This window comes from Kogia breviceps, chromosome 2 (assembly GCF_026419965.1).
Source record: "Kogia breviceps isolate mKogBre1 chromosome 2, mKogBre1 haplotype 1, whole genome shotgun sequence".
NCBI classification, from domain to species: Eukaryota; Metazoa; Chordata; class Mammalia; order Artiodactyla; family Physeteridae; genus Kogia; species Kogia breviceps.
Genome location: NC_081311.1, coordinates 36182132 through 36326310, shown reverse-complemented (window position 1 = coordinate 36326310; position 144179 = coordinate 36182132). Strand labels below are relative to the sequence as shown.

General features: G+C 39.6%; 1 protein-coding gene and 1 pseudogene across 5 annotated transcripts; both read right to left on the bottom strand.

Annotated features, from left to right (window-relative positions):
* Positions 1-42624: 42624 nt before the first annotated feature.
* Positions 42625-137310, bottom strand: HTR7 (5-hydroxytryptamine receptor 7). 5 transcript variants are annotated; one of them, XR_010838889.1, is made up of 4 exons: positions 136356-137263; positions 53325-54088; positions 45840-46024; positions 43501-45226 (listed from the first exon to the last, which is right to left on the bottom strand). XR_010838889.1 is itself a non-coding variant. In XM_067025062.1 (3 exons), the coding sequence occupies exons 1-3, from the start codon at positions 136898-136900 to the stop codon at positions 43058-43060; spliced, it is 1347 nt and encodes a 448-aa protein (XP_066881163.1). In that variant the 5' UTR covers positions 136901-137263; the 3' UTR covers positions 42625-43057. The 5 variants fall into 5 exon arrangements, 3 of the variants coding, with proteins under 3 accessions (XP_066881163.1, XP_058911455.1, XP_066881162.1); XR_010838888.1 differs by having other exon boundaries at positions 53330-54088; XM_067025062.1 differs by lacking the exons at positions 43501-45226; positions 45840-46024 and adding an exon at positions 42625-43100 and having other exon boundaries at positions 53330-54088.
* Positions 115574-116544, bottom strand: LOC131751486 (heterogeneous nuclear ribonucleoprotein A1-like; annotated as a pseudogene).
* Positions 137311-144179: the final 6869 nt, after the last annotated feature.

Genomic DNA, 144179 nt, shown 5'->3' with positions numbered 1-144179 from the left:
CTTCACTGGAGGAAGATACTATCACCTAATATTATTTTTGCAAACAATTATTTCCACAAAGAAATAAATAACAAAAAGATAAGAGAGAATCCTCATTTGTTTGCAACTTCAGAAATACCACTTTTCAGTAACCTCTGAGTCAAAGAAAAAAAAATTCAAATGGAAATTAGAAGGTATGTAAATTGTTTTTTAAATGACATATCAAAACTTATGAAAAACAACTAGAGGCAAATTTATAATTTTAAAGCATGTATTAGAAAAGAGGAAAGACTGAAAATCAATGAGATAAACATCCTAACATCCATCTCAAGAAATTACAAAAACCTACCAAATGAAGATAAATAGAAGATGGAAGATAACAAAATTAATGAACTAGAAATAATACATACAATAGAAAATATCAACCAAGCCAAAATGTGTGTGCTTTAAAAAAACGAATAAACTTATCAACTCTTGGAGATATTAGTCAACTAAAAAAAAAAAAAAAAGAGATGGGGACTTCCCTGGTGGTGCCGTGGTTAGGAGTCTGCCTGCCAATGCAGGGGACACAAGTTTGAGCCCTGGTCTGGGAAGATCCCACATGCCGTGGAGCAGCTAAGCCCATGCACCTCAACTACTGAGCCTGCACTCTAGAGCCCGCGAGCCACAACTACTGAAGCCCGCGCGCCTAGAGCCCGTGCTCTGCAACAAGAGAAGCCACTGCAATGAGAAGCCTGTGCACTGCAGCAAAGAGTAACCCCACTCGCCATAACTAGAGCAAGCAATGAAAACCCAACACAGCCAAAAAATAAAGAAATTTTTTAAAAAAATTTTTTTAAGAGATGGATTAAATAAATTCTTAAAAAGACTTACAAAAACTGATACAGAAGGTATAGTAAATTTGTAGTCTACTAACAATTTAAAAGTCTGACTCTGTAATTAAAAACCTTGTAAACCCACAAGGCTCACAGAAAGTTGGCTCACAGGAAAATATTACCAAAGAATATACACAAAGAGTGAACACGACCCAATTCATTTTATGATTCTGAAACTGTGTAGGGCCCTACGGGGCCCTCCCAAGTATATATAAAGGCCTTTCTGTGTTCCCCATTTCTGGTTTGTAGGAAAAAACTTCAGCCTCCTAGACCTTCTCTGAGTTACAAAGGGCAGGTTCAAACAGTTAGTAATTAGAGGAGTGAGGGAACACAGAAAAATGATAATGCAACAATGGGGCAGGGTCCTAGTTCCTCTTTGGCGGATGTTCATAGCAATCTGATACATATCTCTGAGTTCTTTTACCGGAACTATGGCCCCCACCCAGGTGGAGGATGGTAACTACAGGCTAAACAGAAGAACATGGACCCCAAACTGGTTGGAACTAGAAGGATAATGATTGAGATTCCTGGAACACCACCCTGTTACCTCACCACCAACCAATCAGAGGAGAGTTACACTCCCTGCAGTCCTCCTCCCAAATTTTGCCTATAAAACCTTCTTCCCTGAAACCTACTGGGGAGTTCAGGTCTTTTGAGCATGAGCCACCCATTCTCCTTTCTTGGCCCTGCAATAAACTTTTCTCTGCTTGAAACTTCAACATTTCAGTTTGTTTGGCCTCACTGTGCATCGGGCATGTGAACTTGCTTTTAGTAACAATTCCATAATAGCTTTATTATCAAAACTTCAGGGACACTGCCAGAAAGAAAGTTACAAGCAAAACCTCAGCCCTGAACACAGACACAAGAAATCCTTAACAATATATTGTCAAAACAAACCTAGTAACTTATTTTTAATGGCTGGGTTTGGTGCAGGGGGTTTATACAAGAAACAAGGTAGGAGAATTTATTTATGAAGATAGAAAGCTACATTAAATTAGATTGTGCACAATAAGAAAATGAATGACCCAATTAATAACTGGACCAAAGACCTTAACAGACACCTTGTCGAAGAAGATACACAGATGGCAAATTAGCAATATAAAAGATGTTTCATATCCTATGTCATCAAGGAAATGCAAATTGAAACAACAATGGAATACCACTACACACCTACTAGAATGGCCAAAATCCAGAAAACTGACAACACCAAATACTAGCAAGGATGTAGAGCAACAGGGACTCTTATTTATTGCTGGTGGGAATACAAAATGGTACAGCCATTTTGGAAGACAGTTTGGCAGTTTCTTACAAAACTAAACACACCCTAACCGTATGATTCAGCAATTGCACTTCTTGGTATTTGCCCAAAGGAGTTGCAAAGTTATGTACACACAAAAACCTACACCTGGATGGTTATAACAGCTTCATTCATAATTGCCAACACTTGGAAGCAACCAATACGTTCCTCAGTAGGCGAATGGATAAATAAAGTGTGGTCCATCCAGACAATGGAATATTATTCAGTGCTAAACAAGAATAAGCTATCACACCATGAAAAGACACAGAGGAATCTTAAATACATGTTGCTAAGTGAAAGAAGCCAGTCTGAAAAATCTACATACTGTGTGATTCCATACCATATGATATTCTGGAAAAGGTAAAACTATGGAGACAGGAAAAGGATCAGTGGTTTCCTGGAGCTTGGGGTGGGAAGGAAAAATGGATGAATAGGTGGAGCACAGGGAATTTTTAGGGCAGTGAAACTATTCTGTATGATACTATAGGGTAGATACATAACTTTCTGCATTTGTCAAAATCCATAGACCTATACAACACATAGAATGAACCTTAATGTAAACTATGGACTTTAGTTAATAATAATGTATCTGTGTAGGTTCATCAATTGTAACAAATGTACCACTCTAGTAGGAGATGTTGGTATTATGGGAGACTATGCATGTGTGAGGGCCAAGGGGTATATGGGAAATCTCTGTTCTTTCCACTCAGTTGTGCTAAGAACCTAAAACTGCTCTAAAAAATAAAGCTTATTTTAAAAAATTAGACTGAAGTATTGATGAAAAGATAGAAATATCAGAAAATATAAGTATATAGAGCCCAGAAACAGACCCATACACTTATGGAAATTTGATTTATGACAAAGATAACATGGCAGAGTAGTGGGGAAAGGATATTACTTACAATAAATGGTCCCAGCACAATTGTAAATCCATTTATAATAAAAGAAACATAACCCCCTAATTCACACCATACAGAAAAATGATTTCCACGTAAATTGTAGATCTAAATGCAAAGGCCAAAAATAAAGCTCCTAGAAGGTAATGAAGAGAATATTTTCATGGTTTAAGGAAAAGGAAAGACTTCTTAAACCTGACACACAAAGTGGTAACTATCAAGGAAAACTCTGACAAATTTTAATAAATTAAAATCAAGACACCTTTAAGATAGTAAGAAGATAACCCATGGAGTGGAAGAATTTATTAATATTATTTATAACTGACAAAGTGCTCATGTCTAATGCACACTTAAAAAGAAAATTATCCCTACAAATGAATGAGAAAATGTCAGATGACTCAACAGAAAAATGAACAAGAAATTTGAAAAGTTACTATATGAAAAGTCCATCCAAATGCTGATAACCATATACAGACACGTGAAACCTCATCAGTGATCAGAGAAATGCAAATTAAAGTCACATGAGGTACTACTATATACCTACTAGAAGGGCTAGAACTAAAAACAATTTTTTTTAAAAACCTGACAATACAAGCTATTGGTCAGGATGGGAAGCAAAAGGAATTCTCACCCACTACTGGTGGAGGGTGTAAATTGGAAGAACCATTCTGGAAACCAGTTTGGCATAACTACTAAAATTGAAAATATGCAGACCTTATGAACCAGGAATTCCACTTCTAGATATATATCCCACATAAATGAGTGTAAGCGTACACATGGTGCAAGAATGTTCCTTGCACCATTATTTACAATGGCTTCAAACTGGAATAAGCCAATGTCCATCAACAGTAAACTTGATAAAGTGTGATGTGTTCATACAATGAACTATTATAACACAATAAAAACGAACAAGATAAAGCTACACACTGAACCTAGGTGAATCTCACAAACCTAATGTTGAGCTAAATAAAGCAAACCTGGAACACTTTAAAAAAGATGGTTCCATTTAAAATAGCTGATATTTAGTGTGATAATTTCTAGGTCCATCCATATTGCTGCAAATGGCATTATTTCATTCTTTTTTATGGCTGAGTAATATCATGCTAAGTGAAGAAAGTCAGAGGGAGAAAGATAAATATCATATGATATCACTTCTCTGTGGACTCTTAAAAATGATACAAATGAACTTATTTACAAAACAGAAACAGACTCACAGACATAGAAAAAAATCTTACAGTTACCAAAAGGGAAAATGAGGGACGGGGTATATTAGGAGTTTGAGATTAGCAGATACACACTACTATATGTAAAATAGATAAACAACAAGAACCTACTGAATAGCACAGGGAACTATATCCACTATCTTGTCATAACCCATAATGCAAAAGAATCTGAAAAAGGATATATATATATATATATATATATATATATACATACATATAACCAAATCACTTTGCTGTACAACTGAAACTAATACAACATTGTAAATCAACTATACTTCAGTAAAGAAAAAAAGAAAAGACTGAGTTCTGACCCTATAAAAAGTGTTCTAGTTAACACTTTAAGAGAACAAAGCATAGAGAAGTTTAACATCTACACAAACCAATGAAATTTGGGGAAGAAATAAATTACACTGCTCATGCTGCAGTACCATGTGCCACGTAGAGCTGCTGGGGTCAGGAAGATGCAGTGGTCATAATGAAAAAAAGTTATTATGTATGAATGAATTCCCTCATGTTGTGTCTGGAAGATGTTATGCCCGGCAGTAGGGGACTAATGGGAGTAAAAGTTTTAAGTTATTTTTCTGTATCCTTAAAATAAATCAAAAGTCGAGCAAAAAAATAAATAAAATAGCCCATACTTATCCATACTGTTTAGGGATGCATTCCTAGGTGGAATATAAATAAATATATTTTCTTTTAAAAAATGAGGTTGTTTTGCAGAGTAGCTATCATTAGGGAGAAGGGAAAAAATGATTGGGAGGGGATACAAAGAGAACTTAAAGGGTCCAGGCAACATTCTATTTTTAGTGGTTATGTGGGTTCATTTTGCATTAAATTATAGAGGTATACATTTTAGTGGGTACACTGTGACAGAACGAATCTAGGGTGAGCCCATGATTCCCATGCTTTCTGTGGGTGGGTCCTGTGACGTGATTTTAATCAAGAGAACATGCCAAAGGTAACAGAATGTAGGTGACTGCGTGTACATGATTACATTACATAAAACTAGCCCATCTCACCAGGAGTCTCTCTCTCTGTTGCTTTCTTTGAAGAAGAAATCTGCCATATTGTGAGCTGCCATGTGGAAAGGGCCAGGCAAGAAGGAGCTGAAGGTAGCCTCTGGCCAAAGCTGAAAAGAAACTGAGGCCCTCAGCCTGACAGCCTTCGAGGAACTGAACACTCCCAAAAACCGCATTAGCTTGAATGCTGATGCTTCCCCAGATGAGTCTCACATAAAACAGCACAAAGAGATAAAGAGATAAAAACATGGAAAAGTAAAGAGGCAAGAAAAATTACATGAGTTCTAAAAATGTCTGTTGGGAATTCATGGAAGAGAGAGCAGAGACAAGAAGGGAGCAACAATATGTTTAAGATACAATGTTTTGTTTGGTTTAGTTTGTTTTTTGTTGTTGTTGTTTTTTGTTTTTTGTGGGTTTTTTTGCGGTACACGGGCCTCTCACTGTTGGGGCCTCTTCTGTTGCGGAGCACAGGCTCCCGATGCGCAGGCTCAGCGGCCATGGTTCACGGGCCCAGACGCTCCGCGGCATGTGGGATCTTCCCGGACCGGGGCACGAACCCGTGTCTCCTGCATCGGCAGGCAGATTCTCAACCACTGTGCCACCAGTGAAGCCCATGTTTTGTTTAGTTCTTTGAATTTTTACTTTATATTGGAGTATAGTTGATTTACAATGTTGTGTTAGTTTTAGGTGTACAGTAAAGTGATTCAGATATATATGTATATGCCTAAGAAGAAAGATGAAGGGAATAGGACTACAGCATAATGTTGTTCTCAAATCTGATTCTCTTTTCCCTGAGCAATGCCTGCACCTGGGATAAGAATGTTTGGCAGCATTCCAGGGAATCTATTTGCCTTTCTTCCTTGATCCCATGTCCTGTAGCTTCTACTAAAGGTGCTTTCAGTTGTTCCTGAGAACCAGGATAGAGAGTGTTTTTTTGGAAAGAGATAGACTCTGATGGCAGAGCCCACTATATCAGCTCCTCCTGGGCAAAATAACAAACTACCCTTAGGAGTGCCATGAAGAGTCCCACCCCATGAGTGAGAAAATAGAAAAGAAAGTCCAAATGAAATAAATCGAGGCCATAGCATAGAATGCATGGCACCACAGAAAGAGTAGGGAGAAATGGAAGGAAAGCAGGGAGGAAAGAAGCAGAGAGCAGCACAAAAGCAAAGTGAAAGAAGAAAGTGAGGGAACAAAGAGAAGAAATGATTAGAAAGCTGATAATGACAAGCAGACAGCGAATGGTCCCCAGTGAGAGTAGGTCACCTCCAAGATGACAACCCAAGGAGCAGCACAATCAGTAAATCTTTGGGAACTGATTGCTCCATAGGAGAAACCAACAGAGATGACTAACAGGTGAGGAGATGGAGTACGGAGAGAGACCAAGACCCTCTTCTTTGGCTTATCAGCTTCTGCCAGCTCCCTGTTGATCTAAGTACAAAATGCAGTGTTTGTGCAGGTCTGCCTGTAGATATAATGGCATAACATGTTAGGAGTCAATTTTGTATAATTCTTTATGTATAGTGAGTAGAAAAGAATGACTAATTCTTCTATAAATGTATACATTCTCATGAAACAATTCTAGAAATACTGAATAGTAGAAAAAAAGACAATAAAAAAGTACCCAAATCCCATCTACTGGAGATTAGCATTGCTACCACATGGTAGACATCATTTCAGGTAAATCAGATAAATATATCTATATCTATATCTATATATACACATACATATATATAAACATATATATATACAAGCACACACATCTGTCTAAGTACACACACACACACATGTCACACACATAACTGTATGCATGGTTGGATGAACAGAAGGACGTACACAGAGAGATACAAAACAAATAGATAAAAGATAGAGGAAGCTAGCAAGCAAGCAAAAATAAAAGACAAAGGAAGGAAGGAAAGAAGGGAGGGAGGGAGGGAAGCAAGAGAGAGAGAAAGAAAGAAAACTTTTGCAAAATGAACTTACACTACCTGCTGTTTTCATTAAAATATTTCCATGGAGTCACATTATCTAATTGTGGATACAGAAAAAATTTAGATTGCTAAAACAAAGAACATTACTCACCACTCAGTTCTACCAGGGTTAAGTCAGAACCCACTGTAGCTGACCACCAACAGCAAAACCAGAAAGGAATTCAGGATGAAAAACAGGATGAGGCACTCTGTGCTTCTGGAGAAGCAATCCCTTAAATAGTTAGATGCATACTTGAGGAAGAATTTCAATGACCCCAGATTCTTGCATCTTCTCATACACAGAAAAGCACTAAAATCATTAATCTGAGATATCTGTTGTATATTGCGATTAGCAGCAATCTTTCACTAAGATGTATGCTTGACTGCATGAATTTCCTAACCAAAAATCATGTATAAACTTGTTCCTCCCCTACTTTCTTGGAGCAGTTTCCTCAGAGCTACTGTCTCTCAGGCTCTAGTCCTCAGCAAGACCCTGAATAAAACTTAAACTCACAAATTTTACGCTGCCTTTTTTTAAAGTCAACACTAAGCATTTCTTTAACTCACACATATACAACCATACACTTATATAAAGAGAGACAGAAAGAGACAGAGAGGAAAATTAAAAATTTACATAGTGCAGACATTTCAACTTACCTTCCCTTTCACTTAAGGAGCATGAGAGACATATCTATCTGTTCCTCATTCACAGTCAACAACAATGTACCCCTGTAGTGCAAGTATCTCGCTGAACTGAATAGGAGCTTTGGCATTCAAGAGGAGATACTGTTTGCATAATATGCCTCCAAACACAAACTTACTACCTTACCTAGTACTCTAATGAGGAAACAATGATTTCTTCCAAAGCTGGAGATTGAATTGGCCATGCTGAACTTACTAAGCAAAAGTGGCCTTCACTGCCACACACTTTCTGAGGAGATTTTCAAAGAAAATTTTGATTACATGTAATATTCACATTCTGGGATCATGTTAAAACCTATCTCTTAAGTAAGATAAAATTTTTCACTATAAATTCAGTGTTCTTGAAATTTGCCAGAAGGTAACAAAAAACAACTGAAAAATTACTAAACCTCAAATCAATATTTCTGAGAGTTAATTTATAAAAAGGAACCCAAACAAAAAGATATAGAGTTATTTTTTTAAACTATGCTAAGATTCGTTTTTAATTACTTATTTTAAGTTTAGTTAATGCATTCCCTTCTTGAAAGATATGGAAATTAACACCATACTTTCTCCCACCATCCCTCCCTCAATTCCCACTTTTTGTTAGTTACACAATTATTTTACATTGTCAAAGTTTATAATATTACAGTCTGTTCTGTAGTCGTATTCCTCATAGCTGTTCGGTCTCTAATTCCATGAGTTTCACCACTACTCCACAAATCATGACATTGTCATCTATCTCTTAATGTGCTACATTTTGTCATCCTGTAGATTTTTCAAGATTGGATCACAGAAACCACATGATTTAGAATGTCTGTTTTACAACTTTCCACTTGCATAACCAAGCCACTTGATATTGGTAGATACTGTTCCATTGTCTTCAGACACTGACTGGTCCCATTAAGAAACCTGGGATCACATGTATTTTTCCCTTGTATAAGATCTAAATTTTCTGACCACTGGATTTCCTTTATTCCTAAAATATAGTAATTTCTCTTAGATGTGCCTTAACTTGTTATTCTATATCAAGGTTGTTATTTTTTTCTTCCTAGGATAAACTGTGCCTTTTTATCTGTAACTTCATGTTTTTATTTAGTTCAAAAAAGTTGTCTTCTATTATATTTTTACTTGATAATTTTTCCCTTATGTCTAGAGTTATGTAAATATGGAATCAATATTGCTTGAATGCATAAATGATATGTTGGAATACTTTTTCTGTTCCATTTATTGTTCTCGTCTTCAGAAAATCAATTATACTTTTGTTGATTATGCTTTCTCTGTCTTCCAATCTGACCACTTTTTTTATACCTTTCTTTTCTTTTCCTTTTTTTTTTTTTTTTTTTTTTTGGTTACACTGTAGGATCTCAGTTCTTCTACCAGGAACTGAACCTGGGCCCTCAGCAGTAAAAGCACTGAGTCCTAACCACTGGACCACCAGGGAGTTCCCATATACCCTTTTTAATATCTCTGTCTTTTCCTTTTTGTCTTTGTGATTCCTCAAGCCTATTCACCACTTTTACCTCTGGCTGTGTTTTCAGCACTGTGTCCTTTATTCTTGTCACTTCTGAAGTGTGCTTCATCTCTGTAATGATTTCGTTTTCTTGCAGCTCTTCCCTAAATTCTACTGGCACACTATTCATTTCCTGCTTGATGTATTATAGTCTCTTCACAGAACCCTTTGAGCTCTCTTTTGCAAAACATAATGTAATTTCTTTAAAAATATATACACTTATTTGTCTGAACTCTTCCTTTTTGTTGGTAATTTTTTGGGGGTGATTCTTTTCGTGATGTATTTTTTTCTACCCTTTAAAATGAAAATAGTGAGTCTTCTTTAAATGGAGCCAACTATTAGCTAAGGAATAATGTGGACACGGGAGAGCGATCTAGAGCAATCCACAAAGTCAAGTCAGGTTCATGGCTGTGGACACAGTCTCACTGAGTCTATCTCAATTTATATGGTGGGCTAGGAGCTCTGGTGCATATGTTAAGCTAACAGTTTTAATCAGAATGAAAGGAAACAGCCATCTGGACACCTTCATCCACTTTGAAAGGGTGCTCATCGCCAACATTCCTGGCTGATGAAACATATAGATTACCAAAGAGATTGGAATATATACAGCCCCTGCTGTGGACCCATCACTTTCAGCTACAGATAGACCCCTATCTTTCTCCAGCCTTCCTTAGGAGTGAAAACTCATGGAGGTAACACTTCTGCTCAGTGTTGTTCAGCATCACAGTGGAATATTTTCTCATCCCCAGTGAAATACTGAAATGGTAATGAAAACTGCTGGTGAATAATAAACCCAGGGATAGGCAGGGGCAAAATGAGTTAGAACCAAAAGTTGTGTAACTGAAAGGGATGCTTGGGAGAGGGAGAAAGGGGATGACTCATACTCAGAATTATGCAGGAGGCAGAGTTAAGTGCATAAGAAACTCTAGTACTGGGATTTAGAGCTTGAGTACTGCAGAATCTCAGAACTGATCTGTGCCACTGGTTAGAAAATCAATTAAGCTCTGATTATGCACATTTATCCTCCTGACTCATATTTCTAGTACCTACATGGAAAAGCCAAAAGCTGAAGAAGGACTCAAATCACAGCCCTGACTGCTCTGCTCCTTCCCAAGTGCTTCCTCTTGCCATTCCTAAGAATTCAGAAGCCCCAACTGATTCAGACCAGGAGCTGAGAAGCAGGGGGAGGGGGGGCGGTGCGGATGGGGACATCAAGGTGGAGAGGGAGGAGGATGTGGTTGCTGAAATCTGCCAGAGGGCAAGTCCAGAGGTGGGAGACCTAATGCTTTGCCCTGGGAGGATGTCTCGCCTTTGTCTCTGAAGGTTAGTGCCTCTGTCCATCAAGTCCTTTCTAGGTTATGAGTAGGTGAAAAACAGCTTCCCTGCTCTCCTTTATCCTGCTGCTGTTTGGATGGATTTAGACAAGAGGAATATCCTAGACTCCGATCTCAGCTCTACCTTTTACTTCCTTACTCTCAAGGGTAAGCTTCGACACTTTAACCTCTCTGGACCTCAGTTTCCTCGTATGTGAGAGGTACAGTCTACTGTGTATAATATAAATAGGCTACAAGGATATACTGTACAGGGAATATGGCCAATATTTTATAATAACTATAAATGGAGTATAATCTTTAAAAATTGTGAATCACTATCTTGTACACCTGAAATTTATATAATATTGTAAAGCAACTGTATCTCAATAAAAAAGAGAATTAAACTCGCAAAAAAAAAGAAAAAAAGGAATGTCAGTGAGGCTTCCCTTTTAGAGATGCCATCACTGCCAGTGAGAACTATTAACCTGCGTCTCCATAGGGCATTCCTCACTTAGTGACCTGTGTCCTGTCATAGCATAGAAGATATCCTGGGAATCTAAAGAATTATAGGATGAGTCTTTAGGTTTGGGACATTTGAGAGAAATCTGGGGCAGTTTGGGGAAGGTTGCATTTGGGGCCATTTTACTGTTTCATTGAATATAAGGGTTTTTTCCCCCCTGTTCTTCATTCTTTTTGCCACTTTAGGTGAGTTTTAAGGGAGGAAAGGGAGTAAAAATGCTTTTACAAGTATTTAACCAGAAACTCCCTAAGTTTGGCTTAAATATTTAGCACATTTTGATTACAATTCACAGTGTATGTGCAGAGGGAGTTTGGGGGTTTAGAGCATTGAGTTTCAAGTCAGTTTAAACACTTCCCCCATCACTCACGAGATCTTGGAGCAGTGACTCAATCTCTCTATGCCTCAGTTTCTCCATAGGAAAAAAAATGGAGATAATAAAATCTTAATGATAAGCTTTTTGGGGGGCTTAAATAAAATAACTCATTTGAAACATTGAGCAAATAGGAGGGGAACCAAAAAAAAATACTACTTAACTGTTACTATAAATTTGCCTTAAAAGTGCCAGTTTAAAGAAACAATGAAGTATTGGTTGATTTGCCAAACCTAAATCTGGATAGACCCTACTAATGCTCAAGTGTTTATACCCATTGTACATCCAAGTAAGAAAATACAGCATTCTTTTCCCTGAAGGAACAATATGCGACACTTTCTTGTAGTTCTATCCCACAAATGTATCAGTGGGATAGAGTACCAACCCGTGACGGAAGCACGCATGGCACTTCACAAGGCAAGTGTGTAGTCATTATTATCTTTGATGGTGCAGTAACACTCTTGAGTCAGACATTATAATTACCACTATGTAGATAAGGAATTGAAGTGACTTGTCTGAGATCTCACAGTAAGGGTCTCAACTTGGAACTTCTCTCTTTTTGTCCTCACTTTGACCCATGGACCCTCATCAGAGAGGTGCAGAAGTAACATGAGTCATCCTCTGCCTGCCGCAGGTATTGGAGAAAATAAAACACCAAAATAGACAGAGGTGGCACATCTCTCCTCTTTATAGCCATGCAGTTTAGGAAGGCTTAGAATGAGTGAATAGAAATGTTCTCAAGTCCTATATAGAATAAGGTAAGGTAAGGAAGGAAGAAAAGTAAGGAAGGAAAGCAGGAAGGCTACTTCTGCCCTAAGAATATAAGTTGCCAATCTTATACTCTCACAGACCTGTATTATTTAAGAATTTTATTTCCTACAATCTCTGTGAAAGCAACTTATAGTCATGCTTGACATTATCAATTGATTTCAAACTTAACTTCCCCCTGGTATCTGAAAAAAGGATGAAGCCTGAAGAGATGACAGCAAGAGATATCAGGAATGTAAGCATACAAATTGCTCAATATCAGGCTATCATTGGGAGCTGAGCATTGTTTCACTGATGGGAACTGGCTAGGGAAGCAGTGATTGTGAATTAAAGAAAGAGCTTTATAACTGTCCTCTCCCCTGTCTACAGACAGTGGGTGAGCATCCAGAGCAGATATTTGTCTGTTACAATAGATGGAACAGTTCTTTAAGACATGCCTTTATGGAGACACCAACAATTTTATGAGAATGACTAATCCCAATTTGTAACAAGATCCATGTACAGTTTTACAATACAGTTAACTTAAGCACATGGACAGGCAGAAAATATTTAAATGGGTTTTCCCCCAGAAGATGCTCGCTCCCTAGTTCTTCTACCCATGTTAGCCCACGTCCCTGTTCTGATTCATTTTACAGCATAAAGGAAGTTTCATTTCTTAGCTTTGGGGAAAGAAACATAACTCCCAGATTGAGTTTAAGTTGAAAACAGGGACCAGCATTAAACATCTTCTGTGGAGGTCAGCGCTTTAAATGTGTAACTGTCCACTAATTGTGCTCATTAATCAGGAAGGCTAACTACAGAATAGCTGCAAACAAAGAAAAGCTCTCAGTGAGGAAGATCTGTTTAGGACACCTAATGACACTTTTGCTGGAGGACTTCTCTAAAAACAGCTAAGGAAATAAGCTAGAGACACATAATATTCAATAGGTCAGCCTTTCTATTAGTTGAATTTGCATGTTTTTATCTTTATCTTTTTATCTCTTAAACTAAGGAAACAACTTCTCAGAAGATAATTAGACATCATAGGCACCATGAAGCCATTCACCTTCAAAGCTTCTGCCTGGCAATTTGATACAATGTTGAGACAACTTCAGTTTCTTAATTTCCTTCATATAGTAATCACTTAAATAATTGAAACAAATTTTCTAAGTCATATCCTTCCCTATTCATTCATAATTATCCAGTGAATTGAAGTACTTTCCTGTAATTTCAACCATAATATAATAAGTGCTATAATCAGGTAAGTTTAAAGTTTAATCAACTCAGACTTCTATGTCTATAGAAATGTTTTAGTAATCTAAATTAAAATCACCTCCGATAATTCACTCACTCCTCTCAATGGTATTTGGTAGCTCAAGGAGGGGCATGGTGTTAGCATTCAATGGCTTTGTATTTTATTGAGCAACAGTTATTTTCTTTAAGCACAACATAAATTACATTTTAATATCTTTACAGATTTCCATATTGACAAGAAGCAAAGCAAATTTACTAAATAAAGTTGAACGGGATGGCCTAGTGTTATTACATCTCCTCTTTTTTTTTTTTTTTTTTTTTGCAGTATGCAGGCCTCTCACTGTTGTGGCCTCTCCCATTGCAGAGCACAGGGTCCGGACGCACAGGCTCAGCGGCCATGGCTCACAGGCCCAGCCGCTGTGCGGCATGTGAGATCTTCCCGGACCGCGGCACTAACCCGTGTCCCCTGCATCGACAGGCAGACTCTCAACCACTGTGCCACCAGGGAAGCCCTACATGTCCATATTTTAAGGACATGAATTTGCTTGCTTAAAAGCCATCTGATGAAATTCTAGTGCCTGTATTTTGAAGGGCAGGTAAACTCAATCTCATTAGAGTCTATGGTGACAGTCTAGGAAAGCATATTCAAACTGCACTTTGGGAATAATCCACTTTGTTGTAAAAATCCATTTATAATATAAATACATACACACACATACACACATACACATATATTCAGGTCTACAGAGCTATTGGAGGCAAAAGTCTAATAAATTAGGAAGCCACTTCTGCAGACAGACAGTCTCTCAGTACACAGTGATATCAATACTGTGAATTGATTGATGCTTTTTTCCAGTTATACATTTTATGCAGAAAATTATAAGGAAAGGGAAAAGAATAGGCTGTAAATCGCATTTACTATTAAAAATATACTTATTAACATTTTGAAAATATAGAATAGTATAAAAAAGGAAATAAAAATCGTCTATAATGTCAATATTCAGTGATAACCACTTTAACAGTTTGGTATACTCATGTATACATACATACACAAGAACTTACACATATAAGCTTTTCTTCAATTGGGATTTTACTACTACATATGCAAATGCAGCTTCTTACCTGGAAGTTTTTACTTGAAATTGTGCCACCAGTTTTCTTTTTGTATTATGTACATTCAGGCCACTCAAGATGGCTCTTCTCTCGCTCTCAGAACATCCCCTGCCGGACGAGTGCCTGCTTCTCCTATATCTTACTCACCTGACTGACCTTCCTATGTACTTGCCCCAGGCCCCAGCTGGTGATTGTTCTTGTCAAAGAGGCTCGGAGGGGCGTGCCCTTCTGCTGGTTTCCCTGGTAACTAATTAGCCCACCTGACATCAAGTCTCCTTATAACTGGTAACCTCTTCCCCGCCAACGCCCAGGGAAGACTGCCGCCGCGTCCTGCCCGTCGTTCACTGCATGTGGTGGGGTGTCACTCCAGGACCTTGCTTCAGACTAGTAAGCTCCCACCTCCATTAAACCACTGATGTCTCTGTTGCTGACTCCGGGCTCTTTCTTTGGTCTTGAAGCTGGGCAAGCACAGGCCTCGTAGGCCTGCGGGGTGCAGCCCAACATATTATTAACTGTATTTCCAAAATATGCCTTTTGTTAATGGCTGTTAGACTATAAGCCCCATGAGCTTGTTCGTATGTATAACCAGTAACAAGTATGACATAATTTATTTAACCGTTTTCCTATTGTTTGACATTTAGGTGCTTTCCAAATTTTCACTGTCATAAATATTACAGTATTCTTTTTTTGTGTGTGTGTGTGGTATGCGGGCCTCTCACTGCTGTGGCCTCTCCCATTGCAGAGCACAGGCTCCAGACAGACGCACAGGCTCAGCGGCCATGGCTCACGGGCCCATCCGCTCCGCGGCATGTGGGATCTTCCCAGTTCCCATGGGGCACGAACCCATGTCCCCTGCATCGGCAGACGGACTCCGAACCACTGAGCCACCAGGGAAGCCCTACAGTATTCTTAATGTATGACTTTTCCCAGTCTTTCCCCTTTACTTGACAGCTGTTTTGTTTCTCTCTCCCACCCTCAGAGGGGAGCTCTATTTTGCCTGTTGAGTTTTTGTGATGCAGATTTAGAAGGAAAGAGGTGAAGCTGAAATTGAAGAACAAGAGGTGTGTGGGCCCTAGGAGTGGAAGAGCGATGTTCTGAGAATTTTGGAGGACAAGATGTGGGAGTAGCTGTGTTAGAGAATTAGATGGGAGGTAAAAAGTATTGCGGTGGTCCGTGTAGCCTCTTCACTGTGTTCTTAAAAGGTAAGTACAGAAATTGAAGTGAATCAGGGGTTTTCTTTGCCTGCCCAACATTCATCCTTTAGGATTAGGGAATCCTAACTTCTGAAACAAACAGCCCCCAAATCTCAGTGGTGTAACATCATTAAAGTTTAGGACTCGCTCATGTCACTGTCCATTGGGGTGTTCAGTGGGTGAACTTCAGGTGGTGACACAGGAACTCAACTCCTTCCATATGGTGGATCTGACATCCCATAGGGTCTCCGAGTCTTGCACTGGTCCTTCTACATCCTGCCTGGAGGTAAGGAAGCACAGAGAGCAGCAAGGACTCTGCAGGAGGTTTAATGGGCCCGACCTGGAGGTGGAGTACATTGCTTTTGCTCCATTCTGTTTTCCAGAATTCAGTCAGGTAGCCCCCATCTAGCTGCAAGGGAAATTGAGAATGTAGTTTATTGTGTCCCAGAGATGGCTAGTCTCTGTTATCACTTCCTATTCTCTGAAGTCTTGATAAAACTGTCACTCAAGGTACCTGTGTCCTCTTGGCCAAATGGTAGACAGGGCCCAAGTAAGGCTATTCGGAATCTTCTTCCTTCCCAATTATTTGAATCTTGAGTAAAGTGACAAAAAGATGGAAAACATTTGGGGCTGGTTCATTCTGATGACAGTGCCCTATAATAACCATTCCTTTTTTACTGCTAGGGAGACCACTGTAGCCTGGGAACTGTCTTTTACAAGAACTAGATATTCGACTTTTCCTTCATATCCATAATCTACCCACATCCTTACAACAAACTCCTTTGCTGCCTAAGTTAGCTATAGTTATTTTTTGTTGCTTATAATCAAAGGACCCTAACTAATACAGAACTTGAACTCTCTTTGAATTATGTTCCTTTGTTATTATTACTAATCTGTGTTTCTTCACTCATAGCACCACTTTTGGATGATGGTTTTATAAATGTTACAGAAATAATGGAGATGAACTGATTTGTACGTAAATCTTTACCTTATTTCCAATTATTTCTCTAAACCAAATGCCTAGACCAAATATATTTTTAGAAAGCATTTTAACCCTAATTATGTATTTCAGTCATTTAAAGACCCATACAAAATCGTTTCATATCATAAACATTCCATCTCAGCTTCAGAAATCGTGTTTTCATCATTATAAGTAATAGCAAACGCAAGAAAGCACTCATCACACAGCCTAGTGTTAAAGTTAGGTTGATGAATCTAATCATAAGTGAGGGAATCCTTCCAGAAACTTTAGATACAGTGTGAGTTTTCTAGAACGCTGTGTCCTCAGTTGCAATAGGATGGCAAGAAAAGTTGTGTTGTATCATTAGTGAGCCTTCAGCCACTTATTTGCTTTTGGTCATGGTCAATTAAGATCTTAGTTTCAGTAGAAGCCATTCTTGGTCCCCTCTCTTTTATTCCTGTCTCTTCCTCCACACGGGGATGTCTCTTAACCTCCATGAAGCACCAGGCCACTAAGTTCTGCCCACATAATTCAGTCAGATCTTTATGAAATTGCCCATGAGGTTTTGCTGTTGCATGAAGACAAATTCTTTCATAGAGGGTTGGTTTGTCTTCTTGGTTTAGGAAAGAAAATGGGAAAATCTGGCATACAGATATTCATGTATCCCAAAAAGAAAGATAAAGACAATTTTTCTTTTTAATTTCCAAAATGAGGAAAAGCTTTTTTGAGCCCTGCATACCTTGGACAATTCTTTTTCTTTTTCTTTTTTTTTTCATCTACAGCATTACACTTTATTGACACAATAACCAACTTTTAATAACACTTTATCATTATAAAGATCTCACCCCTTTTTTTAAACATCTTTATTGAAGTATAATTGCTTTACAATGGTGTGTTAGTTTCTGCTTTATAACAAAGTGAATCAGTTATACCTATACATATGTTCCCAAATCTCTTCCCTCTTGCATCTCCCTCCCTCACACCCTCCCTATCCCACCCTTCTAGGTGGTCACAAGGCACCGAGCTGATCTCCCTGTGCTATGCAGCTGCTTCCCACTAGCTACCTATTTTACATTTGGTAGTGTACATATGTCCATGCCACTCTTTCACTTTGTCACAGCTTACCCTTCCCCCTCCCCATGTCCTCAAGTCCATTCTCTAGTAGGTCTGTGTCTTTATTCCCATCTTGCCCCTAGGTTCTTCATGACCTTTTTTTTTTTTTTTCCTTAGATTTCATATATATGTGTTAGCATACAGTATTTGTTTTTCTCTTTCTGACTTAGTTCACTCTGTATGACAGACTTTGGTCCATCCACCTCACTACAAATAACTCAATTTCGTTTCTTTCTTTGGCTGAGTAATATTCCATTGTATATATGTGCCACATCTTTTTTATCCATTCATCTGTCGATGGACACTTAGGTTGCTTCCATGTCCTGACTATTGTAAATAGTGCTGCAATGAACATTGTGGTACATGACTCTTTTTGAATTATGGTTTTCTCAGGGTATATGCCCAGTAGTGGGATTGCTGGGTCATATGGTAGTTCTATTTTTAGTTTTAAGGAACCTCATCTCATAGTGCTGTGGTCTGAAAAGATACTTGATATCATTTCAATTTTCTTAAATTTACCAAGGCTTCATTTGTGACCCAAGATATGATCTATCCTGGAGAATGTTCCATGAGCACTTGAGAAGAATGTGTATGCTGTTGTTTTTGGATGGAATGTCCTATAAATATCAATTAAGTCCATCTTGTTTAATGTATCATTTAAAGCTTGTGTTTCCTTATTTATTTTCATTTTGGATGATCTGTCCATTGGTGAAAGTGGGGTGTTAAAATCCCCTACTATGATGATTGTGTTACCATCGATTTCCCCTTTTATGGCTGTTAGTATTTGCCTTATGTATTGAGGTGCTCCTATGCTGGGTGCATAAATATTTACAATTGTTATATCTTCTTCTTGGATCAATCCCTTGATCATTATGTAGTGTCCTTGTCTTTTGTAACATTCTTTATTTTAAAGTCTATTTTGTCTGATAAGAAGAGAATTGCTACTCCAGCTTTCTTTTGATTACCATTTGCATGGAATATCTTTTTCCATCCCTTCACTTTTCAGTCTGTATGTTTCCCTAGGTCTGAAGTGGGTCTCTTGCAGACAGCATATATACAGGTCTTGTTTTTGAATCCATTCATCCAGTCTATGTCTTTTGGTTGGAGCATTTAATCCATTTACATTTAAGGTAATTATAGATATGTATGTTCCTTTTCCCATTTTCTTAATTGTTTTGGGTTTGTTATTGTAGTTCTTTTCCTTCTCTTGTGTTTCCTGCCTAGAGAAGTTCCTTCAGCATTTGTTGTAAAGCTGGTTTGGTGGTGCTGAATTCTTTTAGCTTTTGCTTGTCTGTAAAGTTTTTAATTTCTCCATCAAATCTGAATGAGATCCTTGCTGGGTAGAGTAATCTTGGTTGTAGGTTTTTCTCCATCACTTTAAATATGTCCTGCCACTCCCTTCTGGCTTGCAGAGTTTCTGCTGAAAGATCATCTGTTAACCTTATGGGGATTCCCTTGTGTGTTACTTGTTGTTTTTCCCTTCCTTGGGCAATTCTTATACAATAATATACAACTGTGAAATTGGAATAACTGTCACTGGGTAAAATTTACCTCAGGTGTGGCCAACTCAGCCAAGTATTTTGTTACTGTTGTCCAACTTGTGCTGCTTGAAATACATTCTTTATCAAAATGTTAGCATAAAATGTTTAATTAGTATTTAACCCAAAATATACTATAATATATATTTAAAGAAAAACAGGCACAAAATTAACTAACAATAGAAAATTTTAACAAAGCAATACAAAAGTAGGAGTAAACACTTTTAATAAAATTAGACTGAAAGAAGTCTTTTTTTTTTTTTTTTTTTTGCGGTATGTGGGCCTCTCACTGTTGTGGCCTCTCCCGTTGCGGAGCACAGGCTCCGGACGTGCAGGCTCAGCGGCCATGGCTCACGGGCCCAGCTGCTCTGCGGCATGTGGGATCTTCCCGGACCGGGGCACGAACCCGTGTCCCCTGCATCAGTAGGCAGACTCTCAACCACTGTGCCACCAGGGAAGCCCGAAAGAAGTCTTTCTTAACTTGAAACCAAAGCCAGAAGAAAATGAAAAAGCTTTTAAAAGCCACTTATCAAAAAGACCTGGTAGAATAATTTTGTGAGCAAATTTTAAACATCTATATGGAATAAATTTTGTTACTGAGCCCTGGAACAGTTTTAAGAAAAAGGAAATATTCCAAATACATGGTACAAACAACATTACACTACTGCCAAATCTTGCTAAACTAAAAGAAAGCTCCTGACCAATCTCACTTATGAATGTCAACCAAAAAATATCCTAAACAAAATGTTAGTAAATAGAATTGGATAAGACACTGAAAGGATAGTAGATCATGAATAAGTGTAATTCATTATCGATTGCAAGGATAATTTGATAAAATAAGCTAACATACTTTTTTAGCTGCCAAAAACATTTGTTTAATTCCAAATCTTTTCCTGATTTTCAAAAAAATTTGTGAAGTAGGATGGAATGGATATTGCCTGAATATATAAGATAAATACATATTGAACATTTAAGGCCAGTATTTAGTGGACAAATAATGGAAATGTTTCCATTAAAGTCAGAAATAAGGATTTCTTAGATTGTCACAATTATTTAGTACTATTTTGAACATTTGAGACAATACAATTAATCAAGGAAATGAAATAAAAGGTATACATCCTTGAAGGGAGGATGTAAAATTATCATAATTTCCAGCAAATATAATTTTATACTCATAAATGCCAGGAAAACAAACTGTAAAACTTTTGGAACTATTAAGAGTATCAGTAAGGTAGCTAGTTTTAAAATAAATATACAAAAATGCAGTCAGTCTTTTCATTTACCAGTGATAACTAGTGAGAAAACTACCACATTTACAACAACTAAAAACAAAGAAAATCAAATAGAAAAATAACTAAAAAGAAATATACAGTAATACACGTTATAAAACTCTACCAATGCACAAAAATTAACTCAGAATGGATTAAAGACTTGAACATAAGACCTGAAACCATAAAGCTTCTAGAATAAAACATAGTCAGTAAGCTTCTTGAAATACATAGGTCTTGGCAATGATTTTTTATTTATTTATTTATTTTTTTGAAGTATGCGGGCCTCTCACTGTTGTGGCCTCTCCCGTTGCGGAGCACAGGCTCCGGACGCGCAGGCTCAGCGGCCATGGCTCACGGGCCCAGCTGCTCCGCGGCACGTGGTATCCTCCCGGACCGGGGCACGAACCCGTGTCCCCTGCATCAGCAGGCAGATTCTCAACCACTGCGCCACCAGGGAAGGGAAGCCCTTGGCAATGATTTTTAAATCTCATAGTAAAAGCAAGAGTAACAAAAGCAAAAATACACTGGGACTACATCAAATTAAAAGCTTCCGCACAACAAATGCAGCAATCAAAAAATAAAAAGGCATCATACTGCATAAGAGAAAATATTTGCAAATCACACATCTGATAAGGGTTTAATATCCAAAATATATAAAAAATTCATACAACTGTGGTGATCATTTCACAGTGTATACAAATATCAAATCATTATGTTGTACACCTGAAACTAATATAATGCTTTATCAATTATACCTCAATAAAAATGAATTTAAAGACATACCTTGCTTCTGGACAGAAAGACTTGGTGTTGTAAAGATGTCAATTCTCTTTAAAATAGACTACAAATTATATGAAATTTCAATAAAAATCCAACAGGATTATTTTACAAAGTAATTTTACAAAAATTACTTTCAAGTTCATCTGCAAAGACCGTAGCAAAGGAGAGGTAGGGAGGGGACACACACTTTCCCTATTAGATAGTAACATCTTGTATTTAGCAGTAATAGTAATAACAACAACAGCAACAACATGGATGGTATTGGCATAGGAAAAGACAGACTGTGAAGCGGGGTGGCAGGGTGAGGGGGTAGAAAATCACAGAAACAGACTCAAGTATTATGAAAGCTTAGTGTTGTTGGTTTGCAAACTCTGGAGCTTCCTGGGTGAGATCTGAAACTGTCCCCCCCACCCCTCCATGTGGAGGCAAGCCACTCCCTATTGGTGGGTGGCAGGTTTAATAAGGAAGGGAACTTAACGTTGCTTGCCATGGGTGGCTGCAAGATGAGTAGCTCTCTGCACCTGCCCCCCAGAATCTTAAAAGTTTATACAGAGGCCTTAAATGGGTTCAGTCATGCATACAGTCCAGATGATCTCAACAACACAATACTCTCAAAGCTGTGTCCTTGAAGGGCTTCTAGGTGGGCAGAGTAGGTGGTACATGCATTCTGAGGGTAGGGGAGGGGGCGAGAAGTCTCTGATTGCCCGGGGTCCAGCTTGAAGGTCAACTAGTAGTCACGTCCTCACCGTGACCTCCTCCAACAAGTGTATGATAAATGTGGCATTTCAAATCACAGGGGAAAGATTTGCTATTCACTAAATAATTTGGGGCAACTGGCACCTTAAGGGAAAAATTACATGTCATGAATTCAATTCCAGGTAGATTAAAATTTTTAACAAATGTCAAAAGTGAAACAAAAGTTTGAGTACACACTTTTAATAACAATAAAGTGGAACAAGTGTTTCCTAACTTGACACCAAAGCCAGAAACCATAAAAGAAAATGCACTTACATAGAAATTAAGTACTTCCTGGCAGCAAAAACAAAATAACACAATTATAGAAGTGTAAAAAACTTGGAAAAAACTAGTAACACACAGGATGGACAAAGAATTACTACTATAGGATGAAGACCTCTTACAAATCAACTGTAAAAAGAAAAATGGTCAAAGACTATGAATAATCAATTCATGAAAGGACAAATTAAAATGGATGAAAAGTATGAAAAGATGTTCAGTTTCATTATTTTCTAAAACACACAAAAAACAACAAAAAACAAATCTTTTTAAACCATAAGATTGGCATCAGGTGAATCAAATGTTGGTATAGAGGAGGCAAATTTTTACCTCCACCCTCTTACTATTGTTGGCTGGGCCTGAGAATTAAACTGACATAGATTAACAGGAGAAAAGTATACACATTTAAATTAAATTTTACATGACACAGGAGCCCTCATAAGGAATGAAGACCCAAAGAAATGGTAGAACCTACATGCTTTTATATTAGGTTGAAAAAAAGAAGCAATTGTGGAAAAGTAACTAAACAATGTAGAGAGGCTAAAGGAAGGTAAGAATTATTTGAACAAGGTCTGTTTGTACAGAGTTCTTTCTGCCTCAGCTCTGTGTTTCTGGTGATAAGAATGTCTTCCTTTTTCCTGGCACAGAGATCACACCTTTCACGTGGGAGTTTTATCTCCTGCTTTCAGGAATAAAAAGGAGGGTCTGAATGCTCATTTTGCCTCTGCTGTTTCTCAAGTGCCTTTAATGCAAAATAAGCAATATGCCAAATCTGTGTATTTTGGGGTGACATGCTCTGAACTCCTTCACTGGCAAAGGGGAAAAAAAACTGGCATTTTTCCAAAACTTTTGATAGGGGTATGAATGGATACCTTTCTGGAAGGCGTTTTTATCAATCCATATCGCAATTATAATGGCACATCTCATTCAATCCAAGATCTCATATGTAGAACTTCTCCACAGAGACATAGTTACAGCTTAGGGGGGAAAATGTGTAAACATGCCCATTGTTTTAATCATGATAGAAGCAAAACTGAAAAAACAAAACAGACAAAATGTCCATCACTAGGTGATTGGTCAAGGAAATGAGACACTTGGCTACCATTAAAATTTAAGGCTGTAGTTTTTTTATCTTTTGAGGTGGAAACACGAAATCAGCACATGTTTGAGTGGAAAAAAACAGGCTGCAGTAAAGGATGAATTCATTTATAAAGCATATGTCCACATATCTATACATGTGTCCATGTACATTTAGAAATCTGGAAGTTTATCTCTGGATGGTGAGATTTGGTGATTTTATGGTCTTAATGGGTTTTTTTCTCATTTGATTTTTATCTGTTTATTTACTTGCTAAATGAGCATGTACCCTCTTAACTATAAAATATTAAGCTTTTCCAAAATAAGTCACCTTGCCAACCAGTTCCCCAACCCTTTGGGTTCTGTCCCTCCCTCTACACCAACAGTACCACATTTCTTCAATACTAAATTGCACACTTTTTTCTCACTAGGAGCCATCTTAAAATATATAGCATCTCACAATTGCTGTTGGCCAGGAGACTGACATGACATAGCTGTCAGTGCCTGTGTATGTGCAAACTTGGTTATAGTTATTCATATTGTCATCACTTCAGTTAATTGCAGACATCACTGGTACTATATCTGTTGAGTATAACTGGCATTTAAAATTGCTTTGGGAGCTTCCCTGGTGGCACAGTGGTTGAGAATCCGCCTGCCAATGCAGGGGACACGGGTTCGTGCCCCGGTCCAGGAAGATCCCACATGCCGCGGAGCGGCTGGGCCCGTGAGCCATGGCCGCTGAGCCTGCGCGTCCGGAGCCTGTGCTCCGCAACGGGAGAGGCCACAACGGTGAGAGGCCCGCGTACCACACACACACACACACACACACACACACACACACACACACACACACACTCACACACAAATTGCTTTGGTTTACTGTTGCTACATAACTAATCACCTCAAGATTTAATGTCTTAAAACAACAGTCATTTTATTATCTGTTCTGTGGGCCAGGAATTCAGGAAGAGCTTGACCGGATGCTTCTGGTTAAGAAATCTCTCATGAGACTGCAGTCCCATAGCGGCTGGAATCAGAACAGCAGAGGCGCAGGGATCAGGAGCACCTGGAAGCTGGCAAAGCATCTTTCTCTCTTTGCTAGTCTCAGGGCTTCTCCATGTGATCCTTCTGAGTTAGAATAGTTTGGGCTTCCTTGCAGCATGGCGGCCACAGACCAGCCAGACTGCTAACATGGAAGCTCTGGGCTCTAGAGCAAATATTCCAGCAAACAAGGTGGAATTTGTATCATCTTTTTTCAGACCTGGCTTCAGAAGTCATGCAGTGCCACATCAGATGCTTTCCACTGGTTACACGCAAGCCACAAACTAGCCTAGATTCAAGGAATGAGAAACTAGACTTCCCCTCTTAATATGGCAGTAGTAAGCTTCTAGAAGCATATGTGGGACGAGAGCTATTATTGTGATCACCTTTGGGGAAAAAAACATCTGCCACAAAATGTTCTCAAAAAGATCATACTTGCGTTTAGCATTAAAATGTAAAGTTATCTTAAATCCAGAAAAGTACTACATGATAAAAACAAATCCCTTTCTTTATGTCTAACAGAACTCTTTCAATAGGTGTAAAATAAAACTTTCAAGTGATAAGGGAGCAGTGTCTCATAGTTTAATTGGCAGAATTTATTCTGTCTTGGTGTCTGTTGCAGAGATGTCTTCCATTCGCCTGTTCGGGTCCACTTCCCACACTTCTCCTTGTGAGGGGGATAGACGTGCTCCTGTGCCCACTGGCTTCAGGTTGGGTTGGACCAGTGGAGAGGTCCGGCAGGAGATGGGAGGGTGGGAGGGAGGGAGGGAAGGCAGACGGAGCATTCCCTTACCTGTTCTCTGCCTCTGAGCTCCTGACTCAGGTTGTCGCTCTATAATTCGCTCCCCTTCCAGGGTTTATGTTAACATCCCCCATCCCTCTTTCTTTTTTTTTTTTCTTTTTTTTTTTGCAGTACGCGAGCCTCTCACTGTTGTGGCCTCTCCAGCAGGCTCAGCAGCCATGGCTCACGGGCCCAGCTGCTCCGCGGCATGTGGGATCTTCCCGGACCGGGACACGAACCCGTGTCCCCTGCATCGGCAGGCGGACTCTCAACCACTGTGCCACCAGGGAAGCCCCCTCTTTCTTTCCTACTAAGGTGGTGACAGTTCCTCAGATGTTAGCCCTAGGTTTCTACACTTGCCTTTCTGGTTCCCCTCCACCTTTCTAATTAGTGCCTTTGTAAATAAGTTCCGGACTGGTCAAGAGGTATACAGAATAATGCTGCATTTTACAACTAATGGCATCTTAGAATAGATTAAACACAGCTTTAGAAGTGGCTTCACTTTACATGTTAACAGGATGAACAGAGACTGGCCTGTCCAAGGCCTTCCCACCGTGGGGAGGTAGGCTGGTGAAGCTGGAAGCTAAGGGGAAAAGACATCAGGCAAATTCCCTCCTGTAGAGAGGCATGGACACTGGGCTCTACGGGCGTGACCCACTGTAATATTTTCTGTTGTAATGCCCTTGTGCTACAAACACACTTTCAGTTATGTTTGCTTGATGTTACAGCCTGGTCTCATCTATGACATAGGCAAGGCCCAAACCTACCCTTGTTGTGTAGCAGAAATACAAGAGCAGCAGGAAGGAGAGACTGTTGCCAAAGCAAGAAATGACCTAAGAAGGATGGAGAATGCTCACATAGAAACAGCTGACTGAAGGGATAAGTAAGAATCAGAATGGATAGGACATGGATGATTTCTTCGTGGAGTCTCAGATACCTGGGGAACCTCTGCTGCCATATGTGACTCGGGGTCTCAAAGGAGAGGGAGCTCCCTGAAGTCTGGGGACACCTAGGTTTCATAGTTTTAAACCTGTTTAGTTGAGCCTATCTGTTGAACACTTTTAGGCATGAGCCCAATCTTAGCCGTATCTCTGTGTCTTACTGGTGGGAAGCAAGCCAGAACATCCTAAATCACCTTGAAATCTGCTTAAAAATTTTAGCCATTTCAATTCTGCCAGATACACCAGTGGGACACTGCACTGAAAACTAGGCTTATTCTTTGCAAGGAGAAATGGGTAAAGGGACATGTTCTTGCTTTCATTTGACACATTACTGATGCTTCTGAAACTTACCAAAATAGAGCATGAAGACTCTAATTGGTTGTGGAAACTGCCTTATAAAAATTCAGTTCACACTTTTTTGAGTAAAAAATTATTTCAAAGGTGACTGTCAAGTTAATTTCAACAATTACAAATCCTGTTTTTTCAATAATTCTAATTATTGAAATGTCAAGGAAAAATAGTTTATATTCCCAAAAAAGGGATTAAAAGGATTTATTAGGAGAGCCAGAGCTTTGGCGCACCCTGTACTGTTTATACTGAGAGAGCTCTTGCAACTCCCTCTTCCTCCACTAACTTGTCTCTTTCCCATATTATAAGAATCCTTTATGTGCAAAGATCTCTGTTTCCACAACTGCAGCAGTTGTTACTTAACTTTCTTCCCTCAGGGTATTTATAGTGTCTCCTAAAGATTAGCTGTGATGTTCCATTTTGCCAAAGGTGCCCACCTCCCTTGAACAAGACCTCCTCCAGCAAGATAATTCTTTAACGTTTCAGAGTTAAAAAGAAAATGTACTGAAAATGAGAATTATCTGTAAAACAATCCCATTCTGAGGGTTGTCTACTTTCATTTCTGAATGAATTAATAAACACGGAAGATTAAAAAATAGGTTTATCGGGCTTCCCTGGTAGCGCAGTGGTTGAGAGTCCGCCTGCCGATGCAGGGGACACGGGTTCGTGTCCCGGTCCGGGAAGATCCCACATGCCTCAGAGCAGCTGGGCCCGTGAGCCATGGCCACTGAGCCTGCGTGTCCGGAGCCTGTGCTCCGCAACGGGAGAGGCCACAACAGTGAGAGGCCTGCGTACCTCAAAAAAAAAATTAAATTAAATTAAATAAATAAAAAATAGGTTTATCTTTATATCCTTTGGCCCCGACTTAAGATCATTCAGGTCTAGAAAACCTACCTGCAACAGTAACCCTGGGCAAATAGTCCCAGGAATTCCAATTGTCCACATATGCCCTGTTGATACATACATTTTATGTCATAATTAGTAGGTAGAGAAATATAAAATATTATACAATGTGGCTGGTGAGGCAAAATGTTCACTTTCAAAAATCTGAACTTTGAGACCCTAGAAATAGACTGGGAGAGCCTCTGCAATATTCTTTCAGCAGAGGTTCTCTATAAGGCAGGATTCTCCTAGTTGCTCATGTCAGAAACCCAATTCAAACTAACTTCTTTCAGAAACTCAAACTTGTCTAATAAGATCGTTCTGAAATTCTGGTTAAGATATTTTTCAAGAAAACATGTCTTTTTCTCAGCTGTCCTCACCAATGGTAGATAAATTAAATAAATGAATGCCCTTTTTAATCTCTGCTGTGGTGAAATGGAAATGGAAACATTTGACCTCAGCCTATATTAGGCAGTGTTGCTATAAAAGCTCATGCTCCACTAGAGTTCATGTTATAATGTTGAAGAGACAGTTTACATCCAAAAGATCTGTGCTTTGCATGATCCAAATGGATGATTGGGAATTAGGCCAAGTTTTCCCTTAATTGATTTAATTTACTAAATTTTTTTACTTTTGCCGCTAAGTTAAAAGCCAATATTTAAAAGCTTTCTACAATTAAATATCTAAGAGCCAAGCAAACAAGTATAAAGAGTAATCTTTGACTATGCACCCAGAAATAGTTTCAGGTGTTAATTTTATCTCCACATCTAAAATATATTCTAACATTCCATTCAGAGCCATTGATGAGAAAGTCGATGGAATAATGGGGATGAGAGGCAACATTCCTCACTAGAATTGCTCTCTTGAGCCAGAAAAAGCAGTCAAAGCTGTCTCACAGGAGCAGATCTCCCAAAGACCAGGACTGGGGGCAACTGGCCAAATCTTCCTGACAAACCTCAGTATTACCTAATTACCCTCATTTGTCTTTGCTTTAAAACGCTAGGGAATTCCCTCAGTTCTCAGCTCCAATGGAGCGGGAGAGAGACCTGGCCCATGGCGTAGATGGATTTAGTTAGCAGCTTGCTTTCAGCTGCAAGGGACCCTGGGGGCTCTGTAAGTAACTGAACAGGTCTGATTTGAGCTACTATTGCCAACAATGTCTGAAATTTCTATAAACACTATCTCAGGTTCAGACATTGATCCAAGGAATGTATCTTGTAAGAAGGGGACATTGCCTGTGAAAAATGGATTAGTGTATTTGATCAACTGGCTGACCATAAAGAGACAGCAAAAGATGAGAGAATGGGACACAGGTGAGTTAAGTTTTAATAAGGAGACTATAGAAAGGCACACATTAAAGGGCAATAGCAGGGCAATGTATTAGGATTCTCCAGAGAAACAGAACCAGTGTTATTTTATATATATTATATATAGGTTTTTAATATACATATATCCTATATATATATTTACATACATATCAACCAATATTCTATTGAGATATATATGTGCATATATATAGATATTTATGTCAATATCTATACATATATAGAGACACAGAGTTTTATACACATACGTATATAAAGATTTATTATAAGGAATTGCTCACGTGATTATGGAGGTGGAGGTGGAGAAGTCCCTCGATCTACCATCTGCAAGCTGGAAACCCAGAAAAGCTGGTGATGCAGTTCGGTCTGAGTCCAAAGGCTGGAAAACCAGAGGGCTGATGGTCCCATTGCAAAGGCAGCAGAAGACTGATGTCTCAGCTCAAGTAGTCAGGCAGAGTGTGAATCTTCCCACCCGCCATCTTTTTGTTCTATTTAGGCCCTCGATGGATTGGATGAAGCCCACCCACATTGGGAAGGGCAATCTGCTTTACTCAATCTATGGCTTCAAATCTCATCCAGAAACACCCTTACAGAAACACCCAGAAAAAAACGTTCAGCCAAATATATGGACACCCCGTGATCCAGTCAGATTAATACACAAAATTAACCATCACAGGCAGGCTATAGAAAGGGATATAGAAAGGGATAACCAGAAGAAAGCACTGAGATGCTAGGTACCTAGAAATGCAGGAATCCAAGAAAAGGATTTGGAAGCAGGAATCACAACCTTTGTTCCCTTCACCATGATCTGGGATTTAACCTTGAATAACTGCTTTTGGGTATTCAGTGTAAGACGAGGTATTTGGAGAAGCAAGAGTGAGTCCCCTCTGAGTTCAGATGCACATTTCCAGGCCCATAAAAACAGTCAGTAACCAGTGAGATGCATTTTGTGGAAGGGAGAATGTCAGGAAAAGTACACATCAGCTGGAAAGCTCACATTTATTACTTACAAGTTAATGTCCTTGAGCTCCGTAAACCTCAGTCCCCTCACCCCAAAACTGGAGATAAGACCTTTTAGGGTTTTTTTGAGGATTAGCAGAATGACTGGTGAGTAAAAAACACTCAATTAATGTAAGCTGTATCAATCGCTGCCATAACTAACACACACACACACACACACACACACACACACACACGATGGTGAAAGCCTGGACCTTGGCCAAGGTCAACATCTCATTCTCAATGGCTAATATTCAACACATATTTGACAAAGATCAACTCTGTTTTGTTGACAACATTCTGATCAGCTGCTTGGCCACGGGGACAGAAATATGATGCACTGATTCTTAGCCAACCCTGTGTTAGCACCAATATTAATTAGTTTATGCCAGGAATTCCTCAATAACGTAGGAATTAGCCAGGTCTGCACTTAAAATTAAAACCCATATGTCTTTAAATATAACTGAAAACTATCTAAGATGACCTGTGGGTTATTTCCTTCCACAAGCTTGCTAGAGTTTTGGTACCAACAGTAGCATGGAATTCTAAAGGGTACTTATGAGAGAGTTTGTGAGAATCTTGTCTATTCCTCTGACAAGATTCTGTAACCATATACAAATGATTTAAATATTATTTCACACAAATCATGCTTTCCATACTAATTGCGCACAGAATCAGCTAGATGATTCAGTTTTCCAGCATCTGTGGGAACAGCGACTCGCAACATTTGGAACCCGGAGGAGCTGTACCAGAATCACCTGTTAGGAACCCTCCACTGCACCCCAGGGCATAATGAATCAGAATTTCTGTAAATAGGGCCCAGGAATCTTTATGTTTAATAAGCTCCCTGGATCATTCTTATTCAGAGAGAAGTTCAGAAAACACTGGGTTTAAGATACCACCTTATGGTGGTATGGCTAATGTTAGAATTAACATTTCTAATATCAGAGCCCTTCGCCTTCAAACTCTGGGGCTGACATTCTATCAAAATTCAGTCTCTTTCTTTACCTTATTTAAGAACAATTCAGTTAACAGAATCATTCAAACAATGAACACTTTTCCGTGCCTTTGGGTCAGCATTCTGGATTCAATTTAATTGTAGATAATTAAAGAGCAGAAACACAGAGGGGGGGAAAGTTCAGTTGTTTAAAGGCTCTGATTTGTGGCCGTGGGTAACGTCTCTGCACTTCTACTGCCTCAGGGGTAGTTCTCAGAGGTGAGCTGTTCCTCACCCTCCCTCAGTACACTCTCCCTATATCTCCCCATATCACACTCATCACATGTGCTGTGTCCTGCCTTGCATACGTGTCTTGCACACTTGGTGTTCTGCACATGTCATGGTTCTGCTACAGTCATTTCTCAGCTGGGGAAGTGCTAGGCTTTCCCTAATTGAGTAACTGCACACTCTCAGTGGATGATGGTCAGTTTTTGTGGTTCATTTCTCTTCCTCCACATGATGTTTGCTCTGACCATATTTATTGAAATGCAGTTTTACATCTATTGAACTTAATAAGGAAAAAAATTGCACTTATATTTTGTAGGTTTTTTCACTTCACTTTTCTTATAATAATCATTTTTATTATGTTTTTAAATGCATAGCTGTGTCACAGATTTAAAAAACATTCCTTCACCAAAGATAGTTTGCAAAGCACTGCTCTATATCAAATTTTGTAAACAACTTCAGACAAAACATGTTCTCACCATGTTCTCACTTGCTAACCAGGAAGGGGCTGTACTAGATCAGCCATGAGATTCTCTAGGTCTGTAATTCTCTGTGTATACAGTATATCTCATTTTCCTATGGGTGGATTATTCACTTGTGAATTATCCATGACAAACTTTTATATCTACACTGACGTTTTGCTGCCTCTCCTCATAGCTCTGCACCATCTCTCCCACTGTGAGACTGTATAGGTCTAAAGAATAAAGAACATTTTAATAATAGCCCAATCAAAATGTAATTGAGAAAGATAATTTGGCACCAAAAATATCATATAATACATATCAAAAATGAATTCTAGATAGTTCTTGCCATCTGCTATTTTGAATTACCACTTCTCTCCTCCACTGAGATTTAAATATTTATATCAATGTATTGAAGTATGCATTTCTTTTTGAACTCCCTGCATGTGCCTTATCATAGTAGACATCACATTTTATTATAATCATTTGTGTAACATTTCAGCTTCCTTGCTAAACATTTAGCTTCACAAGAATGGAATACATTTCTGTCTTACTCACCACTTAGTTCTACTGTTTAGATAGCCTCTGACATATTAATAAATATTTATGTGATTGAATGAGTGAATGGATGAATAAATGAATTTCTTAGAGGAAGAAACATGGATTAGTCTTTCATTTCTTTATTGTCTCCTGAGTATTTCTTGTCCATTACCTTCCTTTTGTTCCATAATCTCTGAGCACAAATTATATAGTTTGAATAGAATCTAAGATTTCATGTGTCTGTTCAGGGAGCCATAGTTACAAGATGTCTTAATTCCTTCTCAGGTTTTTGTAAAGTGCCAAATGCCCAGAATAACTGTTGTCTGTTAAGTCTACTTCTGATAAGTTATCAACCTTTCTCCCTTTCTGTTTTGGATTAGACATCGTAAATTTTGCTTTTAGATTTTTATTGATGATCACATCACATCTCTCTTGCTTATATTGCATAAGCAGGGTTTTGGTTTTCTTTTCTTTTTTAAATGTATTTAGCCACCAGGAGCTTAAAAAGCAAAGTGTTTTAAGTTAAGAAATTACTTTTTTTCTCCAGAGAAAGTATAGACAAAGCAAGTTGAAAGAGAGACCCAATTAAATAAACTTCTGTCTCTGGGCATGAGATCCCAAGGTCTGCATGCTTCACATGTAATACTAACAAGGCCTTCCTTTTTGGATTTACTCTGCTTAGAGTAAGGAATGACATCACAATATGCATTACTCCCAGTGCTTTCAAAATGTGCTGACTTGCTGAAAGTTTCCAAATGGCTTCTTTGTAAGCTGTTAGGGACCATCTGGCTAACTGTAGATAAACAGGTTTCAACATATGGACCGTAACACATACATGGCACTGCTTCACTAGTGCAGAAAATTAAGAAAAGGTCGCTCTCCTGACAAGAGAAACTCATGCTAAAGATGCATCACCATGTAGTGGAGGGCCTGCCCTAAGTTGCACATAGGAAAGCTTAATTCCAGCTCCTTCCTGCCCACTCACTGCATGTGTCACTTGATCACACCAAGTCTCCTGGATTTCCTCATCTGAAAATTTTTAAAAATGCCAAGTCAACGTTGGCTTTCCTATAGTCCTCAGCCCATGGGTCTTTTACCTCCTTTTTTAGGTTTATTCCTATGTATTTTATTGTTTTTGAAGTGATTTTAAACAAGATTGTTTTTTACTTTCTCTTTCTGGTATTTCATTGTTAGTGTAAAGAAATGCAACATATTTGTGTATATTAATCTTGTATCCTGCTACCTTGCTGAATTCATTTATTATTTCTAATAGTTTTGTCTGGAGTCTTTAGGGTTTTCTCTATATAGTATCATGTCATCTGTAGATAATGACAACTTACCTCTTCCCTTCCAATTTGGATACCTTTGATTTCTTCTTCTTGCCTTATTGCTGTCACTAGCACTTCCAATACTATGTTGAATAGAAGTGGTAGGAGTGGACAACCTTGTATTGTTTCAGATTTTAGCAGGAAGGCTTTCAGCTTTTCACTGTTGAGTATTATGTTGCCTGTGAGTTTGTCATACATAGCTTTTAATTATGTTGAGATATGTTCCCTCTATACCTACTTTGGTGAGACTTTTTGTCATGAATAGATGTTGAATTTTATCAAATGCTTTTTCTGCATCTATTGAAATGATCATGTGGTTTTGTCTTTTTTTGTTAATGTGATGTATCACACTGATTCATCTGTATATGTTGAACAATCCTTGCTGCCCTGGAATGAATCCAACTTGATCATGGTGTATGATCCTTTTTATGTATTGTTGGATTCGGTTTGCTAAAATTTTGTTGAGGATATTTACATCTATATTCATCAAACATACTGGCCTCTAATTTTCCTTTTTTGTAGTGTCTCTCTGGTTTTGGTATCAGGGTGATGGTGGCTTCATAAAATGATTTTGGAAGCATTTCCTCCACTTCAATCTTTTGGAATAGTTTGAGAAGGATAAGTATAAGTACTTCCATTGAAAAAGGAAACATTGATAAAGGAAGTTGAAGATGATTCAAAGAAATGGAAAGATATCACATTCTCTTGGACTGAAAAATTCATATTGTTTAAATGGTCATACTACCCAAAGCAATCTACAGATTTAATGCAATCCCTATCAAATCATCCATGACATTTTTCACAATACTAGAACAAATAATCCTAAAATTTATATGGAACCACAAAAGACCCAGAATTGCCAAAGCAATCCTGAGGGGGGAAAAAAAAAAGCAAAGCTAGAGCCATAACCCTCCCAGGCTTCAGACAATACTACAAAGCTACAGTAATCAAAGCAGTGTGGTACTACTGTGCATATACTTAGAGAAAACAGTAATTCAAAAAGACACATGCACTCCAATATTCATTCAGCACTATTTACAATAGCCAGGTCATGGAAGCAACCTAAATGCCCATCGACAAACAAATAGATAAAGAAGATGTGGTACATATATATAATGGACTATTACTCAGCCATAAAAAGGAAAAAAAAATTGGGTCATTTGTAAAGAAGTGGATGGACCTAGAGACTGTCATACAGAGTGAAGTAAATCAGAAAAAGAAAAACAAATATGGTATATTAACACACATATGTGGAATCTAGAAAAATGGTACAGATGAACCAGTTTGCAAGGCAGAAATAGAGACAGAGATGTAGAAAACAAACGTATGGACACCAAGGGGGAAAAGGGTGGGGTGGGATGAATTGGGAGATTGGGATTGACATATATGCACGAATATGTGTAAAACAGATAACTAATGAGAACCTGCTGTATAGCACAGGGAACTCTACTTCATTTTGCTGTACACCAGAAACTAACACAACACTGTAAAACAACAATACCCCAATTAAAAAAAAGAAAAAAAACAGTGTGGTATTGGCACAAAATAAAAAGACATATAGATTCAACAGAACAGAATAGAGAGCCCAGAAAGAAACCTATAAACCTATGGTCAATCAATCTTAGACAAAGGAGGCAAGAATATACAATAGAGAAAAGGCTGTCTCTTCAGCAAATGTTATTGGGAAAGCTGGACAGCCACATGTAACTCAATGAAGTTAGTGCACACCCTCACACCATACACAAAAATAAACTCAAAATGGTTTAAAGATCTAAATATAATACATGATACCATAAAACTCCTAGAAGAAAATATAGGCAAATGTTTCTTGGACATAAATCATAGCAATATTCTCTTAGATTAGTCTCCCAAGGAAAAGAAATAAAAACAAAACAAAATACATGGTACCTATTCAAACTTAAAAGCTTTTGCACAGCAAAGAAAACTATCAACAAAAAGAAAAAACAACCTACAGAATGGGAGAAAGTATTTGCAAACAATGCAACTGACAAGGGGTTAACTTGCAAAATATAATAACAACTTACACAACTCAATGTAAAAAAAACCAAACAAAAAAACCCCAAACAACCCAATCAAAAAATGGGCAGAAGACCTAAATAGACATTTCTCCAAGGAAGACATACAGATGGCCAGCAAGCACATGAAAAGATACTCAACATTGCTAATTATTAGAGAAATGCAAATCAAAACCACAATGAGGTATCATCTCACACCAGTCAGAATGGCCATCATCAAAAAGTCTACAAAGAGGGACTTCCCTGGTGGCACAGTGGTTAAAAATCCACCTGCCAGTGCAGGGGACACGAGTTCAAGCCCTGGTCCAGGAAGATCCCACATGCCATGGAGTAACTAAGCCCGTGAGCCACAACTACTGAGCCTGCGCTCTAGAGCCCACGAGCCACAACTACTGAGCCTGTGTGCCACAACTGCTGAAGCCCAGACACCTAGAGCCCGTGTTCTGCAACAAAAGAAGCCACCGCAATGAGAAGCCTGTGCACAAAAAAGAGTAGCCTCCACTTGCTGCAACTAGAAAAAGCCCACATGCAGCAACGAAGACCCAATGCAGCCAAAAATAAATAAATAAAATACATTAATTTTTTTAAAAGTCTACAAAGAATAAATGCTGGAGAGGGTGTGGAGAAAAGGAAACTCTCCTACACTGCTGGTGGGAATGTAAATTGATATAACCACTATGGAAAACAGTATGGAGATTCCTTAGGAAAGTAAAAATATAGCTACCAAACTAAAAATAGAGCTACTATATGATCCACCAATTCCACTCCTGAGCACATAACTGGAAAAGACAAAAACTCTAATTTGAAAAGATACATCCACCCCAACATTCACAGCAGCACTATTTAAAATAGCCAAGACATGGAAGCAACCTAAGTGTGCATCAAGAGATGAATGCATAAAGATGTGATACACACCCCCACACACCAGAATATTACTCAGCCATAAAAAAGAATGAGATAATGCCATTTGCAGATATTGGTTCAAGATGGCAGAGTAGAAGGATGTGCTCTTACTCCCTCTTGAGAGAGCACCGGAATCACAGCTAACTGCTGAACAATCATAGACAGGAAGACACTAAAACTCACCAAAAAAGATATCCCACACCCAAAGACAAAGGAGAATCCACAATGAGATGGTAGGAGGGGCGCAATCACAATAAAATCAAATCCCATAACTGCTGGGTGGGTGACTCACAAACTAGAAAACACTTATACCACAGAAGTCCACCCACTGGAGTGAAGGTTCTGGGCCCCACGTCAGGCTTCCCAACCTGGGGGTCCAGCAACGGGAAGAGGAATTCCTAGAGAATCAGACACTGAAGGCTAGTGGGACTTGATTGCAGGACTTTGACAGGACTGGGGGAAACAGACTTCACTCCTGGAGTGGAGTAGTGTGTGCATCGGGACCCAGGGGAAGGAGCAGTGACCCCATAGGAGACTGAACCAGACCTTCCTGCTAGTGTTGGAGGGTCTCCTGCAGAGGCAGGGGATGGCTATGTCTCATTGTGAGGACAAGGACACTGGCAGGAGAAGTTCTGGGAAGTACTCCTTGGTGTGAGCCCTCCCAGAGTCTGCCATTAGCCCCAACAAAGAGCCCAGGTAGGCTCCAGTGTTGGATCACCTCAGGCCAAAGAACCAAAAGAGAGAGAACCCAGCCCAACCCATCATCAGGCAAGAGGATTAAAGTTTTACTGAGCTCTGGCTACCAGAGCAACAGCCAGCTCTACCTACCACCAGTCCCTGCCACCAGAAACCTGAACAAGGCTCTTAGATAGCCTAATCCACCAGAGGGCAGACAGCAGAAGCAAGAAGAACTACAATCCTGCAGCCTGTGGAACAACAGCCACATTCACAGAAACATAGACAAGATGAAAAGACAGAGGGCTATGTACCAGATGGAGGAACAAATAAAACCCCAGAAAAACAACTAAATGAAGTGGAGATAGGCAACCTTCCAGAAAAAGAATTCAGAATAATGATAGTGAAGATGATCCAGGACCTCAGAAAAAGAACTGAGGCAAAGATCAGGAAGATGCAAGAAATGTTTAACAAGGACCTAGAAGAATGAAAGAACAAACAAACGGAGATGAACGATACAATAACTAAAATGAACAATACACTAGAGGGAATCAATAACAGAATAACTGAGGCAGAAGAACGGATAAAGGACCCAAGAAAATATTTGAAGAGATTATAGTCGAAAACTTCCCTAACATGGGAAAGGAAATAGCCACGCAAGTCCAGGAAGCGCAGAGAGTCCCAGGAAGGAGAAACACAAGGAGAAACACACCGAGACACGTAGTATTCAAATTGGCAAAAATTAAAGACCAAGAAAAATGATTGAAAGCAGCAAGGGAAAAACGACAAATAACATACAAGCAAACTCCCATAAGGTTAACAGCTTATTTCTCAGCAAAAACTCTACAAGCCAGAAGGGAGTGGCAAGACATATTTAAAGTGATGAAAGAGAAGAACCTACAACCAAGATTACTCTAACTGGAAAGGATCTCATTAAGATTCGATGGAGAAATCAAAATCTTTACAGACAAGCAAAAGCTAAGACAATTCAGCACCACCAAACAAGCTCTAAAACAAATACTAAAGGAACTTCTCTAAGTGGGAAACACAAGAGAAGAAAAGGACATACAATAACAAACCCAAAACAATTAAGAAAATGGTAAGAGGAACATACATATTGATAATTACCTTAAACGTGAATGGATTAAACACTCCAACCAAGACACAGGCTCACTGAATGGATACAAAAACAAGACCCATATTTGTGCTGTCTACAAGAGACCCACTTCAGACCTAGGGACACATACAGACTGAAAGTGAGGGGACAGAAAAAGATATTCCATGCAAATGGAAATCAAAAGAAAGCTGGAGTAGCCATACTCAGATAAAATAGACTTTAAAATAAAGAATGTTACAAGAGACAAGGAAGGACACTACACAGTGATCAAGGGATCGATCCAAGAAGAAGATGTAACAATTATAAATATATATGCACCCAATATAGGAGCACCTCAATATATAAGGCAACTGCTAACAGCTATAAAAGAGGAAGTCAACAGTAACACAATAATAGTGGGGGACCTTAACACCTCACCTACACCAATGGACAGATTATCCAAAAAGAAAATGAATAAGGAAACACAAGCTTTAAATGACACAATAGACCAGCTAGATTTAATGGATATTTATAGGACATTCCATCCAAAACCAGCAGATTACACTTTCTTCTCAAGTGCGCACGGAGCATTCTCCAGGATAGATCACATCTTGGGTCACAAATCAAGCCTCAGGAAATTTAAGAAAATCGAAATCATTTCAAGCATCTTTTCTGACCACAATGCTATGAGATTAGAAATCAATTACAGGGAAAAAACTGTAAAAAACACAAATACACGGAGGCTAAGCAATACGTTACTAAATAACCAAGAGATTGGGCTTCCCTGATGGCGCAGTGGTTGAGAGTCTGACTGCCAATGCAGGGGACATGGGTGTGTGCCCCGGTCTGGGAAGATCCCACATCCCGCGGAGCAGCTGGGCCCGTGAGCCACGGCCACTGAGCCTGTGTGTCTGGAGCCTGTGCTCCACAATGGGAGAGGCCACAACAGTGAGAGGCCCGTGTACTGCAAACAAAACAAAACAAAACAAAAACAAACAAACCAAGAGATCACTGAAGAAATCAAAGGGAAATCAAAAGATACCTAGAGACAAATGACAATGAAAACATGACGATCCAAAACCTATGGGATGCAGCAAAAGCAGATCTAAGAGGGAAGTTTATAGCAATACAAGCCTACCTCAAGAAACAAGAAAAATCTCAAATAAACAATCTAACCTTACAACAAAAGGAATTAGAGAAAAGAAGAACAAACAAAACTCAAAGTTAGCTGAAGGAAAGAAATCATAAATATCAGAGCAGAAATAAATGAAATAGAAACAAAGAAAACAATAGCAAAGATCAATAAAAATAAAAGCTGGTTCTTTGAGAAGACAAACAAAATTGATAAACCATTTACCAGACTCATCAAGAGAGAGAGGACTCAAATCAATAAAATTAGAAATGAAAAAGAAGTTACAGCAGAAACCACAGAAATACAAAGTATCCTAAGACACTACTACAAGCAACTCTATGCCAATAAAATGGACAACTTGGAAGAAATGGACAAATTCTTACAAACACAACCTTCTGAGACTGAACCAGGAAGAAATAGAAAATATAAACGGACCAATCACAAGCACTGAAATCGAAACTGTGATTAAAAATCTTCCAACAAACAAAAGTCGAGGACCAGCTGGTTTCACAGGTGAATTCTATAAATCATTTAGAGAAGAGCTAACACCAATTCTTCTCAAACTTTTCAAAAAACTGCAGAGGAAGGAACACTCCCAAACTCATTCTATGAGGCCACCATCACCCTGATACCAAAATCAGACAAAGATACTACAAGAAAAGAAAATTACAGACCAATATCACTGATGAATATAGATGCAAAAATACTCAACAAAATACTAGCAAACAGAATCCAACAACACATTAAAAGCATCATATACCATGATCAAGTGGGATTTATCCTAGGGATGCAAGGATTCTTCAATATACATAAATCAATGTGATACACCATATTAACAAATTGAAGAAGAAAAACCATATGATCATCTTAACAGATGCAGAAAAAGCTTTTGACAAAATTCAACACCTGTTTATTATAAAAACTATCCAGAAAGTGGGCAAAGAGGGAACCTACCTCAACATAACAGAGGCATATATGACAAACCAATAGCAAACATCATTCTCAATGGTGAAAAACGGAAAGCATTTCTTCAAAGATCAGGAACAAGACAAGGATATCCACTCTCACCACTATTATTCAACATAGTTTTGGAAGTCCTAGCCCCAGCAATCAGAGAAGAAAACGAAATAAAAGGAATACAAATTGGAAAAGAAGAAGTAAAGTTGTCACTGTTTGCAGATGACATGATACTCTACATAGAGAATCCTAAAGATGCCACCAGAAAACTACTAGAGCTAATCAATGAATTTGGTAAAGTTTCAGGATGCAAAATTAATGCACAGAAATCCCTTGCATTCCTATACACTAATGATGAAAAATCTGAAAGAGGAAACACTCCCATTTACCACTGCAACAAAAATAATAAAATACCTAGGAATAAACCTACCTAGGGAGACAAAAGACCTGTATACAGAAAACTATAAGACACTGATGAAAGAAATTAGAGACGATACAAACAGATGGAGAGATATACCATGTTCTTGGACTGGAAGAATCAATATTGTGAAAATGACTATACTACCCAAAGCAATCTACAGATTCAATGCAATCCCTATCAAACTACCACTGGCATTTTTCACAGAACTAGAAGAAAAAATTTCACAATTTGTATGGAAACACAAAAGACCCCGAATAGCCAAAGCAATCTTGAGAAAGAAAAATGGAGCTGGAGGAATCAGGCTCCCAGACTTCAGACTATACTACAAAGCTACAGTCATCAAAACAATATGGTAGTGGTACAAAAACAGAAATATAGATCAATGGAACAGGGTAGAAAGCCCCGAGATAAACCCACGCACCTATGGTCCACCAATCTATGAAAAAGGAGGCAAGGATATACAATGGAGAAAAGACAGTCTCTTCAATAAGTGGTGCTGGGGAAACTGGACAGCTACATGTAAACGAATGAAATTAGAACACTCCCTAACACCACACACAAAAATTAACTGAAAATGGATTAGAGACCTAAATGTAAGATCGGACACTATAAAATTCTTAGAGGAAAACATAGGAAGAACACTCTTTGACATAAATCACAGCAAGATCTTTTTGACCCACCTCCTAGAATAATGGAAAGAAAAACAAAAATAAACGAATGGGACCTAATGAAACTTAAAAGCTTTTGCAAAGCAAAGGAAACTACAAACAAGACAAAAAGACAACCCTCAGAATGGGAGAAAATATTTGCAAACGAATCAATGGACAAAGGATTAACCTCCAAAATATATAAACAGCTCATGCAGCTCAATATTTAAAAAAACAAATAACCTAATCCAAAAATGGGTGGAAGACCTAAATAGACATTTCTCCAAAGGAGACATACAGATGGCCAAGAAGTACATGAAAAGCTGCTCAACATCACTAATTATTAGATAAATGCAAATCAAAACTACAATGACATATCACCTCACACCAGTTAGAATGGGCATGGTCAGAAAATCTACAAACAACAAATGCTGGAGAGGGTGTGGAGAAAAGGGAACCCTCTTGCACTCTTGGTGGGAATGTAAATTGATACAGCCACTATGCAGAACAATATGGAGGTTCCTTAACAAACTAAAAATAGAGTTACCATATGACCCAGCAATCCCACTACTGGGCATATACCCTGAGAAAACCAAAATTCAAAAAGATACATGCATCCCAATGTTCACTGCAGCACTATTTACAATAGCCAGGTCATGGAAGCAACCTAAATGCCCATCGACAGACGAATGGATAAAGAAGATGTGGTACATATATACAGTGGAATATTACTCAAACATAAAAAGGAATGAACTTGGGTCATTTGTAGAGGCGTGGATGAATCTAGCGACTGTCATACAGAGTGTGAAGTAAGTCAGAAAGAGATTAACAAATATCCCATATTAACGCATATATGTGGAACCTAGAAAAATGGTACAGATGAACCAGTTTGCAGGGCACCAATTGAGACACAGATGTAGAGAACAAACGTATGGACACCAAGGGGGGAAAGCAGTGGGCGGTAGGGGTGGTGGTGTGATGAACTGGGATATTGGATTGACATATATACACTAATATATATTAAATGGATAACTAATAAGAACCTGCTGTATAAAAAAATAAATAAAATAAAATTCAAAAAAAAAACCAAAACAGAAAAAAATAAAACCATATACAGGCATCTCAAGTACGTGACACCATGGTAAACACTTTAAGAATTTATGAAACAATTTCCAGAAAACCTAGGCTCTATGAGTGCCTCCTGTTTAATATTTATAGAATCAAACTAAGGCAACAGTCACTATGTTATCTCTTACAGTTACATTACTGCTCAGTAATCCTTTCCCAACATTCAGTCTTACCAAGAGATGATAGCTGATATCCTAGAGTGAGAAGAGAGCTTAGAATAGTCATTCTTGCTGAACAGTCCAAAAATATATGTAAAATGTTTATCTTGGTGATCCTCCCAATTCTTAGTTAAAACAAAAGCTGTACCTTTGGCACAAATTATATCATAGGTGAAATAGTATAAATTGTTTGACATTTTTTCTCATTCTCTCTCAATTTCTACCTTTTCCTTTCTTTGGCTGCCATACATGGAAAGCACAGTGTCCAATGTCCAGTCTCTGTAGCCAGAATGAAGCAGAGAGTTCAAGGATCAGGTGTTCAAGTCAGGCAGGATAAAGAGCCAATATGAAAATCTAAGGTCCTAATAAAAAAAATTAAACACATATGAAAACCTGCATCAACCCAATTAACCATAATGTCCTGTCTTAAACTACAGGAAAGAAACATGTCGTTCCCTACAAACCACTATAGCACTTACTATACTATATGGTGACAAGCTGAGAAATGTCTGCCTTCTGATGGCAAATTCCTCAAGAGGAAGGACTTTACCCATTCTGGTTCCCTCAATGTCCAGAATGCTGAATGCAGCAGGAACCCAATAAATGCTCATTCAAGGAGTCACTATTTTTTTTAAAAAGTTACAAAATGGAGGCAATTAATTACAGAACTGTCTTAACTTCCTGTTAGGACTGTAGCAGATTTATAAAGTTTTCCCTTCTGTTATTCCATGTAGAGTGACATTTATAACATCAGACCTTCAATTAGAAGTCATTTAAGTTGCTTTATTACAGCTACAAATAAACTTTATTTGATGTAATGTAATAAAACATTTTAAAAAAACCAAAAAAACATTTTCAAATTTAACAACATTTATCTGACAAGAAATAATCATTTAAATTATGAATATAAGTATTTACAGTTACTCTAGCAAATCTGCGGTTCAGGAATTTGTACAAGCTTTGTTGGAAAGGACAGTGCCCACCTCCCCTTTCAGAAAGGCAGACCCTTCCCCGTGTGTTGTAAGAAGCGATGTCAGTGAAAGTTGGAAGAAATCCACCATCCACGTTGGAATTCCACATTATCCTGTGAGAGAACAGCTATATATATTATAGGAAAATAATATTCTCTTTCAGTTCTCTTTTGTCAAATGAAGGTTGGTATTCATTTTGTCCCCTTAGAAGTACTCTTCTCTGATCTACTGTCTTTCTGTCTCCCTAGCTAATACATATTACACAGAACCATTTAAAAAAATATATACTATCTACAAAGGGATCTTTTCTGTTTCCTGACCTGCCCTGAATGTCTACCACTTTGGGGAGAAAGAGAGGAGAAGAATAGAATTGGCCAGGTGCACATTTGATTTAAGACACAGAGAACACAAAAACCAATCCTCCAGAAGGAACAGAATGGTATTCTGGAGGGTTCCTAACACCAGCCCAGGTGACCTCCGATGCACACAGTTTAATAAAACGCTGCTCAATGAGAATTAACATGTGGATATTCCATCTCCAGAAGCGTCACAGTCTTCCATGGAAACCCCATTATTCCCATACTTCCTCCCCCAAACCTCACAGTTAAGGACCAGCCTGTGGGCCCACTGCGCCCAGGTGTAAACAACAGTCACAAGTTCTGTGCCAAAAATCATGTTACTATATGGTGTGGTGAGGTAGCCCCCGCTCTTCATCCAGGGAAAACTCCTCACAGGAGGAATTGCCCTCACCTCTCAGGATCCCCCAGAAGAAGAGCAAGTGCGAGAAAAAGCTTTATTCAGGTTTTACTATTCTCTCCATCCTGAGATGTTCCTGAGTTACACCATAACGAGAGAAGCGAGTTAACAAAGAAAGTACACTGGTGGGGATGTCACAGGGACCCTGCAAAAAAGCCAAACTGTTTGACAGAAGCTGAACAGACACTGCTCGGGGAGATCATTTGTAGTAGCCGATGACGGGGTCCTGTTTTCTAACGTGGACATGCAACATATTCATCACTATGCTTACCACAGTTTGCTGGGGAAAACACCCTTCTGTCCCGCAACAAAATATATCTGTCTCATAAATGATTCCTGAATATTCACCACAAGGCCTAGACTCAGAAGCATGGGGAAGCGTGCATGGGAACTTTCTTCACTTGCACGGACTTGGACAGAAGCAAAGCACCAGAAACTGTTTCCTTTCTGGGACTCAGTTCTGTGCGCGTGCTTACTGCTGAGCTGATTGGGCTGTTTTCATCTGCACACAATAGCAGTGATCCAGAGGAAAAAAAGCAGAGGTCACCATCCCCCTCATAATATACTTTGAACAGCAGGTATGCTTTGCTGGTCACATTTTAGCCATCCCAAGAAAGGACAGAAGCCTCATTCCATTCCGAAGTCTCAGCAAATGATTTCGTTCTGTTTCCACCTCTGTCTTGCCTTGTTTATTTCATCTCCATTATTCTGCTTTTGATCATGAATCATGACTTTTTTTTCTACAGTAGTCAGAGTTTTGTCTATAAAGAGAAAGAGAGAGAGAGAAAGAGAAAAAAAAAAAAAGGAGGCAAGAAAATGATTTAGCAGAACTGTAAATGTGACTTTTCATTTTGTGGTGGGTGGATTTAATTTTTACTGCATTCAGTAATTTGAATTATTTGTGGTTTCTAAGGGATTATGAGCATCTAAGGGGAAAGAAAAAGTGCTATGGCTCTTTTCATACATTTCATAGCTTCTACAAGTTGCCAGGGCCTTAATATATTTGTAAATCAGCTCCAGATAACCCTTTAGAAATTCACTTTTATAATATAGCTTTAGCCCCAAATGGCTCTACTCTCAATAATCCTTGCAAAATACCACTGCACTTGCCATATTTGGAAATAATAATGTGGACTACAATGCGAGTGTTCTCCCCGTCAAACCTAGGAGGGTGCACTGTAGTATAAACCCTGTGTGCAGAGACCGGGAAACCCCACCTCCCTGACTTCCTTCCTCCTAGATTCACAGAAGTGCCATGAGTCATGGAGAAGTTTTGGCCAACAGCTGAGGAAGTCTCTTTCTCCTTAGTGTAGAGCCACAGTCCCTCTAGATACACACTCTCCTACCTCTGTACCATCACAGGACTCAACTTACCGAACTATATCCATGTGCATGAGAGCCAGGTCTAAGAGGGTCCAGGGCCTCTGCCTTCCCATCCCATTGAAAGTGCCCCTCTCACTTGGCTGTCAAGACTTGTCGGATGGGTTTCCCTGGTGACAGGATCAGTTTCTCCATAAGACACCATCTCTCGCTTTGTGCCTCACCCCACATGATGGTGCCTGAGGAGAAGCACCGCGTTTCAGCTCAGACCTGTGGCTCCAGGCTGCTGGGTATGTAGCAGCAGGCACTGGAAAAAGCCTGTGTCCTCAATGGGGCTCCACACTTATTCTTAGCCTGGGGCCTCTGCCTCTTCTCCCATAGAGGAGACTGCACTTCCTCTGTAGCTCACAATGGCTCATGAACTTTACTAAATCTCTCCAGGCTCCAGCACCATCTCTGAAGTCTCCCTTTCCTCACCACCCACCTGCTAGTCAACTTCCAAATGTCCAGACATCCTTGGCCTCTTTCCTAGTCTCAATGCCACCCTCCTCATGCAGGCCCTCCTGACAGGAGACCTCACTTTTACATTGGTCTCCACTCCATTTCCTTTCTCCTACTGTGAACCCCTATTTACACTGCATACCTTGTCTCACTCCAGCTCAAAAACCTTCAGCTTTCCCCACACCCACTTTGCCTACCTGCCCTCCAAGCTGACCCCAATTTACCCAGTTTCCAGGTCCTGCTGAAGACATACCCCAGGTTCTTTATGTACCTTACCTCCATCCATTTCTGTGTCCCTCTGTTCATGCTGTCCCCTCTGCTTTGAGTAGCCCCAAACCCACCTCCACCCTTGCCATCCCTTAACCCTACTCTTTATTTAAGACCCACCCCAAATATCACCTCCTTCATGATTTCCACCATGGATATTTTCTTTCTAAGACATCCCCCCGAGGCTTATTTTTCTCATAGTTATGTTTGTATTGCTTCATTTTATTTTGTGCTATGTGTATTTACTGTCTACTAAGAAGACAAACAAAAATATTAGAAAAAGCAAGAGAGGTCAATTGCTTGCATTTCCTACTTTAAAGAGACACTGCAAAGTTAAAATGTAGGCAACTACAAAGCATGAAGCGAACAAGCTATTATTAGTACTAATTGATGATTTAATAAAAATAAAGAGTTGAACTCCAGCTAGTTAATGATGAGGAATATACTACTCTGGGGAAAGAAAATCCATGAAACAGCCAAATTTTTGTTTGTTTCTGTCTTTAAGACAACATCCCACTACAGATGTCCAGGTACTTGATGCTTCTTCCTAATTTCCACTGGGACCCATTTCATCTTTTTTTTTTTTTTTTTTTTTTTTTTTTTTAATCACTGGTTTCTGTAAGGAAAAAGTAGAATCACCCTGAACTCCAAAGCTTCAGTACAAACCAGGGAGCAGCATATTGACAGAATTCATGGCAGGAACTCAAGATTATTCCACTAGAACTGCAGATGACAGGGATTATAAGAGGCTCATTGATGAAAAGAAGGGAGGGGGCTTCCCTGGTGGTGCAGTGGTTGAGAGTCCGCCTGCCGATGCAGGGCACACGGGTTCGTGCCCTGGTCCGGGAAGATCCCACATGCCGTGGAGCGGCTGGGCCCATGAGCCATGGCCGCTGAGCCTGCGCGTCCGGAGCCTGTGCTCCGCAACGGGAGAGGCCACAACAGTGAGAGGCCCGCGTACCACAAAAAAAAAGAAAGAAAGAAAAGAAGGGAGAAGGGAAGGCAGAGCTACTTGAAAACAATTTCATTAAATTCTTTTATATGGAAGTATTTTAGAAACTGCTGTTCAATATTGTTCACAGTAATGGTGTCAAAGAACAAAAGTCATCTAAATGTGACACTTAAAAGCCATTTATGGTGATTCAAAGCAAATCCATAAATAAAGCCATCAAATTACAAAAAAAATCCCTTTTTCTATCACATTATCACATTTGGTTTTATATTACCAGTATTTGAATACTTGTAAAAAGGTGACAAAGACTGTAATTTAGACTAGTGAATTACAGTTACCAGTGAAGTATTTATAGCCTTTTCCCTCTATTCACTCCCTACCCAAGGAAGACTCCTGAGTGCCTGCCAGACTTCTGAGCCTCTCATTATGTTGATCAAGAAAATGGGGAAATATCTGGAAGTAGCAATACACAATCCAGTAGATTGTTTTTACAGGAAAGGAGGAAAACTATTATATAGGAGAAAAAATGGAGCCAAGAAGGTGGAATTAGGGACAAAAGTAAAAGAGACTAGAACCCAAGCAGCCAGAGGGGAAGAAAAGAGCTAGAGAGATTGGAGGGAGCAGCCTGGAGTCTCTAGGTTGGCCAAGAAATGTGAGCGCTAGAGAGATAGGGAGGGGGAACAAAGGGTTCTAAGGTTTGCTGTGAGCTATGGACTGGATGCCACATTATTCTTCCAGAGACTCCAGTAGAGTTAGGATTGCTTGGGGTTATCCAACTGGTGTTTACCTGAATACAGCTGTGCAGAGCATGGACCATGGTGGGAGTTCTGGTTACTAGTCTTTTACCAGCCACCACCACATCTACAGCCACCCAGCCCACTGGACTGTGAGCTTCCAGAGGCAAGGATTGTCACTTATTCATCCTTATATCCCAGACATTCCTGGCGCCATGCCTTGTACACAACAAGCCCTCAAATGTTTCTGGAGAAAACAAGCCAATGAAGAGATGCCTTACTTTCAGCCTCTAGCTTCTAATTCATTCCACATGATGCCACTAAATCAGTCTTCATGGCTTTGGTGATTCCATTTTCCTACTTGCAGAGATTCAGTTAATGGCTTCGTTCTGCCCACACTAGGGTTTCTCAACCTTAGCATTATGGACATTTGGGGCTGGGTGATTCTTTGCTCTGGGGGCTGCCTGTGTAAGCCCGGATGTTTAGCAACATCCTCAGCCTCTACGCACCAGAGGCCAGGAGGTCTTCCCCTCCCCCAGTTGTGACAACCAAAATGTCTCCAGACATTGTCAAATGTCCCCTGGGGGCAAAATCACCCCAGGTTGAGAACCACTTATCTACACTAAAAATCCCAAATTTCTGGGGCTGCAATGGAAGATCCTTCATAATTTAATTTATTCGACCTTTCCATTATGATCTCTAAATCTCCCCTACAACAATGCTTAGCTTTGGGCAGCCTGTCCTTTGCATAAGGTCCCACACTGACGCCTCTATAGCAAATGTCTCCTTCATGTGGAATGCCATCTCTAGTCTCCTTTAGTTATAAATGCTTTAACTTTCATAGATATACTCGAGCCCATATCCTTCCAGAAGTCTTCTCTGATCAGAGTTAGGGAAATCACTGAGTTATTTTCCTCTCCTTTGAATTCTATAGCTTTTCCTGTCTCCACTTTTCCTGTGTTCTCAACACAAAAAGAGTGAATGAGCATGTGTGTGTTTATGTACAGTCTGTGGAATAGAAATACATGCACTAAGGCAGGAAAGACATCACGTGTTTTCTGTATCCTCCTCAATGCCTGATACAGTTATAAACAAGAATTTAAAAAGGAGTCCTCCCACATTGGAACTGAAAAGAAAGCAGCCTGGTATAGAATTTTTTAAATAGCAGCTATTCCAACTCTCTAATTAGAAACTTCCTAGAGTTAATAAATATTTAGGCCATTCATCCCAAATGATTTTAACATTCCATAATTATAAATAAGATCAATAATTATAAATTCAAACAGAGAGATGTAACGAGGACACAGTCATTTTCTGAGGCCAGGGGAGAGCAAACTATGACCCGTGGGCCAAATCCAGCTGGCTACTTGTTTTTGTAAATAAAGTTTTATTGGTACACCACCATACTCATTTGGTTACTTGTGTCTGGGACTGCTTGCTCACTACAAAGCCAGAAATAAGTAGTTTCAGTGGAGACTGTATGGCTAGCAAAGCCTAAAATATTTACCATCTGGCCCTTCACAGTAAAACTTTGCTGACCCTTGTCTTATATTAATAGGAAAATAATACCCCAGACTCCGCATTAGCTAAAGACACAGAGGCAAATATCCTTGGATGTTATGTTGGCTGATTTACTTTTATAAAAGTCATAGTAGTATGGAAGTTAAAAGTACATTTAAACACAGATGTCCTGTGCTCAAATTCAGCTCCCCATGGATGACTGAAAAAATTATTTAACCTCCCCAACAGAATGGAGATGAAGGAACCCAACCTCTCATAAAGTCATAAGGATTAAGTGACATAATTCACATGGAGTGCTCAGCATAATACGTGAGAGTGAATCATCAATATATGTGGGTGACTATTATTTCAAACTGGAAAGCCTGTTTGTGTGACATTTGAAAATTAGCATTTTGTAAACTATCTGAATTATGTGTGAATTATTAGCTAAAATAATCAATAAAATTATTCTCAAGTTCTTTGACTGTATAGGAGGAAAATTAACAGAGTGGTGTTTCCTAGTTCAGGATTTCAATGGTTCTTTCCTAGTTTCTATACTGGCTACTTAACTGGACCCCCTACCACCAGTCTTTCTATTTTATCCGCCCTTCCCACTGCTGCCAGGGAGACTCTCTTCAAACGCATCTTTCAGCATGTTACTCCTGGGAACTGAAACCAACACGCTTTTCAGCTCCTGTGCTAAACAACTCTGGGGCCAGGCAAAATCACCCAGTACTTGTTCCAGGAAATAGTTGTTTCCAAAAGATAAGACCACGCACCAACTAAACAAGCTTACTCATCAATAGTAAGACTATTACACTTACTGACAGTTTGCTCATTAATACTGGCATCACGGTGCCTGGATGGGAGGGGAGTTTGGGGGGAGAATGGATACATGTATATGTATGGCTGAGTCCCTTTGCTGTGCACCCAAAACTATCAGAACATTGTTAATCAGCTATCAATATAAAATAAAAAGTTTAAAAAAAAAAAAAGGCCCTCACTTAGTTATACCCACCAATCCAAAGCTATCATGTCATAATCTCTGCCCAGTCCTTACCAGTTCCCTACCTTAACATGACCCAGCCCAAGCTCTAAAACTCTATCAATATCCTTTGCTTATTCCCTCCATCTGAGAAACTATCAAGTCTCTGTCAAGAAGGTGTCCCCCTAAGCTACAGTAAGTCTAATAAACTTAACTTACTTCTATTAACAAGTTTTTTCTAAATGTCTTCTTAGAGAGCTGATGGCTAAAATCCCCAGCTCAGAACATTCAATAGCTCTTCACTCCTACAGACTCAAGTCATTTGACAAGTAGTGTTGCATAATAGCTAAGAGCACATGCATTGGAGTGATTCATACCATACCTACCACTTAGGGGCTATATGAGCTGAGGTAAGTTACTTTATGTCCCTGAGCCTCAGTTATTCTTCTGAAAATTGGGGATGCCAGAAGCACCTACTTTACAGGTAAAATGATGTACACCATGATAGCATGTAGTAGGTGTTCAATAATTATTAGAAATTATTACTTTTATTATCTAATACAGTGTCAGGCACTGTACTAGATTCTGCAAACAGAAATTTGACTAAGACATAGCTCCTTCCCTGAAGGAATTTAGAATCTGGTCCTGGTGAACAAATACTAGTGGTCAATTCAGTAAGAATCTTAAAGGCCTGGAAAGATCCCTGGGGATATAGGTCGCTCATTGCATATATTCTGAAACCTAAGATTGTATTCTTTCTGAAAAAAAAAAAACAACTCTAACTTTTTACTGCGAACAATTTCATATGTACCAAAGAGTGTATATAATAGAAGTAAAAATAAATACCTGTGAAGCTATTCACAGCTCAAGAATTAGCATATCTGTGGTCTTACAACTTTGAGTTCCTAGGACAGGAAATGATGATCTCTGGTTTCCCTTATACATATTAAGGAGATGTTTCTGCCTCCTTCATCCTGGTGATGAGTTAGAGAACAAGCTGAGTTCCTTGAGGTTTTCAGAGTCATTGGGGTGTATCCTAGGTTGGGAGCCCCTAGAGTCTACTGTAATCCATGAGGGCACTCCGGGACCCTGTTCCCCTGAGATAGGTGAGAGCACAGAGGTCTCCCTGGCCATCTTGATCACAAATAAAGGCAGGCTAGCATATGGAGAGTATATAGAGGCAAGACTCACATCCTGTGGGATCTAGACCCAGTGGTAACGTTAATCATTGTGGGATATCTCACTTGCCAGGACTCAGTTACCTCTTCTGTCAAATGAAGGGATTGGGCAAGATGACTGAGGAGGTCCCTCTAAGCTACCACTGTCCATGGTTCTCTGGTCTATTCCAGAGAACCATGTTCAGTGAAGAGGGATAACTCTTCTCTCACATCCAACACTGATCTGCTCTCGCTCTCTCTCACCAGCACCTTCTGTTTCCTCAATCCAGTTTCTTCCCCTCAGCTTTCAAACATGAAGATGTCTCCTCTACCTCAAATTTAAAACAAAATCTTCACTGGACCTGCCAACTTTGCTATATTGTGTCCTTCCTTCTTTACAATGCCAAATTCAGTCATATGTGTGTTACATGCAAAACCCATTTCCTTACCACCACTGGCCCTTTGTGGTCCTTTTTTGGATCCCAATACTCTACTGTAATTGCTTCTTGGAAAGCTACTAGTGCTTCCCAGACAAACTCAGCAACTCTCTATCAATTCCCAACTCGTAAACATGGGTAGGACTTTCTAAAAGCTCTGTAGTTTTCAAGACTTTGCTCCATCCTGGCATCTCCCCACAGGAACCACTCCATACTGCCCCAGAATACTCGGGCCCTTCTCCCACCCTCCTCGTGCAGGCCTTCCTGACAGGAGACCTCTCTTTTACATTGGTCTCCTACCCATTTCCCTTCTCCTATTGTGAACCCCTATTTATACTGCATACCTTGTCTCACTCCAGCTCATAAACCTTCAGCTCTCCCCACACCCACTTTGCCTACCTGCCCTCCAAGCTGACCCCAATCTACCCAGCTTCTAGGTCCTGCTGAAGACACGCCCCAGATTCTTTATGTACCTCCATCCATTTTTGTGTCCCTCTGTTCATGCTGTCCCCTCTGCTTTGAGTAGCCCCAAACCCACCTCCACCCCTGCCATCCCTTAATCCTACTCTTTATTCAAGACCCACCCCAAATATCACCTCCTTCATGATTTCCACCAGTGAAGGATGAGGTCATCGAAATAGTTTTACTGGATCTAAGAGTAATAGCAACTAAAATGATAATGTTACAAGAATCAGAGCTATAAGGAGCTAATGTGGATGTTATTTATGGAGAAAGGATGAAAAACATCACCTTCCTTGTCAGCACTGACATCAATTGCAATTCATCAGCGAATCAGTCTCTTCTTCCACTCCAACTAAAAACCTATCTTTGGCTTTTGGAATTCTATTGGGTGGAAGACTGGAGTCTACAGTATTCTAAATTCAAGTCTGATACGCTTAGCAGAAACTAAGCTTGCTACTGATTCTGGAAGCTTTCTACAATGTGCTTCAAAAAGGAGTCCCATATAAGGGTCGGGGGGGATAGAAGGAAAACAGTGATAAATGACCTTACAGCACAAGCTCAGGTCTCTCAGGCCTCTCGGCAAGCTTCAGGGCCTCGTGCATGCCTGCAGCTGAGAGCTTCCGGTTGATATTCCGGTACTGGCACTGGAGCAGGCTGCGGTAGGTGGTCCTCAGGTCCCGGTTGAAGAAGGCATATATAAAGGGGTTAATGAGAGAGTTTGCATAGCCCAGCCACAGAAATGTCCTCTCCACCCACAGCGGGATGCAACTGCACGCGGTGCCACAGATGAAGGGTCTGGCCGTCGAGAGGAGGAAAAATGGCAGCCAGCACACAGTGAAGGCCCCGACGATGATCCCCAAGGTGGTGGCTGCTTTCTGTTCCCTCTTAAAGATGGAGATGTTTTTCCGTTCATGTTTGAGGAGTCTCGAAAGGTTTGCACACTCCTCCACCTCCTTCTGGAGCTTCACCATGCCGTTCAGGGAGACGACGCTGTCCGGCTCCTCGGGACGCGGGAAGCCGGGGAACTTGTGTTTGGCGGCGCTCTTCCTGGCGGCCTTGTAAATCTGGTAGTACATGAAAAGCATGACGGACATGGGTATATAAAATGCCACTGCAGTGGAGTAGATCGTGTAGCCAAAATCCTGGCTGATCAAGCACACCTTGTCATCATTTACGTTCTGAGCCCAGCCGAAGAGTGGTGGTAAAGTGATGGAGGCGGACAGAAGCCAGACAGAGAGGATCATCTTGGCCATGCACTTCCCATTCTGTCTCACAGGGTACGTCAGCGGCCTCGTGATCCCAAGGTACCTGGGAGAGAAACGGAAAGAGAACACGTGACTGCCGTGATCACAGCAGATCAACTGGGGAGTACCAGCAGCCAGGGACTAGGCTGTGTACCTAGTAGCTCCCTTCTTCACACAGCCCTTCCAGGTAGGCAGCATTATTCCCATTTCATAGAAAGGTAAACTAAGACTCTGAGAGGTTACCTATTTTTTTCTAGGTCACACAGTCAGCCAAAGGCACTGCCAGCATTCAGCCTAAGAACCCTCTGCCTGTACTGCTAGCCCATGCTCTTTTCATACCTTGTAGCTTCTCACAGTCTGTGTAGTCAATGAACTATAGATTCAACATATGCCTCCCCCCCCCCATGACCACTGTCACTGAAATCTGCCAGGAACAAAGTGTCAAGCCTGATGGGATGTTGTGACGCATCCTCATGAGTTAGCCAAGCTCTACCACACTCGGATATTACACATCCACCGATCTCCGTTGTCTTAATTCAGGCCAGCTCTGAATTCATTTTCACTTCCCCTTTGCAATGCAATGAAAGCACTTCTTTAGGATCAGCGAGGGCTGTGAGATATTTAGGAAATCCCAGGGTTTTGGAATGGAAAGTAGCAAGTGATCATTTTTTTATCCCCAGAAAATTCTCACGCAAGAGTAAGGTCCGAGGAACAAGCTATAAAATCAAAGCAGCCTGCCTCATCTCTCCAGTTTTAAGGAGGATCACAAGGAAGGGAATAATTCTGAAAAATATTAGGCAAATTCTGTGCTTAGTTCTATATAGAGAATAGATATTTCTCTGTCTCTGTTATCAAGGATTTATAATGCAAAGGAGACTCAGCAAACAGAGAGAACATAGTCAGCAAGATGTTCTGTCAAGTGCTTGGTAGTTTTCCACTTTCCAAATTTGTTTTCTCCTCTGTATTTAATAGTCTTAGCTTCTGTTTGAGGGAGGATTCAAAGCGCACTTGAGAAGCTAAGGTAGGTAAAAGCTGGCCATTTTGTTGGTTTTCTACTTCATTTATGTACACAAAAGATACACTTGTGAAACATGAAAAGTTATGTGCTGAAAGTAGGTCACTTGGTGGTTTGGAATTTAAAAAAATAAATATTTTTGTGGTAGAAATAACCTCACGTGTTACGTTTGAATTATTTCCCAAAAGTCGCAAATCATGCTTTCACAATGAAAAGTAGCATCAATGCAACACTTACAAGGCAAAATTGAAATACAGTAAAAAACAAATAAGCCAGATTTGCTTATTCAGTGAGAATATTCATTCCATCCTTCAACAAATATCAATAGAGTTCCTTCTATATGCCAGATGCCGTTTTAAATGTTGGGAATATGGCCATGAACAAAAGAAACAAAAATTGTGAATGCAGGCACATGGGGAGATCATGCAGGGGGTGAATGGGAGGACTGAGCCTCGTGGTGACATTGAAGGGGCTTCTGATCCCTCCTCTCAAGGATGCAGGCATTAGTGGTACCAGTTCTTCATTTCACCTCTGCCTTCCCTTGTCCTTGATAAAGCTGACTCACAAGCACTCTCTCTAGATTTTTCAGCTGTAACTAGGATTATGTTTTAATAATAATTATATAATAATATTATTATATAATAATATATATTATAATCATAATAAAATATATAACAATATATTATATATAATAATAATAATATAATATTATTTAATAATAATAATATCCAGGTTCCTGGATAGAATGAAGGATGAGAAAGAGGGAGGTTCTCCTGAGAGCTCAAGAATAAGAGCCTAAAAGGAAGGGAAAAGAGAAAAGGAAGTGGGAAGGAGGAAGCAAGGGAAGAAGAGGGGAAAGATAGAGAGAAGGGAAGTGTGAAGTAGCCTCGACCTTCTGTGGCATTGTCAAATTATCTGAGTTTTAAGCTATGGGAAAAAAACATTTAAGGAAAAGAAAAAAAAGAAAAAAGGTAGATGAGGAAAGCACTGAAGGAAGGTGTTAGAACTGACTGCACACCCCCAATTAAGCTCATCCCTGCCCTGAGGCTGAATGCAGTTTCCACCAAAAAAAAATCTCCCCTTCTTTGCTTTGGTTCAGGAGCTCTCTCCAAGTTTTTCCTGCTGGAACTCCTTTGCAAACCTCTCTTTTTGGACCTAGTCCTTGCTCTCTATCAATTCCTGTGAATGGAGCCTTTGGTCTCCTTCCCAGATTCCCCAGGCAGCCTTTGCCAGGGCTTGGACTTTGATTATTTTCTCCTTTTGCCTGTAGCCACAGGCATAAACTGCTTGTTCCCAAGCCTGGACCTGGCTTCCAGGATATTGTACCAACCCAGGTTGGAGGTCCAATGACAGAGATTAGTTCATCTAGTTTCCTAGGTGGCCACCAGATGGCATTGTCAGACCATCTTACATCTACTTACTGGGGGTTGGGATGGTAGGTAGGTAGAGCAATACTGTAGGTGTTTGTTGGAAGGAGGAAGGAGGATTACTCATGCATGACAAGAAAAGAAATTATATTGTATTTGTGGGGGGTCATACAAAAAATTAGCAAGCCTGGAACTCACAACCTGGTAAACTCCAGTTCTTGAGGAAGCCAGTTCTGTTTTCCCTTCCATCCTTCACATTTTCATTACTTAAATAGGGACTTATATCTTCAGGCTTAATTAAATCTAGCCTCTCTCCTGCTCACATAAGTAATATCAAGTCTACAAAGATTAAACCTGAGAGATTAATTAATTGAGTATCAAAGGACATCTCAGAGTATTAAATAATCTCATAAGAACCACATACTTATTCATCCTAATATATTTAGTCTGACTTACATTACATTTCAGTGATGAGGACTCAGTCCTTCCTGGATATACAAATTATATTCCATAAACTTCCCTATTTTAGGCTCCATTCTCTAATGGCCTCAAGTAAAGTCTTACAGTAATGGAATTATATTTTATTCTGTAGTCTCCTGGGTACCACCTGGGACTTTTGAAGGCTAAAATTAACCAAAAGATGATCAGAAAAAAACATGAGTGCTCATTAAAGTGTCTGGAAATAAAATAAATAAACAAAAGTCAACAACTTTCTAAAAAAGGATTAACAATCAGAAAATATCATGGAAGAAAATAATTTCATTTACAGCAACAATCAAAAAATTAAAATATCTAGAAAATTCTTTTTAAGTGACCAGGGCCTATATGAAGAAAACATAAAATGATACCGAGAGACCTAAGAGAACACCTGAATCCATGAGAAAAAAAAATTTTAATAAGAAAGTCTAGTATTATAAAAGTGCCAATTTTCCCTTAATTAATATAAAAATATATAACTCTAGCATTTCTTTTGTTAGTTCTACCAATTTTAAGTTCATCAAGTAAATAAGCAAAAGTAGACAAAATCTGAAAAAGATGCAAAATGAAGGGATACTTATAAAAAAAGTATAAAGCCACAGAAATAAAATTTCAATAATAATTACTCAGAAATAGACAGATCAATAGAACAAAATAGATCCCAGAAGTATATTCAAATATATAAGGGAATTTAATATCAGAAAGTAAGTCATTTTAAATCAGAGTAAAAGATTAGATATTCATGAAGTCTGACAACTGGCTAGCAATTGGGGTAAAAATAACTCTGAATTATCTTTCTCCTTATTCAAAACTAAATCCCAGATGGATCAAAGATTATTATGTAAAAAAATTAAAACCCTAAGACTACTATGAGGAAATATGGGTATTTCTGCAATCTGGCCAAAGGTCATTGTTAAGCATGATACAGAAGCTTGAAACTATCAAATGATGCATTGATAAATTTTTGACAAAAATTTTATTAAAATAAATAAATAAATAAATGACATTTAGTTTAAGTTAAAAATCCCTACATACAGAATTAAGTCAAATGACAAACTTGCAGTCCAAATAACAATATCTCAACATTCACAGATCTCTTACAAGTCAGTAAGAAAAAGACAACCATCTCAACAAAAATAGTGAAGCAATTAAACAAAAAAGAAATAAGAATATCCAATAAGCACTCAGAAATATGTACAACTTCATTAATAATTAAAGATATACAAATTTTAAAATAAGGACAAGTGCTCTATTATCTTGCTGACGGGAGTTTCAACTGAGATAACAGTTTTGGAGGGCAGTTTGGTAATTAATATACATTAACATTTGCCTTTTGGCTCAGGTTTCTAGGAATTTGTCTTGGGAATATAATTGTACAGGTGCAAAGTGATTAACGTGCAAGGAAGGATGTTAACTAAACATATAACAGAGGAGAAAAGAGATGCAATCTAAATATCTATCAGTATAGTGTGTGTGTGTGTGTGTATATATATCATGTAACCATTAAAAATTATGATGTATATATATCTATTTACTGATATGTAAACAACCCAACCAAAAGTAGATAGACAACAATGACTAGCCCTAAAGGACAAGTAACAGAATATCATATATTCTATTAATCTGTTTATGTAAAACTAGGTGTTTGTATGAGTATGTGCATGTATATATTCTGAGATGTCTCGAAAAAGATCCACCAAAATAATAATAGCAATTTTATCTGAGTTGCAGAGATTTGATTAGTTTAAAATTTTTTCTCTGCTTTTTTATGCATAATTTTAAACTGTATATAATTTTTTTAAAGCCATTTTAATTCTAAGAACAAAATGAAAGATTTAAGAGAATTCTGTGATTCCTAAGTCACGTAAGTGATTTTGGCAACAGAGATGATCTGCTGCATAAAATCTGTAAGAAGCTGATAATTAAATCTTAGATAGTTTTATTCGATTAGCTTTTCAAAAGTGTTTTATTACATTCACAAGTTCACACAAAGAAAACAGAACTCGTTGGCATTTAAAATCCCATAATTACTACGTAAAGTAATATTGGTATTCAGGGAAGTGTTTGTCCAAATAACAAATTCATTCTCCCCAATCTTGGATAGTATAAATCTGACCTTTTGGGACAGGGCGGGGGGAAGCAAATTAGATTGATTCTAAATATTCCCTAATATGCATGGTTAACATTTGTCACACTAGCATTTTATGCTCACTGTTAATTAGAAAGCAGGGTGCTTATAAAGCCTTCAGAATTTTACTTTAAAATGCATACAAATGTGAAAGTACAGTAAATCTCAGAGACAAAGGCACCAAAGTATTATATAATTGAAAAATGTATGCAACTCACATTAGGGGTTCCATTATAGTGGGGGTTTAGAGAAAAAGAGGATTGGGGAGTTAAAATACACATGGAGAGGAACTGGAAAGCAAATTAACTCGCTGCCTGTCTTCTATCCTAACTGTATAGAAATTATAGATAATGGTTCTTTAATTAAATGGCTTCTCCTGAGTTTTGTTGCTATAGAATAATACTGTACGGGGTAAAGGAAACTGGGTAGAATTACTCTGAAATACAGTGTTTTGGGGAATGTTAGGCTTAAAGAAGGTTTGCACACTTAGAATCTCTCTTCCATGAGACCTCCTCCCTTACAGTAGGTGAAATTCACTGCAACCTCCAGCCTACATCAGTGGTTCCCGAAATTATCAGATTATCAGACTCACCAATAATCTTCTGAAACATACAGCCTCTGGGGCCACCATCCACAGATTATCTTTCGAGGTCTGGAGACTCAGGGTTCTATATTTAGGACTGATGATTCTGGTTCTTTATCCCATGCACTTTTAGGGTAACTTTCCTTCATTCAATTACAAAGACTTTACACTTATTGTATGAAGGACTTTACTTTTACTTTTCATATTTCATCTTAATGGTGTGCTTCCAGTTTGGCCTAACAAAATCGTCACAAATCATATTTCCGATATCTCAGTTATGAGTTCTATCTTTCAGAACTGTGCTAAATGCAAATGAGGTAAGCATGGTTTTTATGTCTTCATCAAGTTGTAGATTTGTTTAAATGCATAATACACAGTAGGGTTTCATAAACCTTTCTGACAAGAAGAAATAAGAATATTTTTACAACAAGAAATACATTTCCCACAGTCGCTCAGTGAAATATATTTACGTATACAAATAAGAAATTGATACATACATATGGGTGTACATCTATGAAGGTATATAGATACAGATGCATATATTTATACATATGAAACTGAAACAAAGTTTCATATGTATAAATACATACCATACTTACCATTACAACTTGCAATTCACTCTCTTCTACTGCATGCTATTCTACTTCAGATTTTTTAAATGCTGGTCTTAATGCACTAATTTGATTTCATGACCCAATAATGGAGCATGACCCAAAGTTTGAAAATAACTGGCCTTCAATAAACATATGGAACGGTATTAAACATCATGAGTCATGAGGGAAATGCAAATTAAAAACACACTGAGATAATACCAACATACATCAGACTGGTTAAAATTTAAAATAATGATGATGGTGACAGTAATAGTAAGAATAATAAATTATAATGCCAAGTGTTTTGTGAAGATACAGAGCAACTGTAATTGTCATGCACTGCAGGTGGGAGTGTAACCTGATATAACTTTGGGAAACCATTTCTTAACACCTCCTAAAGCTGAAAAAATACCCAACCCAATACATATATATTTTTTTTCTGTGACCCAGCAATTCTTCTATGTATACAATGAACATTCATCAGAATACATGTATAAGAATGTTCAAAGCAGTGCTAATGGTAATAACCCCAAATAAAACCAACCCATTCTAAAAGAATAAAATAAGTACAATTCTGCAACAGTAGAATGGGTACATAAATTGTGGTATGTTTACACAGCCAATTCTATAAAATAACAAGAATGAACCAACTACTGCATCAACATGGATGACTCTCAAAAACATGACACTGAGCTAAAGAAGCCAAATCCAAAAGAGAACTCCCCAAACAGGCAAAACTAACCTATGGTGATAGAAGCCAGAAGAGTCGTTGCCTTGAGGGGAGAGGGCATGTTCTGGAAATGTTCTATTTCTTTATCTGGGTGTGTACATAGGTATGTTCACTTTGTAGAAATTAAGTGAACTGTGCAGTTAGGACTTGTGTAGTGTTTAGAATATGTATAAATAAAGTTAATTTTTAAAATAAAATTTTAAAAAGCACCATGGACTTAACATATGCCATTGAACTGGATGTTGACCTGTTCTCTAAAACTATTTTTTTTAACTTTTATTAGAGTATAGTTGATTTACAATGTGGTGTTAGTTTCAGTTGCACAGTAAAGTGAATCAGTTATACATATGCCTATATCCATTCTTTTTTAGATTCTTTTCCCAAATAGGCCATTACAGAGTACTGAGTAGAGTTCCCCGTGCTATACAGTAGGTCCTTATAAGTTATCTATTTCATCACCCAGATACCAAAACCAGACAAAGATACCACAAAAATAGAAAATTACAGGCCAATATCACTGATGAACATTGAAGCAAAAATCCTCAACAAAGTGCTAGCAAATGGAACCCAATAACACATTAAAAGGATCATACACCGTGATCAAGTGGGATAAAACTATTTTCAAAATGGGGTTCCACTCTACTTTTAAATCATTTTCATCAGTGTGTCCAAGCTGTAATTATAGTTAAAACCAGTAAACAATCTAAAATCCCTATTCTGACCTCAGTATTGAGGAAGAGAAGTGGGCAGAGGAGCAGGGACAAAAAAGTAACAAAATTCAACAAAATTTGGAAAGCATAACAAAAGCTTCCTCTTTGAAAAAGTAAATTATGAAACAAGAAGTGAGCTTTTCCCTTTAGGGAGAGAATCAGAATTAATTAAAATAAAGCAAATCGCTTAAAAGTACTTTTAAAATATTCATATATTGTTGCTACCTAATTAATTACCACAATTTAGTGACTTGACACCAATCCTGTAGGTGTCCTTACAGTTCTGTAGGTCAAAAGTCGGGACACAGCACAACTGAGTTCTCTACTCAGGGTCTCAGCAGGCTGAAATCAAGGTGTTGGCCAGGGCTGAGGTGTCACATGAGGCTCAGAGTACTCTTCCAAGCACGTGTTTGTTGGCAGAATTCATTTTCCTGTAGCTACAGAGGTTACCACCATCAAGCATCGGCTGCAATTCTCAACCTCTCTGATCTTTAGACCCTCTTTGAAAAGCACTCACCTGATTAGATCAGGCCCATTGACATTCAAGGGGAAGGAAGTATACAGAGCATGCACACTCGGGAAGGGCAATCTCGGGGCCATCTTAGAACTCTGCCTACCACAGACACTTGGTCACAAGAGCAGCTAAGGAGACAGAAAATATCCCACCAAGGGAGCTGAGCAAAGACCTATTTGCTACCTACTCAGGTTGAGACAAGCCTTCCAGTGAGATTAATGTTGTCTGCACTCTATCATAAGGCAATGGTTTTTCTGCTGAATTTTTCCGTCATTTAATGCAAAAACATAAGGGTCCTCTTACTGTCCACTTGGTTTTTTAGTTGCCTATTACGTAAAACTCTTTATGTCTATTAAAAACTACCAAAGCAGTGTTTTTAGGTAATTACAGAAAGTCATGAAAATGAACAATATAGGAGATCACTAGTGACCCCTACATTATGCCTGGTGTTAATCACTGCCGTTGTATCTGAACTTACAACAGACCCTGAATTTTCCCACCACAGAATTTTTCCACTCAGAGAAACAGAGAAATGGCAAGGCAAAGAGTGAGCCCCAAATTTACCAACAACAATAAAATAAAGGAATGGCATAAAAGCTTAGCTTAAAAGTTCAAAGATTACAGGAAGGGAAAATATATATATATATATTTTTCTGTTGTATGATTGTACTAAGGGGCTTCTAATCCCACCTCACCCCCAGAAGTAGTACTGAAGAAAGAGGGTAAGTGAATAAAATCCTTAAAATTCGGACTAGTACCCTCTTATTTGGAGAGAAGCAAACAGAGGTGGTAAGAAGCCAGCCTGAAAAAAAGTAATGAAAAACCATTGTAAACAGAAGCCCCAACATACCATTTCAGCAAAGGTAAGAAGGGCCACCAGAATTTGCTCTCTTTTAGGACACTGGACTGAACTGGGATACACCAAGGTCCACAAGGGGTAACCCTCAGCTTAATGGAAAGTACTCTGGTACGGGACATTGAATGAGAATTCAGAAAAAAGAACAGTACTCCATTAAAGGCTACACTCAGCTGCAGTGAAGTCTACTCCCTTCCCTTCCTCCAGCCCTGCACCTTTAGGCTACGGAGAAGTAGATACAATAAACAGTAGTCTAAAGAATAAAATTAACCAATATCAAATAGGGCTGAATATCAAGAAGAAGTCAACCACACTATGTCAGAACAAACATTAAGCTTAAAATAACCTATGAATGAGCAGGATGGGAAAAAAATGATATAGTAACTATACCAACATGCTACAAAAATAACCCCGGTGAAAGAAGCAACTGAATATGCATAAGACTGTTGAAGAACAAAGATCAAAAAGAAAACACAACCCTCAGAAGAGAAGCCGTTTTCCTACAAATACTTTTCACTGTGAAGGAGCTTAACAAGTATATGTTATCACTACAGTAGAGGCGCAAAGATGAGATGTTAAAACAACAGAACAAGACACAAAAAGGGACTGTAAGGGACTTCCCTGGAAGCGCATTGGTTAAAAATCCGCCTGCTAATGCAGGAGTCACAGATTCGAGCCCTGGTCCTGGTCCAGGAAGATCCCACAGGCTGCGGAGCAACAAAGCCTGCGAGCCACAATTACTGAAGCCCACGCTCCTAGAGCCTGTGCTCCGCAGCAAGAGAAGCCATCACAGTGAGAGGCCCGCACACCACAACAAAGAGTAGCCTCTGCTCTCTGCAACTAGAGAAAACCCGCTTGCGGTGACAAAGACCCAACGCAGCCAAACATAAATAAATAAAATAAATTTGTTTTAAAAAGGGACTGTAGAGTTAAGGAAATAAACTGAGGCCAAAACACGACCAGTGCAGATTTAATAGACAAATTAGAAGCAGCTTGGAATAGAACAGACGCACCTGAAAAGCAAATCAATGGCATGAAGTAAAGGCTTGAGGTAATAACAATAAATAAAACACAGAGGGAAAAATGCATTCAAGCAATCAAAAAGAAGATAACAGTCATACAAAGAGAATGCAACCTAAACATCACCGGTGTTCCCAAAGAAAAGAAAGAACCCAACAAACATAAACAACAAAATTGAAAACAGAGGTGCAGAGGTAAACAGAGGTACAATACATAAAAAGTATAATATAGGATATTTTCCTTAATGAAAGAGCTGAATGTTATGATCCAAGGGACACATAACATAGTGGGGGGAAAAAAATGACAGAATTATTATCAACGAGATCTAACCAGGTAAAGTCACTGAAATTCAGAACGTGGAAAGATGTACGCAGACATCTGAAATGAAAAAAGAAATCGAGGAATATGAAAGGGGGAAAGAAAATTGAGCTGGTTCTCAACAGCATCAATCTGTAACAGGACAAACTTAAAAAAAGTCTAGACAGATGTGAGTGTACAATAACATTATACCTGCTATTTAAGGTTATGAAATCAACAAGGAGACTTTCTCAAACATGAAAGAATTTGGGGGGACATAGTGCCCTATATGGGTTTATCCCTTTGGGGGGGGGGACCAAAATTCATCCAACCAAAAGATGAATCAAATTGAAGAATTTAGAACCATGATTCTAAACCAAGGTCATCACTGAACCTGTTTAAATGTAGAAACTAATACCTGTGGGAATGATATTAGAAAAACAGAATCAGGAGCTGAGGGAAACAGGGTAGGATACAGTGCTAGAATTCTAACCATGTCAACTTTCACAGCGGGGAACAATTGATACTGTCTAAAATTTTAATATATAGTTTATGTAAATCCAATTTCTTGCTGGTTTTCATATTTTCCCCATGACCTTCATACAATCTTTTAGGAACTACTAGCTCTAAAATTAATAGCTCTTACTTGAAGTTCTTCCTTCTTTTTCATTTTTCTTCTTTTAAATTCAAGTAAACTCAGTTTCAATATTATATGAAAATAACATGTATAGTGTGATCTCATTCTTATAATTTTTTATCTATCAACTTTCTATCTACCTGCCTGTAGAGTCAGCCAACCAGACAGCCAGCCATCCTTCTAAGTGGACATAAGCACAAAGAGACATCTAAAATGATGCTCACCAAATGTTATCACGGGTTTTTTTCTCTGCATCAAAAAGACATCTAAAATGATGCTCACCAAATGTTATCATGGGTTTTTTTTCTCTGCACAGGGAGAGTTTAGATGATTTGTGGTTTTATTTGTATGTTTTACAATTGCTTGAAATTTTTATAATGAGCACATTTAATTTTCACAAAAATTAAATTATTTCTCTAAAATATAGCAAGGCCTTTTTAAAAATAATGATTTTAACCAGTCATTTAACTCACCTGCCAGTTGGTTCCTTACAAATCTCTCCATGAACTTGGCAAGTTTGGAATTAACTGTTAATTTAACCGTATTCAATTCCTCAGAAAATTGTGCAAATTATTATGCTCTCTGAATTCTCACTAACTTCTTGGATCGCAAAGTAAATTGGGAGAGAAAGCCAGTTCTAAGCATCCTAACAATATCACCTCCTAATGAGATGCAGTGGGCTAAAGATGGCTATGTATTCTTTGCCCCTCTCTCTTTGAGAGGTAAACTCTTCCCCTCTCCTTTATTCTAAACTCACCTTGTGACTTATCTTTACCAACAGAGAGTGAGGCAAGTGATACTGTGTAACTTCTGATGCTGAGCCTTAAGAGATCTACAGCTTCCACCTTCACTGCTTGGAAAACTTCCTCTTAGGAGTCCACCATGCTGCAAGGAAGCCCAAGCTAACCCTGTTAAGAAAGACAGTGCCACGTCGGGGAGCACTGGGGAGTCAGACATATAAATGAAGCCTTCTTGGACCTTTCAGTCCAGTCTAGATACCAGCTGAGTGCAGCCAAGTGAGTAATCCCACATGACGCCTTTTGGAGTCAACAAACCACCCACATGAACTCTGCCCAAGTTCCTGACCCAGGACATTAGAAGCAATAATAAATAAAGTTACAGGGTGGTTTATGAGGCAACAGTAGATAATTGAGACAGCGTAACAATGCCTTATTCTCCTAACTAGCACGTGACCTTAGAAATTGGATTCGCTGGCAAGTACTTCACCGCACCACTAGGAATGAGTCTGTCCAACCCTACTGTTTTAACTTGACACCTGCATCCTCTAAAAAGTGAGCCACAAACACTAATGTTTGAAGCAACTCTAAAATCCATTCCATGCCTACACTGGGACTTTGACTCCATCTTGACTGATGAATTTATTCATTCAAAGACTATATCTTAAGTATCTGCAGTACACCAGGTACTGCTTTAAGGGCTGGGGAGATACAGTAGTGAATGAAACAGACAAAAATCTATGAAGCTGACAAACTGGTGTGGGGTGGAGAGAAAACTCATAAGCAAATAAGTAAAAGCATATAGTAGGGTCCGATAATTATGAGTGCAATGGAGGAAAATAAGGCAGGGGAGAGGACTAGGGAGTTCAGGGTGGGTTTGGGGGCAAGCTGCAACACAGATTTGCATTGTGATCACAACCTCAAAGCCCTTTCACCTCTACCTGCCAGGCTAGGTGTCTGGACCTCAGCTTTTCCTTGAAATTTGAGATTGGCATGTCCCTTTGGGTTGAAGATCCCCATTATCTCAAGCAGGAGTTTCCTACACAAGTTTTATTCAACAGAATCTAAACCTTCCCTGTGCAAGGACGTATTTAAAGAACACTGACTGTGGGCCTGTGCTTTCTTCCCTCCTCTAAGGCCCAGCTTCTAAATTATTTTCTCTTCCTCTCTCTCTTAACTTTCCAAGTCTACAGGTTTATTCTGTTCCACCAACAGGTATAAATGTATGGGTGGGCACATGTGTTTCTACTGTGTGTCTATATTATATTCCATTCAATCCTCCATAGTTCTCGTTCCTTCTCACCCCAATTTTATGGAACACCTTGTCTATCTCAGCTGCTTTTGTTTCCTACCCACCCACTTCCTTCTGATTCTCCCAATAATCTGGTTTCCACCCTCATCACTCAAAAGCAGTTTACTCTAAAAGTTACCTCCCTTTTAGTCAATTCTAATTGTTTTTTTCTCATTTCTGATAACTCTCGACTTCTCTCCTCCCTGAAGTGTGATTGCAGACTGCCCAGTCTTTCTCAAAATGCTCTCCACCCACAACTTTTGTGGCACTGCCTTGCCCGCTTCCTTATCTTAGGCTGCATGGAGAGGTAACATCTCTGGAGTGGCTAGATGATATTTAACCTCAAGAGAAAATGAAAACAATCTAAACCTTGCACTGGGCAGATCTGGTTTGAATTCTAGCTCTGTCCTTTTAACTAGCTAAAGTATTCTGAAAAAGATCCTCAAACTTCCTGAGCTTTCTCTGCCTCACACATAAAGCAACAGGAAAAGAATATCTATCTTGTGATTCACTACGATGATTACATGAGAACATGTATGTAAGTAAAGCTTTTGCCCCACTCTCTACCTAACAGCCACTCAAAATATATTGCTGACTTCCTTTCCTCCGAACCCACTCTTTAAGAAAGGAATGGGCAAATAAAACTGTAACCTGAGTCGATCCAATAAGAGGGTAAGAGGGCTGTAATACAAAGCATCTGAGAAAGGAAGTAAGACTCGAGGGGAGTTATCTCTACATACAACAGAGTATAGCAGCACACAGTAGGTGTTTGTAGAATTCACTGGTGCGATTGCTGGCTGGATCTGAATTGGTGAAGTGGCAGTACAAATGGTGAAAAGAAGACAGAAGCAAGAGATAATGTTGAAACAGAGTAAAGAGAACTTGAAAATGGTTTAGTAAGGATGAGGGGTAGGGATAAAGATAAAGGAGGAATTGAAGAAGCTCATCTGTTTTCAAGCCAGGATGACAGGGAAGATGGTGGGCCAGTATCTGAAGTAAGCAGTTCTCAATCCACTGTAATCCCCTTTCACCCAAGAGACCTCTGAGACGGATCTCGCTGGGATGACTGATGCCCTCTCTAGATCCCGAGGACATTTCTCCATCCTCGTCATACACAATAGCTCTGCAGCTCTCAGCATGCACTCACCGCCTCCTTCTTGAAACTCTTCCCTTGGTCCCATATTGCCACACTCTCCCAGTTTTCCCACCCCTCTGCCCACTCTTGCCCAGTCTCCTTTGCTGCCTTGTCCTCTACTAGCGGGCCTTCATGTTTTGGAATTCCTCAAGGCTGGGTCCCAACCCCACTTTTCTTCTGTTTCTACTTTCCTAGTTCTCCTCCACAATTACCAGTGCTTCAAAAACCTCTATTGATTGATGATCCCCAAATTCAAATCCCTAGCCCAGACCTCCCCTTGGAGCTCCGGACTGACAAATCCAACAGCCTCCTTCACGTCTCTACTTTGCTATCTCTAAAACATTTTATTCACTCCTTAGTTCAACACCTTGTATGGGTCTGGCCCCATCTCGACATGTGCAAATGTATCATCATCTCCACCAACTGAGCCTTATTCTATTCCCCTGATTCGTGAATCCATCTAAGGGTGTGGTTCAGAAACCTGGGAGTCATCCTTGACTCCTCCTCTTTCATCATTCCCCTCCCCATTATCGACACAGCCCTGCCTATTTTACCTCCTCAGTGCCTCTAAAACCTACCTGCTTCTGTCTGTCTACACTGCTACCACTCTAGAATCACTCTCTCTCCATGGATCACCACAACAGCCTCTAAATCGGCCCTCCATATATCTTCTTCTCCTTCCTAATCCATTCGCTTCATGCATCCAGGGTGATATTTTCTTTTTAAATTTTTTAATGTTAACTTATTTCATTGGATAAGTAACATCTTCACATACTTCAAAATTTTACATATAATTAGGTGTATATTGAGAAGTCTTACTTCAAATCCTATTTCCATCCTCCTCACCCCCGCCTCGTAAATGTATCACTTTTATTAGAACCCTGTGCACTCCTCCAGCTTTTCTTTGTACAAAGGCAAGCAAATAGAAATACGTGTTCATGTCCACTTTCTTACATGTGAGACAGCATACTGGATGCACTATTTTGCATTTTTCACCTAACAATATATCCTGGAGATACTTTTACACTAGTGCATCGAGAGCTCGCTCATGATTTTTCAGAGCTGCATAGCATTCCATTGCAGGGCTTTGCCATCGTTTACTTATCCAGTAATCCATAAATAATAGGATAAATAAATTCAAATGCTATCAACAACATTTTTACCTATGCCATCCACCATCAAGGACATCCACAATTCAGATGCGAACACCCAGACATATAAAGGATGAAACAATTCCAATAGCTTGGTGATATGAGCCCTAAAACTTAGGGGCCACCTGTCCTTCAGTTGGCCTTTGAAGAAAAGGAAGGATGTGGTTGGCAAAGGCTGGTGTTCAGCCACTCAAGGTCCCACTGACACACAGCACAGGACTGATGTTTCTTCCCATTAGCCAAGAACACTCCCATTATCTGGAGCCCAGAGCCCAGTTCACAAAACTCCTGCAACGGCTGAAGGTGTGTGTCCTTGAGCCATCCTTGCAGAAAAGACAAGAAGGCAAGTTTCCTTAATGTACCCCAAGTTGCTGCACCATTTGAATATGAACATCATTTTACTCCTACGTTAAGAATATCATGCATAGCAGTCTAAATTCATTGATATTCAAGTTATTAAAAAGCATAGAAAAATATGGCATATATAGCTTTGGGAAAGACACATACCTCTCTATTTAATACTTTGAAAACACCATTTCCCCTTAAATGAGTTGTATGGAAAGTTACAAATGAAATTTACTCTATACTCTCATTTCTATTCATTATTGTTGATAATTAATTTGCCCATTTCCATTAATCTTCCCCCAAAGCAATCAACTAACAAGTATATTTAATCTTCAAAAGCATATTATGTATGCATATGAATACATAATTCCAACGTATTTTCTTTCTGAACTGAATTGCTTATCGGACCTAGGCCCATCACAAATGTTCACATATTTCCACTGAAATAGGAGTAGAATATAAATCAGCATGTACTTACCAAAATGCATTTTCTCATTTAAAGTTTTAAACATACTCAGCTTTATACCTCTCAACTAACTATAACCAAATACATACTTTAAATAATTATGAGAACAATGAACATAAGATGTTTTACAATTAGAAAATCAATTATATAATATATTCCAACCTACAAAAGGAATTTTAAAAGTTCGGTTCTAAAAACCAAAGCAAAAATACAACAGTAACATCAGAACCAGTTGGCAAAAACACCAAATGCCAAGAGTCAGTGCTTTGAACAAAATGAGTAAAATTGAAAATCCCTTTTGTGGACTGTGAGATAAGAAAGAAATTAAAAGAGGAAAGAAATGAAAAGAGAAAGAAAATATCATATAGAAAGACCAATAATTTTCAAAGTAAATTAAAACATACAACAAAGAATTAAGAAAAACCTCTTGGGAAGAACCATAAATCAGTATATCTTTAAAAATAGTATTTAGGAAGGCATCTCAATTGAAAACTGATGACAAAATTACCATTAAATAATTCAATAACCTCCTAAGTTCAGAGGATATTAAGACAAATTCCTAAAAACAAAACCTCCACATCATAGCAGCACAACTTTATTCTTATCTACATAATACTTTAAAATAGCAAATAGGCATCAGGTATTTGGTTACTCATTCTTATCTTTCATTTTAATCCTTTATTCTCGCATTTTTTTCAAACTATTTCCCCATAACATGGCATTATTTATCAGTTTGAAATAATATTCAGTACTAGTAGTCTATATGAGCCATCTCAGAGTCTAATAGCTTAGCTGTCTTCCTCTCCTAGGATACACGGCATACATCAGTAAGAGAGAGACGTTCCCCTCCTCTTCCTTCCTCCTTTGGCACACTAATCACTACAAAACCACTCCAAGGAGAGAGGGGAACTACTTCAAAGGAGTAAGACTTTTATTAATATTTTTCAATCAAATGTTGCAATCTCTTTATCCTTTTTCCTTTTGTAATTTTCATGTTGGCCTATGTAATTGCTTTGTCCATGTAATACTCATGGACATCTGAGTATTTCTAGGACTTCCTAGGAAAGTCATCAGATGGGATGAGTTTATTGAAAAAGAAACAGAATTAGAAATTCAATGACCGAAAAAAACCACTACAACTTTAGTGCAGAGGCTATTTCTATTCTTCTCTTCTTTCCCTTAGTCCTGTTTCACGACATGTATCTTTACACTAAAGCAAAAACCTTCCAGAATTAAAAATCATAGCTGATAAACTTACTTTCTACATGTATGGGGGAAAATAATTGTGTTCTTTTTATACATTTGTCTACCCATAAACCCACCCTCCATTGTGTAAGTTTAATGAAATATGGCTAATTTTTTCCTTTTATCCCCAGAATGATTATGCTAAAAGAACAAGAAGAGCAAAAATAATTCTGCCTCATGTTTTCATAGCATTTGAATAATACTGGCTAGTATCTACTGAGCATTCATCATGCCAGGCTCTGTGATAAATGCTTATACACAGCATTGGATTCAGTCCTTATAACCCTAAATGGTAGGTACTATCCCCATTTTACAAATGGGGAATTTGAGGCTCAGAGAGGTTAACTTAGTCTCTCAATGTCACATAGTTAATAAAGCTCAAAACTGGGTTTCAAACATGGGTTTTTCTCCAGAGCCTCCCCTTAACCAATACACACTTTTCTACTGAATCAGTTACAAAGCACATCCATATACCTGGTCTAGTATAATCCCTGTTTCCCATTTATATTGGAGAATCATTGAATATCTAGCTGGAAAGAGCTTAGAAGCCCTGACTCTAACTCAATATGGAAATTCCCACTTAGAGCATGACCAGCTTTTAGTTAAAGTCATACACTGACAGAGAAGTCACAGCTGCTTGAAGCAAACAGCTACACTGTTGGATGGTCACAAATGTTTAAAAAGTTCTACGCTAAGTCCAGGACAACTGTACCTTTTAATGGATTCCCTTCCATGGGTGTTATTCTTTTAGAGCAACTGAGACTAATTCTTAATCTTTTCCATATGACAAATATATAAATGACTGCAGCCATTTGTGATCTTTTCGCATCTTCTGTTCAGTTAGGTCCTTTCCATTGGAAATGACAGAACTCCACACTCAGACAAGATTAAGCAAGAAGGCAAGTGTAAGGGCTCACAAGTAAAACAAGTTGAGGTTACACTTCAGGCACGTCTCAATCCAGGGGCCCAAAACGATGTCACCAGAATCTGGGTTCCCTCCAATTCTCATCTCTATTCCCATCAATGTGGCTTAATTCTCAAGCTCAGTGAAAGGCAATATGGTGTCCAGCAGCTCCAGAGTTATATTTTGCAAGGTTCAATCTGATTCAAAAGTGTATGCTTTCCCCCAGCACAGCCAGAAAATATCTTATTGTGTTTTGTTGGCTCTGATCAGTTCACACATCCATCCCTGAACAAATCATGCAGGCCAGGAAAAACACCCAACAACCCGGACTGGGGCATCCACTTCACCAAAACACATGGAGTAAGAATAGGGGTAGGGACAGTTTCCCAGACAAAAATAATAGTTCTACTGAAAACAAGTTATCCTTCTTTTCGGTAGAATTTGTCAGTGATCTCATAACATGACTACAGACTTGAACTCAGGACTCCAAATGTGCCTGAACCAGCATAGATTACGTGAAAAGCAGAATCATTTTTTTCACATTTGTGTGTTAGATTTATAATTCAAGCTTATACAATTATATTGGAATTCAAGGTGTTTCTTCTTTGTTGGAGTTGTTCTTCTCTCAAGTACTGAGCGCTTATTTTGTGCTAATTGTGTCCCTAGCTTATTCCTTAGGGAGATTCTACAACCGTATGTCTTATTCTGACTTCTGCACTTTTGTCTGACAGGTTTATAATTTGGAGGCTGCTTCTCTTGAATTTTGTTATAACAGAGGATCAGTTAGACACATTTGGCTAGGAAAAAAAAATTTTTCAGAAAAACCAGCTCAAAATGGCCTAAACACTGAGAATGATTTACTATCTCCCCCAAACATGAAGTCACAAATTTGGCTGGCTCTGAGATACTTAATTTGCCAGCCCAAGAACATCAGGCAGGACTGGGTTTCCTTCCATTTTTTCAATCTGACATCCTCAGTGTTGGGACCGGCAGCTCCATGGACAGGATATGGCAACTGCCATTCCAAGCATCACACACAAACCGAACCCAGTGGGACTTTGACATACCGTTTCTTCACGAGCATCTCTCTTTAAGCAGTAAAACCCTCCAGATGGCCTTCTCCACAGCCTTGTGCTGAAAGCTCACTAGCTGTGAATGACATCACATACTTATCCCTAAACCAATCACAGATAGAAACACGAGACAACCATGAGTGGTTGAATGAAACATGACCACGCGTAGAAGAGAGGGTCCCTGAACAAAATAAGGTTCTTTGAACAAGGAAGAAGAGCGGACATACTTGGGGAGGTAGCAGAGAAAAAGTTAAAATCAATCATACTCTCATCGCCCCAGAAACAGATCTGATTAACACTGTGGTGTATTTCCTTCCAAACTTTTTTTCCGTCATTTTTGGTTGCTTCTCTTAAAATGTTTTCATTCATTCATTTGCTTGACAAATATTTATTGAGAACCTAACTGCTTCCCACTACTGTTCTAGGCAATGGAGATATGGTGGTGATAAAGGCAAGGAAACAATCGGATATGGTTTTTCCAGGCAGTGTTAGGTGCCAGGTAGATGAATTACAAAGGGATTGAGGGCGAGGACAGTGCAGTGGGCAAGGACAGGTGGTGAGGTGAGGGCGGGCCTATCTGAGCAGAGTCCTGAGACAGGTGAGAGTGAGTCACAGAAGGATCCAGAGAAAGTGAATCCTATATACAGATGCCCTGAGAACAGCACACGGCCATGCCCAAAAGCCAGCTGAAGGGCCAGAGTGGCCAGCATCATCGGGTGAGCAAGAAAGGGAGATGTAAGTGACACATCTGGCCAGGAGCCAGACCTTGTGGGGCCTGGCAGGCCCTTATGAGGCCTTCAGTTTTATTCTCAACAAGATGAGAAGCCCTTGGGGGGCTGAGCAGGGGAGACGGGGCCTGACTTACATTTTGCGACATTCACTCGGGCTGCTCTATGCAGGAGAGACTCCGTGGACACAAAATTCTAGTAAGCAGCCTTCTTTCAAGAATTTCTGACAGCTTTTTAATGTCATTTTTTCCTCATTTAGAAGAACAATCTTGTCTATTCACTAGCTTTCTCCTATGTCTCTGAGAGTCTGTTTCAATTCCTTATTGTAGACAGGCACTGGCCAAGAGAAATACATAATGAGAGCCACAGATTTAAAGTTTCTAGTAAAAATAGAAGTAAAAAGAAATAGGTGAACTTGAATTTAATATTTTATTTAGCCCATATTTCCTAAATATAATTTCCACATATAACCAATATAAAAATTTTAATGAGATATTGTACAGTCTTTTCCTTGTATAAAAGCCTTTGAAATCTAATGTATATTTTACACATATAGCACATCACAATTCTCACTAACCACATGTAGTTATTGCTTACCATACTGGACCTGGAAGTTTGGGACAATAGTTTCTACTTGTTCTGTATTCCTTCTAATGTGTCCCTTATGCTATATCATACCTTTAATATTTGAGGACTTAACTTCATAAATATTTTAATTTTGAAAGGTCTGGCTAACTTTAATATCCTGTATCACTCAGATCTGTTGGGTGGAACTTGTCTCATTCTATTATCTCTTTAGATTAAGTTTTTAGTTTCAAATACTTTAATTAAAAAACACCCGGGGGCTTCCCTGGTGGCGCAGTGGTTGAGAATCCGCCTGCCGATGCAGGGGACGCGGGTTCGTGCCCCGGTCTGGGAAGATCCCACATGCCGCGGAGCGGCTGATTCTGTGAACCATGGCCACTGAGCCTGAGGGTCCGGAGCCTGTGCTCCACAACGGGAGAGGCCACAACAGTGAGAGGCCCGCGTACAGCAAAAAAAAAAAAAAAAAAAAAAAACCCCACAAAACACATTCGGGATTTCCTGGTGGCGCAGTGGTTGACAGCCCATCTGCCGATGCAGGGGATACGGGTTCGTGCCCCGGTCCAGGAAGATCCCACATGCCACGGAGCGGCTGGGCCGGTGAGCCGTGGCCGCTGAGCCTGTGCGTTCGGAGCCTGTGCTCCGCAACGGGAGAGGCCACAGTGGTGAGAGACCCGCATACCGCAAAAAACAAACAAACAAACAAACAACAACAACAAAAAAAAACACTCATATAGTTGTAGGCTGGCGAGCTCTAGTTCAGGATATTTACTTGAAAAAAGTAGAATACTGGCAATCTTTATGTTCTGTAATTAACTGGATGTATTTTATTAACCTTAGAAAAGATGTGAAGCTGAATTATTTTTCCTTTCTTTTAAGTTCATGACCTAAATTTGATTTAGTCAAGTAAGTAATTTCATAAACTTCACACCTCATAGGTTGAAAGAACTTCTCATAGGTTGAAAGAACATAACATCATTTTTTAATTTTAAAAGCAGCATTTATGCAGAGTAAAATAAAATTATCAGGTATAAAAATGCTGATTAACCAGAATACTTAGGGAATAAGATGGTTTTGTTAATTGAATTCTAAAGTTAATGTTTGTTCCTTATTGTGAAAAATCTTTCTAAAATATATTAGGCAGACTTCCACTTAAATAAGTATAGTCTACTTACTATAACATAATTTTGTTTGATGATTCCAGAAGTTGTGCAGCTTCGGTGTTATTATTCTGAATAACAGCCATTCTTGTACAGAGATATAAAGAAAATCCAATTATTTAAGGTCTTAGTTTAGCTGAGGTCTGGCCAGAATTCCCTACAGCATGGCAAATGAGAATAACTATTATTTTATAGAGTAAGTGAGAGTGTACCAGTTAGGAATGCTTTGGGCTGAACATAATAACCTCTCCAAAGTGGGGTTTGTTTTCCCATGGAGGTCAGGGGTCCCAAACAGGTATGGTGACTCTGCAATGCCATCAGAGACCTGTCCTTCTAAATTCCCATTCTTAACAGACTTCTTTTGTGACCTTAAGATAGCTCCTACAAAGAGAGGCATAACTTCCACATTCCAGGCAAAAGGACAGGAGAAAGGCCAAAAGGCAAAAGATTAAGGCAACCAAGTCTGTCCTTTGTAAGCCCTTCTCCAGGAGCTTCCCCCAAGAACTTCCATCTCAGTCGCCTTGGCCAGGACTGTGTAAAATGACCACTCTAGTGCCGAGAGAGGCTGGGAGGCTAGTAGTTCAAGTGGAACCATTGCCATCCAAACCAACCAGCGTCTTGTTAATAAAGAAAAATGGTAGAATGTATTGGAAAAGACAACTGGCAGTTGCACACAAGCAGTTCCCACTGTGGGAAGCAGGGAGTTGGCTCCTGAATCCCCTATGTTTTGTGGCAGCTGAACAGGAAGTGAGAAGCAAATAGGATCAGTAATGAGAGGATACAATGTGTATCGACAAGGAACAATGCCACCTCACATCCACACATGCCTCTTCATCAATTCCTCCTCACTTGATGTTGGAAATTCCTCCATGGATAGACATTCCCGAGTGTACAACTCCTACTTGTTCTTTCCTCCTCTGATTCCCCTAAAGCTGATTCTAACTAGCTGAACCATGGATCCCAAAGGATGTGGACAATGGCATGAGTCTTCCTACGCCAGCTGCGTCAGCCAGCAGACTAGACCGCTGGACATGCTGAGGCTCCGGACTATCCTCAAAACAGAGACTGTAATATTAAAATGAAAGACGAGTCTCACGGCTCCGGCTGCTCAAACATGACCCCTTTCAACGAACTGGAGTCCCCCACAGAAACATGCGCTAGATATTCGCTTTTTACCTCTATGATTAATCCAGGCCACTTCCCACTTGCCCATACCCACTGCCTCTCACACAGGGCTTTTCTGTTTCTTCCACCGTCCAAATATGGCTCAACTCTGAACCTGATTTTTCAGCTTTGACTGCATCATCCCTCCAGACTCCAGAACACTCTCCCTCCAGCCCCAGGCAACCTGACCTTTGCCTTGTTCCTGGGTGACCCGCAGCTGGTGTTGTCCCACCTGTCAGAGAGGAGATCAGGCACCCCTAAATTTCTACTTGGAAGTGGGAGAGCTGTCACCCCGATCCCGGCTGGGAACACTGGTGAAGTGCCAGTGGGAGGGAGGATTTTACACAGGCCACTTGATGGTGCTGTTGTCTTGCACAGCCCCCAAGCATGGTCCCTGGGGAAATGTGTGTGCCCCACCCTGAAGATTCATAAAAAGAATTCCAGGGACTTCCCTGGACGTGCAGTGGTTAAGAATCCACCTGCCAATGCAGGGGGCACGGGTTCGACTCCTGGTCCGGGAAGGTCCTGTGGAGCAACTAAGCCCGTGCACCGCAACTACTGAGCCTGCGCTCTAGAGCCCACGAGCCACGACTACTGAAGCCCACGTGCTCTAGGGCCTGCGTGCCGCAACTACTGAGCCCGCATACTTCAACTACTGAAGATCGCGTGCCTAGAGCCTGTTCCCTGCAACAAGAGAAGCCACTGAAATGAGAAGCCCGTGCACCGCAATGAAGACCCAAGACAGCCAAAACAGTAAATAATAATAAAAATAATAATAATTTTAAAACCCAGAATTCCAGCAAGCTCTCTTTCTCTTTCTTCCGCTTTGGAGCAGAGAATGCTGGAAGAGAAGAGGGTTACAAAAGACAGGGGTAGAGGGACTAACATCATCAGAAATGACAAAAGACGAAGCTCTCTACGTTTCTGAGTCTGCTAAGAAATAAAAGCTGACGTGACTTTGGAAAGCGGTCAGTGTTACATCGCAGCTAGGAAACAGCAAGCAACAGCCAAGGCCCTCTGTGATTTGACCCCCCCCTTATGCTGCCACCTCACCGCAGGCTACTCCTGCCCTCTACCTGCTTCTTGTTTCTCACATACTGTGTTGGTTGAAAGAAGCTGGGTTATGTTCTGAGCAAAAGCAACTCTAGGATCACAACAGTTGTTTATTTTTCACTCATGTCACATCTTCTATGAGTCCAGGCAACACGGTAGGCCAGCTCTCCTCCTTAGTGGTGGCTAAGCGGTGCATCTTGGTGTCAAGGCATGCTTCCACCATCCCCGTGGCAGGGGAGGTGTGCTCTGGAGCCCCACACCCACAGATGAGCGCTCCCACCCAGAAGGAATGCTTGTCACTTCCACCCACATTCCACTGGCTGTGGCATATTATGTAGCCTTAACTAACCACAGTGGGACAGGAAGTCAATCAGCCACGTGTCCAAAAGGAGGACGATGGAAACACTGGTGAGCAAGGCTAATCCCTGCCACACAGTCCATGTTCTCTTCCACCTCCACACTCTAGGTCCTCAGAGTAGACCCTGGTTAACTTCCACCCTCATCACTTATTCCTCACCCTCCAGCCCTGTACCCAGGCTAAGTGAGAACTGTGCTGATATCATTATACTTGTCACAGCATGTTATTATTTGTCTTACGCACAAAATTGCACGCTTCCAAAGGTATTTTACTTGTCTTTTAAAAATTCAAGTATGGAATTGAGGACATGGTACAGAAGGGGCACATAGTAGGGGATTCATCAATGTGCGATAAAGGGTTAAGTGAATAAACACAGAGCAGCTCAGGGGGTACGAAGGAATAGTGAGAGGCACAATGCCACAGGGAAATGGAACAGACTCGTGTTCAGTGTGAAGGTCAATCATCAGCAAGACTGACAAAATCAAGCTCCCTACATTTGTAAATCTAAGAAGTAAAATCCAATGGAATTATGGGAAGTTATCTGATTTGTTGTTAGTTTTTTAGGTGGTGCTGTAGTTGTTTGTCAGAGGCAGACACAGCCCAGTGCCTAGAATATTGTAGGATTCCGTATGTCTTAAGTTTCTCCCTCTCTCCTAAGAGTACCACTGGTACTCGTGAAGAAGAAAACAAGGACAATCAAAACTCCCTTACAAGGAATAAATATTTACATCTATGACATATATGACTTGAAAATTTAAATTTTGAAATCTTTTTCAGTTTTTATATTAGGAAGTAACATGAGACCCATAGCAAAAATTTTGAATAATATGAAAAGGTATGAGTTCAAAAGTGAACGTCTCCTTGCCCATTTCTACCCTAGATTCCCAATACCACTCTCAGAAGAAATCGCTATAACAGCGTATTCTTCTAGAAAGTCTCTGCACATACTGCATTCAGACATGTTGATATGTAATCTTTTCACATAAATGAGATCATACCCTACAAATTATACAACCTGCTTTTTTCTCTTCACTGTATATATAGGACATGTCTCTATTATGTCTCCTTTATTTTAAAGCTGATAGTGAGAATAAGGAATTTAAGCCAAACCAATGAGCCACAATTTTTTGAAGTTTTGCTTTTAAATATATCTTTCAAAGAGAAGAAGAGTTTAAGACATTCTCCTATGGAAACAATGAGAAAACTGAGCTCATATTCCACAGAAAATCCAGAAGACATCAGAAGAGTACTATATGGTCAATACAATGCAACTATTCACCTTTTAACTGAAAATAAGAATCTGAGAAAATAAGTATTTTACTTTCCTAGAAAGTGTGTGCAATTCTACCAGGAAAAAAAAAAATCTGATTTCAAATGTCCTTATTTCAAACATTCTGTCTTGTTATATAGGCAGAGAATCAGAATTAAAGTCTCTCCCCATCAACTTAAAAGCAATATTCATGCATCAAATTTTCTCCATCAAAATCAGCATTTCGGGGCTTCCCTGGTGGTGCAGTGGTTGAGAGTCCACCTGCTCATGCAGGGGACACGTGTTCGTGCCCCGGTCCGGGAAGATCCCACATGCCGCAGAACGGCTAGGCCTGTGAAACATGGCCGCTGAGCCTGCGTGTCCGGAGCCTGAGCTCCACAACGGACAACAGTGAGAGGCCCGCGTACCGCAAAAAAAAAAAAAAAAAAAAAAAAGTAAAAATCAGCATTTCGCTCGGAAAAGCCCTCTCTCTGCTGTTCTTTGACAACTATAATGTTCCTGGCATAACCTTGCCTGCAGCCACAGTGAGTGCACACAGCAGTCAAGCCGCAATCTGCAACTTACTCAAGAAATTACTCCCCCAGCCAGGCTCCTTTCTCTGGGCACACTCTCCTTTGGTGCCAGACCTTGGCTCTCTCACTCCTCTGCCTGAGTTGGATCAGACTGCACTCCAGGACCAAGCATTGACCTCTGGCTCTGCTCTGGTTCCCCCATGGGAGGCTGATTCCTGTCATTCATGGGACATCACAAAGAGAGCAAGGACTGATCCTCTCATATCCTGGAGAGGCTCCTGGATACTGGCACTAGCTGATCCATGGCACCTCCAGTTCCACAGTCATTGCCTCTTGGGGGGCAAGAGACAATGCACCCAAGGCCCCAGCCTCCTCTGGATACCACAGTGGCTACTCTACTACTCCAAGAAGACACTGAGCAGCTTCTAGAAGCAGTCAAGTCAGGAATGTGAGTTCAGAAGTCAGTCTGACTGAGGTCACACCCGACTTCTAGTTCATAAGCTTGAGTGAGCCATTTAATCTAAGACTTCATTATCGCACTGATAACAATGGGTTAATGACAGCATTTATATAACATGGTTAAGTAAGGTAAAATCTTACTTAACAAGATTAAATAATCCCTATTATTTATTGTGCTCAGTTAAAGTTCAATTAAGTCATAATAGTATTACAGTGCTTAGCACAATGCATGAAGCTCAGTATGTGCTTAACGTTAGTGGAGATGTGATGCTGATAGCGATGATAATGATGCTAGACCTCTCCAAAAGTCTTTAGAATTACTGACTTCCTAAGTAATTAACTCCCTAGAATCATGCCCCATTATTTTTCCTAGATACCAAGGAATGAGATGCCTGGATCCTTCCAGAGGAAAGGCACTCTGACAAAGCTATGACAGTGCCCTGAAATGGCCAAGGAGACTCAACCAGGATCCTCCAAAACAAGGCAAACCCTTGCCCCTTTCCGTGTTCTTGAGGCTCCCAAGAGCTCATCTGAGGCTCGGACAATTTTCTAATACTCATCCTGGAGCCTTTTATCTCCTCTTCCCACAAATCTGCCTGGTCATTTTTGATTGTTTTTGTTCCTTGCTCATACTTCCGATTCCATCTTTTACTTCTTTAAAAACAGTAAACATGAGTATCTGAGGTTCGGTATTTTATAATTACATCTAAAGTCTACAGACCCAATTGGGCTGTGTGTAGTGTCTGCTAGTAGTGCCTGGTTTCCTGAGGAGTTTTATGATGTGGTGATTGTGAGCCTGGGCTTACTGGGACTTTAACTGCAGGGACTCTCTGAGGCCTATAATGAGCATGTGTTTTCTCCAGAGACCATTTGCATCCATTTTATACCAAATTCTAGTTTGGGGTTTTTTGTTTGTTTTCCTTACACCTCAGAAGTAGTATGAACTTGAACCTAAACCCCATCAGTGCCTGCTTCTGGTTACAAATCCTTAAGAGAGATTTTGCACCATACAGTGCCAGGGTTGAGAAAAGCAAATTTCCCTGCTAACTCCCTGCAAGTCCCCACACCCACAGGGCATCCTTACAAGGGTCCTGAATTCGAGTGGCAGCTTCAATCTCATTCCCTGTTTTGTAAAAACGCAGGGTTTATCTCTTGCCTACAGATTGCAGTCTTTGCAGTCAAGGTTCTAGGTCGCCAAAAATCAGCAGCTCTCCCAAGGGAGGCCACCAGCTTCCATGCTGGTTTTCCCCTCTGACTGCTTGCTTTCTCTCCATTTCAGGCTTCTAAGGATTCCTCTCACTTTCCTGCCAGATCAGCCATGCAATTTAAATGACATATATTCCTTTTAATTTTATCTGGCATTCTAGGGTTTTGCATTAGATAGGCTTTACAGAATAACTAGTCCATCCATAATACTACCCAGAAATAGGCTGGATTTTAATGGGATGCTAAAATTTACTCAGTATTTTGTTCACCCCATTATTTGAATGGTTTGTTTGCCTCTCCTTGTCATCCACTTCAATAATCATGATGTTCCTGCTATACTGTGGTGCCCCCTCAAACTCACCTCTGCCTGAGTTGTCTCTTATTATCTCCTCTCATTTTCCATTAAGCTCTGGCTCTTCACCATGGATTTTTCCAACCAGGTCTGCCCAGAGGAGAAAGGTTACTGTATAATTATTATCTTTATTATGTGACTTCAAGCAAGAGTTCTAGAAAATTTAGTTCTTGACAGGTACAATAAAATTACACACAGAAAGATAGGGATTAATTACATTCTCACTAAGACAAGTCCTATTGTAGAGATGATGTGGAATAGTATGGCATTTTATACATTATCTGTCACAAAATACACCACACACAAAACTATCTAATTATGTTGCCAACCACCTCAGGGGATACAACCATCTACATCCTATAACGCTTTCATTATCTTAAAATTAATCACAAAGGACTCTGAAAAGATCCATTACTAGCCCCCGCAAAACATACCAAATGCCTCCATGTTGTTCTTTCTTTGACGCTCAAGCATTGGGATTCCAAGCCCAGCCTCTGAGATAAACAACCTGGGTTTGGATCCCTGCTCTAATCCTTATAGGTGAGAGCCTGGAGCAGGTCACTTCATCTCTATGAGCCTCTGGTCCTCATCTGCACAACAGGGATAACAGCTCCACCCTTACAGGACCACATCAGGGTTTAAATAAGAACATCTGTAAAATCCTTGGTACAGTTCCTGGCACATAGGTTGTCTTCAATAAACAGCAGCTAAAAGAATGAATTCTATTAATACATAGTTTAAAAAAAATACCCAGAATTCTCATAAATGGAGTAGTGAGCACAACAGGGCCAATATCAGTAAAGTGTAAGGCAGCCAAGAGGTTTGTTTAAAGAATGGGAATTAATGTGTGCTGACCTGACCACTCTTCTACTTGGTCCTCTGTGGAACTAACCCACTCTCCAAGATGATCAGTCAGGATAAAGCCTCAGTTCAGAGTTTGCAACAGCTGGTTGTGTGACTCAGCATCATTAGCACAAAGTACATAGAGTTCTATTCTACTGCCCACCTCATTCATCAGCTGTTCGTGCTCTTGACCACTCTGGGGAAGACTCACGCTCCCAGCTGTTGCACTGGATGCTCCTCTGCCTGGAATACTCCATAGTCTTTCTTAGGCTAAGTCCTACTCATTCTCTACATACCAGCTTGGATGCAGCTTCCTCCAGACTCTCCAGTGTTACTGAAAGCCCTGCTCTGAGTTCCTAGGGCATCTCCTCATCACAGCATCAACTACCCTGGACTATGACTACACACTTATTTGTTTGGATCCTCAGTAAGGTAAGATGCATTAGGATAGCAACCATGTTATTCCTTGATCAGCACGAAATCCAAACCCTAGTACAATGGCTGACAGGCATTAAATATTGGTTGGATGAATGAATGAATGAATGAATGAATGAATGAAACATACAAACAACTGTAGCAAAAGACTTATTTGTCCCATAGACATCACTTAGAGGTATAAGAGATATCAAAGGTGTTTGGTCACTCAGACAGACCTAAATATCTAATTGAGGTAATCGAACTGAAGAAGTGGCAGAGACATACACATTGAATGCTGTCTTCTTGGTGAAAGCCAAGAAGAGTCTAAGGGATTTTTAAATCCTAGATGCAAATTCCTTTTCACCTATATAAGGTCCCCCATCTGTCTGTCTGTTTCTTTCTCTCTTTTTTCCCTCTCTCTGATACACACACACACACCTCCAAATAGTACATGACTCGGTACCTGGTACATAGCCACTAAATAAATATTATCTGAATAACTGAATGGCACCCCTATATTTTCCCCCCATCAATCCTAACACTTTGCCTGTGGTTAAAGTTTTAACTTCCAGCAATCCACCTCCAGCCTCCATTTTCGTGATGTATTTTAAATAATATTTACTATAGTTGATACTTTTGTTTTTCAATGAACATACACAGTATTTTATTAATATCATTTAAGCACTTTAAAAAATAATACATGTTATATCAGGCAATCACTAATATTTCACTAGTATATGGCCAGGTGTTTTTTCCTTTCATTAATTTTGGGATTTGGGTATTTTTAAAATTTATTGTTTTTACTGAAGTATAGTTGACTTCCAATGTTGTGTTAGTTTCTGGGGTACAGCAAAGTGATTCAGTTACATATTTTTTTTAATTATAGGTTATTACAATATATTGAATATAGTTCCCTATGTTATACAGTAGGACCTTGTTGTTCATCTATTTTATATATAGTAGTTTGTATCTGCTCATCCCAAACTCCTAATTTATCCCTCCCCACCAACTTTCCCCTTTGGTAACCATAAGTTTGTTTTCTACATCTGTGAGTCTGTTTCTGTCTCATAGATAAGTTCATTTTTGTCATATTTTAGATTCCACATATAGGTGATATCATACGATATTTGTCTTTCTCTGACTTACTTCACTTGGTATCATAATCTCTAGGTCCATCCATGTTGCTGCAAATGACATTATTTCATTCTTTATTATGGCTGAGTAATATTCCATTGTATATACAGACCACATCTTCTTTATCCATTCATCTCTTGATGGACATTTAGGTTGTTTCCATGTCTTGGCTATTGTAAATAGTGTTGCTATATGAATATAGGGGTGCATGTATCTTTTTGAGTTATAGTTGTTTTTCTGGATATATGCCCAGGAGTGGGATTGCTGGATCATATGGCAACTCTATTTTTAGGTTTTTTGGGGGAACCCCCATAGTGTTTTCACAAATGAACTTATCTATTAAACAGAAACAGACTCACAGATATAAAGAACAGACTTGTGGTTGCCAAGGGGATGGGGGAGGGATGGATTGTGAGTTTAGGAGTAGCAGATGCAAACTATTATATATAGAATGGATAACTCTCCATAGTAGCTGCACCAATTTACATTCCCACCAACAGTGTAGGAGGGCTCCCTGTTCTCCACACCCTCTCCAGCATTTATTGCTTGTGACTTTTTTTTATAGTTGACCCTTATTCTTTACACAGTCTTAAAATCATGGGTTTTTTTTTTCCCCCCCAATATTTCTTACTGCTCTTCAAAGTGCACTGTAATGCCTGATGATAAGGACTGAGCCCTGAATACAGAGATCCACAAAGTCCTCCAGCCCTCAGCAGCACTTCTCAGGAGAGCTGGGAAATAGTCACTGTGTGGCCTGCTAAGCAACCCAACGTGAGGATGTACCTGGCCCCTGGAGTGTGCTGCTTCCCAACCTAGATTCATGTGACCCTGGGGATGTGGCCTTTCTGTGAGGAGCTTTCACACCACCTGGCTTCCAGCTCAAATACTGCTCCTTCCAGGCATTTCTGGGGAGGAGCTTCCTCAGCACATTCTGCCCAGCTTTATCTCCAACCTGAACCAACCTGTGTTTTCATTAAAAACACATAATTTAGAAAAGCAGCTGGAGCACCACCAGCTCAGCGTTTGCCCACACACCCAACAAGCAGGATAACTGCCTTGGGGGCCTTCACACTCTGTCAATGCCAAGTGGCCAAGGGTAGGCCTCAGCTAAGAAAGGTGCATCCGCTTCAGCTGCAGGAAAAGGCTGGCTATACTTGCCTGCTGCCAGAGACCTGTTCATATTTCTCTACACAGGTCAGTGATTTTTTTTCTTCCCACACACATTCTCTTGGGAACTGTGAAGCTAATAAAGAGGCCAGCTGTGATGCCTGGGTTAACACCCCCATGTGTGTCTGTTCCTGACATCAGGGTGCATGACACAGGAACAAGATAGGAAACGCTTAAAAAAATGGAAAAGCAATGAGATGGGGAAAGAGTGAGAAACCCTGACAGAGTCTAACTTCCCTTACTCTCGGTTATTACCAGAACTTTTATTTCTAAAACCACAAAGCCTTGAAATTCATGAATAATACAGGAAATCTGTAAAATGCCACTTTTCTGGAATAAGCAGGACATTAAAATGCAAAGTGCAGTTCCACACACAGCTGTTCTCAATGTGACAAATTAAGCTCTTCTTATTCCTAGTCTTGACATTTACCTTCAGGATGTTTGTTCAATGTAGAGAAGAAGAGCAGGGAAGAAGCAGATGAGAGGAGTGGCCACAACCACCCCCAGGAGGCCAGCCCCCCCATAAGACGCCCTCAGGGGGTGAGAGGTTACCCTGGGAGCCCTCCTTCCCCTCCAGAAGAGGACACAGGAAGAACCATCTTCTGCGCTGTTGCATTTTCTCAGGAAGACCTTCTCATAAAAACGGCATTCTTTTTTTTTTTTTTTTGCGGTATGCGGGCCTCTCATTGTTGTGGCCTCTCCCGTTGCGGAGCACAGGCTCCGGACGCGCAGGCCCAGCGGCCATGGCTCACGGGCTCAGCCGCTCCGCGGCATGCGGGATCTTCCCGGACCGGGGCACGAACCCGTGTCTCCTGCATCGGCAGGCGGATTCTCAACCACTGCGCCACCAGGGAAGCCCAAAACGGCATTCTTTAATCATAATGATCTCTCTTCAGAATGAGCAAGACAGAAATCTAGAAACTGAGTAAACTGGAAAGTTTCTGACTTCCTGTTGGACCTATAACTCCATCCTTTACTCAGCTAGACTCACAAAGCCCATCCTCACACCCTCCCTTATTATTCAACATATTTATTCAGGAGGAGTGCCTACTATGTGCCTGGCATGCTTAGGGTCCCTCAGTAAATAGTGCAGACCAAGCTCACTGTCTTCTGCCGGCAGCTGGGGATGGGGATGAAGAACCAACACTTTCCGCTGGCTGCAGGGCTAAGTGTTTTACACATTAGCTCCCCCAATTTCCATTGCAGCCCTGTGAGGGAGGTACCATTATTATTCGCATTTTACAGATGAGGAAACTGAAAATGTCAGGAAAATGTCTCCATGTAGGTGCCTTGCCATCATGCTACACACCTCACGCTTGATTTGATAACCAACGCTAGTTGCCTAGTATATAAAGTTAACATTCCAAACCCCAAACCAATCAATCCGTGGTATTCTTAAGGGGTCAACAAAGCAGAACATTTTAAACAGAGCTCTTCTGAAAAATCCATGACCATGGACACAACATAACAAGGAAGTTCTCAGATTCTTACAGGAAAAACCTACGTATATGTAGCTACAAAAGACTGTACTAATCTTGTGAAAAGCAGATAAAACCAATCATTTGGAGACCAAGAATTCAATTGAGTCCAGATATAAAGCCCCAAAGAAAATGACTGTTCCTGATGTTTACTTCTGCAGGAACCCAATTCTCTTTGCACATTTTTTTTACTAATACATTGTGATATCAATGTATTAGTATGAGATAAGAATAAAGGCACTATCTAAACCAAACAAACTGAATTAACTGCTTTTTTAAGACCTCTTATCAAAAATAATAGAAAAAAATAAGAGTATGTTATTTCAGTTAGTCACTTTTCGTTGCTTTTCCCCTCTGACATAAAGTGAAGATAAAGAAAGAGAAGAAGTCAATGAAAAATGCTGGGAAACACTGTCATAGGCCAAAATGCAAACGTCAGGAAGAGTCTGTACACTTCTAATCCCCACTTCCTAACCTAGTAAACTCCTATTCATCCTTCAAGACCTTGCTCAAGTGTCACCTCCACTGTGAAGCTCTTCCCTTCTGTGCCCCACCTCCAGCAGCTCACTCTCATTACTGAGATCCTATAGCACCTGAGAAGTAACACTATCATATCATATATCATATCATATCATACTATAACTATGCACTGACATCCTTCTACCACAGAGAATATGAGGCCTTCCTTATGAAGTTTCCCAGTACATCCACCTGCTAAATAACTACTGAAATGAGAAGTAAACAATGATCATTTAAAAAAATATTATTTCCTTCTTCCTAAGCTATTTGTATTATTGCACAACAAAAAGCTCTTCAAAGCAGCATAAAGACCTAGCAATTCTCAAGGCCTTTACTTTGACTCTCCTTTTGTGATTTTTTTTTTTTTCCCTGTACTGTCTTCAAAACTAGTCTTGCTGAGCTACAAAATCAACCATCACTGAAATGTAAAGTAGAAGAAATAACCATGGACTTTGGTTTTCAATGCTATTTTTGTCTGTTCTGCCCACGAGAAAACTGTCAGTAAGGACACCCCACACACATCAGTGCATCTGCCTGAACTGAAAAGAATGTGGAAAGGCTCACTGGGAACATCAAACCTACTTTATAAATCCAAGTGCCCAGACATGATCTCTTTCTTTAAATGCTCTTGGCAAATGTACGGCTGAAGGTTAACAGACAATTAAGAATCACTGTAGTTCAATGAAAATGATGAATAAAACAGAAAGATCAGCCTTGCATGGTTGCATAAAATCAGCTACAATTAAACAAAAAGAAGCCACTAGAGAAAGCACTGTGCTTGCTAAAGCCATGGTTAAATGTTTGGATTTAGGGAGATCACAGAGCCAGAATTTAAATCCATGCTCCACCATGCATAAGCTGGGCAACACTGAATGTGTTACTTGATCTCTTTATGCCTCAGTTTTCTTATCTGTAAAATGGGAATAATAATAGTACAATCCCAGGTTTGTTATAAATACTTAGCAGAGTGTCTGGCATATGGTAAACATTCAACAAGTATTAACACTTACCATTCTTTCTCTTATCTCATTTACTTATTCATTAGTTCAAGAAAATAAACATTTAATGCAGACACTAAACATTGTGCTGGAGACTTTCACACACCATTGCGATTCCTATCTGGAAAAATGAAAGGGTTAGACATGATAAAACTTTCCAATGCCAACATCTTTTAACCTAGTTGTATGAGTAGTCAAACATGGCTACCAGGGTTCTGCAAATATTTGATTCAAATTTCATTGTTAAAATATATCAATCATTTTTTTGGAACTGTGCTATAAAGCATCAGCCACACTCACTTGTGTTCTCTATCAAATTTTAACAAAAAGCAGACCCCCAAATGATTTAATTTATGCTGCCTGGTTACCTCTGCTTTTTTCTGGAGCCCTCATGATAAAGTTTCCTTGTGGATGTATTTGAACTTCTTGGGAATGTGATGCTGATTAAGAAGACTGCAGGTCTCTTCTTGTTTTGTTTTGCTAAATTCAGACCTACCCATGTCTACTCACATAAAATCATACAAGCCAATACAGCAAAACATACGTGTGCTCCACTCAATTAAATGACAAGATACGTTCATATGCTATTTTCTGCTAAATGGTGACAAATTAAGATGACCAAGGAACACATTAATTGACTCTTTAAACTGAACACAACAATTAATAATTGCATGCACTTGTTACTTGCTGTGATATTAATTTGAAATGAGCATTTCCTACTGTTTTGAGCTACTGTAACTGTTAAATTGAAGAGCAAGCTATTAAAAAATACTACCATGTGCAGCTACTCATCTGTGTGAACCCAGATTTTCTTGATACCATGTAAAGAGAGAGTGTGTGTGTATATGAGAGAAAGAGATACAGAGAGACACAGAATGAAAAGAGAGAGAAAATTAAATTGGATGCTTAGATTGATGTGACTAGAACTGCTTTCTATAAACACAAATTTCATTGGAAGTTTATTAAATCAGCCTCATTGATCTTTTGGATGACTTTATAGTAATCGAATGTCTCAAATTCAAACTAACAGCTTATACTAACAAAATGTCCTTTTAATCTCTTCTTCATATTTGAATCTTACATGATATTTCATTTAAAAGGGGGGGTTCAGAAAAATTTGTTCCAAGCTATTCCCTTTAATGAGCAATTACCATAGGCCAGTAACTATTATGATTCCTAGGTGGGACACAAAGAAAAATATTACCAAGTACCTGTCTGCAAGCTTTAAATCTAGAAAAGACAGACATATGCACATTTACAATAAGGCAGTACATGGGAAGTGCCATCAAAGTGTGTGTGTGTGTGTGTGTGTGTGTGTGTGTGTGTGTGTGTGTGTGTGTAATTATATATAACACCTGAAGGAATGAGGAGGTAGGTTAAAGGAAAAGTTATATAAATAATTAGTATTTAAGTTGCACATTGAATAGTGAATAGAATTCAATAGGAGGGTTAAATGGAAAGATTTAAAGGTAGAAGATTCAGGAAATGTTCAAGAAAAATGCATGGTCCAGTGTGTGTATATACTTTTCTGTTCACATGCACTGAAGGGGGGAGGGGAGGAGAGAGAGCAACCTGAGATAAGGCTAGCTTAAATTAAAATATGTTGTAGCCCCTAAAACTGTACCTAGAATAAAGATGTACATTTGGTATTTATCCTATATCTAATGAGCCCAAAGAGAAAATGTTTAAAGTGAACTGTTGATATTCCCTTCCAGTTTTTTCTTTCAGTCAAGGTATCATTATAATTTCCAGTAAACTGAAGCTTGATAATCCTCCTGTTTCTTGATCTTTCCTAACAATTTCTCATAAATGTGAAAATTATTCCAGTATTTGACAAGAGTTTTAATTCTTCAAATTGGAAGTATCTGGTCACAACTGCTCCCTATAATTCTTTGGTATTTACCTGAGAAATCTCCAAGTCTGCTTTCGGTATAGTCTACAAAAAAATACATCATGAAATTAAAGAACTTTGAAGAGGGAAGGAACCATAAAATCATGTAACTCAAATTCTTCATTTTCAAAGGCATCTACGACCCATAAAGGTTAGATGACTCTTTTGAAAGGATGAAATGAAATGGAGCATGAAACCATTTTTTAACTCAAAAACCACTAAAACAAAAATGTTTTAAAGTGTCAAACAAGTTCATCACACAAGTTCTCAGTGCTAGGACTATAAACATGATAGCATGATTCCAATTTTTAAGTTTCTTGACTTCCAAGCCAAGCTTATCTTCTTGCAGGGTCCAGTGGGGGATTAAATATAAGGCAACACAAAGTCCCTGGTTCCAAGACTATGTCTAATTGGGGAGATAACAGATAAAGTCTATAAATAGAAGCCTTTTTTTTGGCCAAAGCCATACCAGATGGAAATAATCATAATTCTTCATTTATAACACATTATCAACATTGCTCCATGTATGACTCTCTTTTTCATTTATTTTATTTATCTTTAAAAATACAGTGAACACCATGAATGCCCCATCCATCCCAAGAACCATGATTCAGATGATCATATCTACCCATGGGCACCTTCTTGTCCCTTTCTCTGCCTTCCTTCACACAGGAGGGGAAGCCCCCACTTCCTGCTGTTAATAAGGGAAGACTCAGTGGAGTCGGTCCAACTGGAGCCAAGGATGATCACTGGCATTTGGATACATGGAAAATAACATCCAAACGTGAATAAAATCTTGAACAAAGTTCAAACACAAAAAACTACAAGGCAGGTTTGTGGAGGGAGTAGGAGGGATACAAAGACTGATTCAGCGTTATAATAATTTGTGAACGGGCTTAATGAGAAACAATAGAAGATACACCTTATGGGTAGAGGGCTCTAAATGCCACCTAAGGGTCTTAAGTTTATTCTGAAGACAATGGGGAGATTCTCAAAGGGGAAATGAATGATCAAAGTAGTGTTTGGGGAAAATCAGCAGGATGGATATAACCAAAACAGTCCGAAGGGAAGGAAACCAAAGTCAGAAAGTTCAGAGTTGTACAAGAAAATGTCACAGAAAATGACAACTGGCCAACATTCCAATAGCAGCCACTCCCTGCTTCCCACAAAAATAACCACCCATCATGAAAAACAAAGACGTAAGACTTACAAAATCACTTAAGTAAATAATCTAACTATTAACAAGAACCCTCAGATTATCTTTAAAAATATTCAATAAGAGATAGCTTAAAATAAACACATCTATTAAAATCACAGAGAGTTAAAGGATAAACAGAGTCACTGGGCAAATGCTAATATTAAAAAAGCAGATGGCCATATTCATTTCAGATGAAGTAGGGTATACAATTCAGCTGACCTGAAATGTCTATAGAAAAATATAAATTTCACAGATAAACCCCCCAAAGAAGTACACAATGTAAAGAGATTAATTAGTAGTGAAAGAAACTGAAAAATTAAAGGGAACAAAAAGGCTCCAGAACCAGATGTTCTAATATGGACAAAAAGATGTAAAACCAACCAATTTATTTTATAAATCTAATATAATTCTAATATCTGAGAAAACTAGCTCCCATTAAAAACAAATTGCTGAAATTAACTATGGACCAGTCCCATGTCTTTAATTTTAATACGTATTACATAGGGTCCCTTATCTACCAGGCACTATGCTAAAACATAAGAAAACATATGTTCTCTGTCTTCCTGATACTTACAGTCTAGCCATTAAACAAGTAATTATTAGTGTGATGGGGTAGATATGTGACAATCACAACAAAATACTGACAAACTTTTTTTTTTTCTTTTTTTTGTGGTACGCGGGCCTCTAACCATTGTATCCTCTCCCATTATGGAGCACAGGTTCCAGATGCGCAGACTCAGCGGCCATGGCTCACGGGCCTAGCCTCCCCACGGCATGTGGGATCTTCCCAGACCGGGGCATGAACCCATGTCCCCTGCATCGGCAGGTGGACTCTCAACCACTGTGCTACCAGGGAAGCCCAACAAACATTTTTCAAATAAACTAAAAGAATCATTCATAATGACCACAGAGGAGGTTAATCCCAGGAATGCAAGTATAGTTTAATGTTAAGAAATTTATTTATGAAAATGACTATACTACCTAAAGGAATCTACAGATTCAATGCAATCCCTATCAAATTACCAATGGCATTTTTCAAAGAATTAGATCAAAAATTTTACAATTTATACAGAAACACAAAAGACCCTGAATAGCCAAATCAATCTTGAGAAAGAAAAATGGAGCTGGAGGAATCAGGGACCCCGACTTCAGACTATACTACAAAGCTACAGTAATCAAAACAGTATGGTACTGGCACAAAAACAGAATATAGATTAGTGGAACAGAATAAAAAGTCCAGATATAAACCAACGCACCTATGGCCACCTAATCTATGACAAAGGATGCAAGAATATACAGTGGAGAAAAGAGAGCCTCTTCAATAAGTGGTGATGGGAATGCTGGACAGCTACATGTAAAATAATGAAATCAGAACACTCCCCAAGGCCATGCACAAAAGTAAACTCAAAATGGATTAAAGAACTAAATGTAAGAACAAACACTATAAAACTCTTAGAGGAAAACATAGGCAGAAGAACATGCCTTGACATAAATCGCAGTAAGATCTTTTTTGATCCACCTCCTAGAGTAATGAAAATAAAAACAAAAGTAAACAAATGGGACCTAATTAAATGTAAAAGCTGTTGCACAGCAAAGGAAACCATAAACAAAATGAAAAGACAACCCTCAGGATGGGAGAAAATATTTGCAAATAAAGCAACTGACAAAGGATTACTCTCCAAAATATACGAACAGCTCATGCAGCTCAATATCAAAAAAAAAACAAGCAATGCAATCAAAACATGGGCTGAAGATCTAAGTAGACATTTCTCCAAAGAAGACATACAGATGGCCAAAAAGCACATGAAAAGATGCTCAACATCACTAATTATTAGAGAAATGCAAATCAAAACTACAATAGGGCTTCCCTGGTGGTGCAGTGGTTGAGAATCTGCCTACCAATGCAGGGGACACGGGTTCGAACCCTGGTCTGGGAAGATCCCACATGACGTGGAGCAACTAGGCCCGTGAGCCACAATTACTGAGCCTGCACGTCTGGAGCCTGTGCTCCGCGACAAGAGAGGCCACGATAGTGAGAGGCCTGAGCACCGCAATGAAGAGTGGCCCCCGCTTGCCACAACTAGAGAAAGCCCTTGCACAGAAACGAAGACCCAACACAGTCATAAATAAATAAATAAATAAATAAATAAATAAATAAATAAAACTACAATGAGATATCACCTCACACAGGCCAGAATGGCCATCATCAAAAAATGTACAAACCATAAATGCTGGAGAGGGTGTGGAGAAAAGGGAACCCTCCTACACTGTTGGTGGGAATGTAAATTGGTACAGCCACTATGGAGAATGATATGGAGGTTCCTTAAAAAACTAAAAATAGAACTACCATATGACCCAGCAATCCCACTCCTCGGCATATATCTGGAAAAAACATTAATTCGAAAAGATACATGCACTCCAATGTTCATTGCAGCCCTATTTACAATAGCCAGGACATGGAAGCAACCTAATTGTCCATCAACAGAAGAATGGATAAAGAAGATGTGGTACACATATACAATGGAATATTACTCAGCCATAAAAAAGAACAATAGGGGCTTCCCTGGTGGTGCAGTGGTTGAGAGTCTACCTGCCAATGCAGGAGACACGGGTTCGTGCTCTGGTCCGGGAAGATCCCACATGCCGTGGAGCGGCTAGGCCTGTGAGCCATGGCCACTGAGCCTCTGTGTCCGGAGCCTGTGCTCCTCAATGGGAGAGGCCACAACAGTGAGAGGCCCACGTACCGCAAAAAAGAAAAAGAAAAAAAAAAAAAAAGAACAATATAATGCCATTTGCAGTTACATGGATGAAACTACAGATTGTCATACTGAGTGAAATAAGTCAGACAGAGAAGAACAAATATCATATGATATCACTTATATGTGGACTCTGAAAAGGGGGTACAAATGAACTTATCTACAAAACAGAAATATAGTTACAGACATAGAAAACAAAGTGGATATATGTACATATATAACTGATTCACTTTGCTGTACACCTGAAAATAACACAACATTATAAATCAAATATACTCCAATAAAAATTTTTAAAAATAAAATAAAATAAAGTTCTGGGGCATGGATTCAGGTACTTGAATCAATAAAAAAAAATTTATTTATATAATATAGTAGTATATCAACATATCTAATATATATACACACATGCTAATATATAGCTAGTGAAAAGTTTAATTATATTAAAAACAATTTTTTAAAAACTCTTAAAAAACAAAAAAAAATAAGATCAGCTCAGAATTGCAGACCAGTGTAAACTGTGGCCTTAAACCTTATATGCCAATTCCTTGATGTATAAAAAAGTACTTTTAAAAAACCCATAACAGTGTTGGAAAGCAAGAAGGGGAATCTTCAGTGAACCAAAACTCATATGGAATCCCTTAAAGATAGAAAGTAGACTGGATCAGATGAAAAGAGGAACCAAAGTCCAAAATACTCAGAGAAAATGACTGCTGTACAATGTGGTGGAGCTTCTGGTGGTGTTCTAAGCTAAGAAGTAGGATGGATATAGGAGAGGGATCCAGGGCAACCAATAGTGTGATCTGAGTGGAGACAGTTATCACAGTAGGAACAGACAGGCAAAACCTGTCACTCCCCACTCACCCCTGTGCCCCAAACATTGACCAGTAGAAGAGCCCACCTGGAAATGCATCCTCCCTCCCTTATCATTACTGGGCTGCTTCAGTGAAAGAGACACCATTAGCAGACAGGCAAGATGAGTCCACAACCAAGAACTCCAAAACATTTGGGGACAACCAAAATCATCAAACTCAACAAGACCTAACACCAGAGGAAGAATTATTGGAACAATCAGGGAGAGACTTTAAAACAAGTATAATTTTTAAAAGCATAATTAATAATCCCAAAATGACCAAGCAAGTTATTAGTCATTAAAAGTAAAAGTTTACTAAGAAATTGTATCTTTGAAATATAATAGGATATTTGTTTTCTCAAAATGAGTCAAGTAATTCTAAAGCTCATCTAGAAGAATACCCAGATGATATTAGCCAAGTAATTTTGGAAAGGAAATAAATGGTCTTATCAGATAATAAAAAATTAAAACAGCAAGATAGTGGTATAAGAATTGATAATTAATCAGATAGAATAATAGCCCAGAAACAGACCTCAGTATGTATTAAACCTTACTACAACAACGAAAATAATGAAAGAACTGACTGTAAAAAAAAAAAAAAAAAAAAAAAAAAATCCACAAAATAGCCAAAATAATTCACAAATATTTAAATTATCAAAGGATAAAGACATCCTAAGCAAAAATGCAATCTAAGAAATAAAAGAAGATAGTTTTGATCATATTAAAAATACTACACAAAAATAAAAAGCAAATGATAAATCAAAAAAATATATCTGGAAAATATGTGACAAAAAAGGGATTAGCCTCCAAATATAGAGAGCTCCTATGACTTAATTTTTAATTAGTATAAATATTGAGATACAAAGAAAAAAGATTCTTTGAATATTCACCATTTTAATGGTATTTATCTCTAAGTCGTAAAAGTAAAAATTTTACTTCCTTTATATTTTTTTGTATACCCCAAATTTTCTACAATGAAGGCAGTATTTTATAATATGAAATAAAAGTTATTTCCAAATCAGTAAAATGAAGATGAACACACAGGCAAACACAATTCACAAAAGAAGAAATAGAAGGTCAGTTAAGATAAAAGGTGGACATCTCTAATAAAAACTACAAAATAAAATAGGATGCCATGTTTGTTTCTTAAATTGTTGAAGTTTAAAAAACAATTTTTTAAAAATGATACTACCAAGTGTTAGCAAGAATTCAATGAAACAGATACTCTCACATACTCTTGGTGGTGGAAACTAAACTGGTATAATCTTTCCAAAGAATATGGCAATATATACTGTAAGTACTAAAAATAACAAACTCATAATTTCTACTTACAGGAGATTACCCTGAGAAAATAATCATAGCAGCAAACAAGTATTTTCGAGTTTTATTTTGTTATACAGCAGGTTGTTATTAGTTATCTATGTTATACATGTTAGTGCACATATGTCAATCCCAATCTCTCAATTCATCAAACCATGACCACCATCACCACCCCCGCTTTCCCCACTTAGTGTCCAGCCGTTTGTTCTCTACATCTGTGTCTCTATTTCTGCCTTGCAAACTGGGTCATCTGTACCATTTTTCTAGATTCCACATATATGCGTTAAATACGATATTTGTTTTTCTCTTTCTGACTTACTTCACTTTGTATGACAGTTTCTAGGTCCATCCACGTCTCTACATATGACCCAATTTCATTCCTTTTTATGGCTGAGTAATATTCCATTATATATACATACCGCATCTTCTTTATCCATTCATCTGTCGATAAGCATTTAGGTTGCTTCCATGACCTGGCTATTGTAAATAGTGCTGCAATGAACATTGGAGTGCATGTGTCTTTTTGAATTATGGTTTTCTCTGGGTATATGCCCAGTAGTGGGATTGCTGGGTCATATGGTAACTCTATTTTTAGTTTGTTAAGGAACCTCCATACTGTTCTCCATAGTGGCTGTATCAATTTACATTCCCACCTACAGTGCAAGAGGGTTCCCTTTTCTCCACACCCTTGCCAGCATTTGTTATTTGTAGACTTTCTGATGATGCCCATTCTAAAAGGTGTGAGGTAATACCTCATTGTAGTTTTGATTTGCATTTCTCAAATAATTAGTGATGTTGAGCAGCTTTTCATGTGCCTCTTGGTCATCTGTATGTCTTCTTTGGAGAACTGTCTATTTAGGTCTTCTGCCCATTTTTTGATTGGGTTGTTTGTTTTTTTAATATTGAGCTGCATGAGCTGTTTATATATTTTGGAGATTAATCCTTTGTCTGTTGATTCATTTGCAAATATTTTCTGCCATGCTGGGGGTCTTATCATTTTGTTTATAGTTTCCTTTGCTTTGCAAAAGCTTTTAAGTTTCATTAGATCCCATTTATTCACTTTTTTTACTTCCATTACTCTAGGAGGTGGATCAAAAAAGATCTTACTGTGATTTCTGTCAATGAGTGTTCTTCCTATGTTTTCCTCTAAGAGTTTTAAAGTGTCTATTCTTACATTTAGGTCTTTAATCCATTTTGAGTTTATTTTTGTGTATGGTGTTAGAGAGTGTTCTAATTTCATTCTTTTACATGTAGCTGTCCAGTTTTCCCAACACGACATATTGAAGAGACTGTCTTTTCCCCTTTGTATATCGTTGCCTCATTTGTCATAGATTAGTTGACCATAGGTGTGTGGGTTTATCTCTGGGCTTTCTATCCTGTTCCATTAATCTATATTTCTGTTTTTGTGCCAGTACCATATTGTCTTGATTATTGTAGCTTTGTCGTATACTCTGAAGTCAGGGAGTCTGATTCCTCCAGCTCCATTATTTTCCATCAAGATTGCTTTTTGTCTCCATACAAATTTTAAGACTATTTTGTTCTAGTTCTGTGAAATATGCCATTGGTAATTTGATAGGGATTGCATTGAGTCTGTAGATTGCTTTGGGTAGTATAGTTATTTTCACAATATTGATTCTTGCAATCCAAGAACATGGTATATCTCTCCATCTGTTTGTGTCATCTTTGATTTCTTTCATCAGTGTCTTATAGTTTTCTGAGTACAGGTCCTTTACCTCTTTAGATAGGTTTATTCCTAGGTATTTTATTCTTTTTGTTGCAATGGTGAATGGGATTATTTCCTTCATTTCTCTTTCTGATCTTTCATTGTTAGTGTATAGGAATACAAGAGATTTCTGTGCATTAATTTTGTATCTTGCAACATTACCAAATTCATTGATTAGCTCTAGTAGTTTTCTGGTGGCATCTTTAGGATTCTCTATGTATATTATCATGTCATCTGCAAACAGTGACAGTTTTACTTCTTTTCCAACCTGGATTCCTTTTATTTCTTTTTCTTCTCTGATTGCCGTGGCTAGGACTTCCAAAACTATGTTGAATAACAGTGGTGAGAGTGGACATCCTTGTCTTGTTCCTGATCTTAGAGGAAATGTTTTAGATTTTTCACCATTGAGTATGATGTTTTCTTTGGGTTTCTCATATATGGCCTTTATTATGTTGAGATAAGTTCTCTCTATGCCCAGTTTCTTGAGAGTTTTGATCATAAATGGGTGTTGAATCTTGTCAAAAGCTTTTTCTGCATCTATTGAGATGATCATATGGCTTGTATTCTTCAATTTATTAATGTGGTTTATCACATTGATTGATTTCTGTATATTAAAGAATCTTTGCATCCCTGGGATAAATCCCACTTGATCATGGTATATGATCCTTTTAATGTGTTGTTGGATTCTGTTTGGTAGTATTTTGTTGTGGATTGTTGCATCTATATTCATCAGTGATATTAGTCTGTAATTTTTTTTTTTTTTTTTTTTTTTTTGCGGTACGCTGGCCTCTCAGTGTTGTGGCCTTTCCCATTGCAGAGAACAGGCTCCAGACGCACAGGCTCAGCGGCCATGGCTCACGGGCCCATCCACTCCGCTGCATGTGGGATCTTCCCAGACCAGGGCACTAACCCATGTCTCCTGCATCGGCAGGCGGACTTTCAACCACTGTGCCACCAGGGAAGCCCTCTGTAATTTTTTATTTGTAGTATCTTTGTCTGGTTTTGGTATCAGGGTGATGGTGGCCTCACAGAATGAGTTTGGGAGTGTTCCTTCCTCTGCAGTTTTTTGGAAGACTTTGAGAAGGATGGGTGTTAGCTCCTCTCTAAATGTTTGAAAGAATTCACCTGTGAAGCCATCTAGTCCTGGACTTTTGTTTGTTGGAACAGTTTTAATCACAGTTTCAATTTCAGTGCTTGTGATTGGTCTGTTTATATCTTCTATTTCTTCCTGGTTCAGTCTTGGAAAGTTATACCTTTCTAAGAATTTGTCCATTTCTTCCAGGTTCTCCACTTTATTGGCATAGAGTTGCTTGTAGTAGTCTCTTAGGATGCTTTGTATTCTTCCATGTCCGTTGTAACTTCTCCTTTTTCATTTCTAATTTTATTCATTTAGTCCTCTCCCTCTTTTTCTTGATACTTTGGCTGAAGGTTTATCAATTTTGTTTATCTTCTCAAAGAACCAGCTTTTATTTTTATTGATCTTTGCTATTGTTTTCTTTGTATCTATTTCATTTATTTCTGCTCTGATCTTCATGGTTTCTTTCCTTCTGCTAACTTTGGGTTTTGTTTGTTCTTCTTTCTCTAGTTCCTTTAGGTGTAACGTCAGATTGTTTATTTGAGGTTTTTCTTGTTTCCTGAGGTAGGATTGCATTGCTATAAACTTCCATCATAGAACAGCTTTTGCTGCATCCCATAGGTTTTGGATTGTCATGGTTTTGTTGCCATTTGCCTCTATGTATTTTCTGATTTCCCCTTTGATTTCTTCAGTGATCTCTTGGTTATTTAGTAACATACTGTTTAGCCTCCATGTGTTTGTGTTTTTTACAGTTTTTTCCCCCTGTAATTGATTTCTAATCTCCTAGTGTTGTGGTCAGAAAAGATACTTGATATCATTTCAATTTTCTTAAATTTACTGAGGCTTGATTTGTGCCCCAAGACATAATCTATCCTGGAGAATGTTCTGGGTGCACTTGAGAAGAAAGTGTAATGTGCTGTTTTCGGATGGAATGTCCTATAAATATCAATTAAATCTATCTGGTCTGTTGTGTCATTTAAAGCTTGTGTTTCCCTATTTATTCTCTGTTTGGATGATCTGTCCCTTGGTGTAAGTGGGGTGTTAAAGTCCCCTACTATTATTGTGTTACTGTCAATTTCCTCTTTCATGGTTGTTAGCATTTGCCTTATGTAACAAGGTGCTCATATGTTGGGTGCATAAACATTTAAAATTATTATATCTTTTTATTAGATTGATCCCTTGATCATTATGTAGTATACTTGCTTGTCTTTTGTAACATTCTTTATACTGAAGTCTATTTTATCTGATATGACTATTGCTACCCTATCTTTCTTTTGATTTCCATTTTCATGGAATATCTTTTTCCATCCCCTCACTTTCAGTCTGTATGTGTCCCTAGGCCTGAAGGGGGTGTCTTGTAGACAGCATATATATGGATCTTGTTTTTGTACCCATTCAGCAAGTCTGTGTCTTTTGGTTGGAGCATTTAATCCATTCACATGTAAGGTAATTATCAATATGTAAGTTTCTATTACCATTTTCTTAATTTTTTGAGGTTTGTTTTTGTAGTTCCTTTTCTTCTCTTGTGTTTCCCACTCAGAGAAGTTCCTTTAGCATTTGTTGTAGAACTGTTTGGTGGTGCTGAATTCTCTTAGCTTTTGCTTGTCTGTAAAGCTTTTGATTTTTCCATCAAAAATCTGAATGAGATCCTTGCCAGGTAGAGTAATCTTGGTTGTAGGTTCTTCTCTTTCATCACTTTAAATATATCACGTCACTCCCTTCTGGCTCTTAGAGTTTCTGCTGAGATATCAGCTGTTAACCATATGGGAATTCCCTTGTATGTTATCTGTCGTCTTTCCCTTGTTGCTTTTAATAATTTTTCTTTGTCTTTAATTTTTTTCAATTTGATTTCTATGTGACTTGATGTGTTTCTCCTTGGGTTTATCTTGCCTGGGACTCTCTGCAATTCCTGAACTTGTGTGGCTATTTCCTTTCCCATGTTAGAGAAGTTTTCAACTATAATGTCTTCAAATATTTTCTTGGGTCCTTTTTCTCTCTCTTCTCCCTCTGGGACCCCTATAATGTGAATGTTGTTGAATTTAATGTTGCCCCAGAGTTCTCTTACACTGCCTCCATTTCTTTTCATTGTTTTTTTTCTTTATTCTGTTCTGCAGCAGTGAAATCCACCATTCTCTCTTCCAGGTTATTTATCAGTTCTTCTGCCTCAGTTATTCTGCTATTGATTCCTTCTAGTGTATTTTTCATTTCAGTTACTGTATTGTTCACCTCTGTTTGTATGTTCTTTAGTTCTTCTAGGTCTTTGTTAAACATTTCTTGCGTCTTCTCAATCTTTGCCTCCATTCTTTTTGCAATGTCCTGGATCACCTTTACTATCATTATTCTGAATTCTTCTTCTGGAAGCTTGCCTATCTCCACTTCATTTAGTTGCTTTTCTAGGGTTTTATCATGTTCCTTCATCTGGTACGTGGTCCTCTGCCTTTTCATTTTCTCTGTCTTTCTGTGAATGTGGTTTTTGTTCCACAGGCTGCAGGAGTGTAGTTCTTCTTGCTTCTGCTGCCTGCCCTTTGGTGGATCAGAGGCTATCATTCTTTAAGTAAAGATCAATAATTTCCCCTAAATACATTATCTTGTATTTGCTCACACTGAGGCTCATTTGCCACTTCTCTACCCACATAATTTTGTGAGAGCCTTCTATAATTTATTCCCAAGTGTCACTACTTTTTAAATATACCTTCTTTCTTTTAATAAGTGTATGAGAATCATTGAATTATAAAGCTGGAAAAGACCACAGCCTCTTTATCAAATTCATCCTTCTCAGTTTTATAGTACAGCTTGGAGGTATTAAAACACTTGTCTAAACAAACACTCTCCACCTCGCTGCCTTTCTTGGCGGTCGCCACATTCCCCATAACTGAGACGATGAAAGGAAGGGGTTAAGGAGGGGAAGGGGAGCCGGCGCCATCCCCGCTACTCCACAGGCTGAGGCAGCTCCTGCTTCTGCACCGGTCAGAGCGGTCAGTGCTCCCGGCACTGGTGCCTGTAGTGCGGGCGGTAAGACTGGGCCGATTCTGAGGCCAGGGCAAACTCCTCAGCCTCAGCAGCAGCAGCGGTAGCAGTGGCAGTGACAGTGGCGGCAGTGGTGGTGGGCAGACACCAACAAGTATTTTCATCATACTCTTTAATAACAGTCAAAACCCAGAAATAACCTGAATATATCAATAAACAGGGAAATAACTACATAAATTGTGGTACACAATTATGCAGTCTCCAAAAGACATACTTTTGAAAAATGACTTAATTGTGGGGTAATTGCACCCAAAATAATTTACAATGAAAACAGCAAGACATAAAATTCTATCTACAGTGAGAATTTAAAATGGTGCAGCTGCTGTGGAAAACAGTATGGTGGTTCCTCAAAAATTTTAAAATAGAATTAGCATATAACCCAGCAATTTCACTTCTGGATATACACCCAAAAGAACAGAAAGCGGGGTCTTGAAGAGACATGTGTACACCCATGTTCAAAGCAGTATTATTCACAATAGCCAGAAGGTGGAAGCAACCCAAGTGACCATCAACAGATGAATGCCTCATCAAGATGTGATATATCCATACAATGAAATATTATTCAGCCTTAAAGGGGAAGGTTATTCCGACACAAGTTACAACATGGATGTACCTTGAGGACATAATGCTGAGAGAGATAAAACATTCCCCAAAAGACAAATGCTGTCTGATTTCCACACAGATGTGGTACCTGCAGTTATCAAATTCATAGATAGAAAATAGAATGGTGGTTGCCAGGGGCTGAGGAGAGAGAAGAATGGAGGGTTATTTAATGGGTACAGAATTTCAGTTTTGCAAGATGAAGAGAAGTGTACAGTTAATAATGGTCAAGATCGTAAATTTTATGTGTATCCTACTACACTTTTTTAAATGGGGGGAGAAAACTAAGCATGAACCCACTTTTGAAAGACATTGATATGTAAGTGAAAAAAATTATCACCTCCCTCAACCACCTCCACTACCACAATTTTCTAAGGAGACTGACAGTATAAGTGCAAAAGCTTAAAAGTTCTCTGAATAATAAATAATAAAATAGTATCTTCCATAAGATAGTAGAAGTTTAGGAAAGAGGTAGGTGGAAGAAGGCAGGATCTAGTAAGATGGGAGCCCACAAAAGGGAGAGGAGGATTAAAAGGAAAACAAAAACTCCATTGCCAAAGAAAATTTACAGTACATTAGAAATGGCTTATAAATACTTCTGTGCAAGTGGATTCTTCTGGGGAAGCTCAGAGACGAGACTGAGTGGCAGCTGACACCTGGGTTATATAAGAAATGTCTAGGAAAAAAGACTGGAAGGATACCCCCTAATGGTCAGTGATGGTTATTTCTGGATAACAGGACTGGTGATTTTTTTTTTTCCTTTTCATGTGTATTCATTTATGTATTTTCTAAACTTTCTACAACCAGCATGTGGGGATTTATTTTTCAGTGGTTGTTTTGGAGTGCATTAAAAAAAAAAACAGGGGAGGGGTGATGGGCATGAAAGAAAGCTAAACAAGAGACACTGCCTTGTGAAAGACTAATCTACAGGATTTAGGGGCAGGGCCTCTGAGGAACTTTATCCTTTTGAAGTTCATTCATTTGCTGATTCGCTGATCTAATACATATTTATCGATATTCAAAGGAAACTAAAATGAAGAAGACCCAGTCCTTGCCCTCAAGTAGCCATGAGTCTAACAGACTTATAGTCAGCTCACCATAAAGCCATGTGAGAAGCACTGCAAGAATGCTTTGTACCAAACATATGCTATAAGAAGAACTAAAATCTTGTCAAAGTACCAACTAGAATCTAGGATGGAAAAATACTTTGAATTAGTATAAACCAGTAGATGGCAAGATATTATCGTAACTATCTGAATTATTCCACTGAGGAACAAAACCCCCATAAAACCATGGAAAATATATCAAGGAAGATGTTCCACTGAGCAAATTGTTCAAACAGTGCACGTTTGGGCAGCAAACATTTTGATAAGCATTTTTGAATGAAATCTTTCAAAGTAATGTGCTTTCTTTGCATCCTGAAATAGCATCTGCAGAACAAAATCTAATGCTTTCCTTATGACTCGGTGCCATCATCCAAAGAATCAAGTATTATGCTGCCTGTGACACAGCTCTCACATGCTCTCAAGAGCTATTGGTTTCTCTAGGATTATTTCCTCCAGACTGGGTCCAGATTTCTAGGTTTTTCTCGTTCTTGTCTGTGTTTTTGGCAGCTTTTTATAAATTTTACCTTAAATACATTGAATTTTAGAGCTGGAAGGGAACTCAGAGATTAACCAGTTCAACACACTCATCTCAGAGGAGGAAGCTGTTTCCTCCTTCACTCTGAAGTTCTGCCTCTAACTTAGTGCCATTTTAATGCTCCTGCCATGATGAACTCCTCTCCATTTTCTGCTTTTCTCCCTCTAATCTGACAACTGGGAAACCAGATAAGCAATCTTGTTAGAACTACACCAAAAATAACAATAATCGAAATGGAAAAAAATATTCTAAGAATACAAAGTATGACTTTTAACGTTCTCTTGGGCCAAACGTTGTGGGAACATGGAAGCCTCTTTTCCAAACTTCAGGTTTTGCAAATCAGTTTGCAATAAGAAACTGAAGGTTTCCAGGACTGTCACATGAAGAACGCTCATCCTCTGAGAAGGAGGACTTCTTCCCCTTATGAACTATGTGATCTTGAGTAATCACACATGTAATCATGTGATTCTGAGTGTATAAAGGGAACAAAGTCTACCGGGATAATAATTAATGGATTACATGAAGTCATGTGCTTTAATGAGTGCTCAAAATATGGAATTGCTGCTGCTGCTTCTCTCTGCTTTTCCTCAAGAAGCACAAGAAGGCATGTCTGCAGATGCTCCATAGTACCTTCATTTTACTTATCTCCTTCAGGACTGGATGCAATCCTGCTCAAAGCAAAATGGGTTCTCCCTAGGGTTTCTCAATGTAGACACCATTAGAATCATCTGGGCGCTTTTAAAATGCTTGCTGCCTAAGCCCCGCTTGCAGATATTCTGATTTGACTGGCCTGGATTGGGACCCAGGTGCAGACACTTTTTAAAAGGTCTCCAGATGATTCTCATAGGAGCCCAGGTTGTGAGTTAATACTCCAGAGAAAGACCTCGAGCCGTGCTGAGCCTCTATGCCTGTCTGCGGCGGATCAGGACTCCTAAAAGTCCCCTGTCCACCGGCCAGACTCTGGGTTGGTTTCTTCTTGGTGCTTCCACACTGATAGTTTGAGACCCTCCCCTGACTCAACTCCTCTTTCCCTCAAATTGCATGACAATGTCTGGTGTAAGTCTGATCTCATACCAGGTATATACACTGGTATGACTGTACCACTTGTTAACATAATACTTCCATTCTAGTTGGCAAACAGCTATTGCCCCATGCTCTCTGAGTGGCCCCCACTATCTCCATCATCCAGCCCTAAGACCCACATCCATTGTGACTGGTCAGTGGTCATAGTTAAATATCTTGAATATCATCCCTGGTGTTCATGACCTAGGACTTTGCCCCAGAGCAATGAAATTTAGAGTCATGATTTGTAAAGATTATGAGTGGGACCCTTTGCATAGACAGCCATGCAGCTTACAGCCTAATTTTATTCAGGTCTTTGTTCAAATGTCCAAATACTGGAGAAAACGTGTCCCAGACCACTCACTCTAAAAAGGCACTTCTCTACTCACCTCACCATGTTTTAATTTGCTGCAAAGCACAAATTACTTACTATTACACCTTTTAGTTTATGTGTTATTTGAGTCCCTCCACTAGATCCAAGGTTCTGTGAGAACAAGGATTTGGTCTGGTTTGTTTGCTCTCTATCCCCAATGTGTTGAACAGAATCCATTCCATAGTAAGTGCTAATCAATATTTGCCAGCAATAAATGAATAAAATAATTCACATACTACCAAGAAAATATATGGATAAAAAATCTGCAAATCATATATCTGATAAAGGACTCGTGTCGAGAATATATAAAGAACTCCTACAATTCAATAATAAAACCACAAACAATTCAACTAAAAAGGGGGGGGGGTGGAGTTTTGAATAGACTTCTCACCAAAGAAAATATACGATTGGCTAATAAATTGCTCAAAATCAGGAATGGATAGGAAAATGCAAATTTAATGACAATGAAATTCCACTATACACCCACTAAAATGGCTATGAGCAAAAAAGACGTGTGAACATAAAGAAACTGGACTCCCATACATCGCTTTTGGGAATGTACAACCAATTTGGAAAATAGTTCGATAGTTTCTTAGAAAGTTAAACATATTCTTACTAGTAATTCCACTCATAGTTATCTGCCCAAGAAAAATAAAAACAATGTCTACACGAGGACTTAGAACTATTCATAATAGCCAAAAAAGTAGAAACATTCCAGATGTCCTTCAGTTGTTGAGTGGATAAACAAAACATGGTATATCCATACAATAGGATACTATTCTGCAAATATATGTATGTATGTGTGTGTGTGTTTGTATAAAAGGAATGATCTACTGATACATACTACAGTATGGATGAACCTCAAAAATATGATGCCAACTGAAAGAAGCAAGACACAAAAGACCACATATTGTATGATTCTATTTACACGAAATTTCAAAAAAAAAAGAGGCAAATCTATGGATACTGAAAGCAGAAGACTGGTTGCCTAGGAATGGGAAATGGGAAATAAGGGCACAGGGTATTTGGGGATGTACTGAAAATTTTCCAGAACTGGATCGAGGTGATATATACACAACTCCATAAATTCACTCAAAATCACTGATCTGTGTACTTTACACGCAAATTTTATGGTATGTAAATTATCCTCACTAAAGCTGTTAAACAACAATGAAAAGATGAAATAAAAACCACTATGGAAATACATGTTCATTGCACTCCCTCCCAGAAAATCTCTCCTACTCCCTTTTCACTAATACTGCTTCTTTATCCACTATGTCAAGCAGACATGTCTAGGGCTGGGAACCAAGTCAAGAGGGATCTGCTGGGTTTGGGACACTGTCTTTGAACAGCATACTCCATTCCCCCATAACTTCTCCCAAACAGCCAATGATTTGTGGATAATTTGGAGTCACAACCCCAAATTTCCTCATAAAGGCTTAACCTGATATATGGTTTCTACTTCTGTGGCCTACCTGCTTCAAACTGTCCTTTTGGTTCCCAAGCTCACTTTTGTCCTGGACAATAGCTTTGGTTCAGCCTTATTCTTCAGTGTATAAATCTGAAACAAAAACCTTCAATTCCATCCTAGATTCTCCGCAAAGAACCTCATCTAGACTGGCACCAGCTAGCTTCCCACTAGTTCTGGGGAGGAATAGAGTTCAGGCAGTATCTCACAATCTAAAAGGTATATCCCAGGGATTCCTATCCTCCTTCAAAAATGAGGACCCCTTTTAAATGTCAAAACATTTTTCAAGCCCACACTTAGTAGTAATTGTACTTTTAGTATCGGTTGTCTGAAAAAATACAGAATGATGAAAAGCTATGATAGCTTAAATGCTCTTAAGTAAATTTGCATTTTATTAATCATAACTACATCTATATTTATCAGGAAGGAAAATCTCCTATTTTGAGAAAGGGGAAACACTTACTCCAGCTGCTTCTGTGTTCTGAGAAGGTGAAGAATTCACCTCTGGGGGAAAAAGTCATTCTGTTGCTTAGGATGACATGGCCCCTAGGTCGTGAAAGGGAAGGTTCTAGGCTAATCTGATGAGAGAAAAAGGGGCTGAAGGGAAACAAATTGATCTATATAATAAAATAATACAGATCTTTTAAGTTGTTCCCAGGCAGCTTAAGAGAGTAACGGCTTTTAGGTTTTGTTTCTGTTGTTGGAGGGTGTGGGCAAAGAGGGAAGGAAGGACCTCAACACATTTAAAGAGATGTTGGGGGGAAAAGAGTTGATGAGAAGAGGAACTGAACATGAATTCAGACCATTATTATTTGGAGCAAGGACCTGGAGGCTCTTAGAACGACCCAACCCACAAAAGGGGGATATCCACTATAGGGAATGTGGTTTCTGATCATTTTCTTGAGTTATTTCTTTAGAATCATAAGAACTACGAGTGAATTTTACAGATACCGGGAGAAGATCCCAAGCATCTGAACTAGTACACACAAGGATTAAAACATCAACACAGACCCCACAGTCCTGCCAAGTCTGTTGTTTCAAAGGACAGCTGTAACACCCTAATACTACAGTAAAAGCAACAATCTCCACAACTTACAAAAAAAGCACTCTTTTTTTGACCACCAAAATACCCTAGGGAGAAAGGTATTACCAACCCAACTTCACAATGGGGAGAGTGAAATGATACCTTACAGTTAATAAGGAAGTCACAGAATGAGAACTAAAGGCAGGGCCTTTCCATTCTGAAAGCAGTGCTCTTTCTACATCAACACAGGTATGGAAAAGGAACAAGAAAAAAAAAGGGCATCAATAAAATTTTAATTAATTTTATCAGATTTCAATAGCCAACAGAGAACACCTGAGAGGTCAAAGAATGAAGCACTTTTCTAGACAGATTAGGTGCTACTGCTACCTTTAAACCATTTCCCACTCAACAATATGAATATTCATTCATTCAATAATTCAACAGACTTTTACTTATTGACTATTTATCTTGTGCTAGTGCATTGACAAAAGCCAAGTTTCAGTAATTACAACTTGAATACAGTTCAATAATTGTTATCAATAAACAGTGTAATGATATTCTTCCTTTGATGGTAAGAACCTGATTCACTGCCATATTGGTTTGTGAATGTTATTAAGCTGATGATAAATCCTGCCTTTCCTAAAGAACAAAAAAGCATTTACCCTGAAAGACATTAATTACACTCGCACACAAACCATCTGCCTACATTGCTTTTAAATTTGTGACCAGATAAACACAGAAGACTATTCATGATGTTTTTTATTCTAGAGCGCCCAAGGTAAGGCAAAAGTCATAGCTGAGAAGTTGCCCAAGTACAGTTGAGCAATGACATGGCCCAAAGTCATCACAGGAAGATGTGACCCAGAAAAGTTGCTCTACAAAAAAGGGAAATAAATGAACAACTTCCTCAACTTATGTTGTGCCAGTCACTGTCTTTTGTCACTGGAATCACTGGACAAGTCAGTCCAGTGTGCCTTCCAAGTTCTGGTTCTGCCACTTAGTCAGTTGTTTCAACAGGTACTTACTTTCTCTATGCTTCAGTTTTCTCTTTATAGAATGTAAAGGTTGGACTACCTAATCTCTAGAATTCTCTATCAATCAGGGTCTCAGCAAGAAATAGACTCAAATTAGGATAATTCAAGGTGACTATTTACGGAGGTATGGGCAGGAGGTAGGGAAACTACAAAGGACAGGACAGCCACAGAAGAATAATCACCATCCCAGGTCCAAAGGCAGGAGGGAAGGAGGCAGTTACAGGACCCAAAAGGAAGGAGTCATGTAGCAAGGGCCACCTTGAGAGGAGCAGTGACTTCCCATCAAGGGGCACAGTCAGTGCAAGGTGATCACCTTGCAGGAAGGGCTGGATCTCCCTTTGATATCCTTCCCTGGACTTGCCGTTGGCTGAACTCAACCAGAAGCCAAAGAACATATCAGTTTCCCAGGGAAGAGAACAGAGTGGAGAAGGGTAGAGGGTAAGACCTGGAGATGTGAACTAGCACAGGTCCCTTCCAGTTTTAACACTCACTGATTCTGTTTGTCTGTTAATTTGACCACTGACATGCCAAACCTGGAACTTCTGGGCAGTTAGGAATGGGTATAGAGCAACATACACACCAAGGTCAGCCCCTATGCTATCACTGTACAGAATATTTCAAGGAGTTGATATCATGCTCCTGGGTGAACCTCCAAGGTCTAGATATGTTATCTGATTTTTATCTTTAAAAGAGGATACATGACCTAAAAGGAATAGACCATATTTTCTATCCATTTCTCTGTTAAGCATAAGAGTTAAGATGCCAGCGCTGAAATCAGATACACCCAAGTTTGATTTCAGGTTCTGACTCTGGGTAACCTGATTAAACTGTCTAAGCCTCTCCTCTTTTGTAAAATGGAGATAATAGAACCTACTGCGTGGGGCTGTTGGGAAAATTCAAAGAGATGGTCAGCATGTAGCCCAGAGTCTGACTGATACAAGGCAACATTTAATCCTTCACTGGGCATTTATCCAACAAAAATTTCTTGGGGAGTTGTTAATGACTATTATCTGAGTTACCTTCCTCTTCCTTCATTCTGACTCAGAAGGACTCCTTCATATGACTGACTTTCTAGGGTTTCCAAAATGCCAACAATCAATCATAGATTTTTACCAAAGCTACACATTAAATGAATTTGTTTGAAGAGTTATCACCTTAGACAAGATGAAATTAATAGCTTTCAGTGGAAAAATTGTTCATTTTGAAAATATAAATCTTCCACATTGAAAATAAAATCAAATCCAAAGAAAATATAAATCAATCATCACGTAATGCTATTTGAAAACTATAATTTAGAAAAAGGAAACTTGGATTCCATCAAAAGGATTTATTCCAGCAGTATCTTTTATGACTATATAATCCTATTTTTAAAAAACTTGGGGAACTTTACTATCTATAGATACACACAGATAGGATAAGGATGGGTAAAAGACCACCATAACTATAAAAGAGAATGTGAAAATACAAAACGTCACGAGTATAGCAAACATCAGGTTTTGGATACCTAGCTGGGGAGTGGGGAAGAAATAAGTGAAGAGACTGTTGGTGACACAGAAGCCAAGATCCAAAGACATCACAACTGAGCTGCACATTCTCATCTGGCCCGTCCACATTTCCAGAGTGCGTTCTCGGTCCAGGCACTGGGATAGGCCTTAAGTGAGCAAATTCTATTAGTCCTCCAGACACCACTGCTGCTTTTGGAGTATCCAAGGTCTACTGGGAAGGTAGACTTACAAACAGCCATCCAGGGAACATTATGGACATTGTGTTATAACACAAACAAATCAACATGGGAACATAAATTCAGGGGAAAGGAGGGTCAAAATACTAAAGGCGGGCTTCCCTGGTGGCGCAGTGGTTGAGAATCCGCCTGCCGATGCAGGAGACACGGGTTCGTGCCCTGGTCCGGGAAGATCCCACATGCCGCGGAGCAACCAAGCCCGTGAGCCGTGGCCGCTAGGCCTGCGCGTCCGGAGCCTGTGCTCCGCAACGGGAGAGGCCACAACAGTGAGAGGCCCGCATACCGCAAAAAAAAAAAAAAAAAAAAAAAAACAACAACAACACTAAAGGCTTGCTGTCAGTTAGCCTTTGCTGTGTAAAAACTAATCTAAAACCGTGTGGTTTAAACACCAGCCATTTATTCAGCTCCCTATTTGGCAGGTGGGGGGGGGCGTTCTGGGCCAGGCAACTTCAGTCCATCTCGAGTGGGTTTTCTTATGTCTGTGGTCAGGTGGTAGATCTGCTGGTGCCTGAGCAGTTTAGGATGGCTTCATTCACCTGACTGGTAACTGGCAGCCAGGGAAACCAGAGGACTAAGCCCTGGGTCTCTCATTGTCCAGCCTGGGCTTCCTCACATGATAGCAGTCACAGGGTTCCCAAAAGCAGCAAAAGAAGGCAAATTCCAAGTCTCTGCCTACATCATGTTTGCTAAAGTCCCATCAGCCAAAGCAAGTTAGACGGCCACGCCAAGAGTCAATATGGGAAGGGCTGTAAAGTCACACTTGAAAGGCATAACAGACATGGGAAGAATTGGGAGCCATTTCTTTAATCTATCACAAGGCTACACACAAATGATATCTCAGGGGAATGTAACAGTCTCCTAGGAATTTACCAGGGTAGGAGCTAATCCCTGGAAGAAGAATCAAGACAGGAACCAGCATATAAATGGAAAAATGCCTCGGACTCACCAAAGATGGAGCGATGAGAGGTTCTGGAGGCAGGGTTAGATTTCATCACATGATTTCTTTGTGTACAAGTATATTTGAAATATCCGTGGCTGTCATGCATCCCATCATACTGTCTCCAGTGTCTAGCCTTGCCCCTGGGGCTTGGAAGCTAACCCAATAAGGCTGCTGGGGACGCTCATGTAATATGCTCTGCAGGTAAAAACCCTATTATACTGACCATCCTTACAGGGAGACCTTGATGACAGGACATCCTGGAAATGAAATCCACAGCAGCTTCATAAGCCATGAGAAGCAGAACTGTGCCTTCAAAGATATAGAAGAAAGGCTCTGGCAGCTATGATGAGGTACCCACTCAAGGGAGTAAGGAAACAAGACCCACCAAAGCAGAACTGTGTCATAAATGGTGTGGCTTCTATGTCCCTCTTTCATTTTCCCTTCCTGTTTCATACTCAAGACACAATTAAATAGTCAATTGTTGCCAGTTTCATTCATTCATTCATTCGTTCGTTCACTTCTCCAACCAATATTATTGAGACTTTCCACATTCCAACAGAAGCTGGAAGCAAACAGAGATGAATAAGATGTCTCTGTCCCCACGAACCTCAGCACTTGATGTGTGGGGGACAGAGAAATATAATCAACTACATTTCAGCCTGACGGTAATAAAGAAGGAAGCTCAGAGTGTTCAGGAAAAGCCTGGGAGGAGCACCTAAGTCAGACCAAGGTGTCAGGGACGGCCTCCTGGAGACCATGGCACTTTCACTGCGTCACGAAGAATGCTTGGGGAATAGGCAGAAAAGAGGAGGGCATTCTAGGCAGAGGAAACAGAATGTACTGGGACACAGAAGCAAAGGAGGACATGGTATATGAAGGAAAACAGAAGCAGCCCCTATACTTCCTGTGACACATAGGAAGTACACAGAGGAAAGGGCAAGCGCAGGAGACAGCTAGGATGTTATCTGAGGGATGATGGCATACCACAAATCCTCCCCTCCCCATTCTCTACAACATTATACAAGGTACCAATCATTTGTCCTTCCCGACTGACCCACGGAGCACATCTCAGCATGAATGAACTCAAGTCCCTGACGTGCCTCAAGCAGCATCTGAAGCAAATCATGGAACTAACCCTGGCCCCTATTTCTGGCATCATTGGACAGGTAGGGTGGTTTTCAGGCAGGCTGGCACTCCCTGAAGCCTCATCAAGACCCCATATAGACTTTTCCTAAAGACAAACTTGATTTATTGATACTTTTTCCTTTTAGGATGAAAGAAGAAAAAACGAAGAAAAGACTCAGAAAGGGCATCAGTGAACCTTCCCATTCAAACAACTCTCCAGTCCCAGAGAGCTGCCCTGACTAGCTGGTAGAACTCAATTCCCTGGCACAGCTATTATTAATATTAATATTAGTAATAATAACGATGCTCTCAATCAGTGGTTGTTTTATATGAGTCAGGCCCTTGGCTAAACTCCTCATGTATATAATCTCATTTATTCCTCATATTAACTTCATGGAGATATTTCTACCATGCATGAGGAACGAGGTTTAGAAATAAGGTACAGTGACTTATGCAAGGTCACAGTTAGGAGTCACAGAAACAGAATCTGTATCCTGTGCCCTAGCTTCTGTCTTAACAGAGCTTTCTGTGCTCTTCCCCAATCCGATGGGAATCCTGGTCTAAACAGCCCTGATCCCTGACCTTTCCACACCAAGCTCCCCTACTCTACTTTTACCAGACTCATTTATTCATTCAGGGATATTTTTGCATCCCCACTAGTGTACATGAGCCTGAAGAAGATGAATCAGACACAGTCTTGAGCCTAAAGTGTTTCTACCCTAGTAGGATATTTCTTAATCCATTGATCCATTCATTCAACAAATATGATTCAGCACCTACTGTGTGCCAGGAACTCTGCAAATGCTAGGAAAATCGAAGTCAAAGTTCTTGCCCGGTGCTTCCCTGGTGGAGCAGTGGTTGAGAGTCCGCCTGCCGATGCAGGGAACATGGGTTCGTGCCCCAATCCAGGAAGATCCCACATGCCGCTGAGCAGCTGGGCCCATGAGCCATGGCCGCTGACAGGAAAGGCCACAACAGTGAGAGGCCCGCGTACCGGGGCGGCAGCGGGGGGGGGGGGGGGAGGTCTTACCCATTCTAATGGAATTTAAGACAGGCACATAAATAATTATCACGAAGGTACAATGCAGCAGATACAGGGTTGGAATGCAGGTTTCCCGACTCCCAGGTGAGTAGCTAAACTTCTTGAAAGAGCTGTTTCTAGTCAATGCCTCTCCTTCCTTCCTCCCAATCTCTCCTCACCTCTCCCTACCGGGGCTTCCAGTCCACTGTTTCACTGAAACCTCTCTTCTCAAGACCACCAGTGACTTCAAGGTCACCCAATTGACTGGCCATTTTTCTAGCTTTATCTTACATCAGCGTTTGACACAGTTGATACTCTATCCTTGTCAAAACATTTCCTTTAATTTCCGTGATAGCACTCTGAAGGTGTTCCTATTTCACTGCCCATCCCTTTTTAAACTTTGCTTGGCTCTTCCTCTTCTCTTGACCTCTAAACATTTTATCTTGCTAAGGACGGGTAGCTGGACCCCACCCTATGGCTTTAAATATCATTTCCAATGATGCCCAAATTTGAATCTCCAGTCCTGACTTCTCTCTGGAATCTGAGACTCTTATATTCAAATGTCTAATGATATCAAACTTAGCATTCAAAATAGAACTCTTGGAAATGCAAATCAAAACAACAATGAGGTGTCATCTCACACCAGTCAGAATGGCCATCATTTTTTTTAAAGACACATTTATTCAGCGTCATGATCAGACTATTACATTTAACAATCAACAGCATGGGTGCAAAAAACAAAAATCTACATTAAGACCCTCTGTTGGAATGCTTTACACTTTCCACAGAACAGAAACTAAAATAACCGGTTATACAATTGGTCACAAATACAGTCCTCGAGTTTTTTGGCCAATACACATGAGTATTGTCTAAAACATGTTTTCTTTGTAGCAGCTAGGCCCTGCCACCACTGTGCTTGGCTGAGTTCACAAATCTGTTGACCCTGTAGCTTCCCTGTCACTTCCCTGGCTCTGCTCTCCTGCTAAGCTTTGTTTCCTGGCAGTAATTACAACCTCCTGCCACTGCCAGAGCTCTTGCTGCTGCTGGAACAGCCATAGCCACCTTGGTTTCGTGGTTTGGCAAAGTACTGACCTCCACCACCATAGGGGCCAGCACTTCTGCCTCCAAAGTTTCCTCCTTTCATGGGTCCAAAATCTGAAGATTGATTGTTGTAACTGCTAAAATCATTGTAGCCTCCGCCACCTCCAAAATTGCTCCCATCATTACCAAATCCATTAAAGCATTAAAGCCATCCCCACTGCCACCATAGCCACCACCACCACGGCTACCACCAAAGCCAGCTCGACCACTGAAGTTTCCTCCACGACCAAAGTTGTCATTCCCACCAAAACCCCCTCCACGACCACCACCAAAGCTTCCAGAACCACTTCGACCTCTTTGGCTGGATGAGGCACTAGCCATCTCTTGCTGAGATAGGGCTTTCCTTACTTCACAGTTGTGGCCATTCACAGTATGGTATTTCTGAATGACAATCTTGTCTATGGAGTCATGGTCATCAAAGGTTACGAAAGCAAAGCCTCTCTTTTTGCCACTGCCTCGATCAGTCATGATTTTAATCACTTCAATTTTCCCATACTGTTCAAAATAATCTCTTAGGTGATGTTCTTCAGTGTCTTCTTTAATGCCACCAACAAAAATCTTTTTCACAGTTAAGTGGGCACCAGGTCTTTGAGAATCTTCTCTTGAGACGGCCCTCTTTGGTTCCCCAACTCTTCCACCCACCTCGGGTGGCCTTGCCTTCAAGGCCGCATCCACCACCTCCACAGTGGCATATGCAACAACCCCCGAAGCCTCTGAAGTGCCTGGTGCTTGGATCCCTCATTACCACACAGTCTGTGAGCATCCCCACTGCTCACAATGGCTCCTCAGGCTCTCATTGGTTGCTTCAAAGCTCAAACCTCCGATGAAGAGCTTCTGCAGCTGTTCGGGCTCTTTGGGAGACTCTGACTTAGACATGACGGCAGTGGAGTGGGGGGAGACGTCAACGATGCTTACTTGGCGGCATCCACAGGCAAAAAGCAGAATGGCCATGATTAAAAAGTCTACAAGTGACAAATACTGGAGAGGGTGTGGAGAAAAGGGAACCCTTTTACACTGTTGGTAGGAATGTAAATTGGTGCAGCCATTATGGAGAACAGTATGGAGGTTCCTCAAAAAAAAAAAACTAAAAATAGAGTTGCCACATGATCCAGCAATCCCACTCCTGGGCATATATCCAGACAAAATTATAATTCAAAAAGATATGTGCACTCCTATATTCACAGTGACACTATTCACAATAGCAAAGACATGGAAGCAACCTAAATGTCTATCAACAGATGAATGGATAAAGAAGATGTGGTGCATATATACAATGGAATGTAGTGCTCAGCCATAAAAAAGAATGAAATAATGCTATATGCAGCAACATGGATGGACCTAGAGATTAGCATACTAAGCGAAGTCAGAAAGAGAAAGACAAATACCAAATGATATCACTTATAGGTGGAATCTAACATATGGCACAAATGAACTTATCTACAAAACAGACATAGAGAACAGACTTGTGGTTGCCAAGGGTGGGGGGAGGGAAGGATTGAGGGTTTGGGGTTAGCAGATACAAACTATTATATATAGAATGGATAAGCAACAAAGTTCCACTGCATAGCACAGGGAACAATATTCAATATCCTGTGATAAACCATAATGGAAAAGAATATGGAAAAGAATGTGTGTGTATGTATTATATATATATATATATATATATATATATATATATATATATATATATGTGTGTGTGTGTGTGTGAATTATTTTTCTGTACAGCAAAAATTAATACGACATTGTAAATCAACTATATATCAATAAAATAAATTTTTTTAAAAACCAAGATAGAACTCTTGATTTTCACCACCAGTTCTGCTACTCTCTTATTTGATCAACAGCATAACCACTGACTGAGTTTCTTGGGCCCAAGGCACATAGTCATCCTTTTTTCTTCTCTGTCCCTCACCCCCCAGATCTAATCCATCAGTTAGTCCTGCCAAAGTGTCTCACAGACGTATCTCGAACTCCTCCACTTTGCTCCATCTTCACTCCTCTCAATCACCTTTTATCTTAACAACAATAGAAGCCTTCCCATTGGTCTCCCAGCTTTCACTCACACTCCTCTCCATTTCATTCTCCACAAAGTAACCACAAGGAACTATTAAGATTACAAACCAGACCATGTCACCCGAGACTTCAAACTCTCCAAGGCCTCCACTGCATTTAGAATAAAATCCAATTTCTTTACCTGTCCCAAATCCCAATATGAGTTGTGACCACTGCTCTACTCTCATCTCCTTCTAGGCTTTCCTTTGATCTCTCTACTCCAATCACACTGGCCCAGGGCCTTTGCACCAGCTGCTGCCTTTGCCTAGAATGTTTTTCCTCCTGATCTTCACATAGCCAGCTCCATCATGTTATTTATAACACGATGTATATGTCACCTCCTCATACAGGCCTTCCATGATCAACCACTCTAACATATCACTCTGTTTTAATTCTCCATGTGGCACTTATTACTAATGAATCACTGTGTGTGTGTGTGTGTGTGTGTGTGTGTTTAGTTTATATGTTTCTTGCCTATTTATTCTTACTAGAATGTAAGATTCAAGACAGCAGAGGCCTTATTTGCTTTTGTTGAGGATATACAAGAGTAACCAATGAAGATTAAGTGATCAATAAATGCTGAAGACGTGAATAGATGAATCCCCTAGGACTCCCATAAAAAGAAAAGGCAATTTTTCTATGTCAAGAAACTGCTAACATTCACAGGAAGATAGACAAGAGGAAAAGGAAGAGGGCTATGTACCAGATGAAGGAACAAGGTAAAACCCCAGAAAAACTAAATGAACTGGAGATAGGCAACCTTCCAGAAAAAGAATTCAGAATAATGATAGTAAAGATGATCCAGGACCTCGCAAAAAGAATGAAGTCAAAGACCGAGAAGATGCAAGAAATGTTTAGCAAAGACCTAGACAAATTAAAGAACAAACAGAGATAAACAATACAATAACTGAAATTAAAAATACACTAGAAGGAAACAACAGCAGAATAACTGAGGCAGAATAACGGATAAGTGACCTGGAAGACAGAATGGTGGAATTCACTGCTGCAGAACAGAATAAAGAAAAAAGAATTAAAAAGAATGAAGACAGCCTAAGAGACCTCTGAGACAACATTAAATGCACCAACATTCACATTATAGGGGTCCCACAAGGAGAAGAGAGAGAGAAAGGACCCGAGAAAATATTTGAAGAGATTATAGTCAAAAACTTCCCTAAGATGGGAAAGGAAATAGCCACCCAAGTGCAGAGAGTCCCATACAGGATAAACCAAGGAGAAACATGCCAAGAAACACAGTAATCACATTGGCAAAAATTAAAGACAAAGAAAAATTATTGAAAGCAGCAAACGAAAAATGACAAATAACATACAAGGGAACTCCCATAAGGTTAACAGCTGATTTCTCAGCAGAAATTCTACAAGCCAGAAGGGAGTGGCATGACATATTTAAAGTGATGAAAGGGAAGGACCTACAACGAAGATTACTCTACCTGGCAAAGATCTCATTCAGATTCGATGGAGAACTCAAAAGCTTTACAGACAAGTAAAAGCTAAGAGAATTTAGGACCACCAAAACAGCTCTACAGCAAATGCTAAAGGAAACTCTCTAAGTGGGAAACACAAGAGAAGAAAAGGATCTACAAAAACAAACACAAAACAATTAAGAAAACGGTAAGAGGAGCATACATATCAATAATTACCTTAAACATGAATGGATTAAATGCTCCAACCAAAAGACAAAGGCTCGCTAAATGATAACAAAAACAAGATCCATATATATGCTGTCTAGAAGAGACCCACTTCTGACCTAGGGACACATACAGACAGAAAGTGAGGGGATGGAAAAAGATATTCCATGAAAATGGAAATCAAAAGAAAGCTAGGGTAGCAATAGTCATATCAGATAAAATAGACTTTAAAATAAAGAATGTTAGAAGAGTCAAGGAAGGACACTACATAATGATCAAGGGATCGATCCAAGAAGAAGATGTGACCATTATAAATACATATGTACCCAACATATGAGTACCTCAATACATAAGGCAATTGCTAACAGCTATGAAAGAGAAAATCTACAGTAACACAATAATAGTGGGGGACCTTAACACCTCACTTACACCAATGGACAGATCATCCAAACAGAAAATTAATGAGGAAACACAAGCTTTAAATGACACAACAGACCAGATAGATTTAATTGATATTTATAGGGCATTCCATCCAAAAACAGCAGATTACACTTTCTTCTCAAGTGTGCACAGAACATTCTCCAGAATAGATGACATCTTGGGTCACAAATAAAGCCTCGGTAAATTTAAGAAACTTTAAATCATATCAAGCATCTTTTCTGACCACAACACTAGGAGATTAGAAATCAATTACAGGGGAAAAAATGGAAAAAACACAAACACATGGAGGCTAAACAATATGTTACTAAATAACCAAGAGATCACTGAAGAAATCAAAGAGGAAATCAAAAAATACCTAGAGACAAATGACAATGAAAACACAATGATCCAAAATATATGGGATGCAGCAAAAGCAGTTCTAAGAGGGAAGTTTATAGCAATACAAGCCTACCTCAGGAAACAAAAAAAATCTCAAATAAACAATCTAACATTACACCTAAGGGAACTAGAGAAAAAAGACAAACAAAACCCAAAGTTAGCAGAAGGAAAGAAATCATAAAGATCCGAGTAGAAATAAATGAATAGAAACAAAGAAAACAATAGCAAAGATGAATAAAACTAAAAGCTGGTTTTTTGAGAAGATAAACAAAATTGATAAACCATTAGCCAGACTCATCAAGAAAAGAGGGAGAAGACTCAAATCAATAAAATCAGAAATGAAAAAGAAGTTACAACAGACACAACAGAAATACAAAGCATCCTAAGAGACTACTAGAAGTAATTCTATGGCAATACTCTATGGCAATAAAATGGAGAACCTGGGAGAAATAGACAAATTCTTAGAAAGGTATAACCTTCCAAGACTGAACCAGGAAGAAATAGAAAATATGAACAGACCAATCACAAGCACTGAAATTGAAACTGTGATTAAAAATCTTCCAACAAACAAAAGTCCAGGACCAGATGGCTTAACAGGAAAATTCTATCAAACATTTAGAGAAGAGGGAACACTCATCCTTCTCAAACTCTTTCAAATAACTGCAGAGGAAGGAACACTCCCAAACTCATTCTATGAGGTCACCATCACCCTGATACCAAAACCAGACAAAGATACTACAAAAAGGAAAATTACAGACCAATATCACTGATGAATATAGATGCAAAAATCCTCAACAAAATACTACCAAACAGAATCCAACAACACATTAAAAGGATCATACACCATGATCAAGTAGGATCCCAGGGATGCAAGGATTCTTCAATATATGCAAATCAATCAATGTGAAACACCATATTAACAAATTGAAGAAGAAAATCCATATCATCATCTCAGTAGATGCAGAAAAAGCTTTGACAAAATTCAACACCCATTTATGATAAAAACTCTCCAAAAAGTGGGCACAGAGGGAAACTATCTCAACATAATAAAGGCCATATATGACAAACCCAGAGCAAACATCATTCTCAATGGAGAAAAACTGAAAGCATTTCCTCTAAGATCAGGAACAAGACAAGGATGTCCACTCTCACCACTATTATTCAACATAGTTTTGGAAGTCCTAGGCACGGCAATCAGAGTAGAAAAAGAAATTAAAGGAATACAAATTGGAAAAGAAGAGTAAAACTGTCACTGTTTGCAGATGACATGCTACTATACATGGAGAATCCTAAAGATGCCACCAGAAAACTACTAGAGCTAACCAATGAATTTGGTAAAGTTGCAGGATACAAAATTAATGCACAGAAAACTTTCGCATTCCTATACACTAACGAAAAAAAATCTGAAAGAGAAATTAAGGAAACACTCCCATTTACCACTGCAACAAAAAGAATAAAATACCTAGGAATAAACCTACCTAGAGAGACAAAAGACCTGTATGCAGAAAACTATAAGACACTGATGAAAGAAATTAAAGATGATACAAACAGATGGAGAGATATACCATGTTCTTGGATTGGAAGAATAAATATTGTAAAAATGACTATACTACCCAAAGCAATCTACAAATTCAATGCAATCCCTATCAAATTACCAATGGCATTTTTTTACAGAACTAGAACAAAAAAATCTTAAAATGTTTATGGAGACACAAAAGACCCCGAATAGCCAAAGCAGTTTTGAGGGAAAAAAAACAGAGCTGGAGGAATCAGACTCCCTGACTTCAGACTATACTACAAAGCTACAGTCATGAAAACAATATGGTACTGATACAAAAACAGAAATATAGATCAATGGAACAGGATAGAAAGCCCAGAGATAAACCCCCACACATATGGTCACCTTATCTTTGATAAAGGAGGGAAGGATATACAATGGAGAAAAGACAGTCTCTTCAATAAGTTATGCTGGGAAAACTGGACAGCTACATGTAAAAGAATGAAATTAGAACACTCCCTAACACCAATACACAAAAATAAACTCAAAATGGATTACAGACCTAAATGTAAGACTGGACACTATAAAACTCTTAAAGGAAAACATAAGAAGAACACTCTTCGACATAAATCACAGCAAGATCTCTTTTGATCCACCTCTAGAGTAATGGAAAAAAAAACAAAAATAAACAAATGGGACCTAATGAAACTTAAAAGCTTTTGCAAAGCAAAGGAAACTACAAACAAGACAAAAAGACAACCCGCATAATGGGAGAAAATATTTGCAAATGAATCAACGGACAAAGGATTAACCTCCAAAATATATAAACAGCTCATGAAGCTCAATATTAAAAAAACAAACAACCCAATCAAAAAATGGGCAGAAGACCTAAATATACATTTCTCCAAAGAAGTCATACAGATGGCCAAGATGCACATGAAAAGCTGCTCAACATCACTAATTATTAGAGAAATGCAAATCAAAACTACAATGAGGTATCACCTCACACCAGTTAGAATGGGCATCATCAGAAAATCTACCAAAAAAAAATGTTGGTGAGGGTGTGAAGGGAACCCTCTTGCACTGTTGGTGGGAATGTAAATTGATACAGCCACTATGGAGAACAGTTGGAGGTTCCTTAAAAAACTAAAAATAGAATTACCATATGACCAAGCAATCCCACTACTGGGCATATACCCAGAGAAAACAATAATTCAAAAAGACACATGCACTCCTATGTTCATTGCAGCACTATTTACAATAGCCAGCTCATGGAAGCAACCTAAATGCCAATCGACAGACGAATGGATAAAGAAGACGTGGTCCATATATACAATGGAATATTACTCAGGCATAAAAAGGAACGAAATTGGGTTATTTCAGAGACGTGGATGAATCTACAGACTGTCATACAGAGTGAAGTGAGTCAGAAAGAGAAAAACAAATATCGTATTTAACACATATATGTGGAACCTAGAAAAATGGTACAGATGAACTTGTTTGCAGGGCTGAAATAGAGACACAGATGTAGAGAACAAACGTATGGACAGCAAGCGGGGAAAGCAGCGGGGAAGGGGTGTTGTGATGAATTGGGAGATTGGGATTGACATACATACACTAATATGTGTAAAATGTATAACTAATAAGAATCTGCTGTATAAAAAAATAAATAAAATAAAATATATAAAAAAAGAAGGAATTGCTAACAAAGGACTATCACCTTTGTGACACAGAAAGGAAGCCAGAGTGGTAGGAGCCTGGCGGTATTCAGAAAACTATCAAGTATAAAACCGCGAGGCAATCTATTTATTAAATGGGAGAATCTGCAAAGACTTCTCTTGAGAATATCAGAGACTTTTTCAACCTAACGTATAGAACATACATCTCCCAAAATACAATTCTGAAATATTCAGGCAGCTGGGCTGGATTGATCATAGATGGATTGAAGCATGCCATTTAAGTCTCCCCATGATAGACTATAAATATTGATAGCCTCCTTTAGGTGGACGGTTCTGCCTGATGTTCCAGATGAAAGAACCATTTGGAAGGAAGAAAGCTATCCAGCTGCCTCTCTTTGAAAGATTGGGAAATATTATCAGAATACCCAGAAATACGGAATTTGAATCAGAACAGAGGCCAGGATGAAAGTGAGAATACAAACCGGCTAAACAGGCAAAAATAAAGCTCCCTAAACAGATGCACTGGAGATGTTCCCCCAAAGTCCCACAGCTGCTCAGCCCCCAGAGGTTGGCATCCTGTACTGCAACGGGCAACATCAGAAGCATGAGCGCTTAGTTCTGACCTAGCAGTCCTCGTTTTGCAGCAGTCCTTAACAAGAATTCTCCAGGCACAGAAAGGCTGTTCAAAAACAGACCATAGAGTACTGTGGGTTTTATTGATGGAAGTGCTCAAACTAGCCAACTGTTTGCAATCAGAAGCTAAATGACTCAGAAACTCTTTCATGAAAGGTCATTTCGCACAGGGACTGACTGCAAAGCAATATGTACAACCTAACTTTTTAAAGGTCCAAATTTTCTGGTATGTGAATAAAATAATCTTAATTTAGGCTCAACTAGATAAGCTCTTGAGGACGAGGCTGTGTCTTTATTCAGCTCTGTATCCCCACAGTACTTCAATACCCAGTAGGCAAACAAGGGTTTGCTTAGCAAATAAATCTCACCCTCACCATCTCCTCTAGCTTTCTCGCCCATGTATCCTCTCTCTCCCTCTCCCCTCCCCTCCCTCTCCTTCTCTCTTTCTCCATCCATATCCCCACCACCTACCTAACCCTCTCTCCACCCCTCTTCTCTCTCTCTCTCTCTCTCTCTCTCTCTCACACACACACACACACACACACACACACACACACACACACACACACGTATATACACTTGGCCTCTTTGTTAGGGCCTCCTGCTCATCTAACTTAAAACTATGAAGATGTGGATCTTAATATTCCACAGTGACCTCACCTTAACCATAACCTCAAAGCTAACAGATGGACTGGAGTGGGAGATACCATGGATCAACACTAGAGAAAAATGTGACAAAACACATCTGGCCCCAAGGATATTAGATAAGAGACTACGGACTGATACGAATATAATAATAATTATTATAACATCATCACTGTCCTGTCTGAACAGCAGGAGAAAACACTTATCACTTGACATGGTTCAGAGATGATGTTCACAAAGCCAACACCCCTCTGAGCTGGAGTTAGACCTTCCCTCAGCCAAGCAGGATTCACTGCTTTCCTCCTATGTGCTCTTAGGCAAGTTACTTAACCTCTCTCAGCCTCCCTTTCCTCATCCTGCAGGAGTGGCAGGGATGAGAGTAACCACAGAGTGGTCATGGGGATGAAATGAGATGCATCACATAAATCCCGTGGCACTGGGCCCGGCACATAGTACGTGCTCAATAAATGATATTGCGACTGTCAGTTACTGAGCTTCCCTACTTGGGTATCTCCTTCATGCCTGACACCTATGGCTTTCCTTCTGGGATGCATGAGCTTGGTTGAAATATATTTTGTTCATTGAAACGAAAAGGATCTGGGATTTTTGCTTTTCACCCTGCTTCATGGCACAGCAATGATGACCATAAAGAGCTGACTCCTGGCTCTAAGCTGCTAAATCTTTTGCATCACTAGGGCTTTGTTTACGTCAGTGTTCTGCACACGCATGGAGAGCAGAAAGTGACTCACCAGCCTACTATGCCTTGATGGGATGACCCATTGGGACTGTCCCATTGCCTCCACGCTGCTTCTGTTTCATTACACAATCTCCTGACTCTAATTTGGTTTCCCAGAAAAACTTCACCAAGAAGAATATTTCATAAGAAGCTGGAGAATAAGAAGGCAAGGCCAGACATTTGGGAATCAGAGGCACCCACCTTCCCTCTCTTCATTCCTTCCTTCCTCAGTCAATCCACATGGATTAACTGAACACCTACTATGTGCCAAGTATTATGCTGGGGGCTGGGGATTCAGTCTCCAACAAGAGAGACCCTGGTCCTACCATGCCTGCTGTATGGATGACCCCACAAATCATGAATCCATTACCGTTAATTTCACAAACCGGTAATTACAAATTGAGGTGAGTTCAAGAAAGAAAAGATGCAGGGAGTTATAAGACTGTCTAAGATAGTCTGGGGATTCTCAGAATGCTTCCATGAGGCAGTAACATCTAGTCAAGGACCTGTCTGAAGAGTGATAAGAATTAACCAGCCCAAGAGGCACATAAGTGTGTCAGGGGGGTGGGGTTGGGAGTAGGCAATAAAAAGACTTGTGAAGTCCCTGAATTGCAAAATCTCAAGGAATGGAAAGCTCAGAGTTGCCAGAATATGGTGGGGGGAAAGGGGGGCAGGGGAGGAAGAGAGATGATTTACACGATAGTTAGAGAATTGAATTGACTTGAACAGAATCTTTGGCAGAAGTCGGCAAACTACAGCAGGGTTAAATCTGGTCCCTTCCTGTTTCTGTATAACCTCCCCACACACACCAACTAAGAATGTTTTCATATTTTTAAATAGTTGAAAAAAATAAAAAGACTAATATTTAATAACATTGTGAAAATCTTATGAAATTCAAATTACAGTAGCCATAAATAAAGATTTACTGGAACACAGCCATGCCCGTACATTTACATATTGTCTATAGTTGCTTTCACACTACAGTGGCAGAGTTGGGTAGCTGTGACAGAGACAGACTATATGGCATACAAGCCTAAAATATTTACTATCTAGCTCTTTATGGAAAAAAAATTGCCAACCCCTAATCTAGTGAGATAGGCAGAAGTCAGATTATAAAATCTTTTAAATCATATTAAAATTTTAGGATCTTATCTCAAGAGCAGGGGAACTCATTAACCCATTAAAGAGTTTGAAGAGGAGAACAGCATAATTCAGCAGTGCCCAGACCTGTCTGCACATTGGGTTAACCTAGGGAGTTTCCAGAATATAATGCATGAGTCTCAGCCCCGGAGACTGTGCATCAGTTGGGTTTGTGGATGGCCTGGGTATGGGCTTTGGAATTTTTGGAAGATTCCTAGGTGATGCTAATGTGCAAGTAACTTTGGGAACCATGGATAAAATCGCATTTGCATTTTTACAAGATCACGCTAACTCAGGGCTTCTCCCTCTGGCTGAATACACATTAGAATCACCTGGGGGATATTTTCCAAGATACTGATGCCAAGGCCCACCCAGACCAATTACATCAGGATCTCTAGAGATGGGCTCGGAGCATTGCCCAGGTGATTCTAACGTGCAGCTCAGGTTACACACTCTGCATTAATGTGCAGCAAGGGTAGATACACGAAAGCCCTGGGAGGCTACTTTGCATGGTCCAAGTGAAAGATGGCAGAGGCTTGGTGATGCACTGGTGACAGTGGGGGGCTGGGTGGAAAGTTTCAAAAGTGATACCTAAATGTCTAGCAAAGCAAATGGGTGCAGCCTGATGCCATTTATTTGGATGGGAACCTTGGAAGAGGAAGAAGTTTGGGGAGTAAGAACAGTAGTTCTGTTCTGACATCTTGTTAAAAGGGAGGATGCCTATGATAGGATTAGTCAGATTGAGGCTACAAAGAAGGCTGGGGTCAAGTCACAAGAGGCCTTGAATGCTATCTTAACAATGTTCTCTTTATATAGCAGACAATGGCTACAATGCGATGTAGAGAAACACATATGGGCTTTTGATTCAGATGGTGTTCCTGCCACATACAGTATGTGTGTTTCCTCGGCTTCCTCATCTACAGAATGGGATTTAAAATGTTCACACTCTGTCTCCTATACCTTTGGCCAGCCGACCTCAATGACAGCACGGGCCTCAATACATACCCTCACAAAGGTGTTGTGAAGATTAAATGAGATATTATGTGAATCTCTAGAAATTTATGTAGCACAAAAGACCCTCAAAAATGGTAGTTGTTATTCCTAAAGGAGAATGACACAGTGACACCTCACAATGCTGTTTTAGGAAGTGTATATGGACAATGGTGTGAAGGATAAGCACAGAAGATAAGAAACTGGCACTTAGGTTTAGCGGTTATGACAGACAACATGATGGTATCTGTTCATCCATCAGTAAGCAGTCAGAGTCCCGCAATCCTGTGGAGTCCACAATCCTCCAGAATCCTGGCTACCCTCCCAGTGCACTGCTCCTCCTTCCCAAGTGTGGCTCTGGTTGTCTGTCTTGACCAAGATGAAGGCCAGAGCTCTAGCCACCATACTCACAGTCCCGGTGACAAGACGGAGAAAAGACAAAAAGAAGAGGATTCTATCAACTCTTAAACTGTATACACAAGCTGGAAATTAATTTTAGAGATGAGCAAGAATGACTTCCTTCAAAGAGAAAGGGGATCCAGAGAAACCAGAATGCACCCTGCACTGCTGATCACAGCAGAATTAAAGGCAAGAGCAGAACTCAGATCATCGAAGCAAATGAGTCATAGTACCGGGCGAGGAAGCAAGGCTTCAGCCAGACACCAGTCAGAACTAAAGATGATGGCTCTTGCAAGTTAGCCAGAGGAGTTCCTATAACTGTGGACAACCCAAAAATGACCCCTGCCCTCAAACATGAGGCTAAAAACTAATGGATGCTGATAGCATTAAAACAATAACTATCTGCTCAGATTAACCATACATCTGATGTCAATCCATATACACCTCACAAGATGTCATCAAATAAATACTTCTGTCCCTTTAATGTAAAACAAAATACATATGTAGGAAAGTGCCTAAAATATACATGAATATTTTAATAGTAATTTTTAAAGTGAACCCTCATGTAACTACTTCTACAGGCAAGAGATAAAATATTACACCACCTCAAAAGCACACCTCTCTGACCACAACACCCCTCCTTCCCACCCAGAAGTAATTAACTACCATCCTTGCTCTCGTGATGTATACTTCCTTCCTTTTCTTTACGATATTTACACTTATGTATGTCTCCAAACAATGTTGTTTCTCTCATTTTTATATGAATGGAATCATGTGTTCTTCTGGACTCCACTTCTTCTGCTCAGCCTTTTGTTTGTGGCCCCAAAGAATTTATGGGTGAAATTACATGATGTCTGACATCTGAGTTAAAATACTGTGAGGAAGGAGGAGTTGCAAAGTATACTTTGAATACGGTGGTCATAAATTCATTACTGTTGAAGCTAGGCGATGGATAGATTAGGCTCTTTATACTATACTCTTGACTCTTAAATAAGTTTCAAAATTTTTATAATAAAAAATTGTTTAAATTCTTTTGTGAGATTCATTTTACTACAACAATTTTCATTGCTGTATAGCAACAGTTTTCTAAGTAAGGTCCCCAAACCAGAAACATCAGAATCATTGGGGAATTTGTTTAAATGCAAATATGCAAATAATTGGGCTCGACCCCAGATTTATTGAACCAGAAACTCTTGGAATGGAGCCCAATAAGCTGTGTTTTAATAAGTCCTCCAGAAAGGTCTGATGCATGCTCAAGTTTGATAGCCACTACTCAATAGTATTCTATTCTATGAATGTTCCACAATTGATTTATCCATTCTACTACGGATACACTTATATATTATTTCAAGTTTGGGAGTTTCAAAGTTGTGGATATTATAAATATTCTTGTACAAGACTTTTGGTGACAAGAGTCTCTCTGACATATACCTAGTGGTAAAATAATAGAATCCCAGAATCATAGGGTGTATGTATCATCAACACTACATATAATGGCAAACTATTTTCAAAGTAGTTCACCAATTCACAGTCCCACTAGTAACATACGAAAGTTCCCTCTGCTCTACATGCTTGCCAATATTTGGTATTTTTCAGACATTTTAATTGTTGCCATCTTAGAGGGTTAAACACTTTTAAGCTATCCAAGTTGGGATCAAAAAACATGTATTAGGGAACAGAACTCCAGACATGACATCATAGTATTGCAAATATATTAGCTGGTGGATTTACATGGAATAGGCCTGATGTAGGAAGAATTTGGCATGATGGAGAAACTGAAAAAGGTCAATATGATTATACTATGGAAAGCAAGGTGAAATACAGTACAAAATGTTGTTGGGAAGTAAGGGAGGAATAAATCAGGGACCTTGTAGGTATGCTAAAGACTTTGAATTGTATTCCTAGTGAAATGAGAAGCCAATGAAGGGCTTTAAGCACAAAATTTACATCATTATATTTCTATATCTGCATACATTTAAAATCTTTCAGGCACACATCCACTTCTACCTATGATGGGGTTGCTTAACACTTCAGACTAAATCTTCTGCTGAAAACAACTAAAAAAGCTGGATAAAGCACAAATACATACACACACACACACACACACACACACACACACACACACACCCCTATTTAAAGGCATAACTGAGTTTCTGAGAAAACCAGGAGTTGAGGGGACAAAATCCTAGAAATGAGAGAACCACAAAGAGATGAGCCAAAATTCTGCAGCCACTCTTTCCCTTGGGATATTTACCTAAACTAGGTAAGGGGTAAGGAGCTGAGGATCCAGGCAAAGAGCCTCAACAGAAATGCTATTAGGAGGCAAAAATACCAGAAGAAATTTTGGTAGTCTCTTGAGGAAAGAAAAACAAAAATTAGAGATCTGAGATGCCAAGATCCAAATAAGAAGGAAGGAACAGAAAATTATGCCCAACACTTGGCTGGTATTCCTCTCACGACATTTGCTGAATTCTGAAGCTGTGCTGGGCAGGAGGCTAAGAAGCCAAGGAGAAAGCTCCCAAAAAAACTTTCAGTGGGAGTTTTGATAGCCTCACACTGCTAAGGAGAGAAAAAAACAGAGTTCTGAACTAGCCAAGGGGAAAAGCCATTGAGAACCCCCTATGCTCTTAGCTGAAGGTCCAAGAAAGCTACACCCTAGAAAGAGGCATTGGCCTGTGGCAGACACAGCTTTATCAAAACTAAAACAAAGCCTACAGTCAGCTAAGTCCCTAACTGGATTACAATAATCAGTCCCCCAATACGCCTGCCTAGAAGCTATTTTCGCTGGAATAGAATAACATCATATACAACATCCACAGTTTTTCATACAAAATGTTGAGTATACAATTAAAGTTTATTAAGCATGCCAAGACACAAAGCCAAAACCCAGAGCTGGGGGTGGGGGGGTGGGGATAGATCACATACAAAGAAACCACAAGTGATTCAGATATTAGAGTTGGTAGAAAAAGAGTCTAACTATGATTAATATGCTCAGAAGTATAATAACAAGTTGGAGAAATTCAGTGAAAAGGCAAAGAATTTCACCAGTTATAATCAATAAAAAGGATCAAATGCAAAAAAATAAAAAATAAAGATCAAATATAATTTCTAGTACTCTAAAATTAACAACTCAATAGATAAGACCAAACAATATATTAAACAGAACGGAAGAGATGATTAATAAATTGGAAGGTAGGTCAAAATTCTTCAAAGCTGAAGAACAGAGAAAAATATAAAATGGAAAAGAAAGAAAAGAGTGTAAAATACATGTGTGATAAAGTAAAACAATCTAAATTATGTAACTTTGAAGACGTAGAAGAAGAGAGAAAGAAGAGGACAGTAAAAGTATTTAAAGAGATACTAGCAAACTGATTAGAGATATCAATACACAAATACAAAAGTTACTAAGAACCTCACCAGGGTTGACAGCAAATAAACAACAGAAAATAATCAATAATGCCAAACCTAAGGACATCACAGAAAAATGTATACAAACTAAAGACAAAAAAATCCTGAAAGCAGCCAGAGGAAAAAAGATACATTATCTTCAAAGAAGTAATAACAATGTTGGTAAATGACTGATTTTTCAACAGAAATGATGGAAGCCTGAAGACAATGGAATAATGTTTTAAAGTGCTGAACAAAAACTCAAACATAGAATTCCATACTTAGAGAAAATAACATTCAAAATGATAGTAAAATTAAGACATTTTTAGATAAGTAAAAATTGAGAGGATCTGTCACCAGCAAACCCTCACTTTTAAAAATGCTAATGAAATTCTAATGGGCATAAGAAAATGATCCCAGATGAAGGCATGATAATATAGGAAAAAATAAAGAGCACTAGAAAAGGTAAACATGTGGGTAAATAAGAATGAATACTGACTGCTTAAAATAACAATAAAGATAATATCTAATAGGTTTTTAAAATATGTAGATTAAAACGCATGACAGTAACACAAAAGATGTGAGGGGGGTATATAGAATTAAAATACACTAAGGTACCTTATTATCCAGTGTTATACTTACCCAAAAGGAATGACAATATGTACACAGGATGACTTATAAATAAATATTTATAGAAGCACTGTTAGTGATATATAGAAAATGGAAACAATGCAAATGTCCATCTACAGGTGAACTGATAAGCAAATTAAATGGAATACTACTCAGCAAAAAAAATGTATAAAACATTGACAGGCTAAAAACTATGGATGAATCGCACAGCAGACATTAATATTGAGCAAAAGATGCCAGATTTAAGAGTACACACTATATGATGCCATTTTATGAGGTTTTGTCCAAGAAAAACTAATCTATGAAGCTAACAGTCAGGACAATGGTTACCTTTGGGAGTATTAGAAACTGGAGAAGAGCAAGAGGGGACCTCTAGGAGGTTGGTGATGTTCAATTTCTTGATCTAGCTACAGATTACCTCCATGGGTTCACGTAGCGGAAATGCATCAAGCTCTACATTTAGGATTGCTCACTTTTCTACATGTATTTCCAAAAATCATTTTAAAAATATATTTCATAAGTACATAAAGTTATATGCAGGATAACAAGACTGTATCAAGCATCAAGATTAAGAAACAAAGTATGACCGATATCATTGATATGTATGTTACTCCCTGATTACACCTCCACCCACCCCACTAGAGATAACTACTCTCATGAATTTGGTGCTCACCATTCCTCTGAACTATTTTATACTTTGACTCCTTATATAAGTTCACCTAAACAATATATAGAACTGCTTTGCATGTTTTTAAACTGTATATAAAAGATAATTTGACTTCTATTTTTTAAAGATCATTCTAAAAAGGGCACAAGGAAACTTTCTGGGATGACAAAATATTCTATATCTTATTTGGAGTGTTGGTTACATGGGCACATACATTTGTCAAAACTCATCAAAATGTACATTTAATATCTGTGCATTTCACTATAGGGAAATGTTATCTCACTTAAAACCACTTTAAAAAAATAGATCATTCTAGCTTCTTCATAGGCAATGGATGAGGACTGGACAGAAGTGGAATCAGGAAGGCCAGTTAAAGTATTACAGCAGACCTGGTGAGGGTCAAACTCACCTATCTGAGGAGTAAGGAAATAAAGTCAGGTTGTGGTCACAGTTCTTTGAGCAGCTTAACTGTGAAGTGGAGCTTCACAGTTAAGGAGGGAGGAGTGAAGCCAAAGAAGGAGTTCTTAAAAATGGAATATCAAGCTTGATCCTGTTGAGAGGCAACAATGAAGGCAAAGAAGAGATGAGGACTCAAGGGAAAAACCAAGTCCTCCAGAATGTGAGAGGGAATAGGATGCGAAGTACAGGTGGTTTGGTCTTTGCTGGGACACAATGCCTTCTTGTTTTTTAACTGGAAGGAAATAAAAAGGGTAGAGATGCAGGAAAAATCGTTTGGTGGTGGAAAGACAAAGTAGTTTCCATCCAATGGCTGCTCCTTTTTCAATGATCATGGGTCATTATCTATAAAGGGTGGGGATCAGAGTGTTGAAGGCTGTGAAGAAGAAGGGCACAAAATTCCATTGGAAAAGGCTGGAAAAGTATCCTAGCATGGTGGGGAGGGGGTTAAGAAAAATCAAAGGTTCCATTTTAGACAGGTTAAATGCCCAACAGGTAACCAAATTCTTATAACATAGCATGGGCTCAGAATATTATTATTCATCTTTGCTTATGCTGCACGAAGCATGGCATAACACATATTAGGTACCTGAGAGAGAATGGATAAATGAATGAATGAAGATTAAATTTTTTTCATATTTTCTTAGCACATTTTTATATCGTTGGCCATATTCCACAATGGAACTGCAGAAAAAATAGAAATAATGCACCTTATCAATCAACTGATAACAAATGCATTTTCCTTTTTCTCATTTTTAGTTCTGTGTGTTCTTGGAAGAAAGGCAATCTGTGTCTTCCGATGCTATAAATTCTTCATTTTATCTAAATAAATGACATGTTCATCTTCTAAAATAACTGTTAAGCAGAATCCACCAATGGGGCAATTCTCATAAAAAACTAAGAGACAGAATCTTTAGCCCTATGTTAACACAATTTGTGACAGTCATAAGGATAAAGTTGACAAAGAAATTAGAAGCTCTTGCCAAGGTGGATGGAACTAGAGTCTGTCATACAGAGTGAAGTAAGTCAGAAAGATAAAAACAAATACCATATGCTAACACATATACATGGAATCTAAAAAAAAAAAGTTCTGAAGAACCTAGGAGCAGGATAGGAATAAAGACTCAGACGTAGAGAATGGACTTGAGGACATGGGGAGGGGGAAGGGTAAGCTGGGACGAAGTGAGAGAGTGGCATGGACATATATACACTACCAAATGTAAAACAGATAGCTAGTGGGAAGCAGCTGCATAGCACAGGGAGATCAGCTTGGTGCTTTGTGACCACCTAGAGGGGTGGGATAGGGAGGGTGGGAGGGAGATGCAAGAGGGAGGGGATATGGGGATGTATGTATATGTATAGCTGATTCACTTTGTGATACAGCAGAAACTAACACACCATTGTAAAGGAATTATACTCCAATAAAGATGTTTAAAAAAAGAAAGGATTAATCTCATCTCTGTATTGGAGATGTTCCTGCTGCTGCTAAGTCACACGTGCATCATGAGCAAAGAAAACCTTTAGCTCATGTACAGGAATCTCAGCGTGGTCCCACCCAAACCTGGTCATCCTAGGAGACAAATTAGCACACTGTGCTGTTTGTTTATCATTTATCAATTATGAAATGAAAAAAGCTTATAAATGCATTACTTGCAGCAGAAATTGTTATTCGCTTTATTACACTAAGTTCCATTTAAAAGGACTCCATTCATGCAAGAAGCACCATTTTCACTGGATGAACAGTCAGATTTTTACGCTTATAATTCAAGCATATACTTACTATGTATATTGAGTGCACTCTCCCAGTTCCTGTTGCCACAGCCAGACTGTATATGCATATCTGTGGTCATGCTTAACTACAGTCATTCAGAACTTCAGCTGTCAAGTTTGGAGCTAATATTCTCACATATGCAGTTCATGCTCTACTCTTAAAAATAATTCCTTGTTTGCTATTAGAAGCTCCTAACATAACATACAAAATGGCAGGATCAATTTTTTAAAATAATTTCGATATTTAACTAAATGCAAATACAATGTATTTTTCTTCCCTGAAAATATCCCCTTCCTTCAGTAACTATAAACCCTGGCCAAGCAGTAAAATAGCACAACATGTTAAATATTAAAAAAAAAAAAAAAACACACACACACACAATATAGCAGTGTTTACAGAGAGGAAAAGTAAGAAAACCTCAGTTTTGTGGTACACCATCCTTTGAGACACTCATTTTAAGAGTGCAGGCATCAATTATTTCTCCTTTGCTGTAAGGTCTACACATTTAAAGGTTCTGTAGGTCCACTAAGAAAATAAGCAACTGTTTCTCTGTATCATTAAACACAACAGGATACCAGCCTTGCTGGTTTTAAAACACTAGCAAAATTCCAACTGTGAATATTAAGGTTTACTATTTCAGCCTCCAGAGAAGCAGAGAGTTGTTTTGTTGCCAGAGCATTAGGACCGTACTTCAGTTTGTCAACTGCACAATATTTCTAGGACCAACGACTAGCTCCACTGCAGAATCTTGTAATCCTAGAGTCTGAAGAAACCTTGCAGGTCTCCTATTCCAATCTGACATCCAAGACAGGAAATTTTTCCCCCAGCATCCCTGACAGACGGTCAGCCTCTGTTTCAATTACTCCAGTGGGGGAGTTCTCAAGAGAAGATTCCCAAGGGATATGATGAAATGCTAGAACCAACCATTCAGACAGGGAATACGGCTCCAGTAAGCCTGGAGACAGCCTTGCCAGACAGTAAAACCAGACTTCCAAAAGAATGTGACTCAGAATCAGCAATCATAGAGGTGCAACGTTAAAACATATAGACCCCCCAATTTTGGGGCCATTCTAGGTCTTTCTATTGGCCTGAGAAGTAGCTCACGCAATCAGAAAAGCAAGGTGGCTTTTCTCCCGCTGATTTCTTAAAGTAAGAACTGCTTCTTTCAGGCTCACAGCAAGGGTTTGTCAGGCTCAGAGAGGATCAAACCCCTTCCTTCTGAAAATCAAGACAAGGGACCCCCTGGTGGAACTGCTAACGCTTAAAATACTCTTAACTTTGGTCTTAAAATTCTCACTACCGTAAACCAGAACATTTCGAGCTCTTCTTTTAAAGGTGTATATAGGCTACGCTGTAACTGAAGTTGTTTGGTTGGTGTCGGGTTGATGTGTGTGTGGTGGTGGTGGGGGGGGGGGGTTAAGCGCAGCCCTTCCTCCCGCAGGGGAGTCTGGTTTATCCGACCAGGAAAGGCAAGTGTGCGGGGCTGAGCTGCCAGCACATCCCTAGGCGGACCCCGGGACGGGGCAGCCCGGCCCTTACCTGTCGATGCTAATCACGCACAGGGTCATGATCGAGGCCGTGCAGCACATGACGTCCATGGCGATAAAGACGTTGCAAAAGAAGTGGCCAAAGATCCACTTGCCCCCGATAAGGTCGGTGACGCTGACGAAGGGCATGACCGCCACGGCCACCGAGAGGTCGGCCAGCGCCAGGGACACGATCAGGTAGTTGGAGGGCTGGCGGAGCTTCTTGACGAAGCACACAGAGATCACCACCAGGCAGTTGCCGGCGATCGTCAGCAGCGTGATGAGCGTCAGGATGGAGCCGATCACAACTTTCTCGGCTCTGCCGTAGTTGATCTGCTCCCCGCAGCCGGAGGCATTGTCCGGGAGTGCGTCCCAGGTGGGCACGGGGCTGGCCGTCACCTCAGGGACCCCGTGCAGCAGGTGCGGCGCCCAGGAGCCCGCGACCGGGCCGGCGCCGTCGGGGCTCAGGTCGGGCAGCCCACGTCCCACCTCTGGCAGGAGGAAAGAGCGGAGGTGCCCGTAGAGGTCCGGGCGGCCGCTGCTGTTAACGTCCATCATCGTGCCGCTGTGCGTCGCTGCCCATGGAGCCGGCGCCCCCGCCACGCGCTCCAGCTGTCGGCCCCGGGGCTTCACCTCGTCGGTTCTGCTCCGCTCGGCCCAGCCATGGGGCCCGCGCAGTCCGCTGGGGGGCGCCCCGGCTCGGCCTTGCCGCCCCGCACGTCCCGGTCCCCCAACAGCAGCGGACGACGCGGGAGCGCGGCCACCCGGGGACTCCCTGCGGGAGGCGCCTCCAGCACCCGACGGACCCCCGGGACACGCGGGATCGCGGGCCGGCGGCCTCGGCTGGCCGCACCAAACCGCTCGCGCCGTTCGCAGCCTTCAGCCGCCGAGTGGCTCGGCCGAGAGCGCCCGGGAGGCAGCGGCAGAAGTTGCGGAGAGCGCCCCGCCCCTCGCGCCCGCCGCCGCCGCCGCCGCCGCCGCTCCCCTGCGGCAACCGCGCTGCGTCCCCGCCGCCGCCGCCGCCGCGTCCGGACGCTGCCCGCGCGCCCCAGGCTCCGGGACGGGTTTTCCCGGCTGGGCAGGGGCCGCCGTGTCTCCCGCGCCCCCCGGCACTGGGTGGGGGGCGGTGCTCCACGTGCCTCCCGGGATCCCGAGCCGCTTTGCCCGGGGATCTTCCGCAGGAGGCTCACACTCCCTCCGACAGACACGAACCTCCTCACTAGTGAACGACAGTTTGGTGGCGGAGGACTAGGGAGCCCGCGGACGCTCGGACTCATTGCAAAATGAAGAACCCGGGGAGGGATTTTTTTTTTAATCTTAATTTAAAATAAACCTTTCTTAGTACTCCACCAAGCAACAAACAGATATTTCCGTTTCCTATTTTGACGACTGATGGGAGAAAGCGAAGATGGAAAAAGAGAAGCGGCTGAATGTGGGTGGAGGTGGGAGCTCAGAAGAAGGAGAAAAGGGAGAGGGAGGGACTCCCGGGCCCTGACACCTAGGAGGAGTTGGTGGCTTTGGGAAAGGGACCTCCAGAGGGCTTAAACCCATTGTGACCAACACTCCAGGCGTCTAGAAACAGGCTTCTCAGCTCTGAAAATAGACCTTGGCTGCTTTTACATTCAGACTTCAGTGCCTAATATATTAAAATGACGATTAATTCTCCCATGGCATTCTGGAAATCTTGCACGTAAGAGAAGAAATGACCGGTTATAAATGTTCTGCAGAATCCTGGATGTGTATGTTGATTTAATTAATGCCTATTGCCTAAAATCCCCTTGGTATTGAAACCCTGTCAGAGTGGCTGATTTTTATTTGTGAGACTTATTTCACTCCATTTTGTTTAAAGAGTTTATCAGAAGCCAGTAGTGATTTCTTTAGTTTAAAGACTAAGAATAATCAAATCTGTTTTCTTTTCTAGTTAGACCCTAGCGGATCATAAATAAGAAAAGGAACAGAAACCTCAAAATGTATTGATGTGAGTGCTGGGTAACACTCTTCATTCTTCAGGGTGGGTATTAGCCCTGTTTTTCCAGATAAGGAAACACAGTTGCTATTGCAATCAGCTGGTAAGTAAGAGGTTTCAAACCCAGGTTTATCTGATTACTATGTTCATATTCTTCCCTCTACACATTCAAAAAAGTAGAAAAAATAAATCCCTAAATCATGAGCCAATGCTGACAGCTCTTTCACTACTGTGAACATGTCAGCGGCTCTCCTCTGTCTGGGGTAAGCGGATCAACACATTCAGAGGAAGAGTGGAGCGTAACATGTAGACAACAAAACAATACTATTTCATGGTTAAGAGGATGGGTGAGGAAATTTCTTCAACCTTACTTAAGTTAGTATTAAACATAATTTCAGGCAAAAGAAAACTAGTTTGTAGCTGGAAGGCATCTGAGAAACCATTTGTTCACCCTGCAATACAGAGAGGAAAATAGAGGCTGGGACAAGTTTAATGACTTGTCCAAGATCACTCATGACTACATTGAAACGTCTCGGGTTTTTGGTTTTTGAGGTTTGGAATTGTCTCAAGGCCTCTTAAAAATTCCTTAAGGTAGTAAATTTCACAAGCTACTTGGGACTTTTCTCATTTTAACTTTTTAACTTATTTTAACTCATTTTGACTTTTCTCATTTTTTTATCCCCCTTGAGTACTCTAATCAGGGTCAGCTTACTTTATGTCTTGGCTCTTTTACGTAATATTCCACATTAATTAATTATACAAAGAATTTGAAAAACAATATTTTTTTATTTGCGTTTACAGTCAATATAATTTGCCCCCTACACTCTGGTCAGCCCTTACCCAGCCCACTTATGTTTCATAGCTGCTTCTGATGTTTTTTGCTTTTGTTTTTTCATTGTAGACATATAAATGCACCAAATAATCAGTAAAATACGACTTTCAAATTTACTTCCTCTTCCATTTTCAATATAGCATCATGTCCAAACTCCCCTTTTTATACAGAAGTCACTTATACTATCCCTGGTGATGGCTGAGTGTATTTCCTAAGAGTTGCTAGATTTTTAATTTATAAGTTATCACAGTGCATAAACACAGTTATTGAAAATCTTAGCTTCTGCAGCATTACCTTGCTTATATTGAGTTTAAATTTCATCTATCATTGTATCATTCCAAAATCCAGACGGGGCTTCCCTGGTGGTGCAGTGGTTGAGAATCCGCCTGCCGATGCAGGGGACATGGGTTCGTGCCCTGGTCCGGGAAGATGCCACATGCCTCAGAGTGGCTGGGCCCATGAGCCATGGCCACAGAGCCTGTGCGTCCGGAGCCTGTGCTCCGTAACGGGAGAGGCCACAACAGGGAGAGGCCCAATTACCACACACACACAAAAAATATCCAGACAGAACAATTTGGAATTCTTTCTGTTTCCCTCTAACCTTGAATAACAAATAATCATATCTTAATAAAAATATTAAAATCTCATTTAACCTTTTCCATAATTTTCTCACACAAAAAAAGCTAAAGATACAGCTTCACAAAATATTCATAAAAATACCTAAACATTCACCTAAATGTGTTGTTTTGCCCTTGGTTTCCTGGGGTTTTAAAATCCAAATCAAGGTGTTGCTGCCTATCCCCTCCCCCTGCCAGCCTACTCTGGCTCTTATCTTGGAGATAATAAGAGAGGGGTTGGCATCTAAATCAAATCACATCCTTAGTTTTTAATCCCTTTGATTTCTTTCATTGAAAAAATAACTCTGCTACTTTTAAAAGTACCAAACCTTGTGTAGACTCTCATTTCGTATAACAGCATTTTCCTAAAATTGGCAATGAGGGTACCTGAAACGACAGCTTTCTGAGGTTTCCAACTGGCAATCTCCTGCACTCAAAACTGCTCTGGGGGAGTACAGAAGAGTAACCGCATCCTACAATAAGAATTATCGTCTTTTTATAAGCTCTTCTTCCTGTAGGTACACATCTGGCTCATCTAAATGCATGTGCTTCATCTTATCTCTGCAGGCCCACACATACCCATCTGGAGGACATAAGCTTAGGAGAGTTTATTTTCCCATAAACCAGCATACTCTGACAGTCTAGATTTACTTTAACAAACACAAGTAAAATAAAGCTTTCTATGCCATAGGATTCATTGGCAACACACTGGTCAGTTAAGCATACTAACGTCATGCTGACTGGGGCTCTAGTAATTTCCAATGCCCAATGAGGCTGACTTTCTACAGGACTACTCTTGCACTTCTCCAAAGTTTTTCAGCTACTTACTTGTACACCCCATTGGCTCACTCAACTAAACTAATTGTCTGAGTGTTGACCCCAGAATTGGATGAGAAATGACTAGGAAAACGATGCTTAGATAGGTATAGTGCTAAGATTAGTGTATATAAATATCCAAATCCTACCCTGTGTACCAGTCGGGTTGTAGAGCAGTAGCACAGAGCCAGAACACACATCCTAGCAACTGTCAACACAGATATTGGGAGGCCCAATGGGATAAAAGGTAGTCTGGGACACAAGAATGTCCCTATCTCTGTGACAATCCCCCTCACCATGGCTAGTCTCATCCTTTCTAGGCTCTGAAGGCTCCTAAAGCACTTTTTTCACATCTTTATTATAGCACTTACTGGTGCATTATGCTTTATGTTTACATGACTGTCTTTTCCAGCAGACTCTGAACTCCCCAAAGGCAAGGATATTTTCTTATTCCTGCTACATACTAGGTGCTCAATAAATGTTTGTCAAAGTGTAGAAAAATGCCTATAACCAAGAGTCGTTCATGATTTAAAATAATTCCTCAGCTTAAAAGTGAATGGTGAGTTTTGTTTTGATTCAGATATATGTGTCCTTTAATTGTGATACTATCACTTGCATTTTCCCTTAATGCTAACTAGAAAAAATGTATTTTTTTCCTTTGGTTCCATTTAGAAAATGCTCATTCTCTTTACAAAATAAACATATCCTTTAAAATTTTTCCTCAACAACAAGAAAATATGAACAGAAAATCAGAGAATGGATAGATTGAAGAACACTTATTCTTCTAATTACTTCATTTTTTCTTACCGGGACCATCTCGAAACATAAGTGGTACATGCACACCCTCTAGTGGTGAATCTATTCCTCATACAAATTCCACACAGAACTTCCATGGAAAGCTCTTTTCAGGGAACAAATTGGACAATGGCAGCTTCCATGGTCCAAACCTGAAGGACTAATTGAAAGAAAAATTAAGTCCTTCACCTTAAAGAAAAACAGATAATATGAGCATTCACTCATTGATTGAGTCAACATTTATTGAGCGTCTAATACATAACAGGTATTGCTTTAGGAGTTCTTTTTAAAAAGGACACAGTAAGTTGGATACCCTATTGGACATCCAAGTAGAGATGTCATATAGTCATATACAAGTTCAGGAGAAGATCTGTCAAGAAGAAGAGCAGATAGAGAAGAAACCCAAGGAATTAACCCTAGGATGCTCCAACATCCTGAGGTTGGAGAGAGGAAGAGAGACCAACAAAGACTGAGGAGAGACCACTGAGTTAGGAGGAAAGCCAGGAGAGATTGGATGCTCAAAGGCAAGGGAGGAAGATGTTTCAAGAAGAAATTGATGAACTCGGCCAAATGCCAAGTAAGGAAAGAACTATTCCAGTGAAGTGACAGGAGTAAAAGTAGACTAGAATGGGTTCAAGAGATCATGAGGAGAGAAAATGGCAACTGGGAGGGCAGACAACTTTTGGAGTAGTTTTATTCTAAAGAGTAGCAGAGAATTGGGCAGAGGCTAGAGGGACATGTGGTATTTAAAAATAAGTAGAATAGAAAGAAGTAAGAAAGTCTTTCATTGAAGAATTGATAGGCTGCATCTTATACTACATTTTCTAATCCCCTGTAGAATTTTAGGAATCCTTCTACAGTCTTCAAAATAATATGATATGAAAATTGTCATTATGTTCATGTCCCCATTTCCAGGCAAAATTATCCCTGATCCAGTCATTCAATAAACATGTACCAGCTATATATTAATAGGCACTGTGCTAAGTGCTAGGGATGAACAAATAAGGCAAAATTCTCCACTCTGCAGGTGTTCATTCCCTGGTGAAAGAGACAGACTAGATACAATGCAATATGAAAAGCCTCATAAGTATGAAACAAAAATGTGGAAGTCCAGAGGAAAGGAGCATTGGCTCTTCCTGGGGAGACCAAAGAATTCAGAGAGCTAACACTTCCTCTCAGGCAGAAGTTTTATCAGTAGACTGGAGGAAAGGGGAGTGCAATGCCAACAGGGGTCCATTAATATGTGGAACACTTGCCATAACTGCATCATATAAAATGCATTGGAAACGGCGAGGGTAGACTTCTTGGGGGCCAATCATAAAGAATCACGTGTGCCATGCAAGGTACGTATGAACTTTACTCTGTATGAAGCGTCATATTTTTCTGAAATGAAATATGACTCTGAGCCCCCACCCTATTTATCCGATGGGCAATTCAACTCGTCATTATTGTGGCTTCCCTCTTCCCCTGCCCTACCCTGAGGTTCCACTGATGGACCTGGAGTCTTGTACCCAAAGCAGTCCATTCCACAAGGCTGCTCTGCTTCTCCCTGTTGCCTAAGCCCACATAATCCCACAAAGCAGTACTGCTGCTCCTGTGTCCTTCAGGAGCATGGGAACGAACCTTGGCTGAGGCTGTACACCCAGAGTCTAAGGGTCCACGGCCCTCGGTGAACGGAGTACCCATCCCGCAATAGGTCTGCCCGCTTCCCTGAGGGTTCCTACTACGTGAGAAAAAGCAAACCACATCTTCCCTATAGTCAGGAAATGTATTCCTTTCACTTTCTAAACCCACCCTCCCCCCAAATCAGACACTGACCCTACAATTACCTGGCATGAACACTTAAATGTTACTGGCCTGGGATTTTCCCCTTCGGGATACATTTGGCAATGTGTGGAGACATCTACTGTTATTACAACCAGACAGATGCTACTGGCATCAGTAGTTAGAGGCACAGGACAACCTCCCAAAACAAAGGATTATCTGGCCCAAAATGGCAACAGTGCTAAGGTTGGGAAACTATGTTATTGACTACATTTTAAACTGAAAATGCACAACTTGAGAAATAAAAATATTTAATTGATTTTTAAAAATCAGTATTCCTTTGATTTATAAATTTTTTTTAAAAATTATTTATTTATTTATTTTTGGCTGCGTTGGGTCTTCATTGCTGTGCACAGTCTTTCTCTAGTTGTGGCGAGTGGGGGCCACTCTTCGTTGCGGTGCTTGGGCTTCTCATCACGGTGGCCTATCCTGCTGCGGAGCACGCGGGCTCTAGGTGCGCGGGCTTCAGTAGTTGTGGTGCACGGGCTCAGCAGTTGTGGCTTGTGGGCTCTAGAGCACAGGCTCAATAGTTCTGGCACACGGGCTTAGTTGCTCCGTGGCATGTGGGATCTTCCTGGACCAGGGATTGAACCTGTGTCCCCTGCATCGGCAGGTGGATTCTTAACCACTGTGCCACCAGGGAAGTCCCTATTCCTTTGATTTAGACTGGAAACTTGATGAATTTTTTTTTTCCTGAACCAAAGTAACGTACAGAGTTAGTTTCAGGTATTATTATTATTTTGCATCGTTGTCTACGGTACAGAATCCAACCTTGATTCCTCCAACTGGAAGCAATATTTAGTTTTATTCATTTTTATAACCAAAGACTATTGTGCAGAAATAAAAATACTTCTGAACATAGATGAATTCTTTGCACAATGGATTTTATATTCGAGGCAATAATTCTCAACTTATGAGATTCAGAACCCCCTGTTTTAATCAGTTCAGACTGCTATGACACATTACCAAAGACTGGGTGTCTTAAAC

Excerpts from the sequence above, each read along its gene's own strand:
- HTR7 (XM_067025062.1), bottom strand. The coding sequence starts at position 136,900 with ATGATGGACGTTAACAGCAGCGGCCGCCCGGACCTCTACGGGCACCTC. Across the intron at positions 54,089-136,355 it reads TGCGTGATTAGCATCGACAG|GTACCTTGGGATCACGAGGC; the intron begins GTAAGGGCCGGG and ends TTTCTCTCCCAG. Across the intron at positions 43,101-53,329 it reads GAGAGACCTGAGCTTGTGCT|GACCTTAGATTTTCATATTG; the intron begins GTAAGGTCATTT and ends TTTTTTTATTAG.